At 38.2% G+C, this 130,348-nt stretch overlaps 2 protein-coding genes across 3 annotated transcripts in view; both read left to right on the forward strand.

The window, feature by feature from the left end:
- The first annotated feature begins 292 nt into the window (after positions 1 to 292).
- On the forward strand, positions 293 to 117,855 carry mtmr11 (myotubularin related protein 11). 2 transcript variants are annotated; one of them, XM_039751295.1, is made up of 17 exons: positions 293 to 759; positions 45,981 to 46,050; positions 66,834 to 66,961; positions 73,423 to 73,495; positions 75,850 to 75,989; positions 76,358 to 76,442; positions 77,789 to 77,936; positions 81,846 to 81,933; positions 87,593 to 87,681; positions 89,686 to 89,810; positions 90,326 to 90,404; positions 95,306 to 95,376; positions 97,437 to 97,609; positions 99,343 to 99,513; positions 99,632 to 99,838; positions 103,438 to 103,764; positions 116,893 to 117,855. In XM_039751295.1, the coding sequence occupies exons 1-17, from the start codon at positions 697 to 699 to the stop codon at positions 117,202 to 117,204; spliced, it is 2,349 nt and encodes a 782-aa protein (XP_039607229.1). In that variant the 5' UTR covers positions 293 to 696; the 3' UTR covers positions 117,205 to 117,855. The 2 variants fall into 2 exon arrangements, with proteins under 2 accessions (XP_039607229.1, XP_039607238.1); XM_039751304.1 differs by having other exon boundaries at positions 293 to 510.
- Positions 117,856 to 126,245: 8,390 nt separating this feature from the next.
- The window catches only part of sf3b4 (splicing factor 3b, subunit 4), a 13,897-nt gene continuing 9,794 nt past the window's right edge, over positions 126,246 to 130,348 (forward strand). Inside the window, exons 1-3 of the mRNA XM_039751316.1 lie at positions 126,246 to 126,351; positions 126,941 to 127,069; positions 130,019 to 130,348. The exon at positions 130,019 to 130,348 is cut by the window's right edge and continues 213 nt beyond it. Coding sequence (XP_039607250.1) covers positions 126,318 to 126,351; positions 126,941 to 127,069; positions 130,019 to 130,348 — 493 coding nt within the window. The 5' untranslated portion in view covers positions 126,246 to 126,317. The remainder of the gene's footprint in view (positions 126,352 to 126,940; positions 127,070 to 130,018) is intronic.

Genomic DNA, 130,348 nt, shown 5'->3' on the forward strand with positions numbered 1-130,348 from the left:
ATTGTAAACGAACTGGATGATTACAACAAGATGCTCGTCATTTGTATGTTACAATTAATTCAGCAATTTTACTACCATGACAAAATAAGTTAATACACAGATAAGAGAGGCAATTTTGTAAGTAAGCAATATGGATTTCTCGGATTGTAGCCCAGTGCAGACCTCTCCTTAGCGCTGACGAATCACTGTTAGACTTGAAGGAGGTACTGGCCCTTTAAGACGTGGAGTCGGCCGCGAAGTCTGTGTCATATATTAAAAAAAAAGCCCAGTGTCAGTTTCACTATGGCGAGAGGATAAACAAAGTGAATCTAGACAGTACATGTACAGTAGTGCAAGGATCCACTAAAACGCTACTCGTTCGCCTTTCTTAGAAGAGCGGATTTTCTGCATTACGTAGAACTCTGGCTCTACTTTTACAGTGCTACAAAATGAAAGGATCGTCTGTTGAGAGGCTCCAGAATCGGACCGCCTTGCAAACGTTCAACAAAGTTTAAAACTATCAACGCAAAGGTACGAAGGCGACAAAAAAACATATAAAGTTTATCATCTTTTATTTTATCGCTGAAGTTAAGCGGCCTGGCATTTGTCCTAAATAGAAGCGTTCGTCTTCTGAGATGAATTGTCACAATTCTGAAGCGAATTTGTTTTAAGTGTTTGTTCAAATCAGCGATTCGACGAACACTAAAGAACTGCAAAATGTTGACAGGATCCAAGTCGTCTTTTAAAATAAAACAGTTTGCCCCGGAATTCAAGATACCGGTAAGTATTTTCTAATTGCATTAATATCAGCTGTACTTTTCCTTTATGTCGGAGTTATGGCTAATAGCTTCATGCGCCGAACTGTGAATAAAATAGAAGCATTGTATACGCAGCGGAGCAGAGATATAGAGTTAAAAAGTGCAGATCTCTGGACACTTTCCAAGGAAATTCAACTTTTTTCACTCTAGTAATACTAGAATACTATATAAGGTATAACTTTTGAAAACATGTTTACAAAACATTACTCAAGTCCATTTTAATACGAATTATGAGATATTTACGAGCGCCTTATAGACTTCGACAAGGTGCATTAAAATGCTACTCAGACAGGTGCCAATGTTAAACATCCGTCTCTTTTACGCAGCATTTTTTAAGTGTTAATTTGCTTTGTTCTACCCTTCGTATGTGATTTGTTTGTTTATTTAATACTTTTTATATGTAAATAATTTTTATTTTGCTTTTAAGATTCATGTAAATAATTTTTATTTTGCTTTTAAGATTCATGTATACCCAGAATATAAGATTTCACATGATTCTGGTATCCGTCAGTACTGCAAGCTATAATGATAAGAACTCTTAAACTCTTAATACAACAAACCTCTTAAGGTTGAAGCGCGTGATGATCAAAGGTAGAGTTCGCTGTTCTTAGGTTTGAACTGGAACTATTCGTTTACATATTAATAACATTTTTGGTCTCAATTTGCAGTGAGGTCCAAAGTACTCGTGTTTACATCTTAATTATATAACACTTTACGTAGCTGATCTTGTCAGGAGCACGGATGTAGAAACATCTCATAAAGACGAATACCGTAGGCCTCTATGAGACAATAAAAGAGCGTTGTGTGCCGTAGCTGTTAAAAGAAAGGCTCTTTCACCCCTATCAGCTACCATCAAAAATATTTATTAAGTCGTAATGGATTAAAAGGGTGTTCGTTTTTTGACCATAAAGATGTTTTTTAAACTGTAGAAGTCCCTCTCCTGTATTTACTGGTGCGAGTTTTACAGAGACTTTTTAAAACTTGTATACTTTTAACGTTTTGTCTGTGGCTTTGCAGACTTTGATTGTGCGAAGCCTGCTGTATAGAACAGGCTATGCTGATCGTTGACCCTGCTGAGACAAGCTCCAGGTCCGTTAAAAACACAAAGTGGCTTAGTAACGCTCACTAAATACTGCATAAGGAGGTCTTGAACTAACATACAAGAAAACGCTATGCTTGCTTTGAAAGGATCTAGTTCTCTTTTAGATGAAGAACATGCTCACCACTGTGTACTTTAATAAGTAACGGACATGCTATTACTCAGTAACATGCCTCATTCATTAATTTATCATCTTACCCACCTTGAAATTCCAGTTCTGGGTTGTGGGCACTACAGCCTAACCTTGTAGCATTTAGATGCAGACATGGACCAATTATGAATTAGGAGCTAGTCCTTTACATTCATGCAGCATCTGGTTATTCATTTACTTTGCTTTCTAGCATTACCCACTCAGCTTTTAACAAAGTAACCACTTGCTATTTCAGTTTATCCCCATTCTGTATTAGTTAAAATGTGTCCCAAGAAGAAATTACTTAATTTTACTTTGTGTTGATTCAGCAAGGATGGGCTCTAGCTCCATATGATCAAGAAACAGCCTAGGATGGATTATATACATAAAATATGCTCACTTTCTTTCTTTCTTTCTATTGTTGTTTTTATGTTTCATAATGTCAACTCGTTATCAGTTGTGATTTTGGTTACTGTACTCCATGTTACATGCATTTTACTAAGGTTACGTTAGTAGTCTTTGATCACAAGATTAGTAATTGTCTTCCTGAAGCAATATGCATGGAAATAGTACATATAAAACTGACTGTATACAATAGTCTAATTTTTACAACAAACAAGTGTTCCCTAAATCAGCACTTTTTGTTATGTATTTGTTTAGCAGAACAAAACTTTAAAAAAATAGCAGTTCACTGATGTGACAGAACCCAATATAATAATATTTGCCATTTCTGAAACAATGCTAGATATTATAAAGTGCAGACTATTGTTACAGTGATAAACTTAATTTTATATACTGGATTTCAGTTTTATTTAATTGTTTTAATAGTGTATATGTTCACTGGTGCTAGGTAATTTGGTTTTAGCTTGTATGTGGTGTGCAAAGTCTATTTGGTTTTGCCCAAGATTACTGTTTTTTTTCTCGCACTTTTAGGTGCCAAATCCTATTTTGTATAATCCTGCAACATGGCAGTCTCCTCCTGAAGTGCAATATATAGGTCAAGTCGTCTGCAACATGCTGGCAGCCTTCTTACATGAAAATAGGCCCCTTTATCATATACTGTATTAATTTTCTGGAAATTAGAATGGTCACTTGAAATAATTATTTTTTTACTTGGAGTTTTTATAAATTAGATGACATGTAAGATTCTCTTTCTGTGTAAGGGAAAGTACAGTTGGTCTGAGGTCACCCTAGAGGCTGTAAAATTTAACTCATATTCAGTTTGATTGATTCTTATATTATTCATTTCCTACATTACAGGTAACTTTAAAGTTGTGAACAATTGTTTACATAAATGTTTTTGCAACTGAAGCACAAGTGAGTTAAATGACTTGGTCCTGATCAGACAATGAGTGAGAAGCAGGAATTAAACCAACAACCTCAGCCTTGTAGTTTAAACTTCAATACATTATCCACTCCCCAACACCGCCTGCCTGTGATGCTAGTAGAAAATGCAGTCTCATCCTGGGTTAAATTGACATAGGATGTGGCAACAAGGATGGCAGTTGTTTGTAGTTTGCATCAGTATTATGCATGTGAAACAATTGTTACCACTCTTGACCTGTGGATGGGGACACTGTCATCCTGGAAGTTTCCATTAACATGCTTCACCATATACTGTATATGTGATGACTTAGAAAGTTGTTGAATTCACTGGCATTCAGAGAACTGAAATCAAGCCAGGCAAAAATACCCCATACTGTAACTGAGCAACTACAACTAATAACTGTAGGATATTTAGATCTTTAGTCTTTCTTTTGCAGAATCGTGTATCCCCGATTTTCTCAAGTGTTTTCTTTATTTTGTGAGTTACCAGTGCATACAAAATTAGAACAACAAACTCGCTAATCCTATTCAACCATATTCTCCAAAATAACATTAAGTCGAGAATTGAAGGTCACTAAAGTCCTACTCCCTAATACACTACTTGGTAATTTATCCATGTGTCTATGTTTGTTTATGAAGAAAAGCATTCTAACAACTGCAAAATTTTGACCTTAAGAAGATTCAAACTGGTCTTTCTGAAGAATGTATTTTAAAGCAACTGCAGGGATCCACTGTAATAATTCCCTTCCTAATTTTAAACTGTTCAATCATGGCACTCCACTGCACTTATTCCCTTCCTTATTTTAAACTCTTTAATCATGTCACTTCTTAATCTTTAGTTTGCCTAAATTGAAAAGGTTCAACTCCTTTACTCATTCCTCGTAGCTCATACCCCCTCAGCCCAGGAATCAGTCTAGATGTTGTGGACTTGGTCTAGTGCTGCTATGTATTTTTAATATGGGGACCAAAACTATACAGTACATAGTACTATAGATGAGCCTTTTAGTTTATTATATAGTTTAAGCATATCTTTTATGTTTTAAATTCTACACACTCTGCTATGTAATATAACATCCTATTAGCCTTCTTGATTGTTTCTGTACATTGTTTGGATGTAGACCTTGATGAGACCAGCATGACCCCTGTCTCCCAAGTCCTTCTCATAATTTGCACATTTCTCATAATGAAATCACCCATTGTGTATCAAAATATAACATTTTTTACTTCCTACATGTATTGCCTTAAATTTGCTAACATTAATTTCACCTGCCACAAATCTGACCAGGTTATCCAGCCTCTTAAGTAATAATTCAGCAGATTCTATGAAGGGGAGTCAAGATAAAGTTAGAAAATGAGATTTATTAGAAAATGAAGCGAACCTTAACAAAACTGATAATGTAATTTCTTAATGTAGTCTCCACCTTTCTCAATGCACTTGCGTCACCTGAATGGAAGAGCCTGGATTCCAACAGAATAAAAGGTTTTGTCTTGTCCTCACAACCACTCATGCACCCGAGTTATTGTCAAACACTACATGCCGAGGGGTACTACAGTCACTCGTGCAAGTTACTGTGACTTGCTGGAGACCAATGTGAAGCCTGCTATTCTTATTCTAATCTAAGTGGCGGGGACTGCTGTCTCAAGGAGTCCTTTTGCAGCAGGACTAAGCCAGCTCACAGACTGCTAAGAACACTACGGCCTGTCTGGAGAAACTGAAGTTTGAGGTATTGCCACATCCTCCCTATTTGCCAGATTTGGCACTGTGTGATTTCCACCTTTTTCGACCTCTAAAAAAACTTCTAGGTGGTTGTCGATTCAAGAAAGATGATGACGTTAAAAAAGTGGTGCACGAGTGGTTGTGAGGACAAGACAAAACCTGGCATCCAGGCACTTCCAGGCAGGTGGCGCAAGTGCATTGAGAAGGGTGGAGACTACATTGACAAATGAAATTAATCAGTTTTGTTATGGTTTGTTACATTTTCTAATAAATTACCTTTTCTAACTCTAGCTTGACTCTTCCTTATACATTATTTTCTCTTCTACCTATTTTAGTAATTCTTCATTTTCTTGCCCTTCCACCTAGTTGTATAATGTATAAGTTAGATTTTTGCAGTTTTTAATTTTTTTTCAGTGTTTTAGCTCTTATGGCATCTAATAATTAGATCTGTTATCAGAGAACATCAATATGATATTTCATCAGGCTTTATGGTTCTTACTGTAATTAAGGGAAGATTCCATGTCTGGTTGTGTAAGGCAATATATTCACCTACTAAAGTATAGGGTCATCTATATGATTTTGGTGAAATCATACGAAGTCTGATGCTTAATTATTTACATATTTCTGTTAGGGTGAGATTTTTTAGAATAGTCATTTTATATCAGATTATTTTGTTATTTGTTTGTCATATGTATTTTTTCATTGACCATCATCAGTCACTAATATAATGAGTAGCAAAGGTCTGCTCAACTAGTGTTGTTCTCATTATTTGAATATTGAGATAAAGAAGAAAAAAAAGTATTTGCATGACCTGATTGGCAAAACATATGAGACAATCCACTCATACTACCTAATGAAAATAACCAATAGCTGACAATAACACATGTATATAAGTATACATATTTGCACTGTGTACTAACATATGTTCTTTGACGATAATTGTTTTAGACTGATACGGATATACTGTTACATACATACATAAATAAATAAACAAATAAATAACTTAATGTGTTGCTGTTATTTGAGGTATTCAGTCTACGTTACATAAACTGCCATCACTTTAACAACTAAAATATATAATAAAACAGTTTTATACATACACAGATCAGCCATAACATTAAAACCACTTCCCTGATATAGCATAACTCATCAAGGCATTGACTCCACAAGACCCCTGAAGGTGTCATGTGGTGTCTGGCACCAAGATTTTAGCAAGAGATCCTTTAAGTCCTGTAAGTCACAAGGTGGAGCCTCCATGGATCAGACTTGGTTTTTCCAGCATATCCCATAGATGCTTGATGAGACTGAGATCTGGGAATTTGAAGGCCAGATGTCAATACCTTAAATTCTTTGACATTTTCCCACTGCATACACCCCGCGAGACTTGCTGTTTTGGAGATGCTCTTATCTAGTCATTCTAGTCATGACAATTTGTCTCTTGTCAAAGTCATTCAGATCCTTAGGCTTACCCATGTGCAAATTCCACACAGACAATGCATATGTTATTACTATTATTTATGAATTAAACTTTAAACATTGTACTGTGTGTAATGTATTTAAACATTTGTATTCTCAGAATCACTTAACCCAGGTCAGGGTCACAAGTGACTGGAGCTAATGCCAGCAGTACAGGTTGCAAGGCAGAAAACAACTGTAGACAGGTCACCAATCCATCACAGGGCCCACTCAGATGAATAGAGACCACAATGTTTATGAAGGTATGGAAGAAGACTGGAAAACACAAAGAAAAGCCCACACAGACATGGGGAGATTAGGGAAATTGGATTAATAATACAGCATCTGTACCCACTACATCACCTGTGTGTGTGTGTGTATATATATATATATATATATATATATATATATATATATATATAGCATATTGTTTTATTAGATACACCATAAATTACTGTATATAAATAAGAGTTTTTCCCAAGGTCAGCAATTAAGCACAGACAAGTTTCTTTTCAAATTTAGGCAACTTGCTGTACACTAACTTGATGTTAGAAAGGTTGTTGAAAATTGATCTGCAAGAATTAACCAATTATTCAGTAGGTTCAGACAATGCTAGTATTGGTTAACAGGCATTTGTATGCAAAAGAAGAGTCTAGGCATTTTGTTTCTATTAAAATCCCTCAGCCTAAGTTGATAACCTGCACAATGAGTAGGTGTTTTGTCCCCCTCTTTGTACAGGGGGTTGCTATTTCGGTGGGCAATGGAGAACCAGCAAAAAAGCAACAAATGCTTACAGATGTGAAGTAACTTTTCCAGATTTAAAGTCTTTAACTCCGATGACTATGAGCTGGCCACCGTTCTTCACACCACCCTTTTAAAGTCATAGTTGTGGTCTATTTGTATTATTATCCTAACTTGCTATTTATATCATATTTAATAACTGTAGCAATGTAAATATATTGTGCAAAATGCAGTGCAGTACGTTTTTAAAATTTTGAGTATTCATGATTGATCTAAAATCTTTAACATATTACGGTATGAGAATAGCAAATAGCTGTTAGCTTTATGCACTGAAGACGTAAGCAATGATTACATTTAATTACTTATTTATGAGGCAAACTGCACGCTTTGAAGGGTGCAATTTGATACTTAAAACTATTATTGCATTGCTATGGCAGCTTAAAAATACATATCCGTAATCAAAAAAGAAAGAAAAGCAGATTAAGCATGTAAACACTGTCACATTACTATGCGTGTGACTTTATATACAGAAAAACGTTTAAAACTGTGCTTTGCAACACGTATATTGACTTACCCTGAGAGACACATAATAATGTTTCATTCGTGGTGCAATAAATACGGGGGAACGAGATCTCTGGTTTACGAGCTTTATTTTCTAAGCCAAAGTTGCTGTACAGGACTAATTGCAAATTAGTGGAGATGGAGTCGCGATATTAAACGGGACTCCGTCTTTCCATGCGCGACGCGTGCACGCGCCCGCCCGCAGCCTTGTGGAAGGCGGTCTGGGAAAGCGCGGTTTTTTCTCATGCGCGGAAACGAGCGTCTGCTAGTGCTAATCACTCTGCAGTCCGCACACTTGTCGATTTGTTTAGGTGACAGCCTGTACAGCCAAGAATGAAAATGAGTGAAAATCAGAAAGGGAACCCTTTAAGAGATGAAGTACACTTTTCTGGAGTAGCTGTGTTCAGCGACGTTTTCCATTTTGTTTTATTTTAATGTTTGTTCGTGTTTGCTTAGAAAACGACCAGATCTGCCAGAAGCGCTTATCGTGTCACTCAAACAGGAGAAGGAACTGCAGATCTCATGCACAGTTTATTCTGTTTCACTCAACCGAACTACTCTCTAAATACATAGCTTTCAGAAAAAGGTGCATAGTATTAGAACCTCGGCGCTGCTTTTATCGAATCTACAGGACCTGCTTCTGGAATTCAACCCCACAGTTTTATCTCAAAACGGTAGAATTATGTTCTTTAGAGCTTTTAGAATTTCACGAGAAGTGAATTTTATTAAAGGTATGCTGTACCCCGTAATATCTGTTTAGTATATCTGAGGTTGAGGATTTAAAAAATATAGCAGATTTCTTTAAATGCCTCTCTTCCCATTTAGAGATTTTTTGACAGATTATTGGGAATTAAAATCCTTTCACACATTACGAGTCTTGGGTTTTGCATTGTGGTTATTCTTGAAACAAGCAGGGCTCTGTTTGTATTCTGCAGTAAGGTATAAAAATGAGCCTTTGGCTTATTTTACCATATAAACATGTCATAATCGGATAACAGTAAATTAGACTTCTTTTTCATATACATAACGACAGGCAAGGAATAAGAATTGCTTTAAGCAGTAGCATCAAAGTAAACATACTGCTGAATTTGCTAATGCACTAAAATTGATTGAAAGCAAAGAAGCATAGGGGATAAAATATTTAAAAAAATGCAACTTTAGGACACACTGATAACACTCTAGACACTGCATCAATGATATTTAAATTCACCTTGTCAAACTTTCAGTAGTATTCTGAGTTGAGTATATTTGTGACCTGTCTAGGCTAACACAGACAATATGTGTAATATAGAAACATAGATTAGCAAGATACAGTAGACTTCAAAGCAGAAAAGCATCCGACTGCGGAGCCGCACCAGCAGTTTCACAGTGTAAGCATCGTCACTGCCCATCTACAACCTAAAAATGCCACCAACCACTTGCAGCAGTACTTTGCTCCTATGATCCTACTGAGTGTGTTGTAAGCCTCATTAGACACTGTGACAGACACTACCTGTATGTCGTTTGCCTGTTATCATTGCTTCTGCACTAGTTTTCCTCTTTGTGCTCCAGATTTTCTCACACGTGCTAGAGACATCCAGGTGACATTAATTGCCAACTCTAAACTAACCCCATGATATTGTAAGTGAGCATAAGTATTACGAGATTCGTATGAGTATCCTCTTATGTGTAAGGATGCCCTACAATTGGCTAGTGCTTTGTCATAAGTTGGCTCTTTCCTTGTGCCCATTCGTACCAGAATAGGTACCAACTGTCTCTAACATTACTGGATAAGATAGTTGTTGGATGGATATAAAAATGGATGGACATTTGTAAATGTGGTTTCTGGCTCAAAGGAAGGAAAATAGGCCAATCTCAGTAATTATAGATTGACTAGCAAAATACCTTAGCTTCGAAGTGGAGAAGTAGTGTGTTAAAGAAGTTATCAAAAAGAAAATTAAACATTTTAAAAATAACGTAACATGATTGTCAATGTAATTGTTTTGTCACTATTATGAGTGTTGCTGTCATATATATATATATATACAGTATACACACACATATATAAACATATATACATATACATATATATACATATCAACATATACACATATCTATATATATACATACATACATACATACACACACACATATACATATATACATATACACATACAGATAAATATACATATTTATACACACATACACATACATATATATATATACACACATACATACAAACATATATATATACATTGTGTGCACAATTATTAGGCAAGTGAGTATTTTGACCATATCATCATTTTTAATGCGTATATTCCAACTCCAAGCTGTATTAACTTGAATGCTTATTGGATTTAAGCACGTCAGGTGATGTGTATTTGTGTAATGAGGGAGGGTGTGGCCTAAGGAGATCAACACCCTATATCAAGGTGTGCAGAATTATTAGGCAGCTAGTTTTCCTCAGGCAAAATGGGCCAAAAAAGAGATTTAACTGACTCTGAAAAGTCAGAAATTGTAAAAAGTCTTTCAGAGGGATGCAGCACTTTTGGAATTGCTAAGATATTGGTGTGTGATCACAGAACCATCAAACATTTTGTTGCAAATAGTCAACAAGGTCGCAAGAAACGTGTTGAGAACAAAAGACGCAAATTAGCTGCCAAAGATTTGAGAAGAATCAAACGTGAAGCTACCAGGAACCCATTATCCTCCAGTACTTTCATATTCCAGAGCTGCAACCTACCTGGAGTGCCCAGAAGTACAAGGTGTTCAGTGCTCAAAGACATGGCCAAGGTAAGGAGGGCTGAAACCCAACCACCACTGAACAAGAAACATAAGTTGAAACGTCAAAACTGGGCCAAGAAATATCTGAAGACAGATTTTTTTCAAAGGTTTTATGGACCGATGAGAGTGACTCTTGATGGACCAGATGAATGGACCTGTGGATCAGTAATGGGCACAGAGCTCCACTCCAACGTGGAGGTGGGGTACTGGTATGAGCTGGTATTTTTAAAGATGAGCTAGTTGGACCTTTTTGCATTGAAGATGAACTCAAAATCAACTCCCAAACCTACTGCCAGTTTTTCGAAGACACTTTCTTCAGTGATACAGGAAAAAGACCATGATTTTTATGCAGGCCAATGCTCCATCACTTGCATCGAAGTTCTCCACTGCGTGGCCAGCCAGTAAAGGCCTTAAAGATGAAGGAATAATGACATGGCCCCCCCTTCCTCATCTGACCTAAACCCTATCGAGAACTTGTGGGCACTTCTTAAACGCTAGATTTACGAGGGAGAAAAATAATACACCTCTCTGAAGAGTGTCTGGGACGCTGTAGTCACTGCTCCACAAAAAGCTGATCGTCAACAGATCAAGAAACTGACAGACTCCATGAATGGAAAGGCTTATGACTGTTATTGGAAAGAAGGGTGGCTATATTGGTCATTCATTGATTGATTTATTTTTTTTGAAATGACAGAGATGTTTATTTGTAAATTTTGAGGTGTTTGTTTATTATTCTCACTATAACAGATGAAAATAAACAAGTGAGATGGGAAAATTTTCATTTTTCCTTTAGTTGCATAATAAATCTGCACACTAATAGTTGCCTAATAATTGTGCACACATATGTATTCCCCTGATGATGTTCACACTCACATTTCCGTTGTGAAACATTCAGGTTTCAGGTTTATTAACATTTTGGATTGACTGATAGCACTGTGTTTGTTCCATATTAAAATTAATCCTCAAAAATACAACTTGCCTAATAATTCTGCACTCCCTGTATATATACACACAGACACATATATATATATATATATATATATATATATATATATATATATATATATATATATACAGATCTACATATATATACATATCCACATATATGTATACATATCTACATATATATACTGCATACACATACATACATACATACATATATATATCTACATATATATATATATACTGTATATAGCTAAATCCCCGCGCTTTGCAGCGACGAAGAACTGCTTTTAAATTTTTATTAAGAAGAAAAGAAAACCTTTTTAAACTGAGGGAAAATATACCAATAACTAGATAGATAGATAGATACTTTATTAATCCCAAGGGGAAATTCACATAATCCAGCAGCAGTATATTGATACAAAAAACAATATTAAATTAAATAGTAATAAAATGCACGTAAAAGCAGACAATAACTTTGAGTAATGTTAGCATTTACTCCCCCGGATGGAATTGAAGAGTCGCATAGTGTGGGGGAGGAACGATCCCCTCAGTCTGTCAGTTGAGCAAGACAGTGACAAAAGTCTGTGACTGAAGCTACTCCTCTGCCTGAAAATGACACTGTTCAGTGGATGCAGTGGATTCTTCATGATTGACAGGAGTTTGCTTAATGCCTGTCGCTCTGCCACAGATGTTAAACTGTCCAACTTTACTCCTACAATAGAGCCTGCCTTCTTAACAAGTTTAACTATCTATAATATATATATAATATATAATAATATATATAATGATATAATATAGTATATAATATATAGCTTAACTATCTGTTAAGGATCTCTTTGTATACCACGTTGTCAGTTCAGCAGTCCAGTTGTAATATGACCAAGCTGTGCACTGAGATTACTTTTGAGAATGCAACGTATAGTTTTGTCCAGGAGAAAAGCAATGTTACCTCAAATCAATGGCAACCTTTTGTAGGGTCTGTCCCTGAGACTTATTAATTGTCATCGTGAAGCAGAGCCTTACTGGAAATTTGAGGCATTTGAATTGAAATGGGAGATCAGAGGGTATAACGGTGATGCGAGGAATACATTCAGAGTGTGGCGCTCTGCTGTTTTTTTGTGTAGCTGCCTTCACACAGCTTCTCTGCTGCTTTATAAACGAACGCTATATGAGGCCGTCGTTTCTCCTTGCTACGCGATTCTGTACTGTTTTATTGTTCGTTTATTACGATTGTTATAGTTATTGTGTAGCTATTCGAGACTTACTTCACTGTTCAGGTACCCATTTCCTTTATTTAATCCCCGGCTTGTACGCTATTTTTTGTTTGTTTATTACGATTATAGATATTGCCTTCTTTAGCTGACTGCCTGCTCATATAAGGCGCTCCACTGGTTTTTTGTGAAGCAGGCTTTACACAGCTTCTCCGCTGTTTTATAAACGAACGACATATAAGGCCTTCTTTTTTCCTTGCTTTGCCAAGGAAGCTGCCTTTTTACTTAATCCACGGGTTACCTGCTCTTTTATTGCTCGTTTATTACGATTGTTATAGTTCTCTTTATATAGCACGTTATCAGATCAGCACTCTGGTTGTAATATGACGAAACTGCGCAAGCTCACTCTTGAGAATGCAACGTATAGTTGTCCAGGAGAAAAGCAATCATGCCTGAAATCAATGGCAACCTTTTGTAGGATCTGTCCCCAAGACTTATTACTTGTCATTGCGAAGGAGAGCCTTACTGGAAATTGGAGGCATCTGAACTGAAATGGGAGATCAGAGGGTATAACGGGGATGCGAGGAATACATTTAGTGTGGAGAAACTCTAGAGACAGCGTGTGTATTAACTTTCTGTGAGTATTTGGTGGCAGTGTGACGAAGTTGCTTCCGCAAGACTGCTTTAGCTGAGGAGCTCAGCTCGGAGCATATTCTTTTTCCACCTTGTCAATTGTGTAATGCGTTTTTTGTACAGGTTTGATGCATGGAAGTGATCACTCGTACTGCGTTCAGTTAGTTCACGTGAGCTGCTCTCTTGTGCGATCTTGCAATGTCAACAGCTTTATTTAATGTTAGCCAAGACCCAGCACTTAAAAGTTTCTTGCTACAGCAATTTTAACTCCGTTACAAAGTGATCCAAAGTCTCGTTTATACCTCGTGTCTTCTCATTATCTCGCGAATAACATATTCGACGAAGGCATGACAAACGGCAGTGGGAGCGTGTCCATAAACTTAATTTAAATTTACGGTTTACACCATGCTTTGTTTCCGCAGAAGCTGCACTTATGAATAAGCTTGTACGCGTTTTTCTTCAGCGCTGTTTGGGAGCTCTTCCTTCTTTTCTACGTACTGCGTTCACAGTCAGTTCACGTGATTACGTGGGAGGCGTGATGATGTGACACGCAGCTCCGCCCCCCACGGCCATTGAGCTAAAGTCCATTACAGTATATGGAGAAAAATAGGTTCCAGTTATGACCATTACGCATAGAATTTCGAAATGAAACCTGCCCAACTTTTGTAAGTAAGCTGTAAGGAATGAGCCTGCCAAATTTCAGCCTTCTACCTACACGGGAAGTTAGAGAATTAGTGATGAGTGAGTGAGTCAGTGAGGGCTTTGCCTTTTATTAGTATAGATAATTCCTATCTTTATTTTATATAAAGTAATGGAGAAAAAGAGTTAAATTAAAAAAATATACAAGAAAAAATGTGTTCAGCACACGTAATGGGAGCATACAAACATGAGTAAGAAGTACATCAGGTGAAATAATTTGTGTTCATGTTAATTAAAATGAAGCTCTGTATTTTACTACATTGTAAAAAAACTCACACTGTTCCAGTGCGGTGCTGAGGTGTCACCTGTTGCACATCTGCACTCAATCTGGGTGGTTTGTTGTTTGCTTTTTGCGAAACGTGCTGTAATTAGTGCATGCTCCTAACCCCACTATTTACCACGCTGTTAGAAAGTGACAACATGTTGCATGTTTGTTGGATGTGCAAGTGAAAATTTCACCATACCTTTTATTCATGGTAATACTACTACTACGACTGACATTTTTGAAATGGTTGGATATTGTTGGCATAGGTCAGACTCCCCAGTCTCTGAAACGGATTAAGCAGGTATAAAGATAGACAGATGGATAGATGTTTACATTTACAAGCACAAAGAATTGTACATATTTACAAATATAATAGTTTAAATACAAAAATAGCATCTATTAAAACATAAACAGTATAGTAAGGTTGAACACAGAACAGTAGTTAGTATGTGCATAGAAATATGGAATATTGATATAGACTTAAATATGTCTATAAAATGTACAAATACAAATATTGTTTGGTTGTTTAATTTAACTTCATATGACATAATATATCCATCCATCCATTATCCAACTCGCTATATCCTAACTATAGGGTCACGGGGGTCTGCTGGCGCCAATCCCAGCCAACATAGGGTGCAAGGCAGGAAACAAACCCCGGGCAGGGCGGCAGCCCACTGCAGGGGGTGTGCACACACTAGGGACAATTTAGAATTGCCAATGCACCTAACCTGCATGTCTTTGGACTGTGGGAGGAAACCGGAGTACCCGGAGGAAACCCAAGCAGACACAGGGAGGAAATGTCGAGTCGACGCAGGGAGGACCCGGAAAGTGAACCCGGGTCTCCTAACTGCAAGGCAGCAGTGCTACCCACTGTGCCACCGTGCCACCCCACATAATATATTTTTCTGCAAAATATTTCTAGATTTTAATAATGACCAAGTGATAAGGCACTGCTGATTGCATTAACTTGGGAATGTGGGGGTATCTTTAGCAAAACAAAATAATTTGCAGTAATGAGGTTATGGAGGACCCTTGACAGGGGGAGGGTCCATTAATTAAATTGATTCAATGTGGTCTGAGCCTAAAAGTTTCTCATTTAAAGTTGTTTAGAAGAAGAGATTTTAACTTGAACAAATGAAGCACATTTATTTTAGAATTCTAACTCCCTAGTGAGAAACATACAAGACACAGAATGAGTAGATTTTACATAGACCTTGCCTGGTCCAAAATTCAAACCCAGCATTCACGTGCTATAAGATAACAGCACTATCTAGTATGCCATCTTTCAATCTGCTGTTCATTGATATCACTATAGAATGCCCAGAAATGGGTAGGCAGCTAGTTGGCAGAGGACTCTAGGACTGTAACTGTGTGTGACTTTGTCTTTGATTTATCTCTTACAATTTTGAACTCCTCTGTTGCCCAATGCCCATAGTTTATCAGTTTCTTAATTGAAAAATAATGTTGGTTTGCTTTTATGTTAATAAGTTTATATGTTATCTGTAGCTTTATATTTACTAATTCTATATTTAGTAATTAGTATAAGCTATACTTGTATTTTACTTGAGAATTTGTTTACAGCACTCTGCATCTGCAATCAGTGAAGAGGGCTATACAAAAGTGAGTTGTATTGTATTTACTGATTTACATCTCTGACTACTTTAAGGGTGTTGTGCTAACAACAGACAAGACATATTTTTGTGCATGTACATTTTCTAAGAGACAACAAGGTATCTTAGTATATCATGGTACTTCCTCAAAGCTTCATCGGTCACCTGGGCTTGATTCCCAGTATTATGTGTTTTCTTCAGGGTGAGTTTTTTTATCCATAGCTCAAAATATATCAGTGTTTAAGTTGTAGCCTAAACCGGGCCTATTCCATATGGTTATTTAATCATTTGTAAATGATTTTACATTGCCAAGATATCCAATCACATTTTCACCTGATTATGTTATACAGTAATCCCTCCTCAATCGCGGGGGTTGCGTTCCAGACCCCCCTGCGATAGGTGAAATTCCGCGAAGTAGAAACCATATGTTTGTATGGTTATTTTTATATATTTTAAGCCCTTATAAACTCTCCCACACACTTATAAACATTTATTGCACAGTTATACAGCATAAACCCTTTGTATTCTCTTAGATATTAGGTAAGATTCATTGTAATTATGTATGTAAACACACTGTTTATATGCAGTAAAACCAAAATATTATTTTAAATATATTGAGTGTCTCCGATATCACATATGTTACAGCCATTACAATAGACAGGCCACCAGCAATAAATGCGTACAATGCAAGAAAAATTGTATACAGTAAATGTGTGTACAGTGACACTAAACGTACGTACATGTACTAAGTACTGTAAGTAGAAAATTAATTATGGTTACCCACCAACAATGACACGATGACTTGTCCGATAACGATGAGTTTAGTTTTACTGCACAACAAAGGAGAGCATTACAGCTCTCCTAAAGGAGCCTCTTTAGGCGATTGTGTAGCACCGCCGTTGTTCTTCCAGCAGTCTTCAATCCAAATCCCTAAAGTAGATTCCATCCATACTACTGCCTTATTACATCCACTTACAACTCGTTTTGCACCCTGGTTAAAAGGACACTGTGGCTGTAGATCTTATATTTTCCTTTCCTACTTTTTAAATAAAAAGAATCGTAGCCTCATTGATGCCGTAATGGCGTCCTACAGCGGTGTAGCTTTTCCCTTCCTTCAACATATTCAAAACGTTTACCTTTTTGGCAATCATTAACATCTTCCGTTGGCGCTTGGGCACGGCCCCTGAAGCAGTAGTAGGAGCAGATCGTTTTGGTGCCATAATGAAGAGCTTGACTATGCACACAGATAAACACAAAAGAGCACAGAAGTTAACTCTTTACACAGCGAAACATGTTGATGCTGAATGAGCGAGACGAGACTTCCTGGTTAATGCCGCGGAATCGAATTCGGCGCTGCTTCACTGAGCCATTCAGCACACAGGAACTTAACTGCGTGCTCTGATTGGTTAGCTTCTCAGACATCCACCATTAGCGTCCCTTGTATGAAATCAACTGGGCAAACCATCGAAAAATCTGCGTTATATATTTAGACTAGCAAAATACCCGCGCTTCGCAGCGGAGAAGTAGTGTGTTAAAGAAACAATGAAAAAGAAAAGGAAACATTTTGAAAATAACGTAACATGATTGTCAATGTTATTGTTTTGTCACTGTTGTGAGTGATGAGTGTTGTTGTCATATATATATATATATATATATATATATACATATATATATATATATATACATACACACACACATATATAAACATATATATACATATACATACATATCTACATATATACACACACAGCTATTTCGTATCAGTGCAATACGCTGTTTGTTAAAACGGATGACACCCGCTCTTACGTGCAAGTCTGCGTGGATATTATGAACTATCGATTTGTTCAAGTTCTATTTAAATTTTAAATAGAAGGAATTTTTATTTAGTCGACAGAAATATCTTTGGTAGGAATGGTAAAAACAGACAGGAATATTATTCCTGAATAAATCAACTCAAACCTTAAACAACTTATAATATTTTGCTCTCCATAAAAATATATCCTGTCTAAATTATACAAGTTAGAAATAAAGTAAACATTAAAAGAACAAACATTCAAATTTCTTTACTCTTATGTAATTTTATATTTTATAAAAATAAACTTAGATTTTAAATATCCCAAAAGATTTTGCTCTCCATAAAAATATATCCTGTCAAAATTATACAAATTCAAATATGAACATGCTGCATAACAAAACCTAGAAATATAAATAAAATGTGTTCCTTTCAGCAATAACAAATCAAATCATTCAGTTGTCTTTGCTCATATGTCATTTTAGAGCTGGACGCCTGGCATCTTTTTGGCAACAGGTTCGTTTCTGTTTGGTGTGAGGTTCTGTGTTGTGGAGATTCTCAGGATGGATTGCAGGTGCTCATCAGTGAGGCGACTCCTGTGTGCTGTTTTGTTAGTCTTTATCACTGAGAAGAGCTTCTCACACAGATATGTGCTACCAAACATGCACAAGGTTCGAGCCGCATGTAGACGGACTTTTTTTGTTCTTCAAAGTCACCAAAGCGCCGTGCAAACTCAGTGCGCTCAGTTTATCAGCAAAGTGCGTATTTGGGAACACCGTAGTGACGACTTGGTTTAACATTACTTGGTAATAGGGAAAGTGGGGCAAGTGGTTGTGTCTCCCATAAAAGCAGCTCAATTGAAATCACTTTGTGATTGTGCACGGTAAAACGTCCGCTGAAGTGTCAGATTCTTATTTAATTCTTCTGCTTTCTGTATCTTCTGCATTGCATTCAGGTCTTTCAGGTTACCCTGATGTTTTGTTTTATAGTGCCGCCTTAGATTAAATTCTGTAATTACAGCCACATTAGCTCCACAAATGAGACACACGGGTTCAGTAAACATATACTCAGCCTCCCATCGGTTTTAAAGGCTCTATTTTCAGAATCAACTTTTCTCTTCAGCATCGTGTGAGCTAGCTTCGCAATAACTTGCAGCATCTTAAGGTAGACTTGATTAACGCGTAACTGTTCGGCAAGGCAGCTGAAGCGCTGCATTATGGGATCTGTAGTTTATTGTGTTACCAGCGCTTCATATACCCGGCTTTAATAACAATAATACAGTATATAAAATGATCTGGGCGGATATAATTACACGCCGGGCGGATGTGGCCCGCCCTTGAGTTTGACACATATGGACTAAATAGAACTTGAAAAGATATATTTTTTCAAATGTGATCGCAATTCAGATAGAGTTGACGCTACAGCCTGCATGCCTCAATAAGTCATCCTCCCTTGCCCTTACTTTTTACCGCTCATCTAATGAATACACTGAAACAATCACTGATGGCTAATAAAGTATCCATTATTAGAGTATGTAGATCGGGTTATATATATATACATATATATATACCCGCGTATCAGCGAGAAGTAGTGTGTTAAAAAGCTAGAAAAGAAAAGGGAACATTTTAAAAATAACGTAACATGACTGTCAATATACAGTATTTGTTTTGTGAGTGTTACTGAGTGTTGCTGTCATCAAGGATTTGATTATCATTATTTCTTTCAATCAGGTTCGTATTTGTAGGATGTGTTGTGTTCAAGTTACATTCCGTGTTTGTCAATCGCTGTAAAGATGACAGGTTTCATTCATCGATTCGTTTCTTACTGCATCAATAAACAGCTCGTCTTCTTCTTTATCTGAGACCTGACACACTGCATGCACGGGTTTTTTACACTGTCTTCCTTTAGGGGACATTGACTTTTTCCAACGTGTGCTTTGTTTCCGCAGTAGTTGGATTTATGAATATGCTTGTATGTATGAGACGCTTCATATTTTTGCTGCCTTTTCAATTGTGTAATTCGGTTTTGTTCAGCTCTTTGGAACTGTTGCCTTTTATCTGTGCACTGCGCCAGTTCACGTGAGCCACTCGGTGTACATGCATCGAAGGTTCCCAGCTGTGCTGGTGCCATCTCGTGCTATGTCCATGGCTGTATTTAATGTTACCTTAGTCCTGGCACTTAAAACTTTCTCTCGCAGTTTCGCTGAGTTTGTGTCAAACACCACCCTGACCATCTCATCTTCCTCGCCATAAACACAGTCCTTCACCCGTGAATATTTACCCGTGGCAGTTTGCTATTGGATTGCCGCTGACGGACGGCCTTATATGGGCAGGCACTAAATTACAAACGCCAGCGGCAGCCTGTCTATGAACTTAATTTAAAGTGTAGGTTTACATCGTGCTTTGTTTCCGAAGTAGCAGAACTCATGAATATGGTTGTATATGTCACTCGCCGCTTCTTATTGTTTCGCTGCCTTCTCAATTATATAATGCATGTTTTCTTCAGTGCTTTTTGAGGTCTTCCTGGTTTTCTATGTACTGCGTGATTACGTGGGAGGCGTGAAGATGTCACACGAAACTCCACCCCCACGGCGTTGAAGCTCATCTCCATTACAGTAAATGGAGAAAAACTGCTTCCAGTTATGACCATTACGCGTAGAATTTCGATATAAAACCTGCCCAACTTTTGTAAGGAAGCTTTAAGGAATGAACCTGCCAAATTTCAGCCTTCCACCCACACGGGAAGTTGGAGAATTAGTGATGAGTGAGTGAGTGAGTGAGTGAGTGAGTGAGGGCTTTGCCTTTTATTAGTTTAGATATGCTTACATGTAAAATCCGCGATAGAGTGAAGCCGCGAAAGTCGAAGCGCGATATAGCGAGGGATTACTGCATACCTGTTTTTTCCTTTTTGTCTAAAGAAAAGTCACAGGAAGAAAAATTTGTTCATTTGGTGGGAATCACATGAGTGCAAGAACCTGTTCATGGGTGCTATTGCACAAGATCTGAAAGATTTATAGTTTCTGCACACCTGACCTGAGAGAGAAGTTGTTCAGTGTCTGGAGAAGCTAGTCATAAAACAAGAGCCTCTGCAAGAAGAAAAGGCGGATAGAGTATATTTAATTGAAAAGCATTTTGGAGACACTTCTCCACTGATAAAGTCCAGTGGGTTGAGATTGCGGTCACTGGCAAGGACGTTGAGTTTTGTAATGGCTGAATCCAATCCTCTGTCTCTCAAACCCCTTCTGAACCCTCTATCCCAGCTGTTCATTAGACTATTTAGATGTTTTCTCCTAAATTTCGTTTTCCTTCCCACGAATACTAAAATTAAGGCCAGCATTAGTGCTTGTTTATTTAACTTGAGTAAGTCTTGATTTGTTTTTTAGCATTGTGGTTGTGGATTAAGCCAAATAAATGCTATTTATTTGATTTGTTGTGTTCAGCCTTATTGATGCTATTTTTTTCATGTTTTACTCCTGTTTAAGTTATACTGGCTTATTTACTTTTTTTATGAAATAACAACAACAACCACATTTATTTCTATAGCACATTTTCATACAAGCAATGTAGCTCAGGTGCTTTTTGAGATGCCAAATAGATATTTACAAGAAAAGAAAAACAAATAAAATTAGGTAAGTAATCAAAAAAAATCCTTACTAGCTTACATAACAGATATTTAATTAGTAAAAAAGAGCAAGATAATTTAAGGGTTTACAGTATACGCTATTATTAGTATGTTAAAGTCAGTTTCAAATGACATGGGTAACCAGTGTAATGATGCTAAAACTGGTGAGTTGTGCTCAGATTTTCTTTTTTTATTTAAGGTTCTAGGTGCTGCATTCTGCACTTATTGTAACCAATTGATGACTTTCTTAGGTAGTTTTGTTATGATTGTGTTACATTAATCTGAAATAATTTACCAGTATCTTGCATTGTTATAAGTGGTCCAACCTTTGTAATGTTCCTTAAGTGAAAAAATGCAGTCCTAGTAATCTGGTTAATGTGCGTTTTAAAGTTTAGGTCAGAGTCCATGATTTCACCTAAATTCTTTACCTCTGTCTCGACATTTGATAAGAGGTCAAGTTTATTACTAATGCCCTCACTATTTCTGTTTTTGCCAGCCACTAAGATTTCTGTTTTTATTTAGTTAGAGATAGTTACTACTCATCCAGTCGGAAGTACTAGCCAAACATTGGATCCCAGAGCATCAGGATAATCAGGTGCTATAGACAAATAAAGCTATTTGCTGTTTATTATTGCATAGCTGTAGTAATTCACCTTGTGTTTCAAAATAAACTGGCCAAACAGAAGAATGCAAAAAGCAGTGGGCCAAAAATGGATCCTTATGGTACACCATATACATTTACTTTTTTTCACTAATGCCATTATCCAAGGCAGCTTACAACATTTTTGATACAACTGGTTAAATTTTTTTTGGTTTTCCAATTAGAGCAGAGGCTAGTCAAGTGTCCTGCTCGTGGTCACACACTATTAGCAGGAGGGTTTGAAGGCCAAACCCTTAACCACTACACCACACTGCATACAGTGTCATGGACCTCTGAACTACAACCACCACAGCTAACAAAGAATTTTGTACCTGTTAAATAGGACTCAAACCAATTTAAGACAATGCTGGAGAGGCTCACCCATTTTCTATGGCTCTTTATAAGAATACTGTGATCCATGGGTTCAGATTCTGCATTCAAGTCTAAGAGAACAAGAACAGATATGTGGCCCGTGTCCACATTAACCCACAAGTCATTAATGCTTTAGTCAGTGCAGTTTCTGTACTATGATTTGTTCTAATCCCTGACTGAAACTTATTAAAAATAGAATGTTTGTTCAAGTAATCAGTAAAGTGGTTGCAAACTGATTTTTCTGGAATTTTACTTAACGAAGGCAGGTTAGAAATAGAGCTAAAACTGTTTAATACAGAGGAGTCTAGATTATTTTTCTTCAGCAGGAGTTTCACGACTGCAGTCTTTAGACAATCTGGAAAGGCCCCTGTATCTTACGAGTTCATTGTGTCAGGTGCACCATCAACAAGCGTATTGTAGACTTCTTTGAGAAATACTGTTGGTTCTTGGTCAAGGATACAAGTGGAGGGTTTAAGTTGAGGAATAATTGTGCACAATTCAGGTAGATCTATGTGTATGTAAAAAGTGAATGCAATTTTTTATTTAAAATTAATTGTTTTGTAGATGTAATTGCTACTCTGACAATTTAAAAGTTATTTAGATTTTTTCCAGTTCCACAAGCGTGCTGTGTAATGAAGCTCAGCTGCACCACTTGGTGCCCGCAGGTGGTTTTTTTAAGGTTTATAGTATTTTAGGGCCATCATTGTCACATGAATAGAGTGCAGTGAAAGCATTTCTTGCATGTTTTAATCAACATGCAACATGTTGCCATTCTCATGGTGCCATGTATAACAGCCTTATCTTGAAACCTCTGTCATTGTTACATGAATACTCTCAGAAAGCAGTTTACTACACTATCCCATTAAGAGACATGTTAAGTTACAAATAAACCCACACAGTACCTATCTGTGGTATTATATGATTTATGTTATAGCTGTGGGTTTGTTAAATCACACTAAGATTATACTCAGTGATGAGCACTATGTAAAAATAAATTGACTTGACTTTAAATACTGCTACCTTATTGGTCCAATAACTTAAGTTTAATTTCTGGCAAATTCATTATTTTTGGACAAATTCACTCTTTGTGCCCATGTGAGTTTTCATGAGAATGCTTTAGTTTTCTAAAAGATATACAGTGATGTGTGTTTTGTACTCTAAAATCACCTCACATGACCAAGTGTGACCAAAAATGGACAGGTGCCCCTTTTATAGCTAGACCTTGCATTTCATCTGCAACTGCCAGGATAGGCTCCCTACAAGTTTGAACTGAAAAAAGCAGGCCTATTGGTGAAGAGAAGACATGTACTGTATGTAAGGACCAGGGGCATTTATCCACAGATAAAAGCACAGCAAAAATGAGTTTGACTGTCACACAGGCTATAGTGTGGAAAAGACAAATTATTAATAACAAAAAGTCAGCATTACACAAGCCTAGCCTAAACTGTTCTAATGTGATTGTGCCCTACTATAAGCTAGGATCTCCAGTCTACATTTTGCTTGTTGATGATGTAGATATAGACTTCAGCCCCCCATGACCTCTGTCTTGCAATGCATGGATTCCAAAAATGAGTAAATGAGTGACCTTGATTGTGTTCTGCTCTCTCAGCAACATCATGTGAGCAATTTCTGTTTGGAAGGTTAAGACTGACATACAGTATGGGTTTGGAATTCTCATGCTGTCTCCTGACTAGTCTGTTATACAGTATTCTGTTATCGTGTCACAAGTGGAACAGTCCCAGATTCACTTCAATGGGCATTTTTTTAAGAGATTTACTAACGTGAATGACCCTTTGAAGGAGCTTTATATGTCATTCATAGTAAACTTCGGGCAACTTTCAGAGCTTTGAACAGGGAATATTAAACAGTTGTTTATTCTTGAATTGTTTTGCAATTGACACGTCATTTTAAAAACACAAACATAAAAAGTTCAGTTAATAAAACTAATAAATCCAAAATATTAAAAGGTAAAATTATAGGACATGATACATTAGAGCCCTTTTTGCAACTGGAATATAACTGTAGCAGATTGTTAATTACCCTATAAAGGATTTTTCACACCGATTGAGAAAATATCAGAGTTAAACCTTATTTAAGTGTAATCCTCTTTATTACAGCATTCCGCAGACCAGACAAAGCTTTTTAAGACAGGGTGTATTTTCTCTTACCCAGCAGAATAGTTCATTTGTTTTCATCTTGATGCCTGAAGGTGTTGTTTTGGGTGTTACCAGAGTGCTCACTATGAAAAGGAATACAATATAGTATTTTTATCTTTTACTCTTCGCGTACATAATATATCTGGAATGTTCCTGTTGTATTATAACACTCAAGTATAAATTTGCCAGATCATAACTAATAGTTTTGAAAATGTATGGTGCATATATTTTAGGTGTTCTTTGCAAAAAACAGTAGGGCTAAATAAAAAATAAAATAATAATAAGTGAAGCATTTACATAATATCTTGTATAAACATGCTGTGACATTTCATGTTTGGTCCAGTGCAGTAGACAGACTGACATTTTCCTTGATAAATTTTGTGAGATATCTTGATCAAACAAGGGCAATTCAAATGTTTTCTTTGAATATAGACACTATCAAGTGTAAGTACTGCCATCAGGTGAGATGTGTACCATCAGAATCCATAAAATGCAGTAGAAAACATACACATTTTTTCAAATGTTTCTGTAGGTTTCTCTGGTAGACAAACTTAAAGAAGGTGAGCTTTAATTGTGAAGCATACTACCCTTGGCACTTATAGGAATGCCTCATAGTATAGTCTTTGTTTCCTTGCATATAAGACTTGATGTGATTTATATATTAGGAGATGTTCAAGAATGGAGGTCCAAACTTCCACAGTCTTCTGAAACTGGTTCCTTGTATTATTTTGACGGATCAAACTCAATTTGTTGAAGTGAGACAGTTACTATTAAATTTCTGACGTATGTTCAATTTAATGTATACTGCAGTAGCAGCAGAGCTTCCTGGGGACTTCTGTATCTGGATGTTGAATAAATCTTTGACAAGAGTTTGATTGGGTTGCTTTTCCACTACATTGCACAAATAAAGGTTTGGACCTAATATATCTGCACACATTAAACTATTATAATCCAGTCTAGAACCTTCAGGAATGTCCTTTTTCATAATTTTATTTATCACTGATGTTGAACCGCTTGTCGTACTGGTAAGGGAAGAATTTAAACAAAAAGTGTGTTTTTATGTATATGACATGTTACTGTATATTACAGAGGATACAAAAAGTCTAAACACATCTGCAAAAATCGCATTTTGTTTGTAATAAAAAAATGAAACCAAGATCAATCCTGTCAGAACATTTTTCACTTTTATTTTTTTAACTTTATTTAAGTTTCAACTTTATTTAATTGGTCTATAATAAACACAGCCTCATCATTTGGTCATGTCTGCATCACACGATAGTTGAGATGACTAATTAATTTCTTCCCAAGATTTTTATATCTTTTTCAAAGCATTCCAAATCATCTTTAAATAATAAGATACAGTTGTGAGTTTTTGTTCATTTGGAATACAAAAAGCTACAGATTAAAAAGAAATCTTCATTGATTTTATAAATCTAAAGGGGTGGGGGTTGCAAAAAAATATGCACTATGAGACCATGAAAGGAATTACATGAAAATGAACTTATACCCCCTTTGCCAGGTATAGAGAGAAATACGGCACTAGATCCTCTCTATATACTTTGCTCCGCACATAGGTTACCATTAAATACTTTGAAAATTTTACCAGTTTAGGAGATACATTAAGAATGAGATGTTACTAACAGTTTCGTCCCTTGGTTTTCTTTACAAATCCTAAATTATGTGCAGATTAGGTTAATTGGTAATTCTAAATTGTCCCTTACAACATATTGCCAAGACTTGTTGCCATAATCTGTTTTCTAGAATTAAGTGGTTTAATTCAATTTCAAGGTCAAGTGACAAAATATAGAAATGTTATGAAAAATGTATGATTTTGTTGCTGAGTTTGAATAATACTGGTGTTCATATTTCAGGATTGGTTTAGCATTTTTAAAATATATTCCAGCAAAGTCAGTTTACCACACTTAATTGAGTATCCTATAGTGGACTGCAAATGAGATAATATAGCTGTAGTACAATGCTGGGACATCTGCTTTAAGGTTATGATTGTAGCAACATGGTCCTGGTCTAACAAAATATTTTATGTCCTGTTCAATGGGTACTCAGTGAATATAGTATTTTGCTTACTTTTGTTTATTGTAATTAATTGTATTTAACAAATAAAAGGCATTTTGTGGCCATATTGGCCTTGTGTTGTATACTCTACTGATTTACAATATTTAAAGTAAATTAAGTTTTATAAAATTAGTTTATGTTTGGTTCACATTATGAGAGATTCTGATAATGTTTTCAGGATGTATTGTTGACTTGCATAGAGTTTGTCTTTTAAATCTGAAAATGTACTCTTCCATCAAGTTAAATGATGCAGTGGATTGATCTGCTTATTGTGTCAAGCATTTGCTGTGGACTAAGTGTAAAATAAAAATAAATCAATTGGGTTAAGTCACTTTTTTATATTCTGAGTCAAAGAGCACTCAACTGCCCTGACAACTGCATTAGTATTTCTTGTGTATATTGTCTGATGTCACATTTTAGTGTGCAATGTTGTATTTGTGTCTTTGTTTTTGTTTTTACTGGTAATGTATTAACATAATTTGTAGGTAGGTATACATGGCAATACATTTGAATGTGAACTTCTAACAGCTGTGAACATTTTTTTTATATTGCAATGTTTTCTGCATATTTATTCAGAATTAGCACTTCAGTATTTTTAAAGTTACAGCAAATGCACTTACTCACTACCCTTTCATCTTTCATGATTTCAGACAGTGGTTCTCAAACTCCAGTTGTCCATGAGCATAGTGGGCAGCACAATAATAAATGATCATGTTTCCTTGAAATGGACACTAAATGTTAGGATTACACATAAGACAGAAAATATATGTGTAACTGGTAAAGCCATCAATATTTCTTTAATAATTGTTACAGATTAAAGCTTTAGAAAATACAAATGAAGAAGAGCACCGAATAACAAGAATCAAGACGGCCATTTTAAAATTAGTAAGAATGGAGCCAGACATTGATTGTTTCATTAAAAAATAAAAATACCTTCTAAAATTTACTTCAAGAACTTTCTAAATAAAGATTTTAACCATTAATAAATAACAAATGCTTGTATTACCGGGGTTTCTCATGCTGTCTACAGGAAATGAATTATTTATAGACAGGAAATACATTAGGTAAGTAATAGCATAACAAAAGGTATGGTAGTATGTTACTGTCAGTAGGACTTGCCCAAAAAAGTGACTTAATTTAGCACAGTGTACTCACATATAACAAGAGTTACCTGTACCGCTTCCATCACATATGAGGAGGGGAAGCAAACTGAATTACTGACTTCATACTACTAACTTTTATATTGTGCACAGCTCAGTTCATCGTTCAGTTTTCTGACTGTTGGATTTTATATGCACCTCCTCTTGATTACTTTCACCCCCTCCTCTTTTCCATGCCCCACCTAACGATTATTTACTTTTTGTATTTCACAGTTACTATATGTAAGGGACGATTGGAAGCAGTCAGGAGGCATTATAATATGCTCTAATAAACTGTTTGAACAGATAACACAAATTACAACACAATTACATATATGTATTTATATACATATTTAGACATATATATATATGTACATATAATGTAGTGTTAAACATAAATATAAACATACAGAGGAATTGTTTTGAAAATGTGTAAATGTTTTGTGATTGCATGTTAGTAACATCTAGGAGTGGAGTGGTACGCATGTGACTCTTGGGTCACAAGTTGAAACTCTGCTTTAATTTATATGCAAAAAAGGAACTAAATCTATTTTATATTTACATCTGTTACTGGCAACAAACTCTTTTATCCTCAATGAAGGAGCAGGTTTCTGTAGAAAACTATGAATTTTCAGTAGCATACCATTCAAAAATAGTTAAGTACAAGAACTACTTAAATTATAGAGAATAATTGTAAATAGCACTGTTGAATGGTGGAGATGTGAATTAATTTAAAGAAGTATCTAGTCTAATAAAAATGTAACCCCAGAAAAAGCAGAAATATATGTATCTATATATATAAAAGCCAAATACCACTGACTTACTCATCATGAAATCTCCCGAACCATGAGGACTTGGGACTTGAAATTTGGAATGTAGGTTACCCTTGGCCCATAAGTGCTCACTAAGAAACAGTTTTAAAAATGTTGTGGTCCAAGCGCGTTCTGTCTGTATGTCTGTCCGCTTTTCACGAGGGAATTACTCAACGAATTTAGATCTGGTTGTTTTCAATAATTTGCTTGAACTTTCTGGTTGATTTTGCGACTTCTCTCATCATGCTAAGTACCATAGTTCGCTTGCAGTTCTGATGTATTTATGCAAATCCAAGAGAGTGGCTGTGGGCTGAGAGCAGGGGGGTGGGGCCTTCCTCATTCACTTGCCAGCTTCTGTTCGAGTTGGTTTACGTCTAGCCACGTGTTGGAGTGCACCTTGCCTCTGCTTAGGTAGCAATACCTGTTTGTTCAACAGACATTATCATCTACAGATTGTTAAGGAGTAACATTAAATGTTTTTGAGAGAGAAATTAGAGCTCCGTGTGTTTTAGAGGGTAGCTGCTGATTGCCAGAGATATCACGGCCATGTGCTTTTCTCCTCGTGCTGGGAACGCTCTCCTGTCAGAGCCAAACACAATCAAATATAGTGCCAACATCTATTGATTTTTAAAGTTTGTCCTGTTTCATTACTATGTGGGTGCAGCCATGGGGTACAGCTAGTTCATCATATATGAGAATTTTTTAATTGAATTTAATGCTATGGTTCAATTAAAGGTGCTGGAAAAGTGTTGCTTCTTACTGTAAAACATCTAACAATAGTCTCTTTTACACATGAAACCTAGGAAACTCCCCAGCTAATCATCCTAGGAATTTATTGTGATTTGATTATTTAGATTAGAATGAGCTGGTATTTTCTCATGCCAATAGAATTCATGCATGCTAGTCATGGATAAAAGGACAGGGTAATAAAAGGTGTGTAAAAAATCACAACAAAACTTACAGTATTCTATTAATACTGCTTTCTAAACAAATAGTTTTTGAAAAGTATACCTGTATCACAAAGATTAATCCAAGACTTAAAACAATATTATTGATTTGTAGCTGAAGAAAGGCAGTCCCAAATAAGAAGGATCCAAAGATGTATGCTACTGTATATTTCTCAATGTTATGTAATGTCTAGTGGAGCTCTGACCACAATCTGTATCACTGCACCTTTACTTCTGCTTAAGCCAATGGTAAACAACATATGTGAAGCAGATGACAAATTGTTGCATACAGGAGTAACCTAATCTCTAATTTCAAAATATATTTAACACTTCAGACTATGTCTTATGGATGTTTGTTGTCTTTGTCTCAGCAACTGGGAATCCCTTGAACAGCATACATGTGTGAAAAAGAATATTATTTGTAAAATTATAAATTTAAAAAAATGCAAGATATTGCTGACATCATAGTCATTATAAAATGTAAGACTATATTTTCCATGTTAAGTCTATTAAGACGTTTTCTTTATTTGTTAAAAATTTTTTAATAGTTTAAAACATATTAAAATGTACAGTACATTATTTGGTAAAAATATGTGAAGTTTTGTACTGATTACTAACTGCTTTGAACTACCAAAATATGTAGTACAATTTGGTTTTTAGTAATTTACGTGGAGTAAACTATATTTTATATATATATATATATATATAGTATATATATATATATATATATATATATATATATATATATATATATATATATATATATATATACAGTATATATATATATATATATATATACAGTATATATATATATAGTTGGATGTGAAATGCACCTCCTCTTGATTACTGTTTCCCCTCTTCTTTTGAATGTGTCATCTAATGATGGTGTGCTTTTTGTATTTCGCAGTCACAGTGTGTAAAGGAAGAGGACACAAGCACTTGGGAAGCATTGTAAAATATACTAATTGTTTTGACAAATAAATTATGATAGGATTCTAAGACTTTATATTTCATTTCGGTGTTAGAAATATCAGAACTCTGATTCATATTTTTTGTGATTAGCAAGTGCTTTCAATTACCATAATATATAGTAAAATTATGTTTTTGTTAATTTACTTGAAATAAACAAGCATCTTTTGGTCTTTATCAAAGCCACTTTGACAAAGGCCGTATTGTGACTGCGTCAGAGCATCTCCAAAATGGCAGGTCTTATGGGGTGTTCCTAGTATGTAGTGGTTAGTACTTATCAAAACTAGCCCAAGTGAGGATAACCGGTGAACTAGTGACAGTGTTAAAGGTACCCATGGCTGACTGATATGAGAAGGGACTGAAGGCTAGCCCATTTGGTTTTATCCCTCAGAAGAGCTATTGTAGCACAAATTACTGAAAAAATTAGTGCTGGCCATGAGAGATGGTGTCAGAACACACAGTCCCTCACAGCTTGATATGTTTAGGGCTGCATAGCTCCACACCTTTCAGAGTTTCAGTGCTTTCCCCTGTCCACTGCCATGAGCACATGAGTGTCAGAGCTGGACCATGGAACAATAGAAGAAGGTAGCTTTGTCTGATGAATCACGTTTTCTTTTAGATCATTTGGATGGACGGGTGCGTGTATGTTGTTTACCTTGGTAAGAGATGACAGCAGGATACACAATAGGAAGAAGGCAAGCCGGTGGAGGCAGTGTGATGCTCTGGGCAATGTTCTGCTGGGAAACATTGGGTTGCCATTTATGTGGGTGTTAGTTTGACATGTACCACCCACTTAAAGATTGTTGTAGACCATGTACTGTACACCCCTTCATAGCAATGATATCCCTGATGGCAGTGGGTTCTTTCAGCAGGATCATGCACCCTGCCACAATACAAACATTGTTCAGGAATGGTTTGGGGAACATGACTAAGAGTTCAAGGTGTTGACTTGGCCTCCAAATTCCCCAGATCTCTATCTGACTGAGCATCTGTGGGATATGCTGAAAAAGAAGTCCGATCCATGGAAGCTCCACCTCACAACTTATAGGACTTAAAAGATTAATGTCTTGGTGCCCAATACAAACGAAGACCTTCAGCGATCTCGTGTAGTCCACGGGTCAGAGCTGCTTTGGAGGCACGAGGGGTATCTACACAATATTAAGCAGTTGGTTTTAATGTTGTATCCGATTGGTGTACATATATCTTTAAAAGTTTACTGAGTGTCTACTGCTAGGACACTACTGAATTTCAACCATTTGCAAACTTCTGGAATGTTGTATTCATTTATAGGACTTAGCACCTGAAACTCACTCTTGAATTTTACATTAATTGGAAACTCTGAGTCCACTTATGCCCTTTCTCTGACATTCACATACCTTTTTTGTCCATCCATCTGTCTTCGAAGCCCACTTTTATTATCACAGCAAGCACAGGGTGCAAAGAACATTTCTCCAGACAGGGCACCAGTCCATTGCAGGGAGAACACACAGACACACACATACATGTTCAATAAAGGTGTAGAAGTGCACATTTTGTATATGTTATTTGATTAGACTGTCTTTGTGTATTATTATACAACATGATGAAAGGTTTAAGTTCTTTTTTCTGAAAAAAAAAGCTAAACAGAAACTTGAACAATAACAATAAGTCTTATCTGTTACAATGGGTTATAGTGCATAGGGTCGCCCTATACTATCCTTCAAATAATCCCATACATCCTGAACCTTGCCTGTCGTTAATCATCTCACAGTTCAAAGCTTTTTGGAGCATGGCTTCCACCTGCTTTAAATATGTCCCTTAATTGGATCATCTGTGGAGTACACATGCGAGCAGCATTACTCCAGTCATGTGCTATCTGTTATATAAGTTGAGGGTCAAATATTGACTTGAAAGAAATGAGCTCACTAAAAGCTGGTAACTTCAATATCCCCATCCCCCCCTACCCCCAGGACTTAACCATTGTCAGTCCATGAGAATTGTTTTAATCTTCTTTATTCTTAAAAACGGTGCTCTAAAGGCTAGGCCTTTAATTCAGTGCCTAGTGTGTTTCAGCCATTGGTCTTGGATAATAATTGAATCCTCAGTATGCTAGATACACTATTGTGTGGCTTGGTAACAGGTACATAGGATACTGCATAACTACAGTACATTGATGCCAGGATTCCAAGGCTGAAAGGATGGATGCCCCATTCTGTAGTAGGTGGGCTTGACAGTACAAGTTGATTTTCTTAAAGTTTCCCACTCTCTATCACTCTGTTGTTCTGTGTTTAGGTCTACCTGACAATTTGAGGGCTCCACTGGGTCATCAATATTTTCTACCTTGGGTTCTACACCTCTGGTCTCCTTTTCCAGTCCTTGTCTCTGTTCCATTAATATTCCTTGCTGTGGATTTCTTTCAGGCTGCCATGGTTCTCATTGTTCAGGGTAGAAATCTTGGACCTTGACTCTGAGCCTGGACCTTGACTCAGATTCTGTACCTCATATCTGACATGTGTAGGACAATGTGGAAAACATCGGAGGCCATATGAGGTTTCAGCTTCTTCATCGGTGTGATCAGACCCTGAGTTTAGTGTTTCATTATTTGATCTTGCTGGTTGTGTCCACTTTCCTGATTGCCAATTCTTGGTACAACCTTGTCCCATCTGACCAAGGCGGAAACAGTGGGGGCACAATTTTTTCCCCTGCTGGACACAGTCTCGTCATCTTTGTTTGGGACAACCTCTTGAAACCTGAGTGTTTAATTGTGGAAGTGCATGGACAGCTGTCCAGGTATTGTTATAAGCATGTTTCACAATGTTTAAAGTAGGGCACCCACTAGAGGATGGACAGTTCCACCCCATATGACCTGCTTGTCTGCGCTGATGATAAATGGACCTACCTTGTGAATCCCAGGCATAACTGCCATTAGCGTAAGGCCTCCTAGCTGGTTGAAAACGTACAAGTGGCTGGGCAACATCATCTTGTCATACCGCCGGCCTCAATTCCTTTAGCAGCTCCTGAGTCAATTCCTTCATCTGTATTTTCAGGTCACCCCAAATCTCTTCCTTCAGTGCTAGTCTCCAGTCCTCCTGTGAACGAGAGTTATTTGCAGAGGACTCACCAACAGCTCCACAAGTGGCTTCCCTATGTCCCGCATAATCACATTCCCTTTCCAGCAGCAGGGCCTCTTTATGCACTTCCCCAAAGGTTTCATCTAGGTTGTGGCGCAAAAATATTTGTAGTGCTTGCTGCAGTCCACTGTCTTGGAGGCCAAACAAGAGCTGATCTCACAGCTGCATATCGGAGGGGGGCTTGGGCTGGGCTACGCCATCATAGCCTGCAATGAAGTTCCCTCAACCTAAGAACAAGTACCCTAAAAGGTTCATTAGTTCTTTGCGTACAGCTGTAAAATTGGAGAGTAGCAAATGGGATTTGGTCACAATATAATCCATCTAAAAAAAGTCTCTGTAACCCTATGTTTTTCTTCCATGCTCAACACATTGACTTCCTGTTTGGTCTCCTCAGTCAGTGCCCACATTACAATACTGACCTTGTGAGATTTCCCATTTTCAGCTGTTTCTAATAAACCTTATATCTGTTACTTCCACTCAGCATATTTCAAATCACCCTTTTTCCCACTAAACCTGGCAATCCAAGGGGCATCGGCAAAAATAGGCATCATCACGCTAATAAAAAAAACACAATAAAACTACCCCAAAAAATCCATAAATGAATAAACATTGGTACAAAAAAATGTCTGCTACTTCCAAATGTGTTACTCACAAGCCAAATCCTACTTAAAAAAAATTATGTGATGGGTGTCTCTGTGACACTTATAGATAATTGGCTAAATACAGTTCAAATATCTGACTATGCACCCAGCTTATTAAGAGTCTGGGAACTTTTGAAATTTAAAGATAATAGCATACAGGTTTCCTTAAATTGGGTGGTCAGTAAACACACAATGAAATACACAGCAGCAATTTCAAGAAAAGCAACAGTAAGTTGTATTACGCCAGACAATATAAAACCCATCAAGAAGATAAAGTAGATAAGAGTCTAAAAATATCAGGGGTGAAAACCTTTTAAAAAGACGGGACAAAGTCCATTCTCTAAAAGCCTGTTAAAACATAACACACCGAGAGGCAGCACAGTCTTGTATCTCCTAGCACAGCTTGTAAAATAACTAGTAAAATGGCTTATAAAAAGGATCACCTAGCTTCTAGCACAGGAAGTAAAATAGTTTACACAAGGGAGCACCTTCTTTGGTTACAATGGACAACACGTGGTGTTAAATTCCCTATTTTTCCGGAGCTGAAGAAATCATACCATAGTTTTAGAACCAGGGCTAAGCTGAAGTCTAGAAGACTGAATACAAGCCTTTTCTTTAGTCGATTCTCATGGGGAATGTCAACTCTGTGCAAGGAGCTGGAGGCATTTGTAAAGAACCAGTGGGTGTTTCGTGAGTGTAGTCTAATGTTTTTTACTGAGACTTGTGTGACAAATAACATCCCTGACTTTTGTATAAATCAACAAGGCTTCACTACGGTACAAGTAGAAAAGAAAGAGGTGGAGGACTGGCAGTTTTTTTGAACAATAGATGGTGTAACCCCGGACACATAACTGTGAAGGTCTGAGACCTTATTATGTAACGAGGGAATTCTCTCACATTGTCACCATTGTTGTTTACATTGGCATGTGATGTCATGCACAAGACTGTCACGAGATTGCAGACCCAACACCATGATGCTTTTGTTGTTATATCAGAGAATTTCAATCATGCCAACATATCCCTCAACTAAAAAATGGTGATAGGGAGAAGCTTAAGATGGTATAGCACAACCCAAAGAGCAGCTTAAAGCAGGGAAACATTAACTGTAAAGGAAAATTGGAGATACAACAGCATCAAAGAGGAAGGGGGGGAATGAAGACCATTACTGGCTATAAAAAGAAGAAGCCAGCCAACAGTCAGTGATGAGGATAAGGCCAATGAGTTTAACCTGTTTTACAACAGCTTTGACATGGAGTCCAGTACAATTAGTCTATCTGTATACCAGAAAACAAAGAAATACTTATACTTAGCCTCATATGTACTGTGCTTCATCTATAATTATTTAGCAGGAAATATAAGAGAACAAATGTGCACTGAATGTACAGTCATATGAAAAAGTTTGGGAACACCTCTTAATTCTTTGGATTTTTGTTTATCATTGGCTGAGCTTTCAAAGTAGCAACTTCCTTTTAATATATGACATGCCTTATGGAAACAGTAGTATTTCAGCAGTAACATTAAGTTTATTGGATTAACAGAAAATATGCAATATGCATCATAACCAAAATTAGACAGGTGCATAAATTTGGGCACCTCAACACAGATATTACGTCAATACTTAGTTGAGCCTCCTTTTGCAAATATAACAGCCTCTAGACGCCTCCTATAGCCTTTGATGAGTGTCTGGATTCTGGATGGAGGTATTTTTGACCATTCTTCAGTACAAAATCTCTTCAGTTCAGTTCAATTTGATGGCTGTTGAGCATGGACAGCCTGCTTCAAATCATCCCATAGATTTTCAATGATATTCAAGTCAGGGGACTGTGACGGCGATTCTAGAACATTGTACTTCTCCCTCTGCATGAATGCCTTTGTAGATTTTCATTGTCTTGTTGGAATATCCAACCCCTGCGTAACCTTGTGGCTGATGCTTGAACATTATCCTGAAGTATTTGTTGATATTGGGCTAAATTCATCCAACCCTCAACTTTAACAAGGGCCCCAGTTCCTGAACTAGCCACACAGCCCCACAGAATGATGGAACCTCCACCAAATTTGACAGTAGGTAGCAGGTGTTTTTCTTGGAATGCGGTGTTCTTTTTCCATCATGCAAAACGCTTTTTGTTATGACCAAAACACTCAATTTTTGTCTCGTCAGTCCAAAGCACTTTGTTCCAAAATGAATCTGGCTTGTCTAAATGAGCATTTGCATACAACAAGTGACTCTGTTTGTGGCATGAGTACAGAAAAGGCTTCTTTCTCATCACCCTGCCATACAGATGTTCTTTGTGCAAATTGCGCTGAATTGTAGAATGATGTAGAGATTCACCATCTGCAGCAAGATGTCCTTGCAGGTCTTTGGAGGTGATCTGTGGGTTGTCTGTAACCATTTCCACAATCCTGTGCATATGCCACTCCTGTATTTTTGTTGGCCTGCCAGACCTGGGTTTTTAACAGCAACTGTGCCTGTGGCCTTCCATTTCCTGATTATAGCTTACAGCATTTCTGATTCCTTACAGTTGAAACTGACAGTTTAAACCTCTGAGATAGCTTTTTGTAGCCTTCCCCTAAACCATGATACTGAACAATCTTTGTTTTCAGATCTTTTGAGAGTTGCTTTGAGGATCCCATGCTGTCACTCTTCAGAGGAGAGTCAAAGGGAAGCACAACTTGCAATTGACCACCTTAAATACCTTTTCTCATGATTAGACACACCTGTCTATGAAGTTCAAGGCTTAACGAGCTAATCCAACCAATTTGGTGCTGCAAGTAATCAGTATTGAGCAGTTACATGCATTCAAATCAGCAACATTACAAGGGGACCCACATTTTTGCACAGCCAGTTTTTCTCATTTGAATTCATTTCATACAACTAAATACTGCTAAACTAAAAATCTTTGTTCGGAAAACACCCCAGTACTCAGATGTTCCTAGGAAATGAAAGGCATACCACTGTTATCTTTCTTGTTGAAAGTAGAGTAAATTATTATGCAGGCTGAGAGGGGCTCACAGACTTTTTCATATGACTGTAAAGTGGAAGTTTCTATGAGTGCTGAACCATATTGGTCATAGACTGCCTGTGGATCCACAAAAATATTGCATATTGAAATCTGTAAATGTATAGTTTATTGACATAGTTTCCATTGTTCAGTAACATTAAAGAAATAAAAAAGAAAAAATGCTATAAAAAACATGTCTAGTTTCTGTAGGTTTTTACTAAAATGTGATATGCAGTTATTCTTAAAGCAGCTTATCTAAATATCAGCACTACAGTATATCCAATATCCATTTTCAAAACCTGTATTTTCCATTACAGAATCACAGATAACAGTCACCTATCCAGGAGACACTGAATGCATTGCAGAAATCAACTCTGCGCTGATAGGGACTGGTGTCCCATTCGCATTCACTTTCACACATACATACTCACAATGTCTTAACTTAGAGGTGTCAACAAACCTAACATATGGGATGTGGGAATGAGCAGGTGTCAATTTCTTTCCTGAAGATAGATATATAGACAGATAGATATGTAAAACTTTATTTGTCCCCAGAGGAAAATTAGTTTTTTTTACAGAAGCTCTTTAAATAAATACATAACTAAATAGATAAATAAATATACTGCTCAAAAAATTAAGAGAACACTTAAATCACACATTGGATCTTGATCAACAAAATAATCAAGTGGAAAATCTTTCCTGCATAATACTGTGTAATTCTTTGAGAACAAAATGATGTAACAAACTAAAATGAAACTAAAATCACCAGCCCATTGAGGGCTGGATTCAACATCATAATTAAAGTCAAAGTCAGTCAGTCATTTTCCAACCCGCTATATCTTAAGCTTGGCAACTTGCGTGAATTTCATCACGACAACTCATAATGTGACTCAGTAGTGTGTATAGCCCGCATGTGCCTGTATGCCCTCCAAATAATGTCTGGCCATACTACTGATGAGATGGCAGATGGTGTCCTGGGGGATCTCCTCCCAGACCTTGATCAGGTTATCATTGAGGTCGTGGACAATCTGTGGTGCTACTTGGTGATGTTAAATGCACTGATACATAACTCTGAGAAGATCTCAATTGGATTCAGGTCCGAGGAACATGCGGGCCAGTCAATGGCATCAAAGCCTTTATCATCCAGGAACTGCCTTCACAGTCTGGCCGCATGAGGCTGTATATTGTCCTGCACCAGTAGGAACCCAGGGACCACTGCACCAACATAAGGTCTGACAATGGCTCTGAGGATTACATACTGGTACCTAACAGCCACCACAAACCCGGTCATGCTGGATGATGTTGCAGGCTGCATAATGTTCACCACAGTGTCTCCAGACTCTTTCACAGCATGAACCTTCCCTCATCTGTGAAAGAGAATAGGATGTCAGTGGTGGTGTTGTCAGTTGTGACATTCTCTGGTGAATACTAATTGAGCATGAGAAAAATGCAAAGTAGAATCAGTCAGTAAGGCTAAGGAGAGAGCAATTGTCGCTAAGGAGAGAGCAATTGTCCATTCCCTTTTTTGGGGTTGTCTTGCTATTGCATCTCCATTGCACCAATTGACACTTTTCATTTACACCAAAGCAAGTGAAGCTGGTCTCGTATGCCTCCTTACTGGACAGATGATATCAAGCAAGAAAAAAATAAAAACAAAGAAAAGAAAACTTCTGAATTGGCAGTCACACTCACATTGAGGCATTATGCAGACATATTACCATTGTTATAAAGGAGCCTAGTAGCATTTCTTGATGTACTTTTGGTGAACACTTTATTGGCTGAAAGTAAGCAAGGTTAATGCATCAGAAAGAGAATGTGCAGCATTGTTTATAATGGCACTTAGTTTTGAAAAAGTATTTCTCCTTTCTGTAAGCCTTATAGTGTTTTACTAAGTTCTAATTCTAGTTGCCCATGGATGAATGCATAACTCTTATAGATGCAAACTTATCATCACTTGATGAGTATCCCAAAGTAATAGAACTGCACTATCCAGCTTTATCTTCTTGGCACTAGTTAGGTAAGCTTTCAGGAAGCATAGCACCTAATTTAAGCATGAAACCCTTAACATTCTTGGACATTTTTAGAAAAGTCAGGCTAGCAGAAACTGGAGGTGAAAAGTTCAGTAAAAAGTGCTGGTAGGTTACCACCTGGATTGTGTGGTGTCTAAATATCATCAAAACATCAGATTTCTTCATTGTTAACATAATAGCTGAAACTTCACTGACAAAGAAAAGATCATCTGTAGATGAGGAAATCAAGGCATTTATATTGATTTTTAGAGAAAGTAAGAAAGATTCACCACAAAACATTAAATTATGGATGTTGTTACATTATAGTAGTATTTTGGAATTGCAAAGCCAAATGTTTAGTCACTTTGTTCTAAAAGCACACTAACCACAATATAAATTACAGTTTTTCTTGTATTTCTATTTTTTCTGAAAAGCAAAGGTTTTTATCTAAACAAATATACTACCAATATAAAAGTACTGTATTTCAACAGAGATGCAAACAAAACTGTGGTGTATTACTGGATGGTTTACTGAAGTCTAACTTTAAATCATTTCTGATTTTTTCCATTCGTTGGCCCTAAAGAAACCCTCATCAGCCAAACCTCAAGATTGGGTTTTCTTAATAACAGGTCTTTACTGCATCTTAGTCTTTGGGAGCATGTTCTGACTGAGTCAGACTTAACTTTTATGCACAGGCTTCACATGCTGTATCCATGTCTACAGTGAAACACTTTTTGGGTGGGGAAAAAGACATCTGTTTTAGAAAATCAGTGAATATGCTTGTACGTGATTGTCTCATTTGCACAGTTGACTCAAAACCTTATTTCTGGTTTTATTTGTGTGGAGAAACTTTCAAAGATTACTCTGTTATTTGATTTGGAAAACTGCTTTCGACACAGGCCACAAAACATATTGGATGATAGTGGGATTTTGAGACCCGGAGCTGGCTCACTGTGTCACCTAACCATGCTAACTACTATAGTGTAATAGGACTGCAATTGTTCTGCATTTTACCATGATGAAAGCATGACATGTTGACCTCGTATTAAGCAATGCTGACTATGTAGAATGCATATTATGGGTGATTTCAGGAAAGCCCTTTGTGCAATAGCAGAAATAAAAACCATCACCAGTCACCAATTTATTTTCTTATTTGCATGTCATGTCATAGTAGAGGTGGCATGCTAAGGAGTAAGGAGTCCAGGGTTCATGTCCTGGGTCTTCCCTGCGTGGAGTTTGCATATTCACCCTGTGTCTGAGTGGTTTCCTTTGAGTGCACGTTTTCTCCTACAGTCCAAAGACATGTTTGATGAATTGGCAACGCTAAATTGACCCTAATGTGCGTTTGGTGTGTGTGTGTTTGCCTTGCAACGGACTTGTGCCCAGTCTAGGGTTTATTCCTGCCTTGCGCCCTGTGCTTGATAGGATAGGTTTCAGCACCTCATGCGACCCTGGCCTGGATTAAACAAGTGCGATAATGGCATGACATTTCATAGGAACCAAAGCCTATCATGACAATATTGTACACAAGATAAGAACCAACCCTGCATGATGGAGCAGCCCATTGCAGAGCACACTTACTCAAACTAAGCCAAATGAAAGCACCACTCACCTTAAACTTCAGTAATCAGTAGGGAAAAGACTAATGCAGACATAGGGAAATACATGCATTCTTGTATTAATGTGGAAGTTTGTTTATTTATAGGGCAAAATGCGAAGGGTCAGAGCAGGATCCAGAACAATTCCTAATGGAGTCAAAAGGATGTGGTTATATACAGTGGTAATTATGGACAACTTATACAGTTTTCAGGATGCCCTCTTTGTTCGATTCAGGCTGAAACAGCTTTAAGTCACTAAATCTCACATTTGCTACTACTGTTTATCAGTCTCCCATACTTTAAAGATGTGTATTAAACACTAGTTTTCTGAATAACTGGTGATTTTATCCATTAAAACATACCAACTAAGTAAGGATTTTGGCTCAGTTTCTGAAAATGTTAAAGATGCTGGGCATTGAACAGCATGCTTCTAGAAAAAATGATTTCAAATGACATAATATGCTATGCTATCACTATGCTTTACTGCATAACAGTAGCACTGAAGCAAGATTATCTCTGAATTATTGTATCTGGGAAATGATGGCAAAGCTGGACTACAGATGTTTTAGAGGATGAAGCAGGAAGTCTGAAAAAATGAAAGAAGTAGTACTGTGTGCTCTTTTAAATACCGCTGAATTCTACTGACATATGGTTTGTGGATTAATAAGATGATTTGAAAAACCGCTAAATGCAGCACCAAGTGTGAAGTAACTTACAATATTGATGAAAAAATATTTTAAATTCTGTTTAATTAATTTAGATATGATGTTTCAATGTAAGAGTCCAACAAGCATATTCTTTTTTAAATATAGTGTTGTCACTTTGTCCGATCTCAGTGATAAGGAACAAATGGTATCTATCAGAACCTCATTTTATAGTTTGTATCCAATTAACAGAGTCTGTTTTTGCTATTGTCTATCTCTGAATATCATGTCTGTCTAGTTCTATTAAGGGACTGGTTTTATATGCTCTTCTGGAGCAACTTGTAGGCCTCAGTTCACCTACTGAAGGCCTATATTAACCAGGTATAGCTATTGCCCATCATTTTTATCTTGCACTCCACTCCCTTCCCCTCCACTGTGTTCTCAGTGTCAGGAATAAAGACCCAGACTCCTCATGTCCCCTTACTGTTAAGTACATGCATCAGTCATTCACTTTTTATTTTATACTAGCTGTGTAAAATGCCTGGGCTCCTAGAAACTATTGAAATTGAAATTGAAATGCAGAGTTGATGGTTTCATTTTTGCGGACTTGCTCACCCCTCTTGTATCAGCATCTAAGCAAGTTTCTCTCTCGTTTGTCTTTCCTCGGCGGTTTCACTTTGGTGATGGAGTCGCTTTCTTTCTGCTTCATGTTTTAGCTTTGTAGTTCTTTCTTCTTAAACTCATTAACTTGGGGCTGCCTTGCGGGCTGTTTGAGCTTCATGCTATAGCCTTGCACTTCCTGGCCAGACAGACAGACGCACACACTTCATCGCATAGACGTTTATATATAAGGTAGTATCATTAACAGCTTTAGAAATCACAAGGCAGATTATAATTTAGTAAAGACTACAAAACTGTATCAAATATAAAAACTGACCCACACAATAAAATCACAGGAAATGCAAAAATGAACCCCTGTCAAAAGCTTGAGGTGTAAGATTACATCATGAGATACTTAAGGTGCAAGATACATTTTTAGTGCACTGGGACATCATCAGTTATGTTTCTGGGGTCAATATGGGTTTTATTTCTTTCAATATCAGACCTCCTCACCCAGATGAACTCAGCTTGTGTCCCAGCACCAGCCACCCATTAATCAGCTCTTTTAATCTATAGACATCTAGTGGCTGTAACAGTGGCTTCTGTTATGGATTTTATAACCTTCTTTTTGGCAGCCAACATGAGGCCCAGCCTGCTAAATTATTTGAGGATTGAACATTCTCCAAAGCCCCAACTCAGTCATTTCTCAGCGAGCTTTTCACTCCCACCTCCACTCCACTCCAGTACTCCAGATCCCCCAGTTCCTGGTACTTGCTGTTGTTTCTATCATTAGCTTCTTACAAGTGCTCTTCCCAAGGCACTGTGAGTCCTAGCATGATCACCTGCTTGGTGCAATTTGTAAACATGGTCATATCTGACCGTAAGATTGTTGATACTATGTAGTTTGGCAAGCTTGGCTATCTACCAAGGTCTACTTTTAGATGTCAGTCAAAAACTGTAGGAAGAATGCCAGATGTTGCCTTTGGTTGTTGGCTAAGTAGGACCTTATCTCCAGCTTTGACGAAGGAGATGGGATATTTTTAGAGGATGTTGGCATTTGCTTGCATTTATCACTCCAACAACGCTCTCATCCTTTACTTTCAGAACCTGTTCATGGCACCACCGGTAGTGGCCTTACCTCAGTGACTCGAGTGTCACTCCTCCTCCAGGTATGGAGGTTTGTGTGGCTTTGTAGAACATCATATAAACAATTTGAACAAGGAACTGGACTTGGCCAGTCAGATGTTAGACTAAGAAATCTTTCACTGCAGAACATTCTCCCACCTTGTCTGTCTTCCTTGTTGTCTCAGTCCCACCATCCTGCTCATTCTTTCTTCTTCCACCAAGCTCACACCTTTTCCTGTACCAGCCACCTCCTATCTTGTGTCATTTGGTGAATCCCTAGGCCAGCTCATCCTATTCCTACTGTACCCAGCAAAGCCTTCTGTCTTAGCCTACATTCTGTCACTCCAGTGCTTTGTCAGCCCTCTTTTTTCTACCTGTTTGAACTTCTGTTCCTTGCGGAGGCCACCATTGGGTCTTTCAGCTTCTGCATTGAAGAGCTTCTCTTGTACATGTTGTGATATAAACACAGACGAGACATCATGAAAAGGTTTGGGGCAGCCACCCATATAATATCCCTGGCTGCAAAAGGCTTTTGAAAATAACAGAGTTGTTCACAAGACTGAGTCCAAAACAGAACTGATTCCTTGGTGGTAAGATGGCGGCTTTAAAGGCCCGTATAGGAAGTGACGTCATCTAAGGCCCCAGACCCGGAAGTGACATCATCAAAGGCCCCGGTCCCGGAAGTGATGTTTTCGGAGGAGCTGGAACCTGGCAGATTTTCTCAGGAAAGGTCTGCAGGGAACTGAGAAAGACAGTTAGTGCACCCCGTCGCCCCTGGTCGGATGTGGCATTACCATTACTTAAGCCCTTTAGCTGCCTCCTACTCGCACATGTGTGACAATGTACATGTATTAATTCATTTGTGGCCACTGGCCATTAATTCATTTGTGGCAGTTTTACTCTTTTGGTATCAGAAGAAGATCAGAACATAAAAGAGATAACCACAATAATATCTGGTTATCACAAGGGATGAGAGGAAGAAAAAAAATATGAAGAACCTAACCTCAGTGATCACATTAATACTGACAAATATTTATCTATATTCAATATTTAAATTGTAATAACAGATGAATATGGTACACACGTTTTCCCACCAATGGGCTATTATTTCTTCCAGAGAAGATATCTGCTTTGTGTTTCCAATCCCCAACACCATTTACTAGATAAAGGGTTTAGAAAGGGAATGTAACAAACAAACTTACCCAAAGTTATTCACAAGATCTACATACATTATATAATAATACAAAAAAGCAAATGAAGTAGTGAATAAAAAATGCTTAAATCAGGAGAGCTACATTCTTATAAATTATTTGTTGTATGTAGTCTGTAAGCTGTGTTTTAAGTTGGTTTTACACTGTGATTTTCAAATGCCACAAGTAAAAGTAAGTTTTATCCCAGTCAAAACAGTATGCTTTGTTGTGTCAGGAATGGTTGTCAGTCTGATCTGCATTTCTTTCTGTAAAAGCTCCAAGAGATGGATATTCTCTGAGCTTTCTTAACTCTGGCATTGTATTCATTTGTAAACACAGTTTATTGTTTCTGTGACAGAATGATGTCAAGTGACAACTGGGAATGCAAGTAGTTTTGTACCTCCCTATTCATTCAGCATTAAAATGTATCTTTCCATTTGCATTTGTTTTTCTGTTTGGTGCTGCATTCATTGCCCTTAAAAGCATTTAAAATTATATCAACCACTTATGGACTAGTATTTTTTTGACAATTACTGTATATTGTATCTAGATCCTCTGTAAGTGATTGATATTCACAGACTTTGAAATATTTAAAGTGAACAGGCATTAATAAAATAATGAATTAAAGGCCAAAAAGATAATACCGTAGTCCAAAAATGCAGGATTATTTTGTAGGCTTTTTGAGTAAAAAGTTCATTTAACCAGATTGTTGTTTTCATTTTTAGTGTACAGCGTAGTACAATAGTTTATTGCCAATAAAAGTCATGTGCTTCATGAGCTTTATTTTTATTCCTTAATCATGTTTTTTTCAGTAGAAAAGAAATGTCTGTTCTGGTCATAAGAGCTTTCTGTGAGTTGCCAAAAGCAGGGTGGAAACACATTCGGGGAACAATTGCATATATTTTCATATAATCAAACAGAAAAATTGATGATTAGATGCATAGAATAATAGTCAAAAATGATTGGATGCATAGGATAATAGTCAGCGATCAGCAAGGAAATTAAACATTATATCAGTTACCAACTTGACAGATTTTCAATAGAACAAGGCTAATTTTTAAAAGTCTTAACTATATGTACTAAAAATGTCAGTTTAGAATAAATGTCATTAGTACATCACTGGGATATGGAAGGAAACCATACAACCTGGAAAAAGCTCTGGCAGACATGAGGAGAACATTTTTCAGAGCTTGGATTTGAACAATGGTGCCTCTTTCAGTTCAACTGAATGTTTAGCAAGAAAGCTGAATTTTATAATAGTGGTTAAAAGCATCTGTGTGATAAATGTAGATGGTTGTGTACCATTAAACTGGTGAACTAGCAAGTATTCTATAAAACAAAATGATAATTAAATCAGCAATAAAAGCCTAAACTGGTGTACCTCTAGTAGTTATCAAAGTATTCTTGGCTTTCAGGAATATTTGTGCTAATTTAAAACTTGGACTTTTTTTGCTTCTTACAAGTGCTCAAGATTTAGGCAAAACAAAAAATGTCTTCCTTTGCTCATAAATTAGAACCTTTTACTACTTTTTATTTAAACAAATATGCTTAATTGTGAGAAATTTTCACTGTCTTTCTCTTTTTATAGGAAAAAGGAATGAACTCCACCAATAGAAATGGACAAAGCAAAGAGCTGTATGGATTTCAGTGTCTACCAGGTCAGTGCACTTGTTTGCCAATGGGCCTTCTGCTCCAGTTTCTAAATCAGATATCTGCTGTTTCTTTCAAAGGTCACTTGTATGAAGGATGTAATTGTTTCTTTCATCATGACAAAACTAAACCAGACAAGTCTGATAGCTTTTTTTTCTTTTACATTTTCTCTTTGTTTATAGTGACACCTCTGAGGGATTTCTTTCTTATGCTTTGGTTTTCATTTATGAATTGGTCTTTGTGAAATATAGCCTGTAACTTCCATGTGCCTCCCAGTCTCCATTCATGTAAACAAAACTATTGAGCAAGTTTCTTGTACAAATAATGAATACATACAGAAGGTATGCATAAGATAAAAAAAGGTTTAAGAAAATAACTGGGAAAAAATCTCCAAATAACTGCCACTAAAAAGAAAAGCCGGACCACAGAATCCGTAGGTACAGAAATATGTTGAACTACTTTAGCAATAGCATGGAACTGCTGAAAAGGAATTCATGTAATAAAGAAATACGGTTATGCATGGGTGAAATGGCAATATTTTGAAAATAGTAAGTACTGAGACTAAACATTGTTACAGAAACATTTACTAATGCCAAACATGAACCTGTTTCAGTTTTGGAACTGTATTGTTTTGAAGGATAATGTTTTGTTTTGGTATTTAGTTAGTATTATTATTTTTGTTTAAAATAGTGAATAACATTTTTGTAGGTTATTGTAAAGATATAAGTTACTATACTTCCCTTAACTATATTATCTTAGAACCCCTCTTCTAAAACCTGTGCAAATTAAGATTGTACAAGCTACTTCTTAGTTAATGTCAGAAGCTAGATTGTTTAGAAATACAAATCTCCTTTTGGCTAGGTTTATAGTATATGCTGTTCTGTTTTTGATTATTGCGCCTTTATTTGCATGCAGCCTACATCTGAACCATGCGTTTATACTGACACCTCTCTGAAATGAGCGGCAGGCACAAATAAACAACAATCTATCACAGTTTAATAAGTCTTAAAAACTTCTGAACATGGAAGAAACAAAGTGCACTTTTATTGCTATTTAACTTATTTAACTTATTAAGATATGATTGATTGTCCCTATTTTTTACGTTTTTTATTCTTAAACAAATATTTCATTTGTTTAATGTTTATTGAATTATCCTGCAAAGTGATGTTCCTCAGTAGAATATATGAATCTCATTACCATTTTAAGAACTGAATTTTTTTGCTGCTAGCAGAGTTTGAAAAAAATAGATTGGAATTTGATTTTCAGAAGATCTGGGACTGGATTGGATGAACCTGACATTTTAAATGTTGCTTTTTTTTTAATCCAGGGTTTCTTGTGGAGTGTTCGTTTGGTTCTAATGTGTTACCCATACAGATAGGGTGGTATTGTGATCTTACTTTCATATGTAAAAAAGGATGTTTCTTCTTCAGTTTACATGCTTACACATATTGTTAGGTTAGTGTTCTGGTTTGTATCATTTCCCAGTATGAAATTACAGTTTTTCAGTTAACATGTCTACGCACACTCATGCTAGTATAGTGGTCTACCTTATGTTCCTTTTTCCATATGTTGTGAGGATGGCAAACTGACTATTCTAGTCTATGAATGAACATCAGGAACCACTGCTCCTCACATTTACATTAGAAAGCTATATACAACAGACAGTTGTATATCCCATACATATGTTTTAAAACCAAAAATCAAAGGTAAAAAATCTCAAAGTAGCAGTACATAGTCATGAGGAATAGGAATAAAGCAAGTATTCAGAAACTCATTTATCTGTAGAATGTTTGTTAATTTCAAAAACATTCAATGTGTTGCCAGTTAATGACAGTACAGCAGAGTTGTGAGCATAAATGTGTTTGCACAGTGTGGCATCAGAAGCATGGTTTCCATGGTCATCATACTAATTAGAAAACTATGGAGATATTGGCACAAAACATTATAGACAAATTCAGCCAGTGGCAACATACTGGTCCAGTTGCTTTGAAAAGCATTAACCATACATAGAAAAATATTCTAAATTATGATTAACTTGATCTAGTAAGTGAAATCTACAAAAGAAATGCCAGAAACCAGAAATAAATTATGTACCTCTATCTGAGATTACAGGTCACGGAAGTCTGTGAAGTTGAGAAACATCTTTTAGAAACATATTGGCTAGTTCTAGCTGATGGAAGCTTTTTTAAAGCATGAAAAGAGGTGCATTTCAAAAACGTATCACCTGTTACTTAAATGGTTGTACATTGTTGCCAAGATCAATAATGAAATCCATATAGATGGCTTCCCATTTGCTGTAGTAAACTAGCAGGCAATACTTGGACTGATTTTTGCTTTACAACAGATATCATAAGCTAATATTAATTCACAAATATCCCGGTACTTATTTACCTACCAAAATATCTTTGTAACTGTCCTTGGATTTGTTTGATACCAGGTCGTCCAAACTTAGGTGACAAGTGTACCCAATTTGTAACTCCTCTTTCCTAAATTTCTAAATTTTAGAGTAACATTTCCACTACAAAACTCTGGGTCAACATAAGGCATTGTATGAGCGGAATGGAGGAACATATTTACAGGGGGACAGGAAATTAAATTGTGCCATGCTGGGTAAACAGTGATGCCGTCTGGGAGATTGACGTCATCATTTCGGAACTGGAGGGTAGAAGGAAACCCGGAAGTATGGTGGCTTTATCCTTTTTCCCGGCTTTGTTACGGCGGTGAGTCCTTATTCTGGCTGATGAAACAAGAAGAGAAAGGTTAGTGCACCTCCGTTGTTCCCCGGCAGAAGGATGCCAGGGAAGGGTGTCCAGGCAGTGGTTCTGCCCCCCTGTGTCCGTCTGTTTCAGGACCGGACCCTGGACAAGCAGAAGGGCCTGCTTCATTGGGAACCTGCCCTCACAGGATGGGACACTTCGCTGAAGGATTCTTCGCTGGCGATGGGGCGGCTCCACTTCTGATGGGGGCTACGGAGGTACGAGCGGCTCACTCCAAAAGCGCAAGAAAACCTCGGAGGGGGTGCCGAAGTGGTACGTTCCAGGGTGCCGGCTTGAACCCTGGATACGTAGTAGGACCCACTTCGGGGAAGAATTACCCTCGCGGGTCGTGGTGCTCCGACCGACGTGTCTTCGCTGGTGGTGAGGCAGTGTCACAGCTGGATGGAGGTGGTACCCAGCTGGGACGCCTGAGAAGACAGGAGGAGGGCTGGTTCCTCCTCCAGACCTCCAGGGGGCGACCGCCCTGGAGGCCTCGGGTAAAGAGCTGGGAAGCTCGACCCTGTAGGGACCCGGGGTTACTGCCAGGGAGACCCCAATACCTAGAAGACCCTAGACCTCAGCACTTCCGCCACACCAGGAAGTGCTGGGGGGAAGAGAAAGTAGGGACACCCGGAGTGCTTCTGGAGAGATAGCCAGCACTTCTGCCACACTGGGGCGTGTTGGTGGGAGATTGCCGGGAACACACCTGGAGCACATCCGGGTGCTTATTTAAAGGGGCCGCCTCCATCCAGTCGATGACAAGAGTCGGGTGGAAGAGTGGCAACGTCTGGAGGAGGCAGGAGGTGGTCAGAAGAAAAGAGAAAAAGAGAAAAAAGAAGAACAGAAAGAAGAAGAATGAGAAGGCATTGGATTGGCCAGGACTGAGGGGTATTAGGGGGTTGGTGAGCTGGACTGTATAAGAAATGGAAAATAAACGTGTGGTTGTGGGTGACATTAACGTGTCTGCATGTCTGTGTCCGGGGTGAGGTTCACAATATATATATATATATTGTAAAAGACTTAACAAGAGACAACATAAAGGTTTGGGGTTTCCGGCCCCGTATATTGCAGACAAATCCACACTGCAAATCTGGTCAAAAAATATAAACAAAACAGTTCATATGCGCGACGCCATACAATGCGTCGGTGGCCATTTTATAAGGGAGGAGCCGGAAGTGGAGGAATGCTGGGAAGGAACCGTGAGAGAGGATGGGACTGATGATGTCAAGAAAGATGGCGGAGGAAGGGCGGAAGTAACGTACTGCGGGAATGAGGCTAATGGTGGCGGAGCGTCTTTTTTCCTGGAAGAAAGCAAAGGAGAAAGGTTAGTACCCCGCCAGTCCCTGCCGGCGAACGTCTTCCGAAGCGTGTTAAGGTCCGTCCGCAGTCTCCTATTCGCGCGTGTGTGACGACCCCCCCCCCTTAGCCCAAGACCGTCAGGTAGGGTGGACCTAGCCGAGAGGTCGTGGACGCGAGAGAGGGCATCGGCATTGGCCTGAAGGTTGCCGCGACGATAAGTGACCGTGAACTTATAGGGTTGCAAGTCCAGAAACCACCTGGTGACCAGCGGGTTCGACTCTTTGTGCAGGGACATCCACTGAAGCGCAGCGTGATCAGTCACTACAGTGAATTCGCGACCCAACAGGTAGTAACGGAGATGGGTTACTGCCCACTTAATGGCCAAGGGTTCCCTCTCCACTGCCGCATACCCGGTCTCTCGGTCCAGCAGTTTCCGGCTTAAGTACATCACGGGGTGTTCGACACCATCGACGCTTTGGCTCAACATGGTGCCCAGGCCTGTGTCCGAAGCGTCGGTCTGGAGGATAAAAGGAAGCCCAAAATCAGGGGTCCTTAATACAGGTGCCGACGTTAGGGCCTTTTTTAGGTCACTGAATGCGTGTTCCGCCTTGTCGTTCCATACCACGTGTAGGGGAACGCCCTTCTTTGTTAAATTGGTCAAGGGTGCTGCCCTTTCGGAGAAACCCCAAGAAAGCCTGCACCTGTCTCTTGGTATTCGGACGGGGCCATTCCAGGATGTCTTTGACTTTGGAACATTGGGGTCTCACCTGTCCTCGTCCCACAAGGTAGCCTAAATATTTGGCCTCCTTTAAGCCAAAAAAACATTTACGGGGGTTAATGCGGAGGCCGGCTTTAGCCAGTGTTGCGAGGACAGCAGAGACCTGCAATAGATGCTCCTCTCAGGTGCCGGAATAGATGACGACGTCATCCAGGTAGGCGGCACTATAGGACTGGTGGGGCTTCAGCACTCTATCCACCAGACGTTGAAATGTCGCTGGGGCCCCGTGCAGCCCAAATGGGAGGACCTTGTATTGTCAATGTCCACTAGGGGTGCTAAAGGCCATTTTTTCTTTTGCAGATGCCATTAAGGGAATTCCATGCCTTCTCCATACTTTTTTCTTGCCATCATTCTGGTAGAGGTTGATCTTAGTTTCATCTGTCCAAAGAATGTTTTTCCAGAATTGTGCTGGCTTTTTTAGATGTTCTTTAGCAAAGTTCAATCTAGCCTTTCTATTCTTGAGGTTTATGAGTCGCTTGCACCTTGCAGTGCACCCTCTGTATTTACTTTCATGCAGTCTTCTCTTTATGGTAGACTTGAATATCGATACGCCTACCCCCTGGAGAGTGTTGTTCACTTGGTTGGCTGTTGTGAAGGGGTTTCTCTTCACCATGGAAATGATTCTGTGATCATCTACCACTGTTGTCTTCTATGGACGTTCAGGTCTTTTCGCGTTGCTGAGTTCACCAGTGCTTGCTTTCTTTCCCAGGATGTACCAAACTGTAGATTTTGACACTCGTAATATTGTAGCAATTTCTCGGTTGGGTTTTTTCTGTTTTTGCAGCTTAATGATGGCTTCTTTCACCTGCATGGAGAGCTCCTTTGACCGCATGTTGTCTGTTTACAGAAAAATCTTCCACATGCAAGCACCACACCTCAAATCAACTCCAGGCCTTTTATCTGCTTAATTGATAATGACATAACAACGGACTTGCCCACACCTGCACATGAAATACCCTTTAAATCAATTGTCCAATTACTTTTGAGCCCCTGAAATGAAGGGATTGCGTTACAAAAATGCTTTAGTTGCCTCACATTTTTATGCAATCTTTTTGTTCAGCCCACTGAATTAAAGCTGAAAGTCTGCACTTCAACTACATCTGAGTTGTTTAATTTAAAATTCATTGTGGTAATGTACAGAACCAAAATTAGAAAAAAGTTGTCTCTGTCCAAATATTTATGGAACTAACTATACATAGATAGATACATAGATACATACATACATACATACATACATACGCACATACATACAAGTGTTTCATCGGTGGGAGTAAAGTCACTCTGCAATAAATAATGCCTGGAATAAAACCAGAAGAATAAAATTAGGTATATCTATCTCACTTTAGTCTTTTGCTTCTCTTTCATTTCTCTACTACTGCTTACCCATTACTTACTTACTGCTTATGCTCAGCAGGAGCTAAGATACCGCAAACGTAGTCAACCACCAAACTGGCTTGCAACATCCCCTGACCGTCAAGAATCCTGTCCATTGCTCTGGCTTGTTGGCTTGCTCACCTGATTGTACTTTTTCTTCCATCCAAAATTCTCATCTTTGATTTTCTCCCTTTCTGTTCTTGATTCTTTCCTGATCCTTTTCAATTTTCCCAATCTCTCCAGTCTATCCTGCTCAAGCACCTTTTATACTCTTGGTGCAATTGCCTTGAGTACAACTTATGGAGTATCAATGAAGAAACTGGCTGAACTAATCGCACCTTCATGTGCAAATGCAATTATTTGATTTCCTCATTAAATATTCCAGGGCCCCACAGCTTTGCAACAGTGTGCAACTATTAAACAAGCCTGCACCACCATGGGCCCCTTACATACTTCATCACATAGGGTAACAAATCTGATATTTTAGTGATTAGCTTAACACAGGTAATGAGGATAGTAGCAGCCAGAATTTTTTAGGTGGCAAGATTAAATCAGGTTCAGTGAAAGTTTTACAGTTTTCTGGAATATCAGGAATTTGCATTAGGTTTTTCATTCTTATTACCAGGGTGATAAGAAATCACAAATTCAGACTTGCGGAAAAGTAATGCCTATCTGACATGCTAATCGGGATTAAGAGCAGACAGGGGAAAATGTGCAAACTTCACATGACAGCCAGATATGGGATCTGATTCATACTGGACCTGTGAAGCAGCAATGTTAGCAGCTATGATCTTTAAGCTGTACCTCTAAGTATATGTTACAATATCTTACAATATACTGCGATATATTTTAAATTAATGAACATTTTTATCATTGTACTATACTGAAATACAGCAATGTTTGTTTTTCAAAGTACATAAAAATATTTTATAGTTTTTCAATAAATTCTAAATATATGTTAAATACTGTGCATAATAAGAGTACACAGTTCTTTCAGTTTGATGTAAACATGGAATGAGACAAATGATATTAGGCCATTTTAATGACACATTGTAACTGATAAAAAATAAGAAACATACAAGCAGATTGTTCCAGTTGTTGTATATGTTCTAAATATTTTCTAAATCTATTATTCTAAATGAACAATTGCGAGTTAAAGTATCATTGATATTGTAATTTGTACAATAAAGTACATATGTAAATTCTATCGATAAATTGCACTTATGTTGTGTCCTAAGAAAGCCGACATAAAATGCACACTGTGCACATTCTTTCTAGATACAGTACCTCTTTATCATAAGAGCAGGATGTTGATATTAACTATAAAACGTAATAAACACTGAAACACCCAGAAATATATTGCTCTTGTTTATGTGATATCACAGGTTAAATCGTCAGAATGGTCCAGACACGTTATCGGCAATACACTAATAACCCAATTGTGCTCCACTCACTTAGAATTTGGAACCAATGTAGAAAGCATTTTAAGACGGAGAAGCTTCTATCTGTGGCACCTCTGCAAGAGAACCACCTCTTTCAACCTTCACAAACATATGCAGTTTTTAATATCTGGAAAAAATTTGGAATTAACTTGCTTAGAGATCTTTATATAGACAACGTCTTTGCATCCTATGAACAATTACATTCCAAATTTAACATTCCAGCTACACATTTCTTTCACTATCTTCAAATCAGGAACTTTGTTAAACAGAACCTTCCAGATTTTCCTCATCTTGCACCCTCAACCATGCTGGAAAAATTATTGCTCAATTTCAAGGAGTTAGACTCCATCTCTACAATATATAAAATCCTTTTACAATCCCTCCCTTTCAAAGATCCAAGAGTACACTGGGAAAAAGATCTCTCAATTAATATATCAGAAAAGGAGTGGAAAGTAGCAATGCAGAAAATTCACTCAAGCTCCATATGCGCAAAGCATACAATTATACAACTCAAAATTATATATCGAGCACATCTGTCTCAACTGAAACTCTCCAACATGTTTCCAGGGCATGATCCAACCTGCGAACGTTGCAACCAAGTCCCAGCCTCAACAGGTCACATGTTCTGGGCCTGCACCAAATTAACATTATTTTGGACAAAAATTTTTTAATTACCTGTCAGACAGCCTTGGACTCACAATCCCTCCTAACCCATTAACAGCTGTGTTTGGGGTTCTTCCAGAGGGTCTTAAAGTGGAGAAGGACAAACAAATTGTGATTGCATTCACTACACTGTTGGCACGCAGACTTATTCTGATAAACTGGAAGAACCCAAACTCTCCTCTTTTAAGTCAGTGGGAAACCGATGTGTTATATTATTTGAAATTGGAAAAAATCAAATACTCAGTTAGAGGATCTGTACAGACTTTTTTCAGAACATGGCAGGATCTAATCAGTAATATTTTAAAATAAATTCATAAAGCACAGAGATTTTTTTTTAAATTAGGTATGTTTACAAGCCTTAAATTTAATGTTATTTGGCTTGCTCTCTCTCTCAGGGGTGGGGATCGATCTGTTCTTAACTCAATTTTTCTTTTTGTAAAATCTTGATTGCTTTGTATGGATTGTAATAAAATTAATAAAAATTAAAAAAAAAAAAAGAATGGTCCAGACAAAAACATTTTTTTTTAAAAGTACAGTCCTCTTCAGATTAATCCTTGTGAAAACAAAAACATACTTTCCATGTGATATTGTTGGAAAAGCTTTCTTATTTTCAAACATATTTAAATGAAGTGCATTACAGAGCATTTATATTTTACAAAATAAGCAATCAATGCAATCTGATTATAAATGTTATTTAAAGCTTTTTATAATAATTCTGATAAGGTAATCTGCGAAATCTTAATATACAGTACATTTTCTTAAAAGTGTATGGCAGTGATTGTACTAAGTGTAAACACATTTGTATTAAACCATGTGGTTTTAATATCTGCGGTTCCCAAAATGACAGCAGTCAGCAGTTAGTGACATCATTTTAATAGCGTCACACAATGTGCCAAAATGATGTAACAGGCACATGGAAAACACAGTTCAAAATGTAAACAGAAAAAAAAATAGAAGAGTAATAATCCAAGCATGTGTTGTTCCTTAGTGAACGCATAATTTAGTTCTATAGCATTAAAGTAGATGTCATAATAGCTTAGATATAAATATAAGAGAAAAACACATTGTTTGCAATTTCAGAAATCAAGAACACAGTATGTTTGCTATAATAATAATACATACATGTAGACTCATAAAAAGCATAAAAATAAAAAATGAAACATATTGATTTTTGCTGTATTTTCTATATCATATTTAACCATTCCATGTTCGTATTCAGAATAAACAATATGACCAAAAACTGCAGAAACAAAGCAGGAATTCACACTGGACTTATTACACCCTGGATATTAGACTAAAATAAACGAAAAAAAATAATGTCATTGATTCTATCTGACAACATTTTATAATGTAGGAGGAACCTAGAGACCTAGGAGGAAGCCTGCCTACAAAAGCACAGCCAAAATATTCCAACTCCTGTTTTTGAACTTGAAAACCATCTGGTCTGATACTGTGTCTTTGTACTTTTTAAAATTATTATAATATGTATTTATTCATTTGAGCTCACACTGTACTCCTTCAGTGATCTGAAATTAGATAAACTACAAACACTGCCTAAACAATGCACCATTCTTTAGTAATACAAATAATTATTCAAAGAGTCTTTGACCAAATAAAATTCTGAGAGAACACTCGAGAATTTGCATGATTTGTATTGAAGATATGCATTCAAATACAGTAAGTAAATACTGTGTGTAAAATTCATGACCGACTTTGAATTAAGAATAATAGCAAATATTTAGAAGATAATAAAAATAAACAGAACGTTGCAAGGAGCTTAAGCAAGGATGATTCAACTTAAGACAATATAAATTAATCATGGTATACAAGAATAAAGGCATTAGTATTTAAAAGAGCTGTGATTAGTATTATTTACCATTATTATCATTATTGTTTGGACCTGCCTATTATAGAATGTTTTCTGTAACAATCTGAAATAAAATTTCATGTTAATTGAGTGCACAGTTGTACAGTGAAACACTTTTGCTGTAATAGCAACAACATGATCATCTCAACTAGGCATTAAGTATTTGCACTTATCAAATTGCATTTTGCTCTGAAATGCTTGTATAATGTGCAAACTGAAAAATTGTACAGATGGTGGGGAAAGCAAAAGGAATACTAATAATTGTAACAGTGTAGCTAGCCTCCACAGATTTTTCTAACTGTGTTTTCTTTCCAGAATGCATCACCTGGGAGCAAGTAGTTTTGTGTAATGGAAAAGCCATTGGACTTTAAACCTGAAGCCTGCAGGCCCAATCACTCCCTGTGGCTCATTGTGTGATGCCGAACAAGGCACTAAAACTGCATGCGCTCCAACTATAAAACATATCCATAAGCAGTTGCAACATATGTTAATATTGAAGTCACCTTGAATAAGAGGATTTATCAAATATGTGGTAGTAGTTGTAAATTTAAAAGAAGGTAATGCTTTCCTTAAAAGTAAGACTGTTTATTGAGACATTGGACTGCTAACTTTTCTGTCTGTAGAACAATTTTATGAACTAATTTAAAATTTAAGCTTATTTATTATGCTTTTAACTAACAATTGTTTTTTCTCATGTATGCTTTTGATATATTTCCAAACAAAAATGTTAAATTATGTAGTCATGTCCGAGGATGAGATAGGAAAATCTGGAAGGTAAAAAGTTCCTGATTTGAAGATAGTGAAAGAAATTTGTAGCTGCACTTTTTATTTTCAACACAGTGTTCCAAATAAAAGTGCTGTGCAGTCATTTCTTCAATAAATACCGATTAGAATCTGATAAAAGTGGAGATTAAAATACGAGTACTAATAAATAAATAATCCAAACAGTTAGGATCAACCCCTTAAAATAATCACGAGCCTCTCATGCCTTCTTCCAAAACCTGACATCCTTTACTGTGCTATACCTTTATGATCTCCTCAGCATGCGGAGACGTCCTCCAACATGTACAGTCATCCCTTTAACCAACTCGTTTCCCTCGCAGCTATTCTTCGTCCTTCACCTGTGATGCTGTAAGCCCTGCCTTTTTCTCCTGTTGGCTTTCTGCGGGGGTCCAGGAAGCAGGAGTGACCCTGCCCATTTGAACACCATCAGGTCACTCCACTCCAGGACCATCCCTAACCGCCTGCACCCATACTACCGCACCTGCTTTTTCACAGTCCAGATGTTTTGTTTTTCCACCCTTTGTCCCACTCAGGCTGCTTTTATTGCTTTTATATTTTAGCGGGTGCCAGTGCCTAATTATGCACTCCAACTGGCCAACCTGCATGTGTCTGCACTTTGAAGTGTGTTCCGCCAATCCTCCTCCTCATCGTCTCAGGGCCGCTCGTCCACACAACCATGTGCACCTATGCCCTGCAGGTGTGTGAACCCCAAATGCATCTTCTCACAAGCACACTATACAAGAGGGGAAGATGTCAATTAAGGTAATGGTTGTCATTGGAGCAACTGGTTTCAGTTTTAACTTTTATGCATATAAAAAACTTTTGTGCTTAATTTTAGTTTGATATTTCTGAGTATGTAAATGCATCATTGTGGATTTAAACTTTGCCTGTAACTGAAAGCTACATACAATATATAGGAGAATTAGTGAACTGAAGTATGTAAACATTTAATTAGAGCTGAGCAGTATAAATATTTTCAGTTTTGTTTGCCGTTTTTTTTTTTAATCAGTATGCAAAACTCAATATCACAATATTCAGTAATTTTATTTTATTTACCACAGCTTCTACAGAAAGTAAAATAAAATCAGAAAATTCTCTGCTGCTTTCTAAGTATGACTACATTGACTCTTTGCTTGGTGGTGGTGATGAGTGTGTTAGAAAAAATTGGAGTAGGGTTCACAGAAAGGACAGTTTAAAATGGGTGGTGTAAATGTAGTCCCGAATACAAGTAGTATTACTAGTCAGGTTCTCAACGGCTTGGTTTTACTTGAAGAGATACTTGCAAACAGTCATGATCTCCACATTATCGCAAAAAGAGGTTCCACCAAAAAGCTGGTAACAAATGTCATTCAACATGTAAAAACAAAACATGCTGTTGCATATAAGGAGGCCACTTGGGCATGTGTAACACTAGCAATGTGCCCACCTCCCTCCCCAGGAAAAGAAGTGTCCCTGCTAAGCAAAGATCTATAGGGTGGTCCAGATCTAATTGTGCAGTTTTCATTACGCTTTAACTTATTAAGTTTATTACATAGAAAATCACCCGAAAATCCAGGACCATTGAGAATTGTGTGAACTAACGACATGAAGAATCGTGTTCACGCCAAACTGGAATCATCCCCGCATAAATCAAAGTCATCCAGATGATCTGGATCTGCATAATTAGATCTGGACCACCCTGTACAAAATGAGCATGGGAAAGGCACTATATAAATACATTTATTTTTAAAATGTTCACTCTCTCATTGAGTTGATATTCAACACATGGAAGGAGATAACAGCTGTAGAGGCACACTATATTGCAACAAATAAAAGGCCTATAAATACTGCAGTGGCAGCTGTTAAAAAACTTGATTCAGAATTCAAGTTGCTTGGCAGCAAATTCTTTTGCCCATGTTTTATAATGAGGTGTAAAAGAAATTGACAGTCAAATTTTGCAATGTAAGCCACTTTTCTACCACTACTGGTTGAATGGTAAACTACAACCATTCATGTGCCTGATGGTCTTTTTCCTATAAGATTGAGAAGTAAAAAGTCTGTGCCTGAAAAGAAGATTTGCACTAGATGACCACATAAATGAGACTACTGCTCAAGATTAAAAAGATGCCTTGAAATCCTGGAATTTAACAGAAGACTGAATAATATACATACCCATTGATGATGGTAGCAACATTTTGAAAGCAGTGGCCATTACTGAGTGCACCAACTAATTGTACCTTTCTAGAGAAACATCATTGTCAGTGCTACTGAAATTCTAATTAATTGTGTGCATGTTATGGATGACAATTTCAGACAAAAAATAAATAAATAAAAGTACTGTAAATTGTGACAATAATTAAAGAAAAAGAGCATGAAATGTGTCGCAAAATATATTTTTTGTTGCCTACTTATTTCATTTTGTCCATACTATTCCTCCAAATGCAACATGAAATACAAACTGAATTTAAAACTGTCACTTTCACGTGTTAAAGCTGAGAAGGTAGGCTCTAGAAAATGCTGTGTTTTAATTGGTGAATCATTGATAAAACATACTTTGGCCATCAAATGCTACATTTACAGCAGACACTTCAGATGTAAGGTCCTAATGATGAATTTATAGAGTTTATAGAATTAAAATAGCAACTTTGCACTGTAACTCTGGGAAACATTCTTACACTCATAGTCGACATGCATAGTCACAACTTTGAGCGTGTGCATGAGTCACCGGCTTCCCAAGTTAAGCAAATGGAAGATGGTCTGGTCTGATGAGTCATTTTTTCCTTAAAATCATGTGGACAGCCGGGTGTATGTGTGTTGTTTACCTGGGAAAATGATAGCAGGATGTACTATTTGAGGGAAGGCCAAGCCAGCGGAAGCAGTGTGATGCTTTACACTATGTTCTGCTGGGAAAAATTGGGTCCTGGTATTCATGCGCTTGTTACTTTGACATGTAACAACTACTTAAAAGATTGTTGCAGATCATATACACCCCTTCATGGCAATGGCTTTCTCCGATGGCAGTGGCCTCTTACAGTAAAATAATACGCCCTTCAATACTGTAGAAATTGTTCAGAAAAGGTTTGAAGAACATGACCAAAAGTTTAAGGTGTTGACATGGCCTCCAAATTCCCCTGATCTCAACCTCACTGAGCATCTGTGGGATGTGTTGGAAAAACAAGTCCAATACATGGAGGCTCCCCCTCACAAAGTACAAGATTTAAAAGATCTGCTGGTAATGGTTTGGTTCCAGATACCACATAACGTCTTCAGAGTTAACTCCATATTGCCTTAGCCCTATTTGTTATTATATAATATCAGATTTATAGTATCTACAGAGCGAGATCCTGACAATCATTTTGAACAATTTGCCCACCATCTAGTTGTATTGGGTAGATGTCATTTAAGCAAGACAGAGAATTTAAGTAACTCGGAGAAGCCAAGCAGGTCAAGAGAGTCTTGTCATTAAAGCCATTCAGTTATAGTTGTCAAATGGAGAATGGAGAACATGCTGGGTATCTCTGGCACTGCCCTCCAGTGGTTCAAGTCCTATCTGATTGATAGGCAAGAGTTTGTTAGTCTTGGCAACAGCAGATCCAGCTCAACGCTAGTCACATAAGGAGTTCCTCAGGGCTCTGTCCTCAGCCCTCTTCTCTTCTGTATTTATATGCTTCCCCTTGGCCATATTATTCGTAGCTATGGACTGGGTTATCATCTTTATTGGCAGATGATACTCAACTATACTTCAATGTTAAAAGTGGAACTTCATCAGAGCTTTCTCAGCTCACAATCTGCCTCAGTAAAATTAATACCTAGATGGAGCAGAACTCTTTAAAATTAAATTGCAACAAAACTGAACTCCTGCAAATTGGGACTAAAGGGCAACTTAATAAAATGAGCTCTTTCCCAGTCCATCTTGGTGGTGATCTCATTAGACCTGCCTCTACTGAAAGAATCTGGTGTCATTTTTGATTCCTTCCTTTCGTATTCCGCCCACATAAACCACATTAATAAACTTTCTTGCTTTCACCTCCATAACATATCCCGTGTTCGCTCCTTCCTCTCCTATTCTAATGCTGAGAAACTTGTCCATGCTTTTATCACATCCCACATCGAGTATTGTAATTTCCTACTGACTATTCTTATATCACAGCTCCAGCTTATTCAAAACTCAGCTGCAAGAGTCCTTACATGAACCAGCAGCAGCGAGCACATCACACCCATCCTGCTCCGCCTTCACTGGCTCCCTGTGTCTTACAGAATCAAATCTAAAATTCTACTAATAACTTACAAAGCCTTAAATGACCTTGTGCCAAATTACATCAGTGACCTTCTCCATCACTATGTGCCTGTCCGCCCTCTAAGGTCCTCTAATTCTGGCAATCTTGTTGTGCCCCACACTAATCTACACTCCATGGGTGACAGGGCCTTCAGCTGTATAGCGCCCTGACTCGGGAATGACCTACCGAAATTAATGAGGTCAGTTGACTCCATGAATTCTTTTAAAAAACAACTCAAAACTCATCTGTTCAGGAAGGCTTTTAGCTCTACTTGACTTTATTCCCCTTCTCTCAGTTTACCTCTCTGTCAAGATGCTCATGTAACCTGTGTGTGTGTGTGTGCTAGACCATCAATTATGTTGTCTGTTAGGCTTTTTCTCTGAATTTACTTTCTTAATCTTCTTTATTTATTTATCTGGTTTGTACAATGCTATATTTTGTTGTCAGAGACGGCTGAGGAGACGCCCAGGAGGACCGGAGGAGGGCTTGCGCCTTCCCCAGACCATGTGGGGGCGACCGCCCTGGTTGCTTTGGGGACCACAGGTAGGGAGCTTGGAAGCTCAAACCTGTAGGGGCCCATGGTTACCGCCAGGGGGCGCCCCAGTGCTTTGGAGACCCTGGACCGCAGCACCGCCACACCCGGAAGTGCTGGGGGGAAGAAGACTTGGGACACCCGGAATGCTTCCGGGGATACAGCCGGCACTTCCGCCACACGGGGGCATGTTTGTGGGAGATGGCCGGGAAGCACCTGGAGCACATCCGGGTGTGTATAAAAGGGGCCGCCTCCCTTCATTCAAGGCTGGAGTCGGGTGAGGAGAGGACGAAGGAGGAGAAGAGAGAAAGGAGGCGGTCTGAAGAGTAAAGGCAAAGAGTGTGAGAGGCCTGGACTTTGGGGAAGTCTTGGGGTTTGTGTGGCACTTATTGACTTTTGTATATAGTGTGGACTGTAAATAAACGTGTGGTGGTGCATAATACCATGTCTGCCTGTCTGTGTCCAGGGCTTAGTCCACACTGTATACCCTGCCATTCTCACATAAATTTACTTAGTTTATTTTAAGGTACTACAGTATATTGGTTAGAAGGCCTGATTCTATAAATTGATTGCCTACTGTGTCCACTGAGTTTTTTTTTTTTTTCTGCACTGGAACTCTGATGACAGTTTGTTTATTCCCATTCTTCAATTGCTTATGCCTGATTATTCTTTTGTTTGTGAACATTCTGTGCTTCAGAGAGGATTTGAGGCCTGAACTGAATAGGCAGTTATATGCAGCTGGCAAGGTTGAAAAAATCAGAATTTTTTCCAAAACAAGTCATTTTAAAATAAATGCTTGGCTATCTAAGCTGAGATTTTCAGGCTCTGAAAGTGAGTCTAAATTTGTTTTCAACACAAATACAAAAGGAGCAAAATATTACTAGAGGTGTTTTCTAGACTTTCACGTTTATAGTGTATTTATTTATTGAAAGAGTTGGTATTCAGTATACTATACCTTCATTCACCTTAACAGAGTATGTAACGTACTGAAAAATGACCTAAAATGACAAAAGAGTACTTATCTGCACAGAGCGCCCCAGCATGAAGCTTAATATGCACATAAAATATGATAAAAATACAGCAGTCACATATCAAAAAAGAAAAATGAAAGCATTGAAGAAAATTATAATTAAAATATGCAGTTTGGGGTGGGAAGCATGACTTTTGTGGAAAACGTTGAGTCAAAGAGTTGGTCATTTACTTCCAACACTTTTCAAAAGGAATTAAATAAATATTAGGTGTGTCCACCATGAGTTTTTTTTTAAATGTATTTTTTAGGTGTGTTCACTATGGGTTTATTTTTTTAATGTAATTTGTTTCCCACATATAAGATGTCATGGTGTGTTCCAAGAGAATGGAATTAACAGATTCTCTCAGTCTTTCCAAAAGCTTTCCTCATTGTTTTTGGCTCAGTCCATCTTCTAACCCTTTACCACATTCTAAAAACCATCTCAACCTTTCATCTAATTTTGTTTGCTTCCTGATTCCTGTTTGAACTGATTGTCTGACTACTTTACCCAGCTTGTTTTAATCTTCTGATGTTCTGTCCCTGATACAAAATGACATAGGAACTTAGTCTGTTATCATCCTGCGTAAATAAATAAATGTGGGATGAAATATTCTGCACTGCCAAAAGCATTTGTTACAAGATCAGTTTGTCGTACAGTACTTACTGATCAATGGGTGGTGTTTCGTAAGAACTTTAACAGGACTTTTAAGCTGAGCCCTTAGTTTATCATTGAGTTGGTGCTTTAAAACTGTATATTTTAAAGTAATTAAATTCTCAAAAAGGAAGATTCCTTCTGCAATTTTATTTTTGTCACACACAGTGGGTACCACCTTGTGAATCTCACACCTGCTCTTATTTCACGTTGAGTTTGCAAGCTCTCATTTGTGTCTGTATAGATTTTCATCTGACATGAAAATCGTCTGTTGGTTAGGTGGATTATAACAATTCTGTTATATTACTTTCTAGACTCTAAAATTTTATTCTGGAGGGAACATGTGCCTTGCTTAAGTATACAGTTTGCTTTTATTTTATGTTTACAGTGAAATAATTTTTTTCCATTTTTGCTTGTTATATTCCTGTTTCTTAGTGTAACTTAGTAAACATTTTGTTTGTGTACAAAAGACCTTTTTGAAAAGATCAGGCATCTACTGGAAATTATGTTGAATTGCGAGTAGAAAGCGATTTTCTTCTGGATTTCCATATCCATGCCAGCTGAAATTAATGACAATATACTACTGAGATAACTGTCCTGACTCTGAATTCATTTCTTTAAAAATGGAAGGATTTTGGATGCTCTTCTAGTTTCCTGCTCATACAAAAAGTGTATAATAATGGTATACTATTATTCTTAACCATTCTTAATGGTTTTATTAAATGATTTTATAGTAGTTTCTCAAAGTGTTTCAATTCTTTGTGTAAATGTTAATGGAAAATAGAAAAATGAATAATGGGCAACTAAATTCATAATATAATCCGTACCACTGTTCTGGTGGCTTTTTCTGGTGTTCAATTTTAATTATTTGTGTTTTCTTTATATACGTCGTAATATTTTTTACATTTCTTTTGTGTATACCACTTTGCATAGTAAACACCATCCCAAAATGCTTTAAAGTAAAAGTATGGCATACCTTAGAAATAACTTTTTAAAATGCACATGCCCCTAACATAACTTGTTTGCCCTTTTTCAGTAATAGTAGTAGTAGTAGTAGCAGTATTATAAGTGAGAAGTGCAATTTGAAATTATGGCTTCAGCATAACAAAACACTAACTGCAAGTTTTAAATAAGTCATTTCTGATATATCTATTCCTTTTCTACGCCAGTGTTTTTTTTTGTTGAGGTTGAAACAGAGACCAAACCTTTTGAAGTAGTAACAGATGTTTCGTAGGTTTATGTGCTTCTACTCGATACCAGACTATTGCACAGTATGCTTAAGTATGCTTAACAAATTACTACCATGGGATTATTTTCTGATTCTACTTAGACTTTCAGCTTTTAATATCCCAAAAAGTCTAGTAATGACTACTCTCCCAATTGTTTTTTTTTTCTTTTTCTCCTCTCACAAAGGCCTGTTCTTTTTTTTTTTGGTCTCTTTGGCTCAGCATAACTTAGGTCCTGATCTCCATGGGAACGCACTTTGCTTCTTCTGGTCTTTTGTTTTTCCCAATCACAATTCACAAAAAGTTGTGATGTGTTACTGTGTGTTTGGAATTGTTTACTTTGCTTCTTACGATGGTGAGTGTAGGAATTAAAATTAAAACATTCAGCTAAAAATCAGGAAAGCATAGATGAGAATTCCTGTTAAGTGATGGGTTTTGTGGTGCTTCCGTTGCTAAACTGATTGGAATCAGAAGACGTCATGATTAACAAAATGGATTAGTTGTGTATACTAGAGATGGAATGACTCAAGCATGTTCTTGAGAATGTTAAAAAAAAAAATTGCTGAAAAAAAAACAAGTCATAGTTAAAAAACAAATGTAGACCTCTTTCGTGACAAACAATCAGTTTCCCCTCTAAAAAATGGACCTGATGGCAAATAAGAAAGTATTTTTTAGAAATTTCATCCAAAATAATAATATTTTTTTTCACATTATTCTTTAATGCCTTCTATGGTCAGTATCACTATAACAGGAGAAATTATGAAATTACCAAGGATTTCATGTATTATCCGCTATAATATCAGTTGAGATAAAAGTATTTAGAATGGAAGAAAAGTTTGAAAAATAACAAGAATGAGAATTGTTTTGGCAAAGAATAGTCAGGACAGAGTTCAATTCACTGGAGGACAAAAACAATTGGGTAACAAAACAACAGGAAAAGATGAACTTAGAAACAAATATAAAGCGAAAAGAAAAAGTCAATGGCACCCATGAAAAAGAAACTGTCAGAGAAACTAATGTTCTCTCACTAGAAAATGATCTTTGTGTGATCAAGTCCAGACAGTAACTGAACATGAGGCCGATTTTTAAATAAGAGGGCCACCACAGTGTCACGTGCATGCATATGCATGCAAGATGTGCCCTTAGCATGGTTTCATAGCATCCAAGACTAGAAATGGCAGAGCAGATGAAGTGATCATTGAGTGACTTCAGATATGGTTAAAGCTAATAAATTTCTTCTTCTTCTTCTTTCGGCTGCTCCTGTTAGGGGTCGCCACAGTAGATAATCTTTTTCCATATCTTTCTGTCCTCTTCATCTTATTCTGTTACACCCATCACCTGCATGTCCTCTCTCACTACATCCATAAACCTTCGTTTAGGCCTTCCTTTTTTTCTCTTTCCTGGCAGCTCTATCCTTATCATCCTTCTCCCAATGTACTCAGCATCTCTCCTCTGCACATGTCCAAACCAATGAAATCTTGCCTCTCTCTAATAAATTTAGTATTAAAAAAATATATTACAATCTACATTAAATTGTTATAGCTGTATTACTGGGGGTTTGTACCATGTTAGCCATTATGGATACAGTGAGAAGTCAAACCTTTTATTGGCTAACTAAATAGAAAGGGGCCTGAGTTGCAAACTTGCATATTGTAATCTTTTTAGTTAGCCAATAAAAGGTGTCATTTTGCTTGACTTCTAACTGCATTGTTATAGCTGGTAATATTTGCTTTATTCTGATTTTATTATTCACTTGTCAGGTACACATAAGTAAAATATTACAGTGTAAAAGTTCTCAGCCTAAAAACACTTGCTTCTTATTTTTGTTATTACTGTATACAGTATGTGAATTTCAGATGCCTGTGCACCACTATTTGAACAACTCTTAACAAATGAGGTCATTCCTGTTATGATTAAGAAAGCTAACCAGAAACTGTTCATTCTGAGATCTTTAACGGAATCTGGCGTGCCAGTGAAAGCAATAACCATGGGCCTGCGTTTGAAAATTTTTTAATCTTCTCCACCACAGTTTGAAGCAGATAGTACCCCAAGATGAATTCAAATCCAGAATTCTGCAGCAGTTGTAATTCAACAATGCTAACTACTTTGCTACTGTAATGCCTTGTTTGATTCTAATGTGTTTATTTTCTTCAGGAGAGTTTGTCCTTCAAAGAGCACCGCTTGTAAAGAGGCAAGATGCAGGAGGAAGAATGTTAAAAGGACCGCTTTTTTGTACGACATTCAGAATCGTCTTTGTACCTGAAAGAGACCAAAAATCTAAGGTGAGTTGATATAGTAAAACATTTTTCTCTATTATTTTAGCCTATTTGTAAGGTTCTTTTAGCAATGTACAAAAAAAAACATGACATTAACTTGTTAACATATTAGACTCTTTTAAATTTACGATTACTTTTTAAATATAGTGTGCTTCTAAAACTTTGCTTAGGTATAAGGATATAGAGACAATATGACAATTAACTGAAGCACTGTAATATTTCTATAATTTGATTTGTTACTTACCATGATTTCATTTACTGTGCTTTTAAAGAATATTCCATCCAAAAATATTTTTTATTTGTCACTTACCCAGTGGAGTTTGTAGTGATGGCTTAGAAAACTTTTTTAATCCTTTGTTTTCATTCAGAAAGAGAGAATGTCATTGAAATATGCATTGTCAAATAACAGCATGAAAGTGTTCCTAATTAAAATAGATACCAAGTGGTGTTCTATTATTTGACAAAATTCAAAGAACGTACGTATGCTAATAAGAAAACAAAGTAAATAAATGCTACAAAATTATAGGCAACTCTGAGCTGGAGCTGTGATTTACTTATACTAAAGCTGCATGTTTTCAAATTGGGCGTCAAATTCTGTGAATAATGCATCACAGGGGTGAATTCTGAGAAAAATGAATTTCTTAGCATCCTCTGCATTTAGAAACCATCCTACATTTTCTATATTTTTAAGCTTGTAAAATTAGTTTTTTTATAGTGGTGTATACAGTGTGTTTTACAAGACAGACAATTGCAAAGATAATGAATCCCTATATAATATGGTAAGGTTTGAATGATGGCAAGGAAATATTGTGAAATATTGACAGTCTGGCTACAGTAAGGTTGACTTAGTGACTTGTACTTCAAGGTGTCCTTCTCCAATAAGTCTTAGTTTCCAAATTAACCACAAATTCTGGTGGCAGGGCTGCTTTTAGAGCATGTTTTGGAGAGGAAATGATGTAACTCCTTTGCATGTTTGTCCTCCTTCAGCCTAAGGGTGGAAACAAGTTAGTGGATACGTATCCTCTTCCACTTGTGTTTCCTTCTCCCAGACTCTGTGAGACACTCATGTGTCTGATAGTACTGCCTTTAGATTTCACAAATTCAGAAAAACATCAGTACACAGGAGCATATAGAATAACAAAAACTTCAAAATCAAAACCAAAATCAGAGTCAAACAAAGCCAAAATTCAAAGTCCCTAAAAATACTTTTTAGTGGAAAGTTTAAAGTTCTGAAGTTAGGTTATGTGTTTTAGGATATTTTAAAGGGTAAGAGTAATGACTTCTTAGGTCAGAAATCGCATAACTACTAATGGGGATTTGTTTCTACAAACAATATGATCCTCATGCAACTAACACATAAAATGGCAGCACTCATGAAAACATAACAAGCAATGTGATGGTACCAAAACAACTTAAAAATAAATCATATAAAAAAATATCAGTTAATTGTGGAAAATGAGCCAAAATGGGCAGTAATGAATTCTACTGTATCTTGTATATATTGTGGCATAGCAGAGCCCTAAACACCAGACACAACTACCACATTACAGTCCAGGGTTCAAATAAAGGTGTTTTATTTGATAGAGTACCTTTATAGGCATTCTCCAGTCAGTCCTGCACAGCACAACACCATTCTTTTATTCTTTATTCTTTAAGTCTTTATTATCATGGCAGATACACAACGAAATTGCACACATAAAACGAAATTGGATGCTGACCTATCAGTGCAGAATAAAAAGGGAATATAATATCTATAAGGCTATACACAACATGCCACATATACAAGACATTTTTCATGTTCTGCTAGTATTAATTCATTGCATAATTTAAACTTTTGCAATATGAGCAGCATTTAGCATAATCATGGCCTTTGAATAAAAACAGTTTTTCAATCTGTTAGTTCATGTTTTTTATTGTCCTAAAATATCTGCCCGAGGGCAGCAGTTCAAACTCAGAGTGACCGGGATAGAATGGATCTTTATAAGGAAGGCCTTTTTAAAGGAATGGGAATTGTAAACATCTTCCAGGGATGGGAGAGGGCATCCGATAATCTTCTGGGCTGTATTGACGACCCCCTGAAGCACTTTCCTCTCTGATGCAGTGCAGCTGGCAAAGTGCACACAGATGCAGTAAGTCAATATGCTCTCTATAGAGCAATAATAGAAGGACATAAGCAGTTTTTGAGTGAAACTATTCTTCCTGAGGATCCTCAGAAAGTGAAGTGTTTGCTGTGCCTTCTTTACCAGCTTTGTGGTGTTAGTGCTCCATGTCAGTTCTTCCTTTCTGTGCACACCCAGGAACTGGAATCTCGAGACCCTCTCCACACAGTCCCAATCAATGAAAAGGGGCTGAATGTCCATTTTTCTTCTTTCTAAAGTCAATGATTAGCTCCTTGGTTTTGGTGGTGTTGAGAACCAGATTGTTGTCTCTGCACCACATAAACAGCTGCTCAACCTCGTCCCGATAAATGGACTCATTCACTCCAGAAATGATCCCCACTATAGTGATGTCATCTGCAAATTTGATGATGCCACTGCTGGAATATGTGGGGTAGCAATCATAGGTGTAGAGGGTAAAGAGAATTGGACTCAGCACACAGACCTGCAGAGAACCAGTGCTAAGACTGAGGGCTGAGATGTGGGGACCTATTCTTACCCTCTGGGATCGATCAGAGAGAAAGTCCATAATCCAGAGGCAGATACAGTACGATAGTCCCAGGTCTGTCAATTTGGTCACCAGTCCATGAATGAGGATTGTATTAAATGCAGAGCTAAAGTCTACAAAGAGCAGCCTAGTGTAACTCCCTCGCTGTTCTGAGTGGGTTAGGACTTAATGGAGAGCTGTGGCTGTGATGTCCCCTGTAGATCTGTTTGCCCTGTAAGCACACTGGTGTATGCATAACATGGGTGGGACGCTTGAAATGATGTGACCAATTTCTCAAATCACTTCATGATCACAGGGGCAAGTGCCACTGGATGATAGTTATTCAGGCTTCTGATGGTAGTTGTTTTTGGCAGTGGAACTATAATAGAGGACTTCAGGTAGGGTGGAATAGTGGACTGGCATAAGGACTGGTTGAAGATCTTAGTAAAGACCTCAGCCAGTTGATCCACACAGTACAAAAGGACTCATCCACAGATACCATTAGGTCACTCAGCCTTCCTTGGGTTCACTGCCCTCAGTGTACGGCGCACCATACAATATATGATACATTCTGATCGTTCACTTATCTGTCCTTCCACTTCCTTTTTTGTTGGACACGAGAGTACTTTCAGTGCCACAGCATTGCAACCTGGAAGCACTTCTGGACCAAGCAGAGCAGCCATAAAGTATGCAATACCTCTCGTGGCTGTGCCCTTGGTGGGCCGGGGTACCCAACAGGGCTTCCCTCTTGAACTGAAGCTCTCATGAACCTCTGGGGGAGCTCCAACTGGGGGCATGCCAGCAGAGCTGCCACCAGTCCACTGAGGGACTCTATGCCCCCACAGTGCAGTCTCCCATTGTCTTTCCAATATCCCTGCCTCAGGAGCAGCACTAATCCTGTCAAGGGTGCCCATACATTATGCTGCTCCCTCCAGCACGTTGTCTTTCTGGCCAGGACAATAGTACAAAAAGTAAGATGCTGTACCATTTTATCAAAACATATATAAAATATACACAAATTTATAACCTGGCACTGTGTTAAACATCTTTTTTATGGACATAATTTATTAAGATGCAATATCTACCCAATTAAGACAGTGATGCAGATTTACAAGCATAAAAGAAAGTATGTGATCTGGTAACTGATGATGTTTATATTGTCTTATGCCAGAGATCATTCATGAAACCAGTGGCAATGAAAGAGTTAAAAACTTCCACTCCTTATGACCCTTTATTATAAGTAATTGTTTACAAAAAAAGGTAGAATATTTGCAGTCTTCAAAAATATTCAGTTGTGAATGACATAACAAATTTGTGAAAATTAGATTTTCTGAATCTGTTCTAATGAAGATGTTTAATGTACAGGTGCTGGTCATAAAATTAGAATATCATGACAAAGTTGATTTATTTCAGTAATTCCATTCAAAAAGTGAAACTTGTATATTAGATTCATTCATTACACACAGACTGATGTATTTCAAATGTTTATTTCTTTTAATTTTGATGATTATAACTGACAACTAATGAAAGTCCCAAATTCAGTATCTCGGAAAATTAGAATATTGTGAAAAGGTTCAATATTGAAGACACCTGGTGCCACACTCTAATCAGCTAATTAACTCAAAACACCTGCAAAAGCCTTTAAATGGTCTCTCAGTCTAGTTCTGTAGGCTACACAATCATGGGGAAGACTGCTGACTTGACAGTTGTCCAAAAGACGACCATTGCCACCTTGCACAAGGAGGGCAAGACACAAAAGGTCATTGCTAAAGAGGCTGGCTGTTACAGAGCTCTGTGTCCAAGCACATTAATAGAGAGGCAAAGGGAAGGACAAGATGTGGTAGAAAAAGTGTACAAGCAATAGGGATAACCACACTCTGGAGAGGATTGTGAAACAAAACCCATTCAAAACTGTGGGGGAGATTCACAAAGAGTGGACTGCAGCTGGAGTCAGTGCTTCAAGAACCACCACGCACAGACATATGCAAGACATGGGTTTCAGCTGTCGCATTCCTTGTGTCAAGCCACTCTTGAACAAGAGATAGCATCAGAAGCGTCTCGCCTGGGCTAAAGACAAAAAGGACTGGACTGCTGCTGAGTGGTCCAAAGTTATGTTCTCTGATGAAAGTAAATTTTGCATTTCCTTTGGAAATCAAGGTCCCAGAGTCTGGAGGAAGAGAGGAGAGGCACAGAATCCACGTTGCTTGAGGTCCAGTGTAAAGTTTCCACAGTCAGTGATGGTTTGGGGTGCCATGTCATCTGCTGGTGTTGGTCCATTGTGTTTTCTGAGGTCCAAGGTCAACGCAGCCGTCTACCAGGAAGTTTTAGAGCACTTCATGCTTCCTGCTGCTGACGAACTTTATGGAGATGCAGATTTCATTTTCCAACAGGACCTGGCACCTGCACAGTGCTAAAGCTACCAGTACCTGGTTTAAGGACCATGGTATCCCTGTTCTTGATTGGCCAGCAAACTCGCTGACCTTAACCCCATATAAAATCTATGGGGTATTGTGAAGAGGAAGATGCAATACACCAGACCCAACAATTCAGAAGAGCTGAAGGCCACTATCAGAGCAACATGGGCTCTCATAACACCTGAACAGTGCCACAGACTGATCGACTCCATGCCACGCCGCATTGCTGCAGTAATCCAGGCCAAAGGGAGCCCCAACTAAATATTGAGTGCTGTATGTGCTCATACATTTCATGTTCATACCTTTCAGTTGGCCAACATTTCTAAAAATCCTTTTTTTGCATTGGTCTTAATTGATATTCTAATTTTCCGAAATACTGAATTTGGGACTTTCATTAGTTGTCAGTTATAATCATCAAAATTAAAAGAAATAAACATTTGAAATACATCAGTCAGTGTGTAATGAATGAATCTAATATACAAGTTTCACTTTTTGAATGGAATTACTGAAATAAATCAACTTTGTCATGATATTCTAATTTTATGACCAGCACCTGTATACACAACCAAATGCATTGTAGGAGATTTGCAAATAACTGGCTGAAGAATAATGTGAAGTATTGACATTCTTTGAATATAACTGATTATGGATGACATAAAAAATGTATGAGTAAATAGGGTGGCATCCTGCACCTAGTCCAGCGAGGTGTGTATGTATGCACAGTCAAATGATCTGTGGCATTATCAAAGGTTTTATGACAACATTTTCATACATAAGCGTGTACTGACCAGGTGATAGCTAAGTGACTACTCTGCACAGATGTTTAGTCCCACAGTTCTAATCTTGTAGACCCTGACCTTGGCAATATTTGCCTTCAAGCATTGAGAGAATATGTGCTATAATTAACATTAAGGTTAAGCCTATTCTACAGGTAATAGAAAGCAGTCAGAGGCTTTAAAAAATCAAGGGAGGTGTTAGCAACAGACAAGCACATTGAAGAATGGCTCCTGGTTAATGCTGCAGCTTATGTGAATATTCGATAAACACCAAACAAATAAAATCCACACCTTGTTGTTTGTCTTTAGACATCTGGCTTTTTAAAATGTGATTAATATTAAAGTTCTGTTAAAATAAATTAAAGTTAGCATTTTTCATAGAGCAGGTTTTAATTACATGCATTAATACATGTCTGAATAGTGCACAATTTCTAATTATTTACTTTTGGAAAGAACTAACAGTTTGATTTTGTGCTTGGTTAATTTTAAATTAACGTACTTGCTTAAGTTAAGAAGACGTAGCATTTGACCATTTCAAATATCACTGGGAATACTTTAGAGACACTTTAGCCTATAATTACAAAAGAATAGCAAAGTAATAAAGCTAATTTTATTTTTCTTCACATGCATTTAGGCTGACAGCTCCGATCCAGTCTTCCTCAGGGACCAAGATATAGTTTTGGCCTCCATTGAAAGAGTGGTAGCTGGTATGTATACTACATATAATCAGAAATCAAACAAAACATCTAACTGTATATCTTTTAAGGAGTAAAGTGTTTTAAAATGCATTAAGTTACAGATCATCTGCATAATTATTAATTAATAATTATATAGGCTGCTTTGATATATAAAAGACAGTCTCACAATATTACATGCTGTTTCCTTTTATTCCTTTGAATAAATATAATGCCTCAATAACAGTTCTCACAAATATGTAATCTCAAATAACATGGTTAAATGGTGATGTAAAATGTAACTAAATACAAAACAAATGCAGATCTTTAACTATATTAATATTTATTTCTATGTCTTATATACTGTATATATATATATATATATATATATATAGTGAACGCTGGCCCCGGCACAGACAGACGGACATCATGATTTCACCACACACCATTTATTTATATACACTATTATTTACAAAGTTTCCTCACGTGCACCCCCAGTGCCTTCTTGCACCGATCTCCACAAGTCCAGGCCACACAGTCCTTTTGCCTTCCTGGCCGCCTCCCGTCCTCTCTCTCCAGCTCTGTCTGCTTCCTCCCGACATCCACCAATGACTGGAGGGAGGCGGCCCCTTATATAATGCTCCCGGATGAGCCCCAGGTGTTCCCAGTATCCGCTCCTTGGCCACGCCCCAGCGTGGCGGAAGTGTCGGCTGTTCTCCTGGCAGCTCTCCGGCGCCACATAAAGTCTTCCCCCCGGCACTTCCGCCACACCGGGATAATTAGGCACTGGGGCGCCGCCTGGCGGTGGCCACGGGTCCCTACAGGGCTGGGCTTCCATGCCCTGTACCCGAGGCCCCCTGCCTAACCAGGACGGACGCCCCACTCTGTCTGGAGGAGGCACTCGCCCTCCTCTGATCCTCCAAGGCGTCCCGGCCGGGTTCCAGCCCCAGCCAAGGACCATACGGGATAAACCGGCATCGGGGCGCCGCCTGGCGGTGACCACGGGCCCCTACAGGGCTGGGCTTCCAAGCCCTCCACCCGTGGTCCCCAACAGAACCAGGACGGACGCCCCCTCGCGGTCTGGAGGAGGCACAAGCCCTCCTCTTGTCCTCCTAGCGCCCCAGCCGGGCTCCAGCCCCGGCCGGGACCACATATATATATATATATATATATATATATATATATATACCAATGTATGTATGTATCCTGTCTTAATTTATACTGTATACTGTAGATACAAATTTTTGGCTCCTACCCCTCACTCTACTTTATTGGTGGCAGGTTTGGCACTCCAGCCACTGTAAAAAAAAATGTCACACTGCTCCACTCCATTCTAACTAGTGTGGTGCTGAGGTATCACTTGTTGCACGGCTGTACTTGGGTCCTAATTTGGGATCCTGAGGTGTTTTGTCGTGTGGTGGGTGCAGCAAGGCACTGTATCAGTGCACGCTCCCAACTTCCTCCCCACACTTCCAACTTTTACACCGGGGTGAAGTGTTAAACAGCTATGAGATTTCTGGTTGTAGATGTTGACCTTATTTTATCCTAACTAAATATCTCCCCATAACTGAGTCACATTCAATATTCATATGAATTCATATTACATATGTGATATTCACTAACCATATTAAACTGAATGTTGCCATCATTGAGGCAGTAGTCTAATGCCAATGAAGCTGATTCTTGTGTCACCATAGACTTAAATAAATTGAAAAGCTTAATGGATTGGTAAATTTAAGACATGAAAAAAGATGTGTTGCAAAGTATAGTGTGTGGATGGCTGGATTAGATGAGTGGGAGCATTCATGTTTCATTCCCAACTACAGTAAGGAGGTTGTGTCCATTCAGCAAAACACTTTCACCCATCTCCCAGGGCAGAGTTTGAAGCCATATATTTCATTGTGCTAAATGTACATTTTCGTTGCAAAAACTAAGAAGCCACCTTTCTGTGGCTCATCTACATCATAATTGAGCCCCTTCCAAAATGCATGTCAGGTAACAGAAGTAGAAGCACAAACAGTACTCATTTTCAAACCTATTAAGGAATAAATTTTAGATTTTCCTTATACTTTGTAAGAAAGTTAACCATGTCTTTTTTCTAATTTAAATAGACAATATCTTTTGAGGTCCTTGTCATGTTTTTGATTAACTTGTAATGCACTAAAATCCTACATTTAAGTGCAGACATGTAATGGCATTCTATGTTGAGCAGTTTGGTGATGCTTTTACTAAACATGCACTCAAAGCAAATTAAGGTATTAATAAAGTGTATTGAAAGTGTCTGGGTATACCAAATATTTGTGATTGTTTTTCCTTTTTCAAATAATAAGTTAGAACTATTTTCTGTTTTTCTTATTTTACTAACGGGTTTACTTTCTCTCTTATAGGAAATGCTTTGAAAACAAAAATTATAACACCTAGCTCTCATCTAAAGTTTGTACCTGAAGAGTTAATCATTTATTGCAAGGATCTCAGAATTATTCACTTCCAATTTGAAAGGATGACATCAGATTTGCAGGCTATTGAAGTAAGTGTACCCATACCAGACCAATTAATGTTCTTTTAGAAGCAGAGCACCTCATGTTCACCATCTAAATGTGTTCTTTGCATAATAGCCATTAGTATTTATATTTTGATAGATTTAGTTTTGAATTATTGAGTCTTCTAACATTAAACTTGTCAAACACACTATTATAATACAAGTTAATACAAAGTAAATGTGCTGGCTTAGTAGTCAGGGAAGCTTTCTCTCTGATATTTTACTGATGAAACATTGCTTGCCATCAGTCTTTCGTTGACATTTATGTCAAGTTGATGGAGTTATTCAGTACATAATGGGAATTAGTCACTTGTTGAATATCATTCCTATTTTAATGAGATGTTTTATTAATACAGATAACACTTACAATTGCAAGGACCTACCAACCAGTAAAGCCTGGAGCTCCTTATGCCTTTCAAAAATCAATTTTTGGAAATTCAGGTATGTTAGAACCCTTGAAACATATAACTTTTTATATTTTGCTTGCAGCAGTCTTTTAATTCAAAGTACTTATTATTATTATTATTATTATTATTATTTCTTTGAAAACATGTTATATATGCATTTGCCACACAAATTTTTATTTTAAGCTAAGGATTTTCTTTAAATTGTAAAAATATGTTTCCCTAACTGGCACTTTACAATAAAGGCTAATGGGGCATTAGGCATAACCAGAAAATAAAAGCTTAAAGCTTACTGATCGCTGTTGAGTATTGAGCTGCAATTTGTCTAAAATGAAGATTAAAAATAATAAGACTGACCTTAGCACCATTATGTTAGCTGGAATGCCCACCCCTTTGGAATTTTTTTTTCTCCAGCATTTCACCCCTGGAATTTTTTTTTCTTTTTTTCAGACCATTGGATCAGACCTATTCTAATGGACCTTAAAACACTTTCTAATTAGGATTCTATTACTTGTATATTTGTGTTATGATTCTTTATACATTATTTTTATATATTATCTCTTGTATCTCTTCCATTATATTGTGTAAAGCTCTTTGAGCTACACTTCTTGTATGAAAATGTGCTATTGAAATAAAAATATTGCTGTTGTTGATTACACATACATTATAAACTAGTTTATATGAGTCATTTTTAAACAAAAAAAACACCAATATTATCTGTTTCAGCCCTTAGAAGACCTTTGTGCACACCATCTCAGTGTGTGCCTTCTTCCACAAAAATCTTTCAGTCCCCCAGGACAGGATTACCTTTTCTCAACTGAAACCTTTGCCTTTTCATTAGTTTTTAGGCTTTTATTTACTGGTGGTGGCCCATGCCCCATTAGCCTCTATTCTAAAGCTTCTGTGAAGGCAAGATACTTTTTAAAATTTAAAGAAAATGTTTAACTTTAGAACACAAATTTTGTTGGCAAATACATATACATCATGTTTTTGGAGTAATACCTTCAAATTGAATGATACCAAATTTATCCTTTATAAATAGACCCATGACTATTTATCTGGCTGCTTTAGACTCTGATAGTGATGTTATTTTGTAAGAATCTCAAACATTTTTCACTGAAAGCTTTACTGCAGTCCAGCTGTTTATGTCACATAGTTCAATAGCTATTATTATTATTATTAGATTGTTTTCCAGGCGTTTTAAGTTGTTGATCTCCCCTAGTCCACCCTTTATTCAGTAATGCCACATGCACTTGACTTTTAAAAATTTAGCATTTTAATATAGATGTAGTACTCCTAATTTTAAGTTCATGTTACCTTTAATTAATAATTTGAGTTGTTCAGAGTCTTGATAACTAACATGGTTATGTTCATTTGCCTCAGAGATGAAGCAATTGCTAAGTAATCGAGTGCCTGACTCATTAATGAACTGGTTTGAGGGATCTCAAGAGTGGGAGAGAGAATTGTTGCGTACTGGTGCCACTGGCTGGAGGGTGAGCTCAGTTAACGATCGATTTGAAATGGCTCCCAGGTACGTTGGCTTTTTTTTTGCAATGGAGCTGTGGGTGGGAAATATAGATCCTTATGTTTAATAATCTGTTCACATGGAGTATTTTAGTGCTAAAATAAAAATATGCACTTATGCTATAAACACAAAATATTTTATATTGTATGGTGGCGATGAAACACAAACAGCTCTTAAAAAAATACATATAAGACATTTCCCAGATTAGTGATCCATACATGTCACGTTATAATCCTCACAAAATCTTTTTTTTCTGTAAACAATTTTCTGTTACTAGAAAAAGGTGAACAACAGGATACAAAAGAGCCACATCAAAAAGAGAATAAAGCCTCTATCCCAGTAGCAACATTTGGGATGGCTGGGGGAAGGCAATTTGAAAATGACACAGTAACTGCAACAGATATAAGCTGACACAATACAACACATTTGTGATGGTTTATGGGTAGTTTAAACACACACTGTGCAGTGCTCTGCCATACAGTATGTCTAGCTGAAGCCAAGTTCAAATGAACATGGACACTCTGCTGCAGGATTGCATATTGTTATTAAGCCAGATGGAAGTTTTGAATTACCCATAAGGCATTGTGAACATGTATTGCATCAGCTTCTATCCTTTGCAGTTACTGCAGGGCAGGCCATTGGGTTCTCAACTTGACAAGCATCAGTCAATGTTCCATGCACCTGATTATAAAATAGCAGATTTGAACAAGGTCAAATCAAATTAGCAATAGAAAGACACCCACAGGTACCAAGAGCTTCTCCAATAGGTCAAAGAAACTAAGCATTGAAGAGGAATTAATACCGATGGAGTGTGGTTCCAGGACAAACCATTTAGTTTATGAGGAAAGTTAATGCAATGACTAGCTCGTAATTTTCACTCCCCTTCAAAAACTCCTGTTACCTCGCTGCAAGTAAAATAACATGTCACACAGCAATTTCTATTACAGCATACACTGTTCTAAATATATCTGTCATCCGACTGATACTTCACCTTTTCCCCACCTTTCACCTTGTGTATGCTGCAACTTAACATTGATTTCATGAAGGTATACGGATCATTAAGACAAAAGACTCTTAATTGTGAACACTAGCCCCAGAAGTGGCTTCAGAGAAATCACATTATTCTTGTTCTGGTTGAGTCTCATTTACATAGTGTCACATTTTAAATTCTTTAGATTAGTTTAGCTCCTGCTTGTAGAAAAGTTTGCTGAGATAAACTCTATGAGGAGCACAAACATTCCTGCAATACAAGATGCCTGGAGCATAGATTCTCTTGGCAATTTTAATAACACAATCATACGTAGAGCTAGCATACTTTATAAAATATCAGTTCTCATAAATAAAACTACATATGTATCTTTACTTAGATACAGGCTTTTTGAAATGCCTGAAAAGTCATACTATTGTATACTGGTAGCATATCCTGGATTGCAAAGGCTGTCTAGATTCTTCCTCTAAATTTAATTAGCTCTAATGTTCATATATAAAAATACTGTACTTAGTATTGTACTTTTTACTTCTATCCCTTCAATTCTTAACCTTAGTTTCTCTTTTCTACTTATATTTCTTTACAAAACAAAGTGGGAATTACATATTTCTTAATGACTGTCATTTCCCAATGAAGTGCTTTCATTGTATTTCAACAGAGTCACTGAAAACTATTATTATTTTCTATACTAGCAAAAAAAAATATTTTAGTAGAAGTAATGAGAATGGTTTCATTTGACTTGTGCTAGAATTATTTATTTTACTTTTATTCTTTAATGTTAGTTCATTGATCTTTGCTTTTTTACTTGGCAGCATTACATTTTAATTGTTATTCATATTCTCTTTTATAACCCACACCTCACATAATGCATAAATAGTTGAAAGTGTTGGGTTGGATTTTCATTTGTTTATTTTAATGTTGAGACAGAAGCTTGATTATTGTAAGTAAAATTGTTACATTAAAGAGAGCATAGCAATTAAATTGGGTGCACGCAATATACAGAAATAAATAGTATGAAGATATACAACTATTATAAAGCTATTGTCCCTGTGATCGTCTGGCATCTTCTTTGTGGTGTATTCTGCCAGGACAGACACAGGTTCCCCATGACTGTGAACCAGAGAAAATGGTGTAGAAGATATAATTATTGTAAGACACTAGGAGTCGCTATTGCCCCTCTCTACCCAACAGACAGACACATTGCACACAGGGTAAAATCACCTAGAAGATTTTTTAATTCTTTTCTTCCTGTTATAGTGCCCTCAAGCATCTCTGCCACCATACACAGGCAATTCAGCAACAATAATAACAATAATAATCACAAATCTCTCCTCCACACCTCCCAGCAAGCTCTGTCACACTCCACCCATCTCTGGCTCCCTTACTGGGTCTCCAGCAGTCCTTTATATAGTCCTTAACCCAGAAGTGCGTCTCCTCTTCCATTCATGTGACTTGCCAGCACTTCCGGGTTTAGATGGAGAACTTGCTTTTTCTTCAGCCTGGAAGTACTTTGGGGCTTCCGTCCCTGTGACTTGGAAGTACTTCCGGGCTATATGGAACGTAAAGATCCCCAGTTCTTCCTGCAGCGTCTCCTAGCAGCACCCACAGTACCCAGCAGGGCTATGAAGCCGATCTCCAGATCCTATGATGCCCTGTGGGAATCCGGGGGGCTGCTGAGCTGCAGGAAAATCGCCATCTATCATCCTGGGGGAGGCAGACTGTGTCACAATTAGTGACTAACTGCAGATGAAAGGTGATAGACTTTTATAACTGAGGGTAAGGAAGAGGCAGGTCATCTGGAGGAGAAGTGGAAGCAAGGTCATCAAGGGTTGTGGTCTGGAGCCGGAAGAGGATTATGTCTTACTGCTCCTGTAAGAAATGGAGAAGAGGCATTAGCCTACCATGTACATAGATATATATATCTGCATAAAATCCAACGTCTGTCTATCTGTCTGTATATCTGCCTGCTTACTACTTAACTGATTTAGATTAGGTTTATTTCTATAATTTACTTGAACGTTCTGGTTGATTTTGAGACTCCTCTCATTGCACTAAGTATTATAGTTCGGTTGAGGGACTGATTTATTCATGCAAATCTGAGAGACAGGCTGCGGGTTGAGGGGAGGTGGAGGCGGGGCCTCAGGAGTAGTGAGGCCATCCTTACTCACAAGCCAGCCTCCATTCAATTCACTGTATCTCTCGCCACGTATCGGAGAGTACCTTGCCTCTGCTTAGCTAGTGATACCTGTTTTTTCAGCAGACATTATCATCTAGAGATTGTTCAAGAGATCTGATAGTTTTAATAACTTTTTTTTTGCATGTAGTGTGTAAATAAATGTATGGTTATGTATTATCAGACACCATACTTATTAGTCTTGCTCCTACAGGTATGATTTTATATAATGATTGATAACTCCATTAGATTGTCAAATCAATGATTATACATTTTTCTGTATATTATGAGAAAATGTATCATTTGAATTTTGTATTTATATTTTGTTTTAGACATTACAAGGTGCCCAGTAGTGTTTTTTGGCATGCGTCATAGAGAGGATGTGTAGCATTGTTCATAATGGCCGTAAGTTTTGTGTTAATTTCCTCCACTGCTGCCATCTCCAGTGGGTTGAGACTGTGTCCTATAACTAAGCCAGCCTTCTTAATTAGATTTTTGATTTGGTAGGCCTCCTTTGAAATGATATTACCAGCCCAGCACATTATGATGTAGAAGATCACACTGGCTATCCGAGTAGTGTAGTATGTAAGCTATGTTATTAACCACATTTAAGAAACACGGTTTCATAAGAAAAAAAAAGTTTTCTCAAGAGGATTAGCAATAGTTGTAAGATTTTACACAGGTTTTCAACTGGTTAGATTAGCTGTTACAAACTTCTGCCACTGTGTTAAACTAACTGTATTGCTTTTTATAGTCTTCAGAAGTTCAATGTTGTGCCAAAACAGATTCTGGATAATGACCTGAAAAAAACATTTGCACATTTTTCCGATGGACGCATCCCAGTAAGTGTTATTTTTTGTTGTCTGAACTTGTACATTGAATAATTTTATTTTTTATACACTGTGATAAGAATATGCAAAAGACATCATAAAGGTTTGGGGCAGCCACCCATATATTGTTTTTCCCAGCTGCAAAGGTTTATGTTTTTGAAACACAATGTGCATAGAACAGAGTCCATAACAGAACTGGCTATAGTAGCCCAAGATGGAGGCTTTAAAGGTCTGGAGAGGAACTGATGTCATCAGAATGGGCGGAACCAGAAGTAACGTCATCAAAGAGGCCGGCTTTGGAAGTGACGTCAGCAAAGGGGCTGGCTTCGGGAGTGACATCTTCTGAGGCGCCGGAACCTTGCAGGATTTCCCAGGAAAGGTCTGTAGGGAACTGAGAAAGACAATCAGTGCACTCCGCTGCCCCCTGGTAGAATGTTTTATTACAGTTACTCAGACCCTTTAGCTGCCTCCTACTCGCATGTATGTGACAAGGCCCCCCTCAGCCCAGACCCATCAGGTCAGGCGTCCTGCACAGAGAGGTCATGGGCACAAGAGAGAGTATCAGCATTGGCATGTAGAGATCCCTTACGATGAATTGACAAAAACTTGTAAGGTTGAAGGTCAAGAAATCACCTAGTGACCCATGGATTTGACTCCTTGTGAAGGGCCATCCACTGTAAAGGAGCAAGATCCGTCACCAGAGTTAACTCCCAGCCCGAAAGGTAGTACCTCTACTGCGTAATCGCCCATTTGATCGCAAGGGCTTCCCTTTCCACCGCTGCATACCTGGGGCCTCATGTATAAACGGCGCGTACGCACAGAAATGTTGCGTAAGAACGTTTCCACATTCAAATCGCGATGTATAAAACCTTGGTGTAAAGCCACGCACTTTTCCACGATACCTCATACCCTGTCGTACGCAAGTTCTCCGCTCGGTTTTGCAGACTGGCAGCACCCAGCGTCAAAGCAGTGCTACTGTTCCTGTGTGGTTACTTCTTAGAACCTCATTCCTGACGCAGCTTTATAAAAACACTTAAACTAACCGCATATTGTTTATTAGTGTAATGCATCTGATTGTAATTAACCTGTAACAATATAATGGCCCAGGGAATAGCCATAGTATTCCAAATACCATAACTGCTTTAGCGTTGTTACTCTCACTGCACCTTCTTCCTCTTCTTCTTTTTCTTCTTTCAGCTGCTCCCGTTAAGGGTTGCCACAGTGGATCATCTTTTTCCATATTACTCTCACTGCACCACTCAGAGTATTTATATCACTGTATCTGAGTGGGGAATCACAGCAGCAGCTGATCAGAAAGAGAATTATCGGTATACAGCATCAAGCATATGCTGCCTCAGCCACGGCAAAACGTTTCAAAGCCTTTCCTGTACAGACCTCGCGGTTCAGAAACAGTTTCATCCCAAGAACTATAAACGCACTTAATCAATTGCTTCTTGTAGATCTGTTTGTACTTATAAGTACAATCACCTCACTGTAAACTTGCACTACAGTTATAATATTGCACAACCTGCGCCACTTTATAAAGCGCATCTTAACATATGATGACGTATCATTTTTAAGATGAAATGTAGCAAAATATGTTGATTATATTATATAGATAAAACTTTAACTTCATTTAAATAATCTGTATTGTTAATAATTAAACATATGAGGACATGGTGCTGCAGCGCTAGCAAGTTCACGTATTGTCCCTGCCTTGCGCTGTATATTTACTGAGGCTGGCGCGACACTGGAAGGATAGACGAATAGAATAATTAAACACGTACTATGAAGATATTTCAATATTCCTTAAAAGTTTTGAGGAATCGTTGTTGTAAGCTTACAGATGGCTTAATGTCTATTACAGAGCTGATTGTGTGGCGATTGGGTATTGGGAAAGAAAGGTAAGGACAGGAATTGGAGGTTAGAATGTTTGAAAGAGACATTACTACTACAATAAATTATTTCATCGAAGGTCGCGCATGGCACAGCAGCATCTTGTGTGAGACATGAACAATCATTGCGCCATCGTGTTCTCATGTTTAATAACATGCTTTCATTCCAATCATCATGAAAATGATATCATGTATACATCTCAGTATTTTAATTATTCAGAGAGCTGTAATATCACGAATGTAAGGGATTCTGTGTCCTTTTAGAGAAAGAGAAAGAACAGAAGCACGTAGTGATTCACACACATAGAGCACATTGAAGATCAAATACAAAACAATGCATTTAACTTGCTACTGGGATTTGAGAAACTAGTAAATGAAATGATTTTAAGATGAAGTTTATGATGTTCTACTTTAATGACAAAATAAACTACGTGATTAAAGTGGAAATTTCAAGATTAAAGTTGACATTTCGTGCTTTTTTCCCACTGTGTGCCAATTTTTTTTGTCTGTACCCTAATGAGCTCAGACGGTGGGCTACGACCCTTTTCATGGCGACTTTGATATCCGACAACTTCTTTTTTATTTTGGCACTCTACGACTTTGTGAACTTGAGCTTTCAAGTTTCTCTGACACGCTATGTCACTCGATCAACTTTCTTTTGTTGATTATACCACTGTTTAAATCAACAAATAGTATGATTTTCCTTTGCCTCCACTTGGTATTCGCTGAAATTCTTATATTTTCCACCATGCTTTTCCCATTGTCTTTTCACAGAAGGCTGAGCTTAAGGGCTATTTATATTGATTTGCATATTCAAAGAGGTGTAATTCTGGGAGGAGTTGGGGCGGGACAGCATGCGCTTTACTTTTCATGCTGACTGGGATTTATGTAGCGGAAGAACGCAGAAGTTGGCAAACGCACAGATTCCTGCATCTGGATTTTTCTGTGTGCAAGCACATTTCGGCTTTTGTGCTTATGTCATGTTATAGTGCAAATTCTAGGCATGGCGTTATGCATGAGGCCCCTGGTCTCCCAATCCAACAGTTTTCTGGCTCAGGTACATGACGGGGTGTTTAACACCATTGACACTTTGGCTCAGCACGGCACCCAGGCCTGTGTCCGAAGCGCCCGTATGAAGAATAAAAGGGAGAAAAAATTAGGAGCTTTTAATATTGGTGCTGAAGTAAGAGCCTGTTTTAAGTAACTAAATGCAGCATCCACCTTGTCAGCCCATACCACATGATTAGGAGCCCTCTTCTTTGTAAGATCAGTCAAGGGCACCGCTCTCTCTGAAAACCGAGGTACAAACCAGCGGTAGTACCCGGGCAACCAGAGAAAGGCTTGGACTTGCCTCTTGATTCACGGATGGGACCATTTTACAATGGCATCTATTTTTGAACACTGTGGTTTCATGATACCCCAACCCACAAGGCAGCCCAAACATTTAGCCTATTTCAATCCAAAGAACCATTTCTTGGGATTAATATGAACCCCGGCTTCTCCTAGTGTCCGCAGTACCGCAGTGACCTGCTGTACGTGTTCCTTCCATGTACTGGAATAGATGACAACGTCATCCAGATAGGCAGCACTATACGCATTATGGGGTTGGAGCACTTTGTCCATCAAACGCTGGAAAGTCACAGGAGCCCTGTGTAACCCAAATGGAAGAACACAATACTGCCAGTGTCCGATAGGAGTGCTAAACGCGGTCTTGACCTTCACGGGGTCCGTTAAAGGAATCTGCCAAGTACCCTTTTGTCATGTCAAGCGTGGTCAAAAATTATGCTTGTCCAAGCCTTTTGAGGAGGTCATCCACACGAGGCATGGGATAAGCATCAAAAAGGGAGACCTGGTTAAGCCAACGGAAGTCATTGCAAAACCTCCAACTGCCGTCAGGCTTACTAACCAAGACAATTGGGCTGGACCAGGGACTATAACTTTCCTCAATCATTCCTAGTTCCATCATTCGCTTGATTTCCAGCTCCACTTCTGCTTTCTTTGCCTCAGGAAGTCTTATGGGGTGCTCCTGGACTACAACCCCTGGTTCAGTCACTATGTCGTGCGCAATCAGAGAGGTCCTTCTGGGTTTTTCAATCACCACCTCTGTTCTTTTCAAATAATATTGCATTTCTCTCTATGCTGTGGTTTCTATTACACACCTGAAAGAAAGAGACAATATATGTGAAAACATCATCGCACAAATGCAATATTATTTGAAAACGAACAGCGTCCGATCAGCTGTAAAAGTATGGCATTTCTAAATGTTTGCTTTTTTTCAGTCTGATTCTCTCAGTCAGACTGTATATTTGTCTCTTATTCAGTGCGTGCAAGAATATGCAGGTGGCCAGATGCTGTGTGCTACAACATGCTGCCGGTGATCAACGCACATTTAAAAAAAAGAAAGAGACAAATATATGTGACGTTTTGAAGAAATCATTTTATGACACGATTTACCTTTATTTATTTACTTACTTCCTCAAGCCTAAAGTCACAAGTAGTGTGCAGAGGGCATGCTCAAAATGTGTGTAATGCCACAAAAAGTGCCTGCTGACACTTTAGTATGCAAGCAATGGTATGTGCATTCTTGCTCCGATGTAGAAGGGAGCTGAGTTTACCTCTGTTACAGCGCGTCTATGTGAAAACAGCAGTGTCAGATGCGGGGGTGGGGTGTATTTGGGCTCGTGAACGCGGCTGAGATAATAAAACTGACTAAAAAAAAAAAAACAAAGCTAACCTTTACAAGTATCATAAATTACACCGGTTGTTACAGACTGAAATCAAATGTATGTTTTTATTCTAAAATAGTAAGACTATTTACTTCTCCATATAGAGTGGTGCAGGATCGAACTTGAGACCTTTTGATTCCCAGACAGCAGCTGTTTCTGTTATGCCACGGAGGCAGTCAATGTCATATGTTAAGGCGGCTTTTTGTTTCTGCAGTTATATTTTTGAATAAAAGCGCAATTGTTGTGTTAGATTTGTACCTTTTGTGAAAGTGTTTCTTTTATATTTGGACTTCAGGCTTCATACATTATATAGTTTATGCCTACATTTTGTCATCTACTACTAGAATATAAAAAAGTTTCTGTTTTAACAATGTGTTTACACAGATTACTGTAGAAACGGAACAGACATGAAATGCGTGTGTTCCAAACAACAATCTATTATTTCCACTCTAAAACTCCACTTCACTCCCAGAAAATCAATCAAGGCATGAGCATGCACATTCTAAGTCGGTGGGGGGATGGAATAGCCGGCTGCTTGCAGCCTGATTTTATCAGCACATTTAGATGACAAAGGACACTGGTGGAGAGCTGTGAACGATTTTAAGAATGGCCGGAACCAGAAGTGATGTCAGCAAAGAGGCCAGCTTCAGAAATGACGTCATCAAAGGGGCCGGCTTCGGAAGTGAAGTCAGCAAAGGGGCCGGCTTCAGAAGTGACGCCTTCTGAGGCGCCGGAACCTTGCAGGATTTCCCGGGAAAGGTCTGTAGGGAACTGAGAAAGACAGTCAGTGCACTCTGCCGCCCCCTAGTCGGATGTTTTATTACACTTACTCAGACCCTTCAGCTGCCTCCTACTCGCACATGTGTGACAACACCTTTTTAGTGGCTGTGTTTAATGTCTGGAATAAATCCAAACTTATAACATATTTCCTTAATTACATTATTAAAGCAGAAATAAATCACCAGCTGTTGTTCTGAATGCAAATAACTGTGCATGTGATTTGAATGATATTGTAAAACGCTGTGACACATTTTATCCATGTTTTTACAGCGATGGTGCTGGCATCACCCTGGGGGATCAGATCTACTTCGAATGGCTACTTTCCAGAACAATATGTATCATGAAAAGGATGACATCCGGTGTGTGAGATTTTTGACCCTAACCCTAACTTTTGACAATGTATTTTCAAGCTAAATAATACTACTATGATGCTTTTTTATACTGTATATTTTCTTTCCATATTTGATTCAGATCTAGACAGACAGACAGACTGATAGAGATAGATAGATAGATAGATAGATAGATAGATAGATAGATAGATAGATAGATAGATAGATAGATAGATAGAAATTCACATACTCCAGCAGCAGCATACCTGTATTGCTTATGCTTTGTGACTGTCCCAGGCTTACACTCAAGAGGATACACTTTTGAACTTGGCATCATTTTAAAAATAGAAACATATCCAAAAGTTCTTTTAGCACAAATGTTATATTTTTATAACAAACAAGACAAGTTTGGATTAGTCACTGTTGCTCATCATGTTTTCTTTAGCCTGCCTGTACTCCAGTTATAAAGAAAATCATGTAAACAATTGTTCTGTAGCTCTGTACTTGTGCCATTGATTGCCTGAAATAACGCCTGTGGTCTCCATTGCAGAATTTCATTTTTATTCTTCTAAGTATACAGTTTTCCCTCCTTCAGCACATTTCATCTGTTCTATTTAAATTAGCCAAACTATAATATCATTGTATGTGAAGGAGATCAGACATCATTGCCACTCTCCAGTTACCAGCAAGTGGACAACAAGAATTCTTTGTTTTGCCATCAGTCTCTCTTTAGTTTTTTAGTTTGAATTGCTGAACAGCTAAATGCCAATTGTAATCAAAGCAGCATAAGCTATACATGAATCATTGTGCAAGTATTCTGTATTGCAAATAATACACTATTCCCAATTATTTTCTGAAAAGTTTTATGCAATGTACGTGATTTTAGTTGGTTTTTATTGAATCTTTAACACGTTATCCATTTTTATAGGAGTTAAAAGTACTTCTTAAAACATTGGTAAAATAATATAATAATGTTCCCCGGTATGTCACTAAGCCACATAAAGCTGCAAGTGAACCATTTAAGCTATATTGATTTCGTCAGTGAACTGTATCTCATAGAAAGCTACAGATTTAGAATATTTTTTACTTTAAACTTTTTGGTATTGAAATAAAAAATTATATTATGCAGTGTATTATTATATAGTATAGTATAAACTATACTTTTATTTTTTTAGAAAATCTGTATTAAAATGTACATTTACTTTTATCTTCACAGTGTGCCAGATTAGATTGAATTTATACTAAATGCGAATATATGAGCAGATTTAAAAGAGCAGATGTGCTAATGGTATAGGAAGAGGTGAATCTACCACCGCTAACTTTGGTTTAAAAAAGAATGATGAGGAGGCAGCTAATTGTAACATTAATTATTTGACTATTTTAAAACACAGCTGCTCAGTCTCAAACTAAGCCAATTTCTAGAACAGGCATATCTAATGTAATGCAACATGTGGGCAATACACTGAACTTCTCTCAAAGTTAAGCGCATATGTATTTGGTTAATAGCTGTCTTTTGCTTTGAACTAGTGGAGGACAAAAAGTTGGAATAAGGTCTGACCTAGTTGTAAGCACACATATGTAACTTATGACAGAAAGATCATCTTTTAAAAGTTCTTTCCATCACCATAAAACATTTTGTTAAGAATGGAGACATCTAGCAGCTTGACCTCCGTGATATTTATTTATAATGCATTCCTCTTTGTATGGATAAATTTTAAGCACTTGTAGTCTGAGGAAGTTTTTGTTTGGAATTTGCTTGGGTTTTCTTTGAGTGCTTCGAAGTTCCCAAAATATCTGATGAAGCCTGCAGAATGCTGGTATTTAATTCTTGCAATGCATCCACTGCTACTTGGATAAATTCCAATATATGAAATGAATGAGACAAAAACAGTTCTGAAAACATTTTTTAAGGAAAAGTGGGATCCCTGGTAACAATAACAACACTAAAGTTACAGAATTACTTTAAACTGGTAACATCAGGGAATTCTAGTTACAATTAAAACCTGATTGCAATGGATTTCTTTACTCTTGCAGGCACTTAGAAGCCTTGCTGTTTGGATGTCATCCTCAGTGTGTTATTGTTGATCTTGGAGATGAATTGCCAACACCAGTGGATATCCAGGCAGCTCATTCCCGGCTGCGAACCCTTTGTCTTGGAGGTAATAAAAATAATCTTTTAAAAAATAGTAAAATGTAGGTGTGCAACAGAAAACATTCTTGATTAGTAGCTGGCTAGATGTAATGGAGTAAAGAGCCTAAAATCCTTTGCCCCCTTAGTATTGTCAGAGTTACAGCATTTGAAGCTCAATAGAATCAAATATGCAAATCATTTTCAAGCAATACTATCACTGAAATATAGATAATGAAAGTGATGCAGATGTTGGAAGGAAACACAAAGGAAACCAATTCACTACTATTACAGTGTAGGAAATTAAATTATATTTTAGATTTCAGTGATTTCCATGACTTGTGTCTTCATTCTGTAATTCCTCTGGTGTAATCATTTGACTCCTTAGATTCAAAATGCATGTACATAGGTTCATAGTTCTGCACTCAACCTCTTTCTTTGTCCTGATTCTTATGTGCTCTTTTTTTACTGTGATTTCTATTGCCATTACTTAATGAACACAGAAAAAAAATATTTCTGAATGTTGCTTTGTGTGGTTTAATGCAGATATTCCAGCATCAGTATCACCATCAGACGAGAAGTGGCTTTCAGCTCTCGAGATGACCAAGTGGTTGGACCATGTAAGGTAATATCTTCAGTCAATGTGCTGGATTATTATGATATAGTTTGCCTGTAGATTAGTTTATACACTTTAAATATGTCTGCACTTTCATCACATGTTATAGGAGTTTCCTTTTCACGCTTCAGTTTTCTACCATAGACATGGTAATTGGTGACTCCATACTGGTCTAGTCTAAGTAATTGTTTATATGTACATATGTGTGTGCAGTTATTAACCTCCCTTTATCAATGGATGACTCCAGCATAATGAGATAGATAGATAGATAGATAGATAGATAGATAGATAGATAGATAGATAGATAGATAGATAGATAGATAGATAGATAGCGGCGTAAAGGAGTCCCAGTAGTATTTCTTGAAACACTTCTGTTGAATAATCCATTAGCTGATAGTCCTCAGTTTGAGTGCATCAGAGAGAGGATGCACAGCATTGTTCATAATGGCACACAGTTTTAAATCTGCCCTTTACTACTACATCGAGGGGGTCCAGAGAGTGTTCTGTAACTGAACTTGCTCTTTTAATTAGTTTGTCGATTTGGTGGTCCTCTAATCAAGTAATGTTGCCATCCCAGCACAACACAGTGTAGAAAACTGCACTGGCCATCATAGACTTATAGAAGATGTGATGGATGTGATTTTCCACATTAAAGGAGCACAGTCTCCTAAGGAAAAGGAGTCTGCTCTGCCCTTCCTTATATATTTCCTCTGTGTTCCAAGATCAGTCCAACCTGTCATTAATGGTGACCCCAAGTACTTGTAGAAGTGAACCACCACTACATCCTCTCCTTGAATGGTGACCGGACATAGAGGGTCTTTGGTGTGGTAAAAGCCAATAACCAGTTCCTTGGTTTGGCTGATTTTCCACATGACTCCTATGCTTTGTCTCATCCCCTTTATCAATACACCCCATAAGTGCAGAATCATCTGAGAGTTTCTGCAAATGATGTGACCTGGTGTTATCTTTGTAGTTGGAGGTGCACAGAGTGAAGAGAAAGGGTGACATGAGTGTACCTTGTGGTGCTCCAGTGTTGCTTACATTCGTATCAGAAACACAGTCCTTGAGTCTCATAGACTACAGTCTGCCCAGCAGATAGCCCATTATCCAGGAGACCACAGGTTCATCCACCTGCATATGTCTAAGTTTACTCCTTAAAATGGAGGGCTGGATGGTATTGAAGGTAATGGAGAAATCAAAACATGTAATCCTCAAAGTTTTGCCAGCTTTGTCCAGGTGAGAATAAGTCTTGTGGAGCACATAGATAATCGCATCTTCCACTCCTATCTTTGTCCAATAGGCAAACAGCAGTGGGTCCAGGTGGTCTATCACAAGATGACTCGTATAGTCCAGGACCAGTGTCCTAAAGGTCTTCCTAATGTGAGATGTAAGTGACACTGGTCTGTAGTCATTTGGTGTAGAGGTGGCTGCTTTCTTTGGAACAGGAACAATGCAGGATGTTTTCCACATCAGTGGCACTTTCTAAAGCCTTAGGGACAGACTGAACAGGTGGCAGAGGACACCGCAAAGTTAGTCAGCACAGGCCTTAAGAATTTGAGGAGTGACTCCATCTATTCCCTCAGCATTTCCTGTGTGTAGCTTCCTCATTTGTCTCCTTACATATTCTTCAGTTATGGGCAGTTCACACTGATGATTAGAGGTGTACTTGTCATGGGCCATTTCAGTTGACATGGTAGGAGTTTTTGATGTAGTAGGGATGGTGTGGGGAGACTGGTCATTGGAAGAAGTGGCAGTGGGAGGGAAGATCTATTAAAGAAACTGGTTCTGCTCATTAGTTTATCTACATCCCCTTCTAGCACCTATGCCCTTGAGTCCAGTAATTATACCCAGTCCATTCCAGACATCGTTCATGTTAATCAGAGTGAATTTGTTTTCCGTTTTAGATTTGTGAGCTTACTGTCCTTTACTTAGCTTTAGCACACGTTGTATGTCCTTCAGAGCCTCTTTGTCATCAGATTTGAATGCTCTCTTTTTCTCATTCAGGAGACCTTTTAGCTCAGTAGTAAGCCAAGGCTTGTTGTTTGGAAGGTAACATGCTGTCTTTGTGGGTACCAATGTGTTGACACAGAAGTTAATATAGTCTATGATGCAGTGATGAGACACTCAAAATTGTCCCCATTTGACTTGCACATTATTTCCCAGTCTGTCATTTGGAAGCAGTCATTCAGAGCCATTTCTAGGCTCCACTTCTCACTGTCCTAGTGATAACAGGTTGCCGTCTAATAACAGGCTTGTAATAGAGAATAAGATGAATCAAGTTGTGGTCAGATTTGCCTAAAGGAACAAGTAGATTACACTTCAAGGCATCTTTAACATTTGATAGGATTTGGGTCTCTCTGCTGGGTAACTGTGGTCTGAAAATAGTTGGCCATTTTTCTTTTCTTGTCATTCAGCAAGGAAACAATAGTGGTGAAACTGACTGTTAACAAAAAATGCAATTACTTTTCAATTTAAAGTAAATATTTATTTTATATATTCTAAATATTGTTTTGTACACCTGCATAATATATGGAAACCTTTTTATATAAGATGGAGAACTTTCCACTATGATCACTCTCTACATTCTTTAATGGAGGACAAGACTTTTTGTCTTTTGTTTCCATATACTGTTTCAGTCAATTAATTATAAATATAGGGTTCAGCTTTCATTTTGAACTCCCCACTTAACACTTTAGTAGAACACAGTAAATGTCAATTATCAGGTTAACATACAGTAGATGTTTTAACTTTAAAAATGTTTAAATGTTGTTTATAATGTGCACACCTGACTAGAGTATCTAGTAATAAGCAATAAGCATCTGCAGTATGTATAGAAGCTCCTTTTATGTTCATGCTACATGCAAATTCTTCTGAGTGCATATTAACATTTAATCTTAAATTGAGCTTTCTACAACTTTGCATAAAACACATTTTTATAATGCGATAACCATTAAGGGGATAAATATTACCTATTTTTTTACTTCAGAACTTAAATCCAGGTTCTTTATGTAGTGCAGCATAAATTGCTTAGTATTGGATGTGTGGTTTCTTTCAGTTTGGCTGACACCCCAACCATTATACTGTGCTGTAGAGTCTTTGTTGTTATTTATAATAATTTCATTATTATCTATTTATTTTATTTAATACCACAGTATATACTGATTTTCTTCAATTCAATTCAAGTATCTCTACTAATTTAATTGTACAACTTCATTACACTATTGAACTCAACAGAGCAGGTCAGGTGCATACAGAACAAGCATTGCTCTTGTAGCTGCAGATTCAATTCCCCTGAACCATCAGTCTATTCATTTTTCTTTATTCTTAACCTGCTTAAGTTAAAGAAGTCTGTCATGGGCAGGGATAACCTTACATAACAACTTTGGGCATGAGGAAGGATCCTTTTTTTGAAATGAACACTAATTAATTTCAAGACACTGTCACACATACGCTCAGTCACTTACTTATTACACATAGCCAATTTAGTCCTTTTATAGTCACAGTAAGTTAAATAAGTTTGGGACAAAAAGAAAACTGAATTAATTACTGAGAGAAATCTTATACAAAAAGGGAAAAGGTGACACTCCACACAGATATTATCTAAACTAAAAATGGAATCTAGAATCCCATAGACGTGAAGTTGCTGTCTTAAACACTTATTAGGTCCATCTTATATATATTATGTACACCAAATCACATACAGTTCAAAAGCCAATTAATCAAGAATTTTGAGGTAGCTTTCATAAACCAACCTTAGATAATGACAAAATACATTTATCAGTATAAATTTAGACAGACAGTTTGAAATAATGGTTAAGATATTGCACTTAAAACCCCAATGCACATCTCATTTTGTTACCCTGTGTTATACACTTACCGTACTTATACTCCAAGTGCAAAAAATATCTGTAAACAGTTGTAGTGTGTCCTGAACTAAGTAACTGTATTCATTAAAACAAATTCTACAATGCAATAAAGTATTCAGAAAAGAAATTAGTCTAAATACTTTCTTAATTCACTCTATATATAAATATATATGCAGTGTAAAGGGAGATGTGGAAGGATGGACATTCTACATTGATCGGTTAGTGGTTCCATTCCTGACAAGGAGGCTGCTATAGGATGTACGGTAACTGTCTCCCAGGGCCATGAATTCACTCAGTACACTGGGTGGCGGTGTCCCTCTGTTACAGCTCTCGTTTGGGCAACCTCAGGGCTGCATGGGAGTTGTTGCACTTTTTAACATCCCTGTTGGAGTCCTTCAATGCCACTAAGAGGAGCTGCTGAGAGTCAGGATCCCCTGTCAGGGGGAAGTTCCACCTGACCCAGAAGTGTTTCCTGGTTGGAGTGTTGATGTGTCAGAAGTATTCTTGGGTCCAGGTTATAAGGAGCACTTCACCTCATCCAAGTGAGATTGAGTTGAGGGTGGGGTAGGGTAATGCTCACTTCGTAGTAGTAGTAGAAAAGGAAGAGGAGATATAACTATACTTGTTTTTGTGGAACTGTTAAAAAGAAGCCTGTAAGAAAGTATTCTCTTCAATAAAAAGAGTTCACATGAACCCAGGACTTGTGTTTGTCTAGTTGTATCTGGGGTTTAGGGGTCTGAGACACCCCCTACAGGCCATACAGGTTATATAGTACATACATGTGTGGATTTGGGTGTATTTGAAAATCTAATGGTTAACATCCAAAATAGTCTCCAGCCAAATGGCCCAGTGTATTTAAAGACAGATGTACGATTACTGAAATAAGTATCATCCTATATGACTATATTATAAAAGGATTTCAAATCTGTTTAAATATTTGACCTTTTAGAGAGTGGAAAGCTGAATAAGTTTTTACTTTGTTAAATCTGATAGATTTGCCATTTAATACGTTTCTCCTATTCAAAGTTTTCTTATCATTTTCAGGTCATGTCTTAAAAAATCAATTGAAGTCTGTTGCCTTTTATCAGATGGACATCTAACAGTAATCCTGCAGGGTAAGAAATATTCTTTTCTCTTTATTACAGTAGCTATTCCAAATGTGCCCCATGATGAATGCCATGAAGATTAAAGCACTTCATTCAGCAAAGCAGAAGAAAAAATAGAAAATGGTAGAAAAGGAAGAAATGAGGGCCATAAATGGCAGTGTGGCCCTTAACTATAAAATTGTGAATGTCCTTCTGTATCTAAAAGACAAGTGGACTGATTTCCTTTATCCTAGTGGAAAAAATCAAAGTACTATCTCCATTTCTTTCTGCCTCATTCATTTATACACCTCCAAAGTTCAGGCGCAAATTGTGACCCAGCCTAAGAGAGATCATTCAGTTCCATCCAATTCCATGCTCCAGGATCTGTAACAGGGACTAGTTTATACATTTAATCAATCTTGGGTTTCTGGATGTATTGATAACTGTGGTTGCTAATCTTATTTACTGTGCTCCTCCGAGTGACCTAATTCAGTGTACCTTGAAAAATACAGGAACTCTCCTTTACATGTAGTGTTACAGTTTTTTGCTCCTCCACCCAGAAATAAAAACATGTAATAGTAAATGGGTTGGGCACCTGTACCAGTCATAAAATCTTATGAAATTGTTTATTCTGCTAGGACAGAAGATGGGATTTCCTACATGTCTACCCTACACACGGTATTATTCACTTCAGTATTAAACGGTGATATGAAGCTCATATCTTTTACGTGCTTGTATTTATTTATAAAGATATTTTCCTTATAGCAGAACAGCAAAATAATACCATACCTGGTTAGACTTTGATATCATACAAGGAAAGAAACAGTAAATTGAATATACCAATTTAAGGATTGCTAGCATCCAATGTACTGTAGATTTTTCAGCTTCTTGAGGCACATATATTGACACCTAAAATCTATGGCTTTTATCAGCAAGAAACTTGGGTGTAGTTGTATACCATCTGTGTCAAAAGGAATACCTGCTTAGGGCCGGTTTATACTTCATGCTCAGAATGTTTACGCATCATGGCTGTCACGCGTTTTCAGCATTCATTTGACGCTTCTTCTGAGCATATCCTCAGAAATGAATACGACGTGTGCGAAGTTGCAGTACCAGCAAAAAGCCTGGGGACGCAGTGTAATAAAGTCACAACGTGACTTCAGACACTCTTTTTACTATCTACATGTGACAGAAAGTCGCTTTGCAGATCGATGTGCGTGCTTCGATATTTGATAAACAGTTCGATGTGGTGAAACAAAATGCAGACATACAAATGCATTTGTGGTGCTTTTATATTCAAATGTCACAAATTCCCTATCGTAATACTTTTTAAAGGCCTCACATACCATCTTCTGTTACATTTTACAAATAAATCGTTAACTTCATTTAAATAATGAATGCTGTTAATAATTACACATGTGGGGGCGGCACGGTGGCTGAGCCGTAGTGCTTCTGTCTCACAGGGACTCATGTCCTTGGTGTTCCCTGCACGGAGTTTGCATGTTTTCCTGGTGGGTTTCCGCAGTGTGCTCCGATTTCCTTCCAAAAATATACAGGTTTGGGGATTTGGTGATGAAATGATGCTGGTGTATGTGTGTACTTGTATTCATCTTGTGATAAGCTGATTCCTCGCACCTGATGCATGCTGGAATGTGTGCATCCGTGGATTGGTGGATGTAATCATTAAACATTCATCCTTTTCATAGATATTGTGGCAAGGTGTCCTTGGAATTTAATGGGTGTTTCAGGAAATTCACAACACAGCAAAGCCGAACCTGTTCTCACAGTGATGATATCTTGCACTGCCACCTGGTGGAATCTTCCAGATTTACGCAAAATACGCACACAAGTATAAACAGTACACCACTTGCATAGCAGTAGCATCCACAGGTGCACACGTTGCGTCGTGTGAAGTTTAAACTCGGCCTTAGAGGTAAACTAAAAATATACTACCTTGCCCCTTTTGTAAATAATGTGGTAAATATGTGTCCAAAAACTCACTGCTTTTAACATTCAATTTAATAATTAGTTTTTTAATTGAATATTTATTGATCTTTTTTAACAAAACAATTTACTTTCTCCTTGTGTAGAATCTGATGACCGGGACCTCAGCTGTGCTGTGTCTAGTCTAGTCCAGCTCATGTGTGACCCACATTCCCGGACATTGTCAGGCTTTCAGAGTCTGGTCCAAAAAGAATGGGCAGTGGCTGGCCATCGTTTTTTAAACAGATTTAACTATAGCGGGGACAATGAGAAGGAGGAGGTAAGACTTGTTAACACCTGTGTTATACATGATTTCTATAGATAGAACACATTAGACAGACCTTTAGATAGACAGACAGACAGACAGACAGACAGACAGTGGTCTGAACATACACCATGACTAAAAAGGAAGGAATTTAAAAATAAAGAAAACCTTTAACTTGGCAGTCCCATTCACAGTGAGGCATTATGCAAGAATATTGATGTAAGTATAAAGGAGTCTCAGCAATGTTTCCTGAAACAAAACAATTAATTGGCTGAAATTCCACAGTGTTATGTGTAAGAGAGAGGATGTGCAGCATTGTATATAATGGAACTGAGTTTTGTTTTCATTTCTCCTTTACTGCTATCACAAGAGGGTCCAGAGTGTGTCCCTTTTAATACTATAATATATATATACTATTTCTGTCTTTCCAATTTTCCATGTTTTACAGATTATTAAAATATTTATTTTGACACCTGGATAAGAAGGGTGTTTAACAAATGTGTGTATACAATCCGTTTCCATTTTCACTAATTGACTACTCTATCACTGATTGTGTCACATATGCATATAAAGTTGTTTAAAGTAAGCAGGCAACTAATGAATCGGTGTGTGTATGCAATTAAGAGGCACAATGGGTGTACAGTAACTAAGATTTAAGTAGCTTTGAAGGTGAGGTAGTAGTAGTAATATTAGTAATATGTTATTATCAACAGTTCAGCTGTTGATGTGTCTTACTGATTCACAATAATGGGGAAACCCAAATACTGGAGAAACCTCCAAGGTCTAAAGTCCATGAATCTATCATGTCTGACTTCAGCAATTCAGGCTGGGTATGACAGCATGGGGAGTGGGTTATTGTGGCCAATGGGGTCTAACAATACACATGTAGTGTTCTCTGATTATCACAGCATATCTGGATATTGCTGCAGATCAGTTTATATAATGCACAATACTACAAGTCTAGGAAAGGTTTCTATAGTTTTCTATAGTTATATCCAAAATTGTGGTTTGTTTAATCAAAATACACAAGAAAGAGATAATCAAAGGGACAAAGTATCATTCAAAAGGAAAAAAGTGGCTAAAAGGGGCTTTATCCCTACTTGTCAGGTGGCAGGCCTGTCTTAACAGCATTATAGGCTCCCAGGCAAAGCATTGCACTGGGGCCCCTACCCACAGAACCACTAAGCAAGTCACAACATACATAGATTAGCATGGGGCCCCTATGCATGTGGGTCCCCCAGACAACTGCCCAGCGTGCCCATGTGATAAGACGGCCCTGTCAGGTGGCATGATCCACTTTCCTACCATTAAAACTCAACAGCCCAAACACACACACTACAATCTCTGTTTCTCTCCTCTTCTTATAGCTTGGCCACACTATCTCTTAGCTAGATGATCCCATGTGCCAGCTCACCTCCCAGATTTAAACAAATTATACCACTAGCAGAAAGCAATCTTTAAACTCCACCCCTTGGTTTACCTCTGGGTCTATCACCACAATCATGCCCCAGGTCATAAGTGCCCTCACTGGGTGCCCTTTATTATATGGCATAGGATTTTTATTCTGCTATATCCCATTATTACTTCTTCACTTTATTGTCCACAGTGTCTGTTGTGCCCCTGGGCAACCCCTACCTGACAGGACAATTAGTGGTATAAGTGTACAAGATGTTTTTGAACTAACACTTTTGTTTTATGTTGCCATTTCCAAAAATGTAAGTATCATGATCTCTTCTCTTTCGTTCTAGTCTCCTGTGTTCTTACTTTTCCTTGACTGCGTGTGGCAACTTCTCAAACAATTCCCTTCATTCTTTGAAATCACTGAAGACTACTTGCTAGCTGTGCATGACAGCACCTACATTCCCATCTTCAACACCTTCCTAGCCAACTGTCAGCGTGAGAGAGCACGCAGAATCCAGGTGAGGGGCTGTCTGAAAAGAATGTCTTCTTCTGTGTCTTACTGTGATAATATACTAAACCATTCCAGATGCCCTGCAGCTTTTTTTAACTTGGTGCTTTACATTGTTCCTATTCCAGCATACGTCACAAAGCTACACTCCTGTCAATGGCTGGTATGATGTGGTGAATAGACAGATTGTTCTGAGCTCTGCTGGCTGCCCTCTGCCTTCAGTGTGGGACTGGGCCCTCCAGTGTAGCCCAAAGCGACGGGCACAGTTCTGCCATCCTGGATACACTTCTAATCAGTGGATAAACAGGTGCTCAGATTTGCCCAGCTTTCATAAGGCAAGTTTGATTTTATTCTGGGTAGATGAGAGATGGCCAGTAACAGAACAGTTAAGTTATTAAAATAATCATTTTCAGTGGCACAGTAGTTAGCGATAATACCTTGTGCAACCAGGGTTTCATCCCATAGTTAGTCACTGTCCATGTGTGCCTTACATGTTCTTCATGCATCTAAAGTACTTTTTTTTTTTTTTTAAATATTTCCATTTTTCTTGTATTAAAAAGTGATTCTGTATTGTTGCAGTATGACTGAGTGTGGATGTGCAAATGACTGGTCCTTGAAAATGGACTAGCATCTAATGTAGGATTGGTCCATGTCTTGAGCCCAGTGCTGCTGAGGCAGCCTTTGGCTATCTAAGACCATAAAGTGGAGACATTGGCTTTAAAAGAGTGTGTGGATGGATGGAGAGATAGAAAACATTACTTTAATGTCTCCATACTTATTCAGCAGTCCTGAGGAAATTTAGAATTGTTTAGTGAGTTGAATATTTAATAGTGGTATATCAGAGCCCAGAAAACCCAGTAGCGTTTCTTGACACATTTCTGAATAATTTGTTGACTGAAAGTCCTCAGTGTTAGTGTGTAATAGAGAGGATGTACAGCATTGTTCATAATGGTGCTCAGTTTTGTTTTAAATCTCTCCTTCACTACATCCAGTAGGTTCAGAGTGTGACCTGTAATTGAGCTTGTCCTTTTAATTAGCTTGTTGATTTGATGAGCCTCTCTTGAAGTGATGTTACCACCACAGAACACCACAGCACAGACAGAATTCCACACCAACAAATAGTGCAAAATGGGCAGTGCATAGTGATTGGCATAGTAAGTTGTTAACAAGTGTTAAATAGTAAGTACCTAGTATTTATTATGATGGCACAAGAAATATTTATTCACTCCAGGATCCAACCCTGTAATCACTAACCTTACAATTTATTGCTATATATTTAATGTTTTTTACATTTTTCATATAGGCAGTAGGATTTTAGAAACCTTAAAAGCTAGACTTGATGTTATTTTGGATAAATTAAGTGAATGGGACTGGTGAACTTCATCCTGATTGTTCTAATGTTCTAGTATAATGTTGCTACTTCAGATACCCAGTGTCATTATTCGGGATTCCCAGATAACTAGACAAGGAAGACAAGAATGCTCCATCCATCCATCCATTTTCCAACCTGCTGAATCCGAAGACAGGGTCACGGGGTCTCATGGAGCCAATCCCAGCCAACACAGGGCACAAGGCAGGAACCAATCCCGGGCAGGGTGCCAACCCACCGCAGGACACACACAAACACACCCACACACCAAGCACACACTAGGACCAATTTAGAATCGCCAATCCACCTAACCTGCATGTCTTTGGACTGTGGGAGGAAACCGGAGTACCCGGAGGAAACCCACACAGACACGGGGAGAACATGCAAACTCCATGCAGGGAGGACCCAGGAATCGAATCCAGGTCTCCTAACTGCGAGGCGCCACCCACAAGAATGCTCCATTAATTTTTAAAAGTGTCAATGGAAGGGCATGTAGATTTCTGCATATTTTCAGGGATCAAAAAGCAAATGAAAAATCTAATAGAACCAAAATGATTTATTCTTTGGTTATATTGGAACAAAAACCAGCTCATCAAGGTTTCTTAAATAGAAATACAGTTGACCCAGGACCATTTCTTTAGTTATATTTTTAATATATATAGTACATAGATCAAATATTATTAACACCAACATATATTCATAAAGGGGCGGTACGGTGGCACGGTGGGTAGCGCTGCTGCCTCTCTTAGGAGACCCGGGTTCGCTTCCTGGGTCCTCCCTGCGTCGAGTTTGCATGTTCTCCCCGTGTCTGCGTGGGTTTCCTCCGGGTACTCCGGTTTCTTCCCACAGTCCAAAAACATGCAGGTTAGGTGCATTGGCGATTCTACATTGTCCCTAGTGTGTGCTTGGTGTGGAGGTGTATATGTGTGTGTGTGTGTGCGTGCGCGCGCCCTGAGGTGGGCTGGTGCTCTTCCCGAGGATTGTTTCCTGCCTTGTATCCTGTGTTAGCTGGGATTGGCTCCAGCAGACCCCCGTGACCCTGAAGTTCGGATATAGTGGGTTGGATTATGGATGAATATATTCATATAAGTGGCATAATTTTTTTGTCTAAGTGTCACTTATTTCTCATGTTACTAGCATGTTAATAGCATATACTGTAGTATTTATTGTTTCTTCAGCATGCTGTGGTTATTGTTTGGCTGTGCTTGGCTTCTCTCTTTGTAAGCAGTTTATGTGTATGTTACTAATTTTTCACCATGTACTTTGGGTGTGTATTAACCTTTTTTTATTTTACTATCAGACGCTATTTGTAATCTGCAGATTTACTGCATGTGCACTTGTCCTATTTAGTGGCTGACTCCTATCTTTCTTTTTTGTAGATAACCCTGTTTATTTCAGACAGAACCAAGAGTATATTTATAGTATAGAGATAACACTTGCATTATTATAATTTGTATAATACTTTTTGCTCAGGTCAACCTTTAAGCATATATGGTTGATTGCCTTTGTGTTTATCATTAAAAGAATATTTTATTTGCTTAACATTACTACTAGGAAATATGGTGCCCTTGTCATGATTGGATATTTAGTGTAGATTGATTGGCAAAAATGGTAAATTTATTATTTAAATTGAAATCTGCAACACAAAAAGTTAGTAAAAAGTGAAGGGGTCATAATACTTTCTAAATCCACTGTATGCTTAAGCTTCATAGCAGTAGTATAGTATAATAAAGAATTGTATAGTAAAGCATTTGTTTAGGCCCTCCTTCAATATTTGATATCATTATCAGGTGAACTAACTGTAGAAGTCTGCTGAGATGTTCTCCTTTAGTGAAATGTGTACTTTGTGAGAAGAGACTGTGAAAGTGAATGTTTTCATGTTGGGGAGATCTGGTTATGCTACACACTATAACATTACAAAGAAAGGAATATTTTATTGTGTTTGCTCGTTTATTTCTTTACTCTGAAAATGGGCACTTAAAGTACACGCTAAAAAATAACTTTGGTAGCCCTTGTTCCCTTAACAGTCATTTCTCTCAACCTAATAAATTCTGGCAATTGGAGGTGTGTATACAACAAACGTTCACTGGGAGTGCAATAAATTTTGCAACCAAGTGAAGTTAGTACGCTGGGAATCCATTAGGCTTTATTCAGTTCTGCCACAGGAAAAACATTTTGTATATCTAATTGTTGTTCTTCTTTTCATCACTTAATGACCATTTTTTACATATTCCTCCTCACTGCTACAAGATGTCCCATAAATAATATATATAACTGCATTACTCTTGTGCCTGCTAGCCATCTGCTAGTTGATCTCTTACTGTACTTTAAATTATTTGAAGATGTTTCTCCTTCATGCAACAGACGTTAATACCTTTTCCACTTGTTTTGGAGGTTTTCCATTTACTAGTATGTCCTTAATCAAATGAATAAGTGAAGACCATATTTTAAAAATGTACCTAGAGAATGTAAGGCTACTGCCATGAAAATAGTGATGATTTTCTAATGGGACAGCATAACATTTCCCATATTATGTGATTAAGTAATTTTTTTTTTTTTCTTTAGTCTGATGCCAGCTCATCAAGCCTTGGTCCCGTTATGATGTTTGCTAAAGGATCTCTGACCACACCTTCACAAATCCTACCTTGGAGAAGTACAACATCTTACCGATGGGGTCACCGTAAGACCTCCTCAATTGAGAGTCTTCCAGGATTGGACTGGGTTCTTAAAAGCTACAAGAAGTCTGAGAATTCAAAGAACATCCAGGGACTGGAACAGAATTCCCCAGTCCCATACCAGTGTGAATCTTTTCAGCCCCTTGTGCCTCTTCTCTGTGGACCATATATATGCTTATGGAGAAGTTGCTATCTGCGAGGTTCACAGGAGATTCAGGTAAAATGATTGTTTGGCCAGTCGTCAAAATTAAAATTTTAAATTGTTACAATTCTGCTTTGATTAAATCTTAGTGTGACAGAAAATTAAGATTTATATATATATTCTCAAAGATGTAGTAGAAAAAATGAATGGCATTATGGTAATAACTATTTCTTATATTATAGATTAACTTAGGAACATCTATGCCTGTTTTATGCCTTATCTTTTCATTTCATTTTATGATGTTTTGCATTTTTTTAGAATTAAAAAAAATTGAATTTGAATTTGAGAATCTTTTAACTACATATTGATGATCTATTAGAATGTTATGTTGTTAGCCATTGCAATTCCTCACTAACATGTAATGAGGATACATAAAGTACACAGCAAGAACAGGTGTAAAAGTGTGAAGTGCTTTTATTAACAATTATCATATTCCAAAACAATGTGCAATGCTTCTTTAATAAATTAGTCAATAAATAATCCATAATAAAAACAGTGTTAGTGGAGGTTAAAAGTCAATAAATAAATAATTTCAAAACAGGTTAAAAATCCTAGGTTAAAATATGGTCAGGACTTGCTCATAAAACCCAATGCAAGCCTAAGTGCATCCAGTCAAACCAAATTCTCCTCTGCTCAGTCTGTAAGATCTGCTCAGTAAGGGGCAGTCGTCCTTCAATCTGGCTCAAGTTCCCCCCACTATCCTTCAGCATGAAACCCTGCGAGCCCTGCTCAATTCTCCTGCCGCTGTCCCATGAAATTAATTGAGAATTAGTTAGATTGGTTGGTTGCTTCTGCTCCTTGGGCATTCGGCAGTAGTGATCCTGCCCCATGAGTGCTCAGCAAAAGTCACCCTGCCCCATGAGTGCTGTCTGCTCGCTCCACCTGAGGCCACTCCTCAAACTCTTTCCTTCTCACTACAGCACCCGTTCTGCCACAATCCTGCCTCTTCTTTCCTTTTTCTGTCCTTTCAGTTTAATCTCTGGTCTTCCTTTCTCCTTCTCTTGTTTATCCCGTGGAGGTTTTTTATACAAATGTGGGCATAAGTATCTTTGTTACAATCATAAGAGCATGAATGAAGAAACCACCTGGACTGACCTGTGCGATGAGCCAATTTCCCCATCTACACCCCAGTGCCACTCAGCAATGCACCTGTTCACAGCTACAAAACCCACTCTGAGACTGAGTGTAGTGTTTTTACTAAAACTACTGCATACTGTCAGAGACTTATAACCGCTCTTTACCAAAAGATGAGACCACATGTGGAATATTATGTGCAGTTCTGGTCATCACGCAATAAAGACACAGCTACACTTGGAATCTCTGCAGAAGAGAGCAACCAAGTGCATCCCAGGACTTAAAGACATGTCCTACTGTGAAACACTCAGAGAATTAAACTTTTTTAGTTTCTACCAGATTAGGATGAATGATGACCATGGCCTTCAGAATTCCTAAAGTCATTGAAAAATCAAATTAAGGGAATATGCATTGACAACTACTGCTGGAAAACACTTCTTTACTCAAAGAGTTCTGATAATCTGGAACAAACTGCTGAGTCATGTAGTTGAAGCAAAGGCCTTGACAACCTTTAAAACATATCTGGATGAGATACTAGAACAGCTTAGCTATTAGCTAAGCAAACAGGTTTGACAAACTTAATGGTCTCTTTTATTTTGTCAACTTTCTTATGTTCTAATATTAATTGAGATGTATTTTGAAAAGAAACACTTTGGAGTTTTATGTGCTTTTTCATAACTGCATAAATTGAGACCACTGTATCTTGTGACCTGCCTATTTTCAAAAGATATGCATATTTTGCACATCTTGAACATATTATGAACAAAACACCTTAAAGTCTTGCTTATTCCCAAATAAAAAGACGGGGGTTCACTGTTTTAATTATCAGGGGTAATGGGTGCCAGGTAAGGATTCGTATCCCAGCTAGACTAGACTCCCTTCCTGTGCCTAGCCGAGAGGCCCTGGTGGTAAATAGGCATGAAAAGAGGCAGGAGGTTCACTGCCTACACAAGGATCTAGGCATAGGAAGTCAGTATGCTGGCCCTCTGATAGGATTAAATAGAGGAGCATTACCAGCCTGGGAGACTAGCTTAAAGGAAGGACAGGGGGAGCTGAATTTTTCAAACTACATTCTACCCCGGACTGTTAGATGACAGCAACCCTAGAGTCAGGTACACCAGTGGACATCCGCAGAAGTTGTAGTGCCATAGAGAGGCCCTATTGGGTGCTACCAGCGAGTGCTACTAGGAGCTATGCTCTTTGTTTTTTGTGACTTCCCATTGACTAAGAAGTACTTCATTGGGCTACGACCTGGCACCAGAAGTACTCCCGGGTCTAAGACATAAGGAGCCATTCGACTTCATTCAGATGTGTTGGAGTCGGGTGGAAGGAGGACAAAGCTCGCCTGGAGGTGTGGAGCTGGGGAAAAAGAGAAACAAAGAGGAATTGTGTGTTTGTGTGTGTGGAAAAAAGTCTTGGCAAGGTATTATTGTTAATAAATTATTTATTTGAACCTGGGAGTCTGATGTTTCTGGTGCTGCAGCACCCCCTACTGGTCACACAGGTTATCTAGATCGCTTTGCCTTCTTTGCTTACTCTTTTCTTTTTGCATCAAGCGTCTGATCACCCTTCCTCAAATTCCAGATAGCTGGTGTGCTGTTCATCTCAAATGATAACTCAATTAACTTTTTGAAGTAAGTCAGATATTGAGAATCGGTTTTCTGGAATCAGGGATAACCTATCAGTACTATAAAGGCACCAGAGCCCAAATATTTTCTTGAAAGAACTGATCTGTCTTTCCTTTTCACAAGCATCAGAGCTCCAGTCTTCCTTAATTGAGTCTCAACTGTCACCTGTTTATTTTGAAGAAGTGGCTGGAACTCATCAAGTATGCCCCAATATACTGACTGGCCCAAGTACTGTTGTCCTGTTCAAAATCTGGACTAATGGCCCCTGGTGGCAGCCCTCTCATGTCACTCATCTGAGACTCAGCATCACAGAATGTGTCCTCTTTTGGCTCTCTGCTTCTCAAGACAGTTATCAAAGAACTTCACCCCTTGCCTGGCGTCTATCTCTCTCTTTTATTCTGTGTCAGGTTTACACTGCTTCAGGACAAGAGATCCCTTTTCCCCACATAAACTCCTAGAGTGAATTGGTTTATGATAATGTATCTATTATTATGTTTTTTGAGACTGCCTTCATTTAGGTTTAGTCAACACTTCCATGCATTAATTTAAAAATACTGCTTTTATTTTAAACATTTTCCTCCTGCATCATTTGCAGATCATTTTCTAAAAGTTTGTCATCCTCACTAAAAAATGTGCCAAAAATGCATAAATCTTACCTATTGGGTTTGCAAGGTTTTTCAGCCAGGCACAAGGTTTATTTGCAGAGCAAACCAGAAATACCTTGAAATACAAAATGAACAAGGAAGGAACAAAGTGGAACTTTTTTGTCTGGACAGATGATGGAGAACAACTGCTTTTGAAAGTTACAAACAAGTACAGGGTAGCCAAAGCATTTGAAAATATAGATGTGGTAGATAGGGGGCGCTCTTGCTCCCTTGAACCCCTGTCCACGACTCCAGACACTAGGTAAAAGTCCAATTGCTGACTTTATTTTGTTGCCACAGTGTACAAAGCACACTCTCCACCACAATACTCATATAATAACAAATACTACAATAATAAACCAATCCTCCAGCTCCCAGACGCATTGCCACCCTTCCACCCAGCTCAGCTCGCCATCTGGGAGCTCCCACAGTCCTTTTATATTCCCTGACCCGGAAGTGTTCTCAATCCCCAGTCCATGTGATCCTCAATCACTTCCGGGTCAGGTAAAAGTTCTTTTCTACACCCCGGAAGCCCGTCGTCCTATGACGAACTTCCGGGTCATAGGGCACAAATGAGTCCTCGGTCCTCCCTGCAGCACCCTCTTGCAGCCCCTGAGGTATCCAGCAGGGCTGAGGATAAAAACTACAGCATCCATGATTCCCTGCTGATCTTCGGGGCACCTCCATACTGCAGGGAGGGCTCCATCTGGCGGCCTGGGGGTATTGGCCGGGATGACAAGCCGGCCACGTCTCACATAGACTAGGAGTCCTGCCAAAACAAATACAGGAAAATATTCAAGGTGAATTGCCTGCCTGTTGTTGCTGAGGTGTTAGGAAAGGACAATCCCTACAGTAAAGATAAGATCACAAATGGAATTCTCAGAACAAACTGAATTCAGTGGCTGTGTTGGAAAAGCTCCATATTCCCCATCCACACCATTGGCATTGTCAGATGTACACACTTTTGAAAAGAATTTTTGAAGCAATTACTTTTTGTTAGTTTTAAGAATATCTGTCTAGCAGTTTAATTTTCTGACATTCTGTAGGATAGTTTTATATATCATAGTTTTAATGGATTTGTTTTATCTAAACACACTTATCTTTATCTTTTCTAAGTTTGGGTTGGTGCTCCTTATTATTGAATTTTCATCCTTTTTTTAAAAAAAAGATTAGCATAATACATTCACATAACAGATGCAAAATTTTTTACCTACTAAAATATATTAATATGAAATTAAAATTATATATACAGTATATATATACAGTATATATATATATATGTAGTATATATCAAATAGCTTTTAAATCCAAGGTGAATATTTAAAGACATAAGCAAACCAAACAAATTTGTTGTTTTTTATCAATTATAACAAAAATACACAGTATTCTTAGAATATGTTAGTCATACGTGTGTAAGTCTTTTGATATGTTCAACTGTCCATTATGTCTTAACAAATATATGAAAATTAAGAACGACTGGACTGCACATATATTCCATTCAAATTTTCAATCCAGAACTTGCTCTCAGTGTATTGGATCACCAATGCATACACTACATGAGTCAGTGTCAACTCAGGTGACTTCAGTTTCAGGACGCTACTACAGTGTCTAACTGCCATTGGAAGATGTATGAGACAATACCAACCTGTCTTTCTAAGTCTGCTTTAGTAATTGATGTTTGCCAAAAACCCGCCAAAAGTTATAGATTGAAATTTTTTTTTCACTGGCAAGGCATTACAGTGATCCCTCGCTATATCGCGCTTCGACTTTCGCGGCTTCACTCCATTGCGGATTTTAAATGTAAGCATATCTAAATATATATCATGGATTTTTCGCTGGTTCGCGGATTTCTGCGGACAATGGGTCTTTTAATTTATGGTACATGCTTCCTCAGTTTGTTTGCCCAGTTGATTTCATACAAGGGATGCTATTGGCAGATGGCTGAGAAGCTACCCAATCAGAGCACGTATTACATATTAAATAAATCTCCTTAATGATATACGATATGCTTCCCGTGCTGTGCTTTGCACACTTAAAAGTTCTAACAGCCCGTATTGATTTTTGATTGTTTGCTTTTCTCTGTCTCTCTCACTCTCTCTGATATTCTCTGCTCCTGATGGAGGGGGTGTGAGCAGAGGGGCTGTTTGCACAGAGGCTGTTTGCTTAGAAGATACAGACGCTCCTCTAAAAAATGCTGAAAGACTACCTTCACATTGATCCCTTCCTTGCAGCTGCTTTATCGGTGCTTCGCATACTTAAAAGCCCAACAGCCCTATTGATTTTTGATTGTTTACTTTTCTCTCTCTCTGTGTCTCTCTCTCTCTCTCTCTGACATTCTCTGCTTCTGATGCGCACTCCGTTGAAGAGGAAGATATGTTTGCATTCTTTTAATTGTGAGAGGTGTCTCTGTCTTGTCATGGAGCACAGTTTAAACTTTTGACTAAAGGGTGTTATTTCATGTCTATAGGGCTCTAATAATGTTAAAAAACGTATTTAGAAGGTCGTAAACACGTTTTCTATGCTCTAACTGCGAAAATATTAGATTTATAAATAAAGAATCCTACTTCATGGAAATTAATTTATCACGGTAGAGTCTGGAACGGTTTAACTGCGATAAACGAGGGTTTACTGTATAACTGTGCGGAGAATATTTATAAACAGTGTGTGAGAGTTTCTAAGGGCTTAAAATATATAAAAATAACCATACAAACATATGGTTTCTACTTCGCGGATTTTCACCTATCGCGGGGGGTTCTGGAAAGCAACTCCCGCAATTGAGGAGGGATTACTGTACTCCAATACATTATAGTCAGTCAGTTATCTTCAAACCCGCTATATCCTAACACAGGGTCACGGGGGTCTGCTGGAGCCAATCCCAGCCAACACAGGGTGTAAGGCTCCCATCCCTTTTGTCTTCACTGGATCATATTGCTGTTCTTATGGTACTAGTAGTCACAGCAGCTTGATACCTTAATTGACTTACTGTGTATGCCAACATTGTAAAACTTTCTTATAAATAAAGAGTTTTATTTAAACTTACTCTGCTGTGAATATCTTTTGCATAGCAGGTTTGAGAATATTTAGCTATGTTATCTAAGTGGGAATCCCTCAAAATATTTCAGAAACCAAATTATTTGATATTCCTTTTATATGATTAAGCTGCTTATGAGGAGACTATTAGATTTGTCTTCAGAATAATGACAGTAGCATGGTATAGTTATCTTTCTCATTTGTATGGAACAAATGCTGCGTAACTATGGCTTCATTTACACCATTCATATTAGGAATATGGAAAAAAGTAAGATAAGAGCACATCAAATACATTAAGGGGATTTTCTGACATTAGTACACAAATTAGTTCAGTTGATACTTTTAAAAGAAATAAAAAGTGAAATAGATTGACCATTATTAAAGAAAAAACTCATCAGAATACATTTATAACCGCATATATTATATAATAATTTAATTTAGAAGCATGCCTTGCCAACAGTTCAATAACAATTCATAGTTGTACTTTAACAGCCAAAAACACTGCAGGTAGTGTAAAATCCATGAAAGTTGGGAAATCATTTGTTCTAAATGAATACCTATCTAAATTATATTAAAATCCTGAATCTAAATCATCACCACCAGTATTATCAATATTTCAGAAAGCCATGAGGAGGGAAATCTTAAACACAAGACAGGATCTTGTACAGAGCCATAATATCAAACTGTTAGGTCCATCTATTAATGATTTTTTATGAGAAAAAAAATATTTCGTATTACAATAGTACATATAAATGTACATAAAATATTATATACAGTACATAATACATATAAATAAATAAATAATATGTATATATTGTAACAAAGGCGCTATATAGGCGCCTGACCCGACACAGATGGACACGGAGGCATGTATAAAAAACACAAAGACTTTATTTTTCTTCGGCTGTGGGGCACGTCTTCCCCGTGCCACACAGCCCAAACACAGTCCGCAAAACACAAGCACAGAACAGTTCTCTTCCTTCCTTTACCACCACTCCTCCTCAAGCTTCGTCACCTTCCTCCCAACTCTGGCTCCCCAAGTGGTGGTGGCGGCTGGGCCCTTTTATAGCCCACCCGGAAGCGTTCCAGGTGATTAACCACCTGGTCCTAATTGCACTTCCGGGTGGGGCTGAAGACTCGTCCAGCCGGGCTGTGGGAAGCAGACAGCCCCCCCTAGCGGCCACCCCGGGCCCCAACCAAGCCGTGGAGGACTCCATCTCCCATCGAGCCCTGCGGGTGGTTGGGGAATCACCGGCAGCCAGGGAGGCTGCCACCAAGCGTCCCGGGGGAGGTATTGAACTGCCCATGGCGGCTCCCCCAAGAACATAAGCAGCAGGGCTGTCCCTCCAGGCATGGGACCCGGCTGTCCTTCACAATATGTACACTTGTGAATTCACTAAGAATTACACAGATGAAAATTTTTTTTTGCATTGAAAAGTGTCATTCAGGTAACCATTATTATGTTTCTTGCCCAGATTTTATTCACCACTGGCAGTAACTCAGTGTTACATTAATTGTGAGCTTATGTGTACGTGCAGCACAGCAGAGACCATTATTTTTCAAAAATAATGTTATAGATATTGGAAAGAGATATCATCCATTGCAGATTGTCTTGACCCATCATCAATGAAAATAAACATTGCCAACTGGTTCCAAACATTTGCAGAAATCTCCTGAAAGTGCCAAACTGACCAATCTTTTGATTATTTTAATCTCACATGCCTCACACGAAAGCTGTCAGGCACTCAAATTCACAGTAGGAGGCATGTGAAATGCCCGTGCTTAGCAAATTTAGCAGGAGTGTGCTGCAGTAGAGGGAAAGAGCCTTATAAATGGTTCACACACAAAGTTTGGGTGGGTAGGGCTCAGGTATATGTGTAGCATTGCACCACTGTGGACTTGCAGACAACTACGAGTGCTTGAAGTGGGCCATTACCAGCAGGGCTTGAAGCCCATTTAGCCCCCATTTTTAAGTGTCAGTGAGAGCTTGACTTTAAAACACATTTTTGCATGGTAAATGCATATATATCATAATTGTGAAGAAATAACTTCCAAATTGAAAAATTCCATACTTATCCTTTAAGTTCAACATGTAATGTGTATCTGCCATCTGTTGACATCATTTCCAATTTTTTCAACATTGCTCTCTGACACACACTGTATCATCTGCATAGGTGTGGTTAATTGAGGTTCGTGGCTGATTACCTTTTAAAATAAATAATCGAAACACTCGCGGCTTAAGGAGGAGGCATGGTAGTGTGGCAGGAGTGATGAGGGTGTTTCTGCACTTACGTGCACGGGTGCAGAATCACCTTTGCCTGTAATTGGTGCCGGGAGCTGTTAATCACCACACCTGTGCCACGTCCCTATATAAAAAGGAGAAGCGCGAGTGCGGAGGGGAGGAAAAAATGAAAGCAAAAAGAGAGAGGACAAAAGAACGGAGGCTAAAGAGAGAAGAGGAAGGCGGGAGGAGAAAAGAGCCGGTGCGAGAGTGAGTGAGCAGGAAGAGCAGGCTCGTGAGTGTGAAGGCAGGCAGCTGGGAGCAGAACCCCTGGAAAGAGTGTTTGGCCGACAATCAGGGGCAGTAAGACGCGGCCACTCCAGTTGGGCAGCTCAGAGGAGGTGGAGTGACCAGAATCGTGGTTGACTCGCCACATAAGGCACTGGGAGTCAAGGCAAAAGGCACTGGGAGTTGAGGACGCTTGTGAGGGAGACCCCCAGTGTAAGTGCCCTGGTTGCTGGGGACTTGAGTCTCAGTCCGGCTTGGGAGCTGCATGTAGCCAGGGGATGGAACACAACCAGACCAGAGGAAGGTCAGCTGCACCTGCTGATAGGGCCCGTATGGAAGAAGCAGGGAGGCCGCCAGTTCAAAGGAGAAGGCACTGGGTTTTAAAAATGGACTGCTTCCAACATGTTGATTTTTAACCTTGTTTTAATTGGTTGTATTTATTGGCCTCCACTTTTCAGCTCATTTTTATGGATCATTTATTTATGGCTGTTTTGGAAACACTGCACTATTTATCCATCCATCCATCCTCTTCCGCTTATCCGCGGTCAGGTCTCGGGGGTAGCAGCTTCAGCAGAGAGGCCCAGACTTCCCTCTCCCTGGCCACTTCTTCCAGCTCTTCCGGGAGAATCCCAAGGCGTTCCCAGGACAGCCGGAAGACATAGTCCCTCCAGCATGTCCTGGGTCTTCCCCGGGGCCTCCTCCCGGTTGGACGTGCCCAGAACACCTCACCAGGGAGGCGTCCAGGAGGCATCCTGATCAGATGCCCAAGCCACCTCATCTGACTCCTCTCAATGCGTAAGAGCAGCGGTTCTACTCTGAGCCCCTCCCGGATGACTGAGCTTCTCACCCTATCTTTAAGGGAAAGCCCAGACACCCTGCTTAGGAAACTCATTTCAGCCACTTGTATTCGCGATCTCATTCTTTCGGTCACTACCCATAGCTCATGACCATAGGTGAGGGTAGGAGCGTAGATCGATTGGTAAATTGAGAGCTTTGCCTTACGGCTCAGCTCCTTTTTCACCACGACAGACCGATGCAGAGCCCGCATCACTGTGGATGCCGCACCGATCCGCCTGTCGATCTCACGCTCCATTCTTCCCTCACTCGTGAACAAGACCCCGAGATACTTGAACTCCTCCACTTGGGGCAGGATCTCTCCCCCAACCCTGAGAGGGCACTCCACCCTTTTCCGGCTGAGGACTCATGGATTTGGAGGTGCTGATTCTCATCCCAGCCGCTTCACACTCAGCTGCGAACCGATCCAGAGAGAGCTGAAGATCACGGCCTGATGAAGCAAACAGGGCAACATCATCTACAAAAAGCAGTGACCCAATCCTTAGTCCACCAAACCGGAACCCCTTCAACACCCTGGCTGCGCCTAGAAATTCTGTCCATAAAAGTTATGAACAGAATCGGTGACAAAGGGCAGCCCTGGCGGAGTCTAACTCTCACTGGAAACGGGCTCGACTTACTGCCGGCAATGCGGACCAAGCTCTGACATCGGTTGTACAGGGACTGAACAGCCCTTATCAGGGGGTCCGGTACCCCATACTCCCGGAGCATCCCCCACAGGATTCCCCGAGGGACACGGTCGAACGCCTTTTCCAAGTCCACAAAACACATGTAGACTGGATGGGCAAACTCCCATGCACCCTCCAGGACTCTGCTAAGGGTGAAGAGCTGGTCCACTGTTCTGCGACCAGGACGAAAACCACACTGTTCCTCCTGAATCCGAGGTTCGACTATACAATGGACCCTCCTCTCTAGAACCCCCGAATAGACTTTTCCAGGGAGGCTGAGGAGTGTTTTTAAAGAGGGGACCACCACCCCGGTCTGCCAATCCAGAGGCACTGTTCCCGATGTCCATGCGATGTTGCAGAGGCGTGTCAACCAAGACAGTCCTACAACATCCAGAGCCTTAAGGAACTCGGGCGATCTCATCCACCCCGGGCCCTGCCACCAAGGAGTTTTTTGACCACCTCGGTGACTTCAGTCCCAGAGATGGAAGAGCCCACCTCAGAGTCCCCAGGCTCTGCTTCCTCATTTGAAGGCATGTTAGTGGGATTGAGGAGGTCTTCGAAGTACTCCCCCCACCGACCCACAATGTCCCTAGTCGAGGTCAGCAGCGCACCATCCCCACCATATACGGTGTTGACACTGCACTGCTTCCCCCTCCTGAGACGCCATGCCTCAGCAACAACCGAAGCCGCATTCCGCTTGGCCTGCCGGTACCTATCAGCTGCCTCCAGAGACCCACAGGACAAAAAAGTCCTATAGGACTCCTTCTTCAGCTTGACGGCATCCCTCACCGCCGGTGTCCACCAACGGGTTCGGGGATTGCCGCCACGCCAGGCACCGACCACCTTGCGGCCACAGCTCTGGTCAGCCACCTCAACAATAGGGGCACAGAACATGGCCCATTCGGACTCAATGTCCCCCACCTCCCTCGGGACGTGGTTGAAGTTCTGCGGAGGTGGGAGTTGAAGCTACTTCTGACAGGGGACTCTGCCAGCCGTTCCCAGCAGACCCTCACAACACGTTTGGGCCTACCAGGTCTGACCGGCATCTTCCCCCACCATCGAAGCCAACTCACCACCAGGTGGTGATCAGTTGACAGCTCCCCCTCTCTTCACCCGAGTGTCCAAGACATATGGCGCAAGTCCGGCGACACGACCACAAAGTCGATCATCGACCTGAGGCCTAGGGTGTCCTGGTGCCAAGTGCACATATGAACACCCTTATGCTTGAACATGGTGTTCGTTATGGACAATCCGTGACGAGCACAGAAGTCCAATAACAAAACACCGCTCGGGTTCAGATCGGGGCCATTCCTCCCAATCACGACCTTCCAGGTCTCACTGTCATTGCCCACGTGAGCATTAAAGTCTCCCAGCAAAACGAGGGAATCCCAGAAGGTATGCCCTCTAGCACCCCTCAGAGACTCCAAAAGGGTGGATACTCCAAACTGCTGTTCGGCGCATACGCACAAACAACAGTCAGGACCCTTCCCCCCACCCGAAGGCAGTGGGAGGCCACCCTCTCGTCCACCAGGGTAAACCCTAATGCACAGGCTCCAAGTCGGGGGGCAATAAGTATGCCCACACCTACTCGGCGCCTCTCACCGGGGGCAACTCCGGAGTGGTAGAGAGTCCAGCCCCTCTCAAGGAGATTGGTTCCAGAGTCCAAGCTGTGCGTCGAGGTGAGTCCGACTATATCTAGCGGAACCTCTGACCTGCGCACTAGCTCAGGCTCCTTCCCCTTCAGAGAGGTGACATTCCACGTCCCAAGAGCCAGTTTCTGTAGCCGAGGATCAGACCGCCAAGGTCCCGCCCGCCACCACCCAACTCACACTGCACCCAACCTCCTTGGCCCCTCCCATAGGTGGTGAGCCCATGGGGAGGAGGACCCACGTTACCTCTTCGGGCTGTGCCCGGCCGAGCCCCATGGGTGCAGGCCCGGCCACCAGGCGCTCGCCATCAAGCCCAACCTCCAGGCCTGGCTCCAGAGGGGGGCCCCGGTGACCCGCGTCCAGGCAAGGGAAAACGTCGCCCAAGGTTTTTATTCTTAATCGGAGGTTTGTTGAACCGCTCTTTGTCTCATCCCTCACCTAGGACGAGTTTGCCTTGGGTGGCCCTACCAGGGGCATAAAGCCCCGGACAACATAGCTCCTAGGATCATTGGGACACGCAAACCCCTCCACCATGATAAGGTGGCGGTTCAAGGAGGGGTGCACTATTTATTTGGAGACTATTTGGTTTTCGTTTTTATTAAAAGCATTTGGACTTTGTACCTTCCCCTTGCTTTGTGTTGTTTCCTCATTGCACAGCTCATTCGGTTATGTTATCGACGGTGTTGGGTTCGAGAAGCTCCCAAAACTGAGAAGAGGGAGCATGGAGCACCATCACAATAGGTCCCAATAACTTTATTTGCATATTTGCTGGAGCCTTTTAAAATTTTTCTTTGCCAGACTGCTAAACCAGGCAATGAAGCTGAAAATGAGTTTACATAGGAGAAGTAAAGAATTGATTACATTTAGAATAAGCAGAAATGCAAGAACTCATCTTAAGATGTGGTTTAAGAAAAGGATATTAGCTTCTATACCCATATCTCTCAAAGAAAATATAAAATGATACACTGGGAATGTTATAGATCAATTGTCTTTGTACATATTGTACTACTCTGAGCTTGTACTTACTACTCATTAACAACATTGCTGTGAAATATAACATTAACATTTTTCATCCTTACTGTTTTTCAGTGCTTTCTCCATACATCATCTCATCCCTGCTTAGAGCTATTGGCTTCTGAAGTGGATGAACTTCGTTGCAAACTGAAGGAAGCACTAAAGCAGCAACTCACCAGTACTTGTGCTGTAGAGAACTGCAACAACAGTAACAACAGTGAAAACTCAGGGGTTGAGGGTATAAATGAGAAAATCATGAAGGAGAGAAGAATCTGCACAGACAATGCAAATGATCATCAAATAATTTCAGGCACCTTTGACTTACAACATGTAAAAACTCCAGTTCACCAGGAAAATAATGCTCAGTTGTTCTCATCTGAGAGGTGAAAGGCAGTCTTTGCCTTTTCATTAACTTATAAGGTCCAATTATATTTTGTATTTATTTTTAATGTTCACTTTCTCCTGTGCATACAGAATCCAGGATAATGATACTGGGTTGGTATAGTATGACAGCATTGCATCACGATTATCTTTCTCTTGCTTCACCTCCATGATCATTATTTAACAAATTTACATTAGTACTTCACAGAAGCATGACCGCTGCTGCTTGCACATTCTTACTAAGAGAAGCGTATTAAAAAATGTCCAAATCCCAAATGCAAAGCCAGAATTGGTACGGGATTTTTTTATATATTATTATATATTATGAGCTTCTGATAGACAATATATCCACCATGTCTTTTGAACACAATACTTTATGCAATTTACGATGGCTTTGTTGTATAATGCTTATGAAAGGAAACTTAAAATCACCAGTAAAATGTAGAAATTAGCCTACATTTCATATTATATGCTCTCTGTTGAATTTAAAATAATTGCATAATTTTACATTTAAAACATTTTAAACAGAATTTCTATAATTTGGCTTTTCCCTTCAAACACATTTCTAAGTGGTCTTGATTAGATTATATACAGGGTGGGCCATTTATATGGATACCCCTTAATAAAATGGGAATGGTTGGTGATATTAACTTCCTGTTTGTGGCACATTAGTATATGTGAGGGGGAAAACTTTTCAACATGGGTGGTGACCATGGTGGCCATTTTGAAGTCGGCCATTTTGGATCCAACTTTTGTTTTTTCAATAGGAAGAGGGTCATGTGACACATCAAACTTATTGGGAATTTCACAAGAAAAACAATAGTGTGCTTGGTTTTAACGTAACTTTATTTCATGGTTGCACACAATAATGTTACACCAGTATTTTAATCTAACAGACCCTTCAAATGATAACAAAGCGATTAGTTAAAGGCCACAGGTAATATAATGAGGCATTTCTTCTCCCAAAAATTGTGTTCTAACAAATAATGAGATAGAGTAAGAATGTGTTGCTTTGTTCATATTATCATACAGTATTTCTTACAAAACAAATCTATTTATTTTAGTCCAGGATCACCTTCAACTCTTGTTATATTGTAAATCTGTTTGTCCATCTATTTTAAACCCACATATCCTGGTCAAGGATATGGCCTTTTTTTTCTAAAATAGGATAAAATTTCCTAAGTAATTAATCAAAATATTTCATTACAGTGACCAAATTTTATAATATAGATTTTGTAACTGAGGTTTAAATATGATTTTTATACCTTTATTTATTAGATATTTTATACTTTACAGTGAAATATGTTTAACTAATGTATAAATTATTAATAAAATGAATTCACTGTAATAGTGTTAACAAGTATAGAAGTAGTGTACTTTAGTGGTGTATTTGTGTATGTTTACATAGGCTGGCATGTGTAAATAAAGATTTGTATTTTTTAGGTAAACGTGATGTATGATAACAGGGATAATTATTATTCGTCCTGCCTACATGTTTTATTGTATATTTGTGGTAAATAATTGATTATTCATTACTGTAAACTAAGTCATTATTGAACAAGCTTTTTTTTAATGATCTTCTTCTGCATATTTGATATTTTAGTTTTTCTTTTCTAAAATGGATTAGCACACACATTTACCGCTGTTAAACTATTCAGACACTGTTTTAGTTCTTCAATAGGTGTTTCAAAAGTAGTTTCTTCTTCCCTCTTCAGGCATATGTCTGACATCAGTAACGGGTAACATGTAGCAAAAGCAAAATCAGTTGCTAAATTACAAACATAATATGCTCTGAACCTGAAAATGAACTTATTTTAATTTTGCACTAGCCTAACATTGCTTCAGATAGATAACTTCACTGGAATATAAAAGTGGGTGTAAAAATATTATTAACTTGATAATGTAAATTATTTGGTCAAAAATACATTTTGATGTTTTCTAACTGCCTTAGAGAAAAAATTAGTTAAACACGTCAAATGAATGAAATATCTGTATATGCGAAAAAGATATGAATAACCTTGTGTAATGGAAAGGTACGGTTCTGGCCATCTGTTTATTGTAATGCTGTATATCCTCTAACGACCGCTAAACCTGTACAAGTATTAACTGCACTTTGTCATCCAGATCGCTCAACGTGTTTCAGAGAGTAATTCTAGAGATTTGTAAACACTCTTTATCGCACTGTAGTTTTTTAAACTTCGTGTTCTGTTGGATATTAAAATAGGTACGTCTTTTCTGTCTGATGCAGTAACTTTTTATAAAGGTACTTATGCCATGTTTATTATTTATTCTTTGTATTTCATTTAGACTGAAGGTAGGAGGAAAATCTCTTTTTTTCTGTAAAACCAAAACACAAATGGACAGCATGGTGCCTCCATGGAGCTCCGTAAGACTGTCTGTCTGGAATTCACATGTTTCTCTCCAGGTCTGTGTCGGCGTCTCTGGAGACTCCAGTTTCTCCCGAGGTCCAAAAGACTCACATTAGGCTGACTCTAAATTGGCCTTGCATGAATGAGGGTGGCTATAGCACACAGCATCCACAGCATTGTCCAGGGTTGGTTCCTGCCTTGTGAACATTACTGCCGTGATTGACTCGGACTCCTGAGGAACATGAAATTAAATGAGTGGATTCAGAATTTTCAGAAGTATCATGTAAAATGTTGTTCAGGAGAGGTAGTGTTTGGATAAAGGACTATACATGTGCGACCTTAAGCAACTTGTATATCGTAATCTGCTTGTGCACAAACTATAACAGTATATGCCTTTTACATTTCCTTAATATTGTTGATATACATGCTAACATGCTAAACCATTGGTCCTGAGGTAGTCATTACCAAGCCACCCTACCTGCAGGTTTCCATTCTGCTGCATGAAACAGGTTTATGTTCATGGATTTCACTATGGAGAATTTTTTTTTTCTTTTTGAGCACTCTAACTTCCACATACAGATCAAGTTCAAATTATTGTTAAATGGTGTGTCTAGGGGGGATCTCACAAACTGTAACACTCATGTCTTACCAATAGTCAATTACCTTGAGATAAAAAAAAACACCAACTTATATGACCATTTGAGATATTAAAGGTGTATTGTTAATCATTTTAAAATAAATCTTGAAAAGTGTATTAAAGAATAAAACAAAAACTCGCTTTACTCTCTTTGGAATCTCCAGTCTTCCTCCTCACTGAATACACTGTGTAATGTATACCTGGAGTATAAGTGCTGGTTTTCATTGCAGCCAATTTCATAATCAAAAGTTATGTTTCTTTAAATAAACTTGCTGTCTTCTACATTATTCGTGTATGCCAACTTTTTGGAGGCTCATTTAAATGTTACTTTGTCTTTTCTGTGGCTTGTGGTAAATATTTATGTTCACAGTGATGTACTGTTTTCCACATGTCAGTGAAGCTCACTCTTCCTTTCTGCTTTGCGCCCTCCTCACCATAACCTATCGTCTGTGGTGGAGGAGCAAATGCTTTAGAAAAATTAAAAATTAAAAAAAATTCAATGTTCGGTTATCGACGGATCTCAGCGTTTTAGGGTCCCCTGATACCAAAAACATCGATATCTTGATAATGTGTCTGTGTATTTCAGTTTCTTGAGGATGGTTTAGAGCTAAAACTGCTGGACAGAAAAATACCAAACTCGAAAATTAAGCCTGTTATGGGATGACGATGTGTTGATTAGTTTTTGAGCCAAATCATACAAGAGAAAGAGGCACTGTAGAGGAACCCTCAAATACTGTAATTCTGCAATTAATTATGAATTTTTCTCATCTATTGCTATTGTAATGACCTATGTTATGATCTGAAAGATCAGTATTAGAGGGGTAAATACTTACGGAAATGTTGTAGAATAGAAATAGTTTGGATAACTTGGTTCCAAGAGGGCAAAGCCTACTGACGCTCATGTCCAAATTTCTAAGTAGTATTACTATGAAAGAATGTCCTCTGGTAAAAATGATAGTGATAACCTGTAATAAAATAATCTATCCTTCAATTTTTAGGGCTCATTAAAGCATAGACAGACCTTCTAGCGCATGCCAGTCTGTTGCGGAGCAGCACTCAAGCACTACGTTACCAATTAACTTCACATGCAAGTAACTGAAGTGTGATAATATACTAAAGAAAACCACAGTGAACATGTGAAGAATATGTAAACTCTATATAGACAGTCATCATCTGATCCCAGGTCCCAAGAATTGTCTTAGAGCAGCACTAACTACTACAGCACTGCAACGAAAATCACATTTTTTACATACCACAAGCACTATTAGGTATTAGCAACTGACAGCAGAAACAGGCTGCTTACCTGATTAAGAATTGTTTTTTAATTCAGAAAGCCACTTCAACTGGATTGCATTTTAACACTTTCTGTTTAATTTTTGAAATATAATACAGTATTCTCAATGTCATTATGAATGGTTTACTTACAGTAATTCTTTAGTTGACTGTGTCTTTATGCAAATCTATTTTTAATCCAATTATTTACATTGTTGATTTGTATCATGTGCTATGTAACTTTGTGTTGCCCTAAACACTTAGCCAAAAGTCAGCTGTACACATCCTACTATTAGTTAAGGATTTCAGATTTTCACTATTCGGCAAACGTTTATTTAAAATTGTAAATATTACTTTATAAATGTACTTTTCAAGATTATTTTAAGTTCTTAAAGCACTAAAACCTTTTTCTAAGCAGAATCTTGTTACACAAATGATATGGCCAGTTTTCATTAATTTAACATAAAAAGCAAATGGGAAAAAATGTGCATATTAATATCCTTTAAGGAAAACAGATACTAATTTAAATCTCTGTGAAAGTAACAATATACAGCATTTGTGTTGTTTTTCAACAAGTCTGATGAATTTGACAATTTCAGGTGTACAGAGCCCTTCCAATATTTGTCATTGCCTTTACACAGAATAATTTAACACCACTGCTGTTACTCCAGTATTTTTCTCTGATGTCACAGAGAAACTACAATTCCAAGCAGAGTGGTGGCAGTAGTTTATTTTGTGCAATTTTAATGCAGAAAGCACCACTTCTCAGCTATATGCCTCATTATAAAGCTGTCTTGTTTTATTTCTGCAGAAACTTAAACGTTACTGGTTGTGTTATATGTGAAATGATGCCTGTGCAAACAAGATTTACAAATTTAGATTTTACAGCTATTTAATTTTAAATAAAAATTAATGGAATTTGATTTAATGTCCATGTTGTTTTCTTTAATGTTGTCTTTTATTATTATCTTCAGTTTCTGGCCAGCTTTATTGAAGAAATTCACACAATTCTATTATAATTATAATTCACACAAAAACAAATAGCTTAAGGAAAAGATACAGTTAGTTTCAATGTACATTGTGATGTGAGATATGTCATATTTTATGACCATAAATGTGCTTATTTAATGGTAGATTTATTTATACAGTTTAAGGGAAAACATATTCTGCCTGCATGCTTTCATATGTTTTAAATGTTATGTTATTACCTAATAGACAGTCAGAGTTTGCTTCATCTCTATGTATTAAAACAAAGCTTAGAAAAGATGTGATTTTGTATGAGTCTATCACAGGGGACTATGAATAATTGCATATATATTTATTTATCCATTTTCTCACAGTAGGCCAGTACTTATTCCTGCAGCTTTAAATAATGTCAGATTCAAGCCATGATTGCAGGGCACATTCATTAAACATCCATATTCATACATCTGACAAATATAAGGTCACAAATTAACCTAACATGTACATCTTTGGAACCAACCAGGAATCTGGAATATATAAAGAAAGTTCATGCAAGCACAGGGTCAGCAAGAAAATGCTACCACCTATGACCATGTCAGTAATGAAATTCTGATCCTTGGATCAGTCAGGGTCATAAGACTTCAAAGCAGTCTTGGGTGATAGGCAGGAACTATCTCTGCACAAGGCTCACGTACACTCACACTCTAACAATCTAAAAACAAAACTAATCCTTCCATCTTTTTACTAAACACAGACAATGATACCTGTATAACAGATTGCTGCAATTATAATCTTTATTTGGTACTAATGTTTTTGAACCCTTACTAGGTAGCCCACTGTCAGCATGTTGGGTGGGGAGGGCAGGTGATACAGAACGAGCTTCAAGTTATTAATCCCTTAATGTTTTTGTAAGAAACATTAATATTATTTCAATGTTACTTTCTTTGTATTATTTGTATGTAACTTTTGTAATGAGGAAGATGGTGAAAAAAAATGACCCAAATGGCACCACAATGATTCAACAAATGAAGTGATAAGACAATAACAATAGATAACAATAGAAATCAGAAATGACTGAAAATAGACAAAAATTTATATAATTACTACAAATCTATAATTTATAAAAACATAACAGAATCACTGTGGTTCAGTCAGCAGCAGGGCTCTGACAGGGAGGATAAGTCATTGAATGAGGCACCAGTGCCACTGCATGCATGAGACATGAGGTGATGAATGTGCACCCCTTTGTAAATGATATAATCAAGCATTGGTCTTTTTTGTTTTGTGGTTTTAGTACCAAGAACAAGGTACCATTATTGATATCTACAGTACTAGAAAATGAAAGAAGTAGTAATAATTAGATCTTACCTTCCAGCCTTGACTTCATTAATAAATTCAGCTATTGCCTCACATGTCCTTGTTGCTCCTACCTAAACCTCCAAAATATTTCTTAGTATGGGCATCTTTTACCACCTGTATGCCTAAACAACCACACTTACTTACTAAAAAGAAACTATGAAACACCATTAGCACATAACATGTTCTAAAGTTTCTTGGATCTTTCAAAAGCTACCCATGTACTGTATAACCTAGTATATCCAAACTTTATCCATGCCAACCACATTTCCTTTTTTTGCTTCTAACCATCAAGTGACTCAACTGCATTGACATAAACCATATTAACCTCTAAAAATCATACTCCTGTGTCACAGCTCTGTCATGTTCTAGTCCCTGCAGTCATTTTGTTTTATGTATTGTTTTAGGTTAGATTTACCTTATTCCTTTATTCACTTGGTCAGTTTAAACTTCAGCTGAATAAGGCTTATTATTCAGTCATTGGCTACTCAAGAGCTGCCATTAGCTTCAACACAGTCATCCTGGGGTACATTTCCTGAAAGGTGCGAAACACTAGGTACTTCGATATCTCGTACTTAAGATCATTCATTAACTAGCAAGTGTTTCCCGAATCTCTTCGTAAATTAAGTTGTACTTAATTTTGTTTGTAAAAAAACAGTGAGCCGACCCCATTTGTAATTTTTAACGTTGTTCTTTATTTGGACTTTTGCCTGTGATTCTGCTATGAGAGACAGAAATCGCTGTAACAAAATCACAACAAAACACTCCGACAAAATAATAATAATACTAATAATAATAAAATTATAGGTCGATGTTGCAACATAAATATAAAATTAGAATGTAGATTATAAATTAGCTGAGTAGCTTTTATGATTTAACTGATCAAAACTCACTATATAATCAGTCATTTGCTTTAGGGTGGTAAGGTAAATCACCCCTTAGTACCAGCAATGACAACGGCAGCTGTCCAGAGAAGTATGCAAGTCATCCGGAGACGCCATTTAAAACAGCGTAGTATAAGAAGCTAAATCGCAGGACTATGTGCACCCTTCTGTGCAGAAATGAACCCCTTAATTCTGGGTGTCCAACTCTGATCCTGGAGGGCCACAGTAGCTGCTGGGTTTCCTTCCTGCCACTTTCTACATCAGGGACCAACTTCTGCTGTTAATTGACTTCTATTCCATTCATTTTAATTGCTGTGGTTTTAAAGACTCTGTCCTCTGAATTTATTTTTACCTTAGATGACAGAAAAACAAAAATGAGATGTGAAGTGATAACAAATAACCAGTTAACTCCAACCTATTTCTCTCCAACCAGTTTCTTAATTAGAAGACCATTCTTACTGTTAATTAAACCCATGTCTTGCAGGTGCTCTCATTCTGCCACATCAGACATTTTCACAAAAGTTGATTTTTGCTTTTTTTTCTAAGAGAATCTTCAAAATGTTTCATGGACCTGAGGAGATCAGCATTACTGAGATCTTCACCTTTCTTTATTTTCAAATTTTGCATGATGGACACAGGTTAGCTGGTCATGTGTTGGCTCACTTTGTGTCACATTATTCTTTGACTGCTAATTAAGGAAAAAAAGAAACAACTAAATCTGCCTTTAAATATCAAGTCAAATACAAACATGGCAAAGAAGTTAATTAGCAGCAGAAACTGGCCACTGATTAAGAAAAGGGTTAGAATGAAAGCCTGCAGCCAGTGTGGCCCTCCAGGATCGGAGTAGGACATCCCTTAGATCATCTCAGTAATCAATAATTTAGATAGTGCACAAGGGTGAAACAATAAACCTCCTTGGTCTGGTGCAGGACAAACTGGAAAGAGAAACATGCTGTATGAGTGAGAAGTCAAGCAAAATGACACCTTTTATTGGCTTACTAAAAAGATTACAATATGCAAGTTTTCTAGGCAATTCAGGGCCCTTCTTTAGGCAAGATGTAAGCCACCAGTGGATTCCTGCACATCATTGGTGCTGCACATGGCTTCAACAAGGTTGCGGAGTCCAAATTTGAACATGCAGTGAACTAATTGCTGACATGTATGTGACAAAACCTCAGTTTGTAGATTCAGATCCCGCTACAGACTGAGCAAGTCACTCCAACTGCATGTGCTACAACTGGAAAAGCAAAAGAAATGTAACTTGTCGCCTTGTTACCTGTAATAATAAACTCTAAAACTGGTGACACCCTCCTCGTCTTTATTGCACATTTCGCTCTCGTCATTTTCCATCCTCGTGCATTTACATTACATTTTCATATTACGTTCTCATATTCTCTATACAGTCTCATTAATCAGTCGGAAAATGAAATTGTGTATTTTCGCGCAGATGCACTCAGTTAGCCTTTTCGACTTGTTTTTAAGTCATTTTTAAAAAATATATACAGTACATGGAGAACAGACCTCTTCTCGCCAGGGGCGCTGTGAGCTGTGCCACCAGCTCTGCAGACCGGAAGTGGTCCGCCATGACCTGAGCATCGAATAACACGAGGCGCAGGCGCGCGCCACCGACAGGGCATCATGGCGGCGGGGCCAATTTCTGAAAGGAATCAAGGTAATGATTTGCAAAAGAATGAATGAAACGTTGAGATTTCTATGAAATAGTGAGGTTTGATGATCTGGCGGGTGTGTGTTTAACCGAATTCAAGCGTGAGATGTTCACCTTTTCTGTGTAAACTTTTTTTTTTTATTAGCCCTCATACCGTTCGCTGCAAGTATTCCTGCATGCAGAGAGGGGGTGTTAAATACATCAGAGCTGCAAAAAAGCGTATTATGTTGAATTTCTAAAAAATATTAAGTATTATAAAAATAAATGAAAACAAAGTATTAAGTTCACTCTGACAATGAAAAGCTAGAGACGCAGTTTTAAAGTTTGAGCCCCCCTCAGGCCGAACATTGTCAGACATTTCTCCAGTTAACTAAACCATCTGCTTCTCGATCAGAACATAGATTTGCGAAATAATAATTAAAAATATCAAAAATATTATCTATAATGGTTTGTATTTCAAACTCTTATCCGAATATGTTTACGGATGTTCATAATGTGCACTTACTGCCTAATCGCGTGTTTTTCTTAATATGTGTATTGCAAAACTAACTTATGATGTTATTTAACCATCGTTTTTATTTATTTATATTTGTAGATGCCACAGTATATGTGGGTGGTCTTGATGAAAAGGTGTCCGAACCTTTACTTTGGGAGTTATTTCTTCAAGCTGGACCAGTTGTAAACACACACATGCCCAAAGACAGAGTGACGGGGCAGCATCAAGGTAATAGCAGACGGACTTTTATTTTCATTATGTTTGTTTTATTTTAATTTCTGTTCTAGACTTGAACTCAAGTAGCATAGATAATGAAAAAGGAATAGTCTAAAGAAAGGAGTAGCAACATTTATTGAATGAAGGAACACAAGTCATTCATTCTAGCTTCTGACGGTAGCTGGTCATATGAAGGCAATGTTGTCTACAATAATGAACCATATGTAAAGAGAGAACAATAACCACATTCATTTATATAGCACAGTTTTATACAAAAATTGTAGCTCCAAGTGATTTAAAAACTAAATGAAAAATTACAAACAAAAATAATTAATAAAATTTAAAAAATGGAAGATTCCTTAATGGAGTTAAGCATAAATTAAATTTTTCTTGACTATAGGCAGATTTTAAGCCTTGAAAAGTTGTAATCGCTGAAGCCAGAATACAATTTGATAACATATGCCAGGGATCTAATGTTGCATTACATTTGAAGATGGAAGTCGGAATTTCCAAGATTTTAATTGGAGTTTTCAACTGTAATGCCCCCTTAAGTTGGATTTCCAACTCGGGACTATCCTGTCAAGCCTGAGTTTGTCCGATTTTGAAGCATGATGTCAACTGAAAATGGCAATGCAAACCACTAACTTTAGTGTAAGCTGTAGTATTACACTGTTTATTACCACTTCTGCCTATTTGTGTCTCATTAAATCAGTCGTACACACCATGCTATAATATTTGGATGCACCAAATTCTGGCATAATGCATTGTTATCAACTGCTATTTATTCTGATGGAGCAAGCACAACAAATGTTTTCCTGGACATGTTCATTTTTAGACTCTGACATCTGGCTTCTGAGGTAAATGGGACGTAGCATCACCTTAGAGCCCAGGAATGTGCAGGTGAAAAACTGAATGTGACGTGATGCTGCGTAAAATAAACCTAAAGTGATATCAAGGCTGAAATACCCCAACCTTGTTCATTCTACAGAATATGAGCATGGTAGAGTTGTTCATCATTGGTATGATGGACTCTCCCTGAACATTTAATACATCAGTTCTCATCGATAGTTGTAGCATCAATAACTTTCTCAACATCAAAGTTGACTACACATTGGTTAGGTTACTTAATAGTTGTCTCAAGAAATCACGTGATTAAGAAGATAACATTTATTTATATAGTGACTTCTAATAGAAAGTGCAACTCAAAGTGCTTTACAAATGGTAATAAGTGGAAAGAAAAGCAATAAGCAAATAAACCAATTGTTCCAAGGGTCACATGATCAGTTGGGAGAGGAAAAAAATTGTAATAGGGGAAAAAGCTAGGGGCTTTGCGACTAAAATCATGCCTATCCCTCTGGACATTCTCTTGTATATCTAAGATGCATATAAATAAGTAATAATAAAAAACTGAGTCAGACAATGCAAATGTCACCGAAATCAGGACCTCGCTGTGATCGTCCTCAAGGAATTTCATTCAGATTGATGGAAATTGAAAAGAGGAAAACAAAAGACAAGCCATATGAATAGGCATAAATTTAACAAAATCCACATTAAAGAAAGTGAGTTTTAAGAAGTGATTGAAACAGCTTTTACCTTACTGGCCTGTAGGTAGATTATTCCATATATTTGAACCATAGAAATTATAAAAAGCTCACCACTTCTTTTATTTTTTACTCTCAAAATAGCAAGTAAAGCAGAATTTGAGGATCTAAGGTTGTTATTGGGAATTTAAGATGACAAATTTATTAAGATGGCCTTTCCTCTATAAGGAGGTGGTTGGCTTCTCCAGACCCTTTCACGTCTGTCACATGTGCTCGGGGTGAACCGGCTCTCCTCTGTGAAAAGCACAGGGCACAAGTGGTGGACCTGCCAATTCTGGTATTCTATGGTAAATGCCAATCAAGCTCCATGGTACCTGGCAGTGAGCACAGGGCCCACTAGAGGACGTCGGGCCCTCAGGCAACCCACGTGAAGTCTGTTTCTAATTGTTTGGTCAGAGACATTCACACCAGTGGCCTGGTGGAGGTTATTTTGTAGGGTGCTGGCAGCACTTATCCTATTCGTCCTTTCCCAAAGGAGCAGATACCGGTCCTGCTGATGGGTGAAGGACCTTCTACGGCCCTGTCCATCTGTATTAGAGTAACTGCCTGTCTCCTGGAATCTCCTCCATGCCCTTGAGACTGTGCTGGGAGATAAAGCAAACCTTCTGCCAATTGCACGTATTGATGTGCCATTCTGGAGAAGTTGGACTACCTGTGCAACATCTGTATGGTCCAGGAATCGCCTCATACTACTGTAGTGATACTGACTGTAGCCAAATGCAAAACTAGTCAAACAGTCAGAAAAGATGAGGAGGGGAAAATGTCAGTGGCCTCCACCTGTTAAACCATTCCTGTTTTAGGGGTCGTCTCATTGTTGCCCCTCTAGTGCACCTGTTGTTAATTTAATTCACACCAAAGCAGCTGAAACTGATTAACAACCCCCTCTGCTACTTAACTGAGCAGATCAATAGCCCAGAAGGTTCATTGACTTGATGCTATACTCTGATTAAAAAGTTTTCTTTTAATATTTTTGAGCAGTATATTTAAGGAATATGTCTTTATTCACTTCCTAGTGTACTGAAAGAACAGAAACAAGGGGAACAGTTTGCGACTTGCCTATTTTTCTGTTTTCACTAGATGGTATTTTTGGCGATTCTGTTTATGATGTTTACTCATAATTAGCAAATTGTTTTATATGTAGTTATTGTATTTTTTTCTTAGATCTCTTTTATGACATTTGTACAGTTACCAACTCTAACTTTCTGCTTTTACCTGTGTAAATACAATGACATGCAATTGCATTTACCAAATTATTTACAAAATGTTTGCAAGTTTTTTAACCTTCAAGTTAATGTTCAATAGATTAAATTGCCATTTCATAATGAAAGTGGTTTTCATTGTTAGGTTTTGAATTTTTTAGGTTATGGATTTGTGGAGTTCCTGAGTGAAGAAGATGCTGATTATGCCATCAAAATCATGAATATGATCAAGCTTTATGGAAAACCAATACGTGTCAATAAGGCGTCTGCACACAACAAAAATCTGGATGTGGGTGCCAATATATTTATTGGTAATTTGGACCCAGAAATCGATGAAAAGCTGCTTTATGACACATTCAGTGCTTTTGGGGTTATCTTACAAACTCCAAAGATCATGAGGGACCCTGACACAGGCAATTCCAAAGGTTATGCTTTTATCAATTTTGCCAGTTTTGATGCTTCTGATGCCGCCATTGAGGCCATGAATGGGC

The sequence above is a fragment of the Polypterus senegalus genome, chromosome 1, assembly GCF_016835505.1.
Source record: "Polypterus senegalus isolate Bchr_013 chromosome 1, ASM1683550v1, whole genome shotgun sequence".
NCBI classification, from domain to species: Eukaryota; Metazoa; Chordata; class Cladistia; order Polypteriformes; family Polypteridae; genus Polypterus; species Polypterus senegalus.

What these genes read in the sequence shown, in the direction of transcription:
- mtmr11 (XM_039751295.1), top strand. Translation starts at nt 697, where the DNA reads ATGTTGACAGGATCCAAGTCGTCTTTTAAAATAAAACAGTTTGCCCCG. An exon ending in CCCCGGAATTCAAGATACCG is followed by an intron (nt 760 to 45,980) that starts GTAAGTATTTTC and finishes CTCTTTTTATAG; the next exon opens with GAAAAAGGAATGAACTCCAC. An exon ending in CATGAAAAGGATGACATCCG is followed by an intron (nt 87,682 to 89,685) that starts GTGTGTGAGATT and finishes TTACTCTTGCAG; the next exon opens with GCACTTAGAAGCCTTGCTGT.